At 40.4% G+C, this 144,179-nt stretch overlaps 1 protein-coding gene across 1 annotated transcript; it reads right to left on the bottom strand.

Moving 5' to 3' along the window:
* Positions 1–24,989: 24,989 nt before the first annotated feature.
* On the bottom strand, positions 24,990–93,688 carry PPARGC1A (PPARG coactivator 1 alpha). The gene is made up of 13 exons (XM_009099836.4): positions 93,503–93,688; positions 88,302–88,481; positions 57,635–57,829; positions 56,548–56,670; positions 55,418–55,622; positions 51,379–51,424; positions 51,197–51,270; positions 42,538–43,450; positions 41,859–41,963; positions 41,343–41,463; positions 32,172–32,293; positions 31,666–31,817; positions 24,990–28,846 (listed from the first exon to the last, which is right to left on the bottom strand). The coding sequence occupies exons 1-13, from the start codon at positions 93,548–93,550 to the stop codon at positions 28,743–28,745; spliced, it is 2,388 nt and encodes a 795-aa protein (XP_009098084.1). The 5' UTR covers positions 93,551–93,688; the 3' UTR covers positions 24,990–28,742.
* Between the last annotated feature and the right edge of the window lie 50,491 nt (positions 93,689–144,179).

Here is a 144,179-nt window from a genome sequence, read left to right as displayed (position 1 = left end):
AATATTTACCTACACTGTGAAACTTCAGTTTTCTCCAAAATTACCTATTCTTTTTGGGACTTTCTTTTACGTTTGTAATCTGGAATTATTTCTCCCAAAAGTTGGGCCATTCCTGTTCTCTGTATTCTGACTTTAGCAGATTCTGTGCACTAATGAAATAATTGAATTTTTTCTCTGATATCAACAGCGAAGGAGTCAGGCCTTCAGTGAAGTGAACCACTCTAAATTCACTTGCTTGAGTTGTCACCAGTGCTGATACATGTAATGCTGAGTTAGATTAGAAGAAGAGATTGAAATAAGTAAGGAGAAAGAAATATACAGAAAATTATGTATTTCTAGGACTAGGAAGCAGGCAATTTTCATTTTCAATGAGAACATCAGGAAAGAAATGGGTGTTGTCACTGTAATAAATGTAGCACATAGCTCCTCACAAGGTTTCAGGTCTTTGTGAGACAGATCTGCATGATCAAATAGAGTACCTCAGTGATTTTCCAGGTATAAACCTATGCCCTTCACACTTGCATTCAAGCTTACATCATTATCAAAAGAGATAAGGCAGCAGCAAAGGAAACAGGATTAACCATGAAAGTCATTAGGTTTTAAATTACTGAAGTAAATAAACTTCTCACACTGTGACCCAGAATATCTAACTTTTCCTTAAAAGCTGTTAACACAGAAAACTTATCAGTCATTTTAATACTTTCTTCCATCAGGCCTAGAGTAAACACCAAGTGCAACAGCCTGGTGCCTACAGCTGTGATTCAGAGACTCATTCACATATATATATATTTATATATATATAAATCTGCACAGTTGTTACTGTGTCATTGCATTCAGTCTGAAAGAGAAGAGCAGTAGCCCATTCCATGGGAAAAAGGAGGACTGAATGCTGCAGTCAGTGACCAGAATAATTGTGGATGAATCTGCACCTTGCACTCGTGCATTTCTCACCAACAGCCCTACCCACCCCCAGTCCCCCACTGTGGGACAAGACACACAAGGACTCACATCCATTATACACCTGACATACATGCCCCCCCTACCCCTCTCTTGTCATATATCTAGGTACATCCAAGTTGTTTTGCTTTATCAAATATCCTGGGATTCTAGTTCAGGGATATCAGAAGGCATAATGAGTGTGTCCAGCCTTTTCCTCCATGTCCACCATGTACTTGTAGGTGGTCTCTGGTTTCTGAGTTCAGATGAGTCAATCTTTTCTTGCATGAGCGTTCCTCGAGCTCAAGAGCCTACCATTCATTCTCTCACAGCCACTGCTATATTAGTACAATGCTGCTATATTTCCATTTTTATTTCTATCCCCTTCGGGCTTTCAGTTCCCTGCAAGCATATGAAAACATTAAGAATGATAAAGCTTAGTTCTTATATATCATTTTCCATGTTTAAGCATAGAAACTAATGATGCTGTAAGTCCCTACAACAGCGCTTTTTAGAGAGTAGTAAGGCAAGAACACCTTATTGGAGAACCAAGAAGGTGTGAAATGACATTTAGTTAAGAGACTGTGGTGTAGATTAAAGAGACATTAAAGTGCTGGTTTTCAGCTAAGAGCAGAATCTAAATTAAAATCCCAAGTTTGCAGGGGAGAAAACAGCACTAATTTGATATGTATAAATGTAACTATAAAACCAATCCACTAGGTACTCGTAGCAACACTGCAGTCAAGCCAATAGTTGAAATATAACAGAAGGCATAAAAGATCTAACATTTATATTGTGAACTTGGTTAAGAAATGAACTCAAATTTTTTTTTATGAAGCTCATCCAATCGTTTCATTGGATTCTACTGGTCTGCTATGATGTACCTCCAAGTTGGTACTTGGACTTGTAAGCCTTCCTTTGTGAGCGGATTGCCTCCAGCTATCATTTATGGGTCTAATTCATTCTGTTTAACAGAACATTATGGGTTTCTTGCTTTACTTGTAAATAGGAGAGAGTCTTACAAAAGAGAGCTCTTAAACTGATTAAAAACACTCCTTCCCATACCTTTGTTCTTGAGGGCCATTTCACTTTTAGTCTAAAGACTTCAAGCTACTGGGAGCAAGTAGACAATACTAACCACATGATTTTAATGTATTTTACATAGACCAAGAGATACACAGTTTTATGTAAAACATACGACATGTAACATCTCCACCCTCTTCCTCAGAATCCTAAAAATCTTACTGACCTTTGAGTTCCAGGTTCCTCTTGCTGGAATGCATTACCCAGATTGAATCTTTTAAATGCTCTGCTTTATTTCTTTCACTTTCTCCAGTGCTTCTGTTATCTTGGAAGCCCTTAGCTAAATCTATTCCTATGTGACTCCCTGCTTCTCAAGCCTTTTTTTTTAACTTAGCCCTGCCTTCATATGTTCTCTTTCTTTGTTTCAAGTTCCTTAAAACTCTAGATTGTCATCTGCAGACAACTAGAAAAACCTGTTTTGCTGTGATGAACCCATGGCATGGTTTTGGTTGGAGAAGAGTAATTTTTAGTAACACTTTTAATGCTCATATTCAAACCCACTATCCTGCCTCCTTGATCCCAAGGAGGAAGCAGAAAGGGTATTTTAAATAATTGTGCAAATATGTTGCAAGACCACAGTCCAGAACATGATTTATAAATGAAGAGACAAATTCCCAAATAAAAGTAATATTATTATTCACTGTGGTCATTCTGAAACAGGAGCTGCTCTGTAGTACGAGGTATTCAATTGTTTCCTTTCAGTGGATTTTTGTTCATTGACAACAATGATGATTAATAACAGTCTGGCCAATAGTGTACTTACACTCCAGAAGATTAAGTGCTACAACATCTAGTAAAAGAGAACAAAACAAAAACATAGACATATGGGTTGTTAAAATGGTATTTTATTCAACAGTTCTGATACTTTAACAAGAAGTACATCCTCTGATTGTAATGGATAGTCAGATGGTTGAAACAATTAATCTGGGTTCCCTGTATAAAAATGAAAGAGCCTGATGCACCAGAAATCATTAGGATTTAAAGTAAGTAGAACCTTGTCTGTTTCAAATTTCAAAGGACAAGGTTGTTTTTCAAGCTGCTAAAATAGCATGGGTTGTTATTACTGCTAAAGACAATCAGCCTTCTTGTTCCCTCTAAGCTAAAACACACATTTCCTGCTTAGTTTCAGACAAAGTTTCATGAGTTTCTATTTTTCTGGGAACTTAAGATAACTCTTCTGGAACTCAATTTAATTTTGACATCCTATTCATCTTCCCGCTTATTTCCCATCACTGACCCTGATCTTATTAAAAAACCTCAGAGAATGTCAGCAATTGCAGGGTGGGGTTTTTTGACAAGTTACTCTGGAATGTGTTTAATGCCTTAAAATTGTCATTGATTGAAACTAGCAATTCTAAATGAGCAATTGAAAACTAATTTCCCTCTATTATTTATTTCTGTTTCTCTCCAGCCATATATTTGGCACTCCTGGGATGATTTCAAGACGGACAGCCCAATGCCCATTAGGGACACATCCTTCTTTATCCTAGTTCCTGATTTAGCCTCTTTCAGGTTATAAAATCAGTGGATGCTTCTATGGCACAATGGACCAACTAGGGCTAACTGAAAAGACTGAGCGCAGCTCCTGTTCCATGGAATAAGGGCACCACAAAGAAGCACAGAGCTGACCATATCCTCTGCATATCTGTGTGCCCCAGGTGTAATATATAATATAAAACCTAGTGAGGAGTGTCAGGACAGGATAAGCTAAATGGAAATATCTAGACAGTGGTGTTTCCCTGTGGTAAAGTCATTCACCTTCTAGTGACCTGCAGCTTGGACTTTTCAAGACTACTCTTGAGTTAAAAATCCTGGATGATTTCTTTCCATGAGTTTGTCAGGTGCCTTCTAAACATATGCAAAATTTGGGAGTAACCACATGGACCACCTGTAACAATGAAGTCCATAGTTTGACTGTTCACAGCATCCCAAAATTTCCCTTTTTTGTGTCTGAGACATCCTAGACAGTTAGATTTTATGTCCTTTATTTTGGTATTATATTACTCAGTGAATAATAATTTTCTACCTGTCTTCTCTTTCCATTTATTTTTTCTTCATATCCATCACATCTGTTCTCATTAGGTCTCCAGGCTAAACTGTTATTGCCAGTTTTAGTCATTTTTCATGCAGAAGTTGGTTGTCCCATAATCTTTTCTCTTTCCATCCTTTTTAATGCTGTGATATACTTTCAAAACCAGGGGCCAGAGAACTATGTGTAATATTAAAGTTGTGGTCACAATAGTTTAAACAATGATATAAGGAAGTTTGCTGCCACTGTCTTCCTTTTAGTGCTTCTTGCCATCCATCTTACTTGTTCAACCAGCACAGAGAATTGAGCTAACACTATGAATATAATGTCTAGATATTTTTTGAAACACATGTCAAATTGCATTTATAAACTTCAAATATATCTGCAATTTTATTGCTGGGTGGAATTGACTCCGTAGAATCCCTTGGCAACAGTCTGCCGTTATTCTGGTCTTCCTTAAAGTGAATAGCTTAAAATTCTCAACAAATTTAAGTTAATTTCTAGAGCTTTTAATGCATATGCTATGAATCATAGGCAATTTTCCCTTTTTGACACAGATTCACTTGTGAACTCTGCTTTTTTCTTATTTCTCTTTGTTTCTCTAGGTCTATGGAAGGACTATGAAATGCCTGTGAATGTAAAGATGGTGTTAGGAAAGTCAAAGCTCACCTGGAGCTGATGCCTACAAGGGACATCAAGGGCAGGAAGAGTTCCTAATGCTGTTATGCACAGTTAAAATAATAAAAGGCTAAATGAGAAAAATGTGAGGTTTCCACCTTTTAAATATTCACTTTTAATTTTCACTTTCTATTGCATTTTGCAGTTCAAATGAGGTTTTTGAGTATAGGTACATCAGAGGCTTCTGTGCTGGTTTACTGGAAGCAAAATTTTGAACCAGATCTTCAGGTAGTACAGAGCTGCTTTTCTCCTCTGTCTGGCTTTCTCTCCCTAAACAATCATTCATTACATCAAAAAACTTAACCTTGGCATCATATTGTGTCTGTGACATCTTAATTTACATCCTAATTTACTACTGAAGTATCCTCTCATAATAGCCTCTTGGATCTTGCTGTTTGTCACAATGAGGTATTGTGACTAACTTGAACAGGTGGCTGATGTCAACAGGCAGTGCAGATATTTTTCTGTGCTGGTGCAGGGTAAATATCTGTACAGAATCCATACTATCTGTTGATATGCTTAAATTAATCAGAAAATTTAACTGTTTGAATGCTGTCACATGCTGTACCAATACTTGCTCTCCAGAAAATTCTTATCTTTCCTGCAGACTTTGCCCCCAACAATACATAGTTAGATCACACAAGTCTTATTAGGAGCAGCTGAGGGATTTGGGTTTGTTTAGGCTGAGAAAAGGAGGCTCAGGGAAGACCTTCTCACTCTCTAAAGCTGCCTGAAAGGAGGTTTTAGCCAGGTGAGGGTTAGTCTCTGCTCCCAGGTAACAATAGGATGAGAGGAAATGGCCTCAGGTTGCACCATGGAAGGTTTAGGTTGGACATCAAGCAAAATTGTTTCATGGAAAAGGTCTCCAAACATTGGATCGGGCTGCCCAGGGGAGTGGTTGAGTCACCACTGCTGGAGGTATTTAAAAGACATGTAGTTGTGGCACCTGGGGAAACGTCTAGCAGTGGGCTTGGCAGTGTTGGGTTTACAGCTGGACTCAATGCTAAAGGTATTTTTCAATCTAAATGAATCTATGATGCTAAAATTCTAATTATCATTCTTCTATAAATTTATATGACATACCAAATTCATGTTTAAAGCAACAAACTCACCTTTTTTGGCTTCTAGCAATTGTAAAGCAATGACAGTTCAGTTGCCACTTTTCTGGGATGTATTAAAATAGAAAATTATTTGGTCACCTGACCTTACTATTAGCTGGTTTAATTTTTTTCAGCTTTAAATATAATCTAGCTTTGAGATCTCAGTATCTCTATGATTTCAACTGGAAAAACATATCCAGAAACCTGTGATTTTCTACAACTTTTACAATATTTTTCTTTATTTTTAAAATTTCCCAATTTTAAATGCAATTTCACTGTTTCAATTTTCTTTTAATGAAGTTGTTATTGCTTCCAAAATCTTAGTTATTCAGTGGATATGTGCAGAATTATAATATTTTTTTCCAGAGGTGAGCCCATATGCTTGCCTGGCTCCCAATTAGAAAATAAAGAGGGCTAACTTAGAGACACAGCTGCAGAGGAGTAGCCACGAAGTATCTGCTTTCCCTTTCAAAGAATGACATGCTGCCAAAAGGAGACTGAGGATGATAAACATTCATAATAATGGAGAGAAAAAAAAATAGCAAATCAAAACACTTACCTGTAAATTTCATGCTGATTCCTTGTGGCTTTTATGCAGTCAAAATCCTCAAAAAAAGGATTTTCTGATAGCTTATTGAGTTTTTCAACAGGGCAGGAGCATTTAGTCTGAAGTGCTAGTAGGAATGTGAGTTCTACTGTAGCAGCTTTATGGTTCTTTTGCCTTACAGAAACCCAACCAAAATCAAGAAATGTGTCTAAATCATTCCCAAACTTCAATAAAGGGTTGTTTCCATTTTCCATCTTACAATGTGCAAGAAATTATTTTGTCTGGACTGCTTTTTCTATCCCAGATTTTCACTATATCTACCTTTGAACAGAATATTTTGGATCTGCATGAATTACCACATTCTCTTTATCATTTGTACAGACTTTTCTCATGGCATTAGGTAGCAAATGCAAAAGCATCAGAGAGAACATCTTATTAGGAGCTAAACTTTAATCCTTTGTAAATAGTTAACCGCAGAGCTGTGTGTATTATTTTCACAGTTACATACACTATTCCTCAAAGCCACTGTTACTTGAAAAACAGCAACACAAATCCATCCCTCTGAATACTTCCCATATTATTTGCAGCTTAATACAATACCCAGTTGCATTCTGGGAAGTAGGTCCATGCTGTAGCTAAGGTTTATTATTACAGATATACCACACAGGCATACCCCAGCTATCTTTCAGGGAGGGAAGATTCAGCAGAAAATATGTGGGCAGGTGCTCAAGGAAACAAGTATCTGAGGATGTATTTTGACAGTAAAATGGCATTGATGCAGCTAGAGTGCTAGGCAGACTCTGCAGTTAAAGGTAGACTGCGTAGGTTATATCTTAATGTCAGTGCAGACAAACACTAAGAAATGAAAATAAAAGGGAGGAGAAAGAAGGATTAGCTAGTGGTAGCTCCTAATGTTTTTTTTCCCATTACAGATGCATTGATTTTCAGAAATATCTAAGGACTGGCTTACAGGCTGCTAATGGCACCTGCCAACAAGCAATGACAAGAATTGCTTGTATGGACCACCAAGAGCTTACAGACCAGTAGCTAAATCACAGTGAACACATGCTGAATCAGGAATTAGTCCAAGATCTGGAGCTTCATCTTTAGCCAATGCTTTCTGTTCTTCATGTTTATATCTCCTTCAAAGCTGTTGAGGGAAGCTTTTCCAACCCTTTTATTTCATCTTACTTTTTCCTCTTAAAGTGAAAATATTGGTTCTTTCAGGATGGGCAGCAGATTCTGTGTCCTTAAAGTGACCCATTGCATCAGAAGCTCCCCAGTAGTGCCACAGGATGCCAAAGATAAATAATTCTCAAAGGCAAACATAGCATATCACTACACCAGGAAAGGAGGGGCTGTGAAGGGACATTATCTGAAATACATTAAAGAATGTGTGCACACAGATTAAGAGGAAAAAGAGGGGCTTCCTCAGCTATCCTGTACCAGCCATTCCAATGATCCATTGTTCTGACCTTTCCCTTAAATATTTAGTGTATTAACAGCTGAGTCCTTTGGTTGTTTTTTCTTTTGGGTTTTTTGATTGTCTTGTGTGGGGGCAAACTCTAAATGTTGCAGCTAAAAATGTTGCATCATACAAAGACAGATGAGAGCAAGCTAGAGCAAAGCTGAAAGTACTTGGAAGATCAAAGGAAGTAATAAAATGGAATATTTGTAATTTTTTTAATATTCACTTGGGGCCAAATAGAATGATATTCCACACACATAAATTCATTGTTGAGTCAATGCCATGTTGAAGCAAAACTGTCTGATGCTTGTATCTCTTCATAAAGCTTGTAATATACCATACTGTTACTTGAAATGTTGACATCAAGGACTTTAAAGGTGGATTGATAGTCAAGGTAGAGATTTCTCTAAAGATTATTGACCTTTGCTCCAATCCTCCCTTTCACAATATGACCTAGAGCACCCATAAGAGCAGAACTCTGCTCTGTGCATGAAAATTTTATTAATCAGATCGAAACTAACTCCTACATTCATTTGGAAGTAGCTACGTAGCCAGTGCTATATGCCTACCTCCAAGACTGAAATTCATGGATAGGAAAGGGTGCTGGTCAATAGCAAAATTCCTTAAAGGTCAGTTAAAATGTTATTATGTGATGCAGACTAGTGACAGAAGTTGGCTGCTCTGATTTTGCAAGATTTTTCCAACTATGAATATTTATCACTAAAGGTTCTATTCTAAGCCCATAAGGTCTCTGTCATCGTTTGAGCCTGGCGCAATGCCAGTGCCCCCACGAGATCACCTCCTTCCCTGGCACCCACTGTGAGATGTGATCAGAGACAGAGCAGAGCAGGCTCCAACTTGAGGTTTAAGGGAAAAAAAACATTTATTAACCTAAAACTACAAAGGAAAACACTAAGGAAAAAACACACAAAATACATAGAACCCAAGATGAAAACCTTCCAAATTTCTTCCTCCTCCCCCCCACCTAGATTTCCAATTCCATTACCACCAAATCCACCCTTTAGATAATCAGTTCTCAATTCCTCGAGAAGAGAGAAGTCCCTCTTGCACCACAGACTTCCCCAGGAAACAGTCGAAACTTCTCGTGTTTCCATGTCACGTGTGGCACTGCCCGGAGAACATTTTGCCATCATGACTTCTTCCTTCCATGTCCAGTGCTCTCACCACTGCACATGGATCAGAGCTGCTTCTAGGGTTTTTCCCTTTAAGGATACTTTGTCCAGTTCCAAAAAGAGCACAGTCCTTCTCCTTTTGGGACACCTGTCCCCCCAAATTTCACCCCCCTGGGCCGAGGGGTCTCTTGAACAGAGATCATCTTCCTCTTCCTCTTCTTCGAAGTGGAGGGCACCACCACCACCCTCCTCACCCGTCGTCTCTGTTCACTCCTCCACATCACCGCACTCTCCTGGCTCTGAGCCATCGCCTCCCCCTAGAATGCAGTCTCTGTGTCACAGGAACACCAGTGGTTCTGCTGTGGCTATACAAGAAAAGTCCAGCCAAAGGCCACTCCATCATCTCCTCCCACCTAGGATTCTTCTCAACATCCTCTCAATCTCATCAACCTCAGGAGGAATCAGCATTTGCAAGGTTTCCATCCTCCCCAGAAGGGTTAAAAGTCCCAGGCTCTGCCGGTTTGCTCCATGAACTCCCACGCTTGGCTGCCCTGCTGGGCACCCCCCCTTCTCCTTCACGCCGGCCGCTATCACCGGCACCGGCTCTGTCTCTCTCTCTCTCTCCAGGGGGGGGGAATGGAGGATGGCTGCCCGAAGCCCTTGCAATGTTCTCCTCCACCCTTGGGCCCAGGCCTGGCCTACCTCTGGCCACATGGCTCCCCTCTCCCCCCCTGCCCAGCTCGGCCGGGCAGGGGGGAGGTCTACTCACTCTCAAGCGGGACTCCAAGAGGAACTTCCCCGGGGAGATCACAGCTTTTAACCCCTGTGTTCTCAGAGGCGTATCCTGCCCTCAGTGGACAAACCAGGTGCCAATATTAAATCTGAACACTGATTGGCTTGCCCACACCATCACAAAAACTTCATTTCCTTTCAAACCACGACATTCTCTTAGGTCATAAGCTGTGGTTTTCCCTTTGGCAGGGGGTAAGATAAAGGAGAAAAGAAATGCACTATAGGAACATTAAAAGATGTATTTATGAGTTATCATTAATAATTATTATTTTGAGTGTTGGGAGTAAACACTCTTTTAAATGCCAGTAAACCCACATTTGCAGGATGTAATTCTGGTCTGATTTGCACTATTCAACTTTAATTTAACAGAACAAAGTTACTGTCATGCACACAAGAGCAAAAGTGCAACTACCTCTTTATTCCTTAAAAAATCCTCCCTGCAGGGAGATACTTTCATAATAAAGCAAATTGGTATGTCCATTTGTGTATGTATCATAGGTGATCTGTTTATCAAGGAATGAAAGAACATTTCCTTGCATTTTCTCTTTTCCTTGTGATTGATATTAATTAGGTTTTCTGCAAAGCACAGCTTATCTTGAACTGAACCCAAAGCACATGAATATGTTTCTGTGTGGTAAGATTTTCTTTTCTTGAAATGAAGAATGGGATGAAGATGCTTATCTGAGATCAAACAGGCTTCAGGTAGAGTTTACATCAGCAGCACTTTGAAATTCATTGTTAGAGTATAGTTGGTATCAATAAGGAATGAGAATGGTATCCTGGATTGTGACTGCATTTATTAACTTATTTCCAGCAACTAAAAAGGGAAAGCTGTCACGTACCTGCAGTCATAGTCTTTTCTTCCTGAGATGAAAGAGGCAAGTATAGTTCATAACGAAAATTAATGGAATCCCTGAGGAAAAAAAAATCACAGTTAAAAATAAAAGCTTGTGAATTTGAGGTCTAATGTTAGTAACAGAGTTGGACAGAAGTTTGCAGTGTAAGGGCTGAGAGTTTACTCCACTGCCCTCTTTGCCTCCTGTCTGTATGCCATGGACAGCTGTTCTATAAGAATGCTCAGGAGATCACCCTGGTTGCACCAGCTCAGGTGCTGAATTCCATGCCTGTGCATCCCATTGCCAAGCTACCAAGTCCCATTTCTCAAAGTGGACCACCACACTTATGAAGTACTTTTCTAGTACTTCATAGAGCCTGTTTATACCTAATATTACAGTAGAGTCTTATTCTGAGCCTTATGTTTTAGGAAGGTTCTAGGTACAGGTACTAAATCTCTCTTTTCCGTAGGACTAGCCAATATCCTCTGATGGAGTATTGTGAAATAGATTCAGTGACTTAATTTAATTCTCTCTTTACACCACCCTGATGTAGGTTCTTTTTTCCCCTTCAGCTTCCCTCTAATCCCCTGTTAGTGGTTCTGCAGCTCCCTTCACCCCTCACTGAGCTCGTTGTGCCCACACAGCCTGTCCAGCTATTGCCCTCTCCTTCCCGTGCTCCTGTGCAAGCCTTGGTATTCTCAAATCACCTCTCTGCTAGAGCTTCACCACTCTACCACTGGCAAAATAGTTTACACTACTCTGTTGTGTACAAGTGCAGCTTATCCCAGTAGTGACACGTTTAAATCCCAGGACAGTTAAACCCTTCAACAGTGTGGTCATGTATGACATGTAACTAGATAGATGTATTACCCAGCAACCATTTCTCCTGCTCCAGGATTCAGAGAGAAAAGCTTTTGCCAGCTTCCAACATCATTGCTTTTCTTCTTTGCCCTATTTTTTTCCCCCTTCTCTTTTTAGCAGCCTCCATTTGTTCCATGAACCAGTATTTTCACCATCACTCTGCCAGTTATGGTAGTTACTAATTTCTTAATAAAAGAGAATAGCTGCAAACTAGGGCTGCCATATGGCTTTTATCACTAAAGAATGAGTCTTTTCCTATCCCTTATTTTTATTGTAACAAAGAAATGCTGAAAAAAGAAACAATATGGTTTGTGTATTTTTTTTTTGGTCACAGAGTCCCAGAAAGGGCCACTCCACTTTATAGATGAAAGAAGTGATTTAGTTTCCATGCTAAATCACTCTTCAACTTCTCCTAAGCATAGACAGCCAATTGTGCCTAATCGTGTGTGGTAGTTCAGTGATATGGACTACTGTTCATTGGGGATTGAGCTGCTCATTTTAGTTAGGACCACAAATTGAACTCAAACCAAGGTCCCAAAGAATAAAGCATGTGTTTTATACATTAAGTCATTCCTCCTTTCTTACTTGGCCCGTGAAATGAATCAGGGAAAGATTATTTTCTGGGTAAATTGGTAGTAAAACTCTGATGCAGACAGTTCCACAATTTGATTGCAGCCTGACTTCCACTTATTGAATATCACATCAGGCAGTGGTTCAAGGGTTTCATATGACAGCTTTAAAATCTGCAAAGTTTTCAGAGGTACTTACTACATTGTGATCAGGTCACAGATCTAAATGTCAGTATTGTATGCCTGATTTGCACATTTCAAAACGATTTAGTAATTTTTTCATTTTATCTGCATGCATGAAGTGATTTGGAATACAGAAACAATTTGGAATCATATTTAGTTTGTAACAGTTCAATTAACGTAAGTGCTGAAACATGCTTCTTTCTTAGTAACTAGTTTAATTGGTTACTATTGCAAGAATAGGTTTTGAAAGAATGCCTAAAAGGCCAGGGGCAAAGTAAAGCCCACTCTAGAGAATCCATGTTCCTGCATAGGCATGTGTGAAAAAGAAATAGCAAACAGTCTTTGGGGCCACAGTGCATTTTATGATTGCCAGTGGGGAAAGGACACGTAGCCTGAGCAAAAAATGGGCCTCACAGCAACTGTTTCTCTTTGACATAGTTACTAGCATAACCTCAGCTCCCTTTGGCTAATTTTATTACTGTTTAATAAGCAAGAATGGTAGAGCACAACAAGGTTACAAAATCTTAATGGTTCATTATATAAATCATATATTTAAACCTCAATCCGAGCAGTAAGTACAAAGATAAGGTAAAATAATACAGTAGTGTGATTTATAGGACATTGCCGTGTGCCAATGTCAGGAAGTGTTTGCCTAATTAATTTAAGGAAACATCTGCTTTTCTTTTGAAAGTCTGACTTTTATTTTGCTAAAGCCAGAGATCTATATTTTCTTTTTTTTTTTTTTAGGATTTGCACTTTGAAGCTTTTTTTTGCTTAGGTTTAAAAATAAAAAGGACATGACTCTTCAGAGATAGTAAATCACTATGAACATTAATTCTCTTCTGTTACAGATGAATAAGGGGAAAAAAACTGCATGAAAACCTCTATATCACTGCAAAGGAGTGCCTGGGATTTTGGTGAGATTTTAAAACTTTCTTTCTTTCTCTCACAAAACTGTATCACAGCTAGTGCAATGAAGTAATGAATATCTGTGCTGGATTCTGGGCAGAAGAGGGGAGTTGGGGCTGCATTTCTGTATTTCAAACTCTTTGAGCCACAAGCTTTTTGCTGCAGTAATCCAGCTGCAGTTTGCTCAGAGCACTGACTGTGCCCACATTGCCGCAAGGAAGACGTGATGTCATTCCTCTCTGAGATCCTGGGAAGGGGGAAAAAAAAGGAATGTCTTTCTCTATGGGGTGGGGACTCTCCATATCAAAACTTCCTTTGCTGCTTTAAGAATGGTCAAGCTTTCGAGTGCCATTTATTCAGCACACAGAGGACTCATACATATGTTTATTAAATAAATGAGCATGTGTTCTCCACTTTATGTAATGACAAACACAGCTAGGGGGTGAGGTAAGGTACACCACAAGAGCAGGTGTCATTACATCTGATTTCATCCATCCAAATTTTAGGTCTCTAAATCTGCCCCTGTCCTTCCTACATAATTAATGAATAGAAGTCAGTACCTCAAGTGACAATTCCCCCCTAACCATTGTAAAAGCTGCGTGGGCTGTGAGAGCTGGGAAAGGGCACAGAAAGTGCCCTGGCTGGGGGCAAGTCTTGGAACCTAACTAGACAAGTTCTTGTACAGACTAGGTGAACTGCAGCCAGTGTACAGCTATACATTCTGGAAGTGTATAGGCTATACATTCTGCCAGTCCTTTAAATGAGAGGAAATCTTGACAAAAAAAGGAACCAACATTGATAACATAATCAAAAGTTAGGTATACCCTAAGCTTTCAGATAGTATGTGAATAGATGACAATGATGAAATGTTGTAAAGATGTGGCATAATAAATGTTGCAGGAAAAACTCATATTTTTACTAAATAAGCTTGGAAAATGAGAATTATATAGTATGTATATTTAATTCACTACCAAAATAATAAATTGATAAATTCAATAAATGGGTATTACAGTTTTTTAATTCAAGAAAATTAATTAAGAGACTTTATTGTGAATAGGTGTTAGCTGTAGATGAATTTAACAAAAATAGCAGTAACATAATTTTGGATATTGTTTTATAGATTATTTCTGTTTCCATTCATTAAAGAAAAAGTTGAGATGACTCTCAAGCAAAAATGTCTTTTTAAAAATAATGAAAGTTTCCCTTTTTAAAAATTTTTCTTCTGTGATAAGAGACAGATTCAAGAAATCTGTTGGTGGGCTGCCTTGAGGTGATGGTTTTAACCATGAGACTGAGAGAAGTGGGCTTCTGGTAACTGGAGCTGCAGGGCTGGGGAGGAGCAGGATGGGCCCATGGGTCCATCAGCAATGGTGGGAGCTTCTTCTTCTTCCTGGGGAGACTTTGCACAACTGTCAACACAGATATACCCAAATGCACAAGCTCACACTGAAAATTTTCTTCTATCAATGGTATCAGTTCGGTTCCGGGCTCAAGGCACAAAATGAATCCAGAAGTCAACAAATCCAGGAGCAGTGACCTAACTTGGACCAGACTGAAAAATCTGTCCAGACTTCAAGAGAAATAACCCCACCTCTTTCATCAGGGGCTCTATTATGAGATGGGTCAAAAGAGGACCATTAGATGAGAGCAACGAATTGCTTGTAGATAAATCTAGGCAAATACCTGATGAATAAGAAGCTCTGGTGACCCCAAACATGAAGACAGATGTCAGACTGGAAACAAAAGACAATGAGAAAGTGAAGAAGAAATGAGCAGAGAGAGCCCTGAAGATTTTCTCAGCCTGTGGTCCTGGAACCTCTCAAGTTACTTTCACCAGAATTCTGGGGGATAATTAAGGATAATAAGTATACAAGTAGTGGATTACATTTAGCTACAGAGGTGCCCACACCTCCACTGGAAAATTCTTAGGGACTGAAAGTTGGCAACAGCAAAAAAAAATGGCTTTAATGAATTATGTTCTAGCAGCCTACTTTCTCTCATAGCTGAACCCAAGTTTTGATTGTGCTCCTTGGCCTAATATTTGGCCTTTGTTTTCTTATGTAAATCAGGATGTTTAGTACAAATTAGCATTATTGAAAAACAATTGCCATCCAAATTAAAAATCTGCCTTTCATTTTACACCAAACCTGCTGGGCTTTTTTAGATAAACCCTGTATCAATTTAGCTATAGTTTTTATAACTAAATGGATTCATTTTTTGGCACAGTAGCCCTGTTTCTGCAATTGCATAATGCCAGTCGCAATTCATATCTATCAGTCCATCCTCAAGGGTCATCTGGGGTTGTTCCTGTGAAAGGTATTAAGCAGCTCCTTCCAGAGTTCTTCTTTTTATTCAAGCTGGGAATATTTTCAATATTTACAAATATTTTCAATTTACAAATACATGCACATATATTCAAACATATGCATGTGTTTATATATACCTATGTGTTTGTGTGTATATATTTACATACTGTTAGTATGTGCCACTAGACACTACTAGTTTTATTTTTATTTACTTTGGTAATTGTCTCCATTTATACACCTGCAATGTACCTAGATATTATTGGAAGGGAGCACCACATAATAAGGAAAGTACAAAGAGAGGGAAAGTAAAACAAGGCATTGTTTTATAAACAATATAAACAATGTTATATAAAACAATATAAAGGATGCCAAAAATAAATCCAGAAAAGGTTTTTAATTTCAGGTATCCAGCCAAATGGGCTGGCTGGAGACTGTGCTTTGCCCCAGTACATAATTTGCTATGAAGTTCAACGAGGAGGCAGGAAAAGTCCTTTGTTACATATGCCCTAGGAAAGTATGTTTTAAAAAACTATATAAATTATGCCTTTCAAAGTAATATGATGAAAATGATGATAATGTAACTCTGAAGACTTCTGATGAGCATTTTATCCTCAAAGAGCACTTAATTCACAAAGGAACATCTCTCTAGCAAAGTAACCCAAAGCCTTGAAAAACAATATGAGCATTTGCAAAGATTTTGTAGTATCATCAGAGAGGTCTAAATTTGTAGACTGCAAAGCATGAGCATCTTTGGAACAAACTTGTCTTTGGGATCTCAGATAAAGCACTTTCCCAGAGTCTGTTTTTCAGCGATTTCATCAAGGAGGTGATTTCATCAAAAGTTGAAGGAAAGCTAGTGCAATGCTGAAGTGATAAAAACACAAGGAAGAAATTGTAAAGCCATTAAAGAGTGCAGCAGGGGTATCTTCAAATCTTTAAATACTTTTTTCCTTAATAATAGACAATCAGTAGAACTGAGCAATTATCTCCCTTTACAGATCTGAATAAAAAGATTTCTTAAATGGAAGTAGATAGATCTTATTAAATAACTAGTATAGTGTCACATATTGTAAATGCGAAGTCAGACATCTACAGAAATTACAGATGCTACTTACCCCTGAAGGGGCATGGTACTAACACCCAAAACTAGACAGGGAATTTTCAGTGCAGAGTCTGTATGCTACACAGTACAAAACTTAGACTTTAGAGTAAGTGCTAGTAAGTGTTACTGTGGGTGTCCTGGGCACTCCTGCATGACCCAACATGCTCCCACCATTTTCTCCAAAGCTGTAGTGATTTAAGGTGACCTAGGAAGGCTGTGCTGAGAACCCACCTGGTGTTGCTACATGTAACATGAACTATTTCAGTCTAGAGATGTTATTGAAAACAAACAATCAAACAAATAAATGAATTCTTAAATACAGGAGCTGAAACAAAATCTTAAAATGGCATCACTTTTAACTGAATGGGTTGAAGGAGACCGTGTACTGGTTTAACACCAGGGACTGGAAACAGTACTTAAACTACTGCAGCCAGCTATAAATTTAATCACAAAGTGAACACATGAAAATGGGGGGGAAAAAAAATCAACCCCATTACCCCATTTTCAGTTTTCAGATATGGCCATGTATGAATGGAGAAAGGGGTTCATAGCAGTTTGTTAGCTAAAAGTACCTCTTACCAGTTCACATCTCTTGGACTGGCTGATACACCATCTTAGATTTAAGGAAATGACAATTTCCTTCATGTTGAAGTAGTCCCTGTTTATAGCAGCATCATGCCAAGCCTGGGACTTGTTGGATCCCCAAGCCAATTTCCATTCCTCAGAAGAAGCCAGGATGGTGCAGAAGTGCTTTGGACTCTGCAGTCTTGGGGACTAAGGATATTTGCAGAGCAATTTCAGTGGATGCTAGTTCAGTGTGAGGGAAAACCAGGCACTGTTGCTTTCCATCTTTTAGCTGGTCATGGGCTCATTGGGTTAATCTCTGAGGGTCTCAGTCTGCCCATTACTAACAGTTCAAAGAACACAAAAATCTGTTTTTAATAATATCTTAAGGAACAATTATTTCTTTTTCAGGCAGCCTTGAATTCAGTTACTATAACTGCAAAGCTATAGAAAACTGGTTTGAGACAAATTATTAGAAATGCTCAAATTACCACAAGCTAAGCCAGTACTGTGAACTTCCCAGCAGTTTGTGAACAACAGTGTGGACACAGTGAGCAGCCATAGCCACAGAGCCCAAAGCATTCCCTCTGACTCCACTCATGATGGTTGCTCAGTCAGGAAGGCTTTTTGCAACTCTCTCAGCCAGAGCACAAGTGAAATCAGAACTTCTTGCTGGCCTGCAGGACAATTCTTCTGTAACAAAAGGATGTAGATATAGCCTATTCCTTGTTTGGAGAGAAAACTATTATTGCAGTCCATGTAGTCTATGTTTCATTGCTTGTAGGTGACAAATCCCAGATGAGGGAGTCTACATGCATATATATATATTTTATATATCAGGGTAATGATATGTATGTGTGCATATATATAATCCTCTTTATCTGGCATGTATGCAGGCACACACATATGTTGGTTGAAGAGCAGGCATGACAGAAGGTTTCTGAAGATTAAACACACCCTAAAAGATTAAATGTTAAACTAGCCTTACAGCCCTTGTAAAGGAATGAAAGATCCATAAGACTTTCAGTTTGACCAAAGGAATATTTTCCTTGGCATTACCCGAACCTGTGTGAGCAAAATGGAACAATGAAAATACTGCTCAATATTTCCCTCTGCACAGAAGAAATAAATAGTTTCAGGGACCAGATACTGCCCTTGGCAGTATACTATAATAGAGACAGGTATAACCAGGAAAGAAAGAGAAAACGTCTTCTGTTCCTCTGAGAAGAGCCACTTTAAGAGGACTTGACAATCCACTTTCCCACATTCAGAGGTGCTTGAATTGACAATTTCTGTGGCAAAGAACATAAACTCTGGCACTGACCATACTCCTGCTTCACTATCATCATCATCATACTCCTGCCTCATTATCATTAAAAGCTATGACTGATTCCTCTAGCTACTCCACTATCCAGTATAATAACAGATGCATTTCCATGCTCTCCATTACTCTGCATCTTTCAAAGAGTTTCAGATTATTGCCTTGACCAGTTAAACCCAGCTTTTTTTTTTCCTCTATCATAAGCATTTTGGAGTGCTGAACATACTGATTTCCTGTCTTGTAGAATAGTCCCAAGCACACTGTGGCAGAGAAAAAAACCCAACCCTAAATCTAAATACGAATAATGAAATCCCTTAATTAACATTACTATTAGAGAATAAGAATAGCATCTGTGTTAGATACGATACATGCAAATAAGTCAGAAGAATCTCCAGTCTCATATTAAGATGTAAATCATCTATTTATTACTTTGTGTATAAATGTTCTATTGCTATTTGCACAATGATTAAGAGTAGTTTTCAGAAAATAAATCATTTCCTTAATAGTGCAAAGAATGAGAAGAATGGAGAATAAATGGGAGTTTAAGGGCATGCTAAAGTTCTCCCATGAGCTTGGATGAGATTTATGTGCAATGTGAATAAAAAAATGTATAGGACAGTGCAGGATTCACTTTATTGTTGGTTCCTATGTCATTTGTCTAGTCTTACTGTATTCTTTGCCTCCCAGACATATAGTGAGTCTGGCATTGTTGAGCAAGTGAGGGAATAAACTGCCAGTCAGCAGCTATTTGAGGCAGCTTAACCTCATCCAATCTCAGCCAACCCAACACTGTGTAGCAAGACCAGTGCCATGAGACTTGGAGTAAAAGCACAAATGCTACCTGCAAAGCTGCTTCTGCTAGGAAGAGGCATTCTAGGAGTCTCACTACCAAGCACTTTTTATTGCCATGCCTTTTCCATTTTTAAATGAGTATGTAATTTTTCAATTATATATCAGCTTCTGTACAATGTCAACAGCTTAGTAACAGAACAAGCAAGAGCTGGTGGGATTGTGATACGTGTCTGATATGGCTCTCCATGCAGTTTCAGAGCTTTGAGACTTCATGCTTGGTGCTTGATGTCCATTCTCTATCTACTCTCATTAATGTTTCCACATACATTTCTCTACAGTTGCCTAGTTGCAAATATGCAAAGGTCCAAATCTGAAACTACTGACACTGCATTTGTTAGACGAACAATATCTGGGGGCTAGGAAATTATACCAATACTATTGAGCCATCATAGAGAAGGTTTTTCCCCTCATTTCCTGAGAGGATGGAGACTCAGGTGCTTCTGCTTCCTGCCTGTGTTGTTTCCTCCTGGCCCCCATTCTCCAGTATTGTCTGACCATGTTAACCCATTTAAAGCAAAGTTTCATAGCAGAGTAGAAGACTTCAGCATAGAGCAATCTAGCACAGCACTTTTTATTTCAGGAAATCAAGAGAAGAGGCAGAGGCAGAAGCACTCTCCATTATTGCTGCTACAGAGCCACCTCAGATTATTACAGATCAGAGGATCCACACAGAGGATAGTGCTGCAGTAAATGAGCTTGCACATGATCTACCTCTCAAGGAACTACTTGTGGAAGAAAAATAATATTTTTTAGCCACAGAATTATTCCAGCTGTTGATCGGGCCTAGAGCAGCCATTACATAGTGTCCACTATTGTTGTATGGCCATCCTCCTGCCAGGGTACTGGCACACTCCACCAGCCCCCTGGAAACCCACAAGTGCCTCATGGTTGCCTTGTGCCCCCTGAAAAGAAAAATCTAATGGGCTGCTGCAGCCAGCTTTGCCATATTGTCGTGGCACAAAGATGCAAACACAGGACTTTCCATCCTCTCCAGAGCAAGAAAAGGCCTATTGCCTATCCAACCCCATGTCACCCTAACCCTCTAGCACCTCAAATTTCTGCAGCTTGGTTGATGAGCTTGATCAGCAGGGCCTTTGTATCACACTGACAAAAATAGCAGAGATGCTGCCTGGACAGTGCAATGACTCTGGCAGAGACCAGGAAGGACTAGATGTCACTGCTCTGCCAGTGGTGCTGCCAGCTGTGGCCCCAAGAACTCTGGGACAGCTATGGCCAAGCACTTTTTTTTTGCAGATAGCAGGAGCTGAGAAAAACTAGATCTTTTTCCCCCTAGGATTCAGAAGAGCTGTGGCTCTAAGTTTTAAAACAGTACTTCTGAATGTTCTTCTTTCTTAGACCACATGAAGTACAATATATGGCAAAACTTTGATTCCCTGTGCACCCTTCCTAAGTCAGACAGCTACAAACACAGGTAGGGATGTTCACCCCCCACAGCAAGTGAACTCCTCACCTGGCAGGGAGGAACTGTATCCCAGCTTCCCACCAAGAGGGTGGACAGGTGTCAGCAAACAATCCCACTCCTACAGTCCACCACAGTGGGAGCCAAGTTCCTCCCAGAGTTCGCCAGCAGGTTGACACAAGACAACTCTGAAGTTGAGGCTGGAGGTTCCTGAAGAAGCCATCACACTATTTTCATCCAAAATGTCAGCACTGCAGAAGAGCAATGGCAGCACTTCAGCACTGCAGTGATGTTTTGTACCCTCTGGCACACAAGGTATGTAAATAAATGGGTTTCTGTCTAAATTCCATTGTGTGCAGATTTGTACCAAAGAATTGTTGTGATGTGCATCATTATGTCTCATTATGTGATTGCAAGTAACCTTTTGTATAGCAGACACAATCCACGTAACATGCTGTGTGACCAGTTTACAAAGCAGGGCTCCTTCAGAAGGGCGAGTAATTATTCATTATTCAGCAACAGCACTCACCACTCCACACTTGCTGGCAGGAGTGTATAACCCAGGGCATGCTTAGCTATGACAATAAATTATTAATGCAATAGAAAACTAGTTAGCTGTGGTGTTGTTCCAGTAAATGGTTAAAACAAGAAAGCCCTCCGTTAGTTTTCAACACTGATTTTCTTTTTTATATAAATTTATTGCAAACACATTGCATAAACAAGCATAGGCCTGAGTTGCAAATGCAGTAGGAAAGAATTAGTATAAGGCACCAATGTGTGTTTTTCACAATGCCAAAGTCAATAATCTGAGGATGAGAAGATCTCTTGAAGGTATAGTGGAGTAACTTTATGGCTGTAATAATTTTATTACTTTATCAAGTACTAATTTAGTAGAGAATGAAACACAGATTGTCAAAAATAAACTGCAGCAAATATCTTATTTGATGAAAAGTCCCAAGAGAAATTTGCATATTCTGCTCTTTAAGACATGTTTTACTTCATTCTTAGCTTTGGCTTTCATTTACATTACACCTGGCGGACAATCTATCATGACGCAAATAAGGCACATGAGATTATTTACCTTTGATCACTGCCCACTATTTACATAAGCCAGGGTTAATGCAAAAAGCTGATGAGGGTTAGAGTTCAATCACTGATTTTGGAGAGGCTGGAATAGTACCTGTTTTCTGTTGCCTTTTCTCAGGGCATCTCAGTTCCTTTCTACTAGCAAATAGCAGAAGGCAGTATGAAAGCAAAAATCCTTCTATCATCCTGTACTTCACCATGCATGCCTACCGAAGGTACATTTCATCTCAGATCTCACTGTTTACCAAACCTGTGAGTATAATTTTTTCAACGGAGCCATTAGTAATTTTTTTCAAAAATATTTCCCTTTATATGAGAGTATTTTTCTCCCAATTAATTCCATTGGAATTAAGAAGAGTTTAATTCACCAGGTCCAGTCAGATCATTAAGATTATAGACGTTTTGTTAATAAAAGAGAATCAGAAATGCCTTTGAAAAACTCTTATTCCAAAAAATAGTTGAAAGGAAGCTACAATAATTCAAAGGAATCTCAAAATCTAAGCATGTTTTGAGGAATATGTTTCCAGCTGCAGAATAAGTATGTGTAACTTCACCAAAATTTGTCACTGAAGAAAAGAACCTTTCACTTTGCTTTGGGTTCATAGGCTGCTAAGACTGTGGGTTGAGGTTGTTTGACAATAAGAGCATCATTTGAAGAATGAACACCAATCAAGTGCAACATTTAAGATTTACACATGTATTCCAGCTGGTTTCCATAATTGCATTGCACAGACACCAGCCGTTCAGCAGAGCACATCATGTAGCGAAGGATGAGCTGGCTTTCTCTTTTTCCCAGCAGAGCCATGTAAGGGGAGCACAGCGATGGGAAGCAGAGGACATACTCGCTTCCTCTCATGGAGGATTTCATTTTCTTCTTTGCTGAGAAGACTAGTCTCCTTTGCCCTGAAGTATTAACAAATATACCAGCTCCCAATGAAGACAGGCTGCCCTATATCTATCAATAGAATCTATATAGAATCTTTTCCCTTAGGGATTAATTCAACTTTTGATTCAATCTTCCTGAGCTTTAAATTATGATGTTACAAACCTCCAAGGAACTACTGTACTATTTGTGACCTTCTTTATTACTTTCTGCTGTTTGATAAAGTAGAGAAAATTGATTTATAGATTAGTTTGCTTGTGAACATTGAATATCAATGGGTGAGAACGTGATTCGCAGAAAGGCAGGAGAAATTGGCATTGTTTAAAGTTTAGTATAACAATTTATTAATTAATGGTGAAGGACAATAGAATAACTGCACATTAATCTTCAAAGAGATCCTGGAAGTGCAATGTGAAATAATAGCGATGAATCAAGGCATCTTGGAAGAGTTAAAGTTTTCAAAACATTTTCCTCAAAGAATAATTTTGTCCATTGCTTCCACTTCTCTCCCCTAAGCTTCTCTCTCTTCCCCTTAAGACCTGATGGCCGTTTTTGTGTTTTCTGTAAGCATTAAAGGTTAAAGGTGGTAGGAGAGGCAGTTTTCCAAATGGAGCCTAAAATTAGGTGTTAGTTTCTGTATTTGGAATCTTAGGCCCCAATCCAGGAGTCTATTTTTATTCAAAGCAGCCGAGCACTTGACTTCAATGGATCTAAAAACACTCATGCTTAAGTGCTTTGCTGAATCAGGACAGACTTAAGCACAAATGTAAACGCTGTGCTGAATTGGGGCTCTATATATGTGGCTTGATTTTTGAAAGTGCTGAGAGACAGCAGGTCTAATTGAAGTCGATGGGAGCTGTGAGATGCTCAGCGTTTCTGAAAATCAGGCCACTCATTGAGGTGCCTGAATCTGATTTCAGGTGCTCAGCTTGCAATATTCACTGTGGGGAAAAATGGTGACCCAGGATAACAGGCAATGGAAAGCCCTGATTTTACACAGTAAACTTTAATAATGTAAAAAGACGAGATGGGAGGCAATAGTTTCCTGGAAATCTAATGTGGAGCACTTTTTTGGGCAAGCATCAAAAGTGCTATGCAAAGATATGAAATGAATAAACAAATGAAATTAGAAAGCCTAGTAACTGGAGAAATATTGGGCTAAATTCATTCCTTGAGGAACAGCAGCAAGACTGATGAAATACATCAGGAATGATTAGGCCTACTACATTTTGAGCATTAATTCGATCAGAGAGTCAACAACGCAAATCCCGCAGGGTGAGGAACTCCAATCTACCACCCTTGTGAGAGCCAGGCAGAAGAGTTTGGATTAGCAAATGGTAAAAATGCAAAAGCTAAACATTTTTGCAAGTTAAATAGCATCAACTAAACAGCAATGTAAGGAAGAGAGATGAGGTGGAGGCTGGTGGTTTTGAGAAAGGCAATTTTTTCAGGTGAATTCAGTAGTCCTCTCCTTAAAAAGCAGAGCCAGGCTGTCCAGGAGCTGCCCTGTGCTGCTCCTCACATGGCAGCTGGGTCCCTGCTGAGGTGACAGCAACAAGGAGACAGCCCCACGGTGCTGTGCTGTGAGCCCCCAGAGAAGGCTGCTGCCACAGCAGAACAGGCCTGCAGCCACAGAATGGCCCCCTGTGAATGAACCCTGGGCACACCAAACAAAAGCCATTCTTCCCCCCTTTCTGTGCACCTAAAGGAGAGTGGTGTGAATACCCCCTGCCATCCCTGGGCCTACCTGTTACCTGCCCAGTGGCAATGCTGCTGTGGAAGCCCATATGGTGCACACTGTATCATCCTCAAAGGAGTCAGGAAAGCCACAACTTGCCCAGCCACCTACCTGTCTGGTCCTCCTGATCTGTCTGCTGACACAGGGGCCAGTGAAAAACTCTCATGACAGGCTAACTCCCAGAACAGGTGTTTATCATCTCGGATGGAAGATGCCAACCATTTTGCACTTCTCAGTCCCTACCACCTGCACTGGGATCCAGCATGGCCAGATAGAAAAGTCCTTACGTTCCCCACCCCCTTCTAACTCAAACCACAACTCTTAAAATCCGCTGAGAATGTTTTGAACGTTTTCTTACATGGTTTTTGGCACAGGTTTTCAAGGAACTTGGGTACTCATGGCAGAAAGGTACCATTTTCTACCATTAAATATATCAAAACTGGTGACGCTGTGCCTGTACAAAGTGCAGTAATGCAGACATGCTCCGCCAAGTAATCTGAACTAAATTACAGCCACTAGAAGGAATAACAATAAACCCACTACACAACCAATTGTAGGGGAAAAATACCTGTAATAAGAATGAGAAACAGAAATGGATTTGAAACATTCGTTTCCCTTTATTTTCTCAGTGAGGCTGATGTGTACTGCACATTAAAAAAAAAGAAAAAAAATCACAGGAATTTTCATACAATGAATTAAACCACAAAAGTACATGTAGAATCGGCAGGTGGAAAACAGCCCAGCTTGGGCTTAACTACCATCTCACTTCCCCTGTTCAGCATAGTCCAACCTACAACTTTACATGTTCACCTACTGTACAAATCTTACAGTAGCTCCATCAGGTCAGTGGTTCACATTATTGAAAATGTCTGTCACAGAGGTACAAATTTAGAATCATCACATTAAATTACATGGCTATTCTAGTTCATTCATAGATCAGATCTTATACTATAGTGATTGAAGTTCTCATCACAGCCATTAAGAAGGACACATAATCATTACCTACTGTAGGCTTACATCTAAAGGGATGAGGAAGAGGTGTGGTTGTGTTTGTTGGTTTTTTTTTTCAACTGACCCAAGTATTATTACCCCAGAGGCACAAACTTTCCTCTCAGTGCTGCTCTTGGTGATGGCAGCCCAACTGCTTTTCAGAGTAGGTTAGCACAGGTATTTTTCTTCAACTTTAGGCTTCCTCGGTTTGGATTAGTATTTAGATAATTTTCCATTCTGTAAGAATTACTCAGTTACAGCTCTAGGAAAGACCACAGTTCCTAAGTACCAGTTCTGTTACCTGCATTGTGGATGTGGTACTTACCACAGCATGAAAGCAACAGCACAGTCTTCTTTTAAAAAATACACAGAGCTATACTGCAATTTGCCTCTGGTGACAATGTGGTACACGTGCTAATTTCAAATATTCTTGGGGAAGAAAAAAATAAAAGTAAACACTGAGTTTATATTTTGATGGATTTCCTACTACAGCATCTATGAAAGATCCAAATAGCTTTATTCAGCAATCCTAGCTCTATTAATTTCATATGTAATTTGTAAATCCACAGAGGAAAGCCATCTTCAAGATGAAAATGTTTGCCAGGCCAGTGAAAAAAAAATTGATTCACTTCATTATGCCTGCTTGGTGAAAAATAAATAATGCCCCCACACAAACCCCACACCAATTTCTTAATGTCAGCAATCTAGGGCAAAAGAGAACATTTTAAAATTTAATGACAGAAATGTAAAGGCAAAATAGGTAATGCATCTGGTCCTTGAACACATAATATGATATACTAAATATTGATTTCTTAAAAATAATTTATTGCTTTTAATATTTTTCTTTACAACAGAAGATACTCAAAATCCAGAAAGGAAAATTGTAAACTTTTAGTTTGGCATTCACACAAAGTTAAAATACCTGCATTTTTAACCTACAGAGCAACAACAAGAATTATGCAGAGTAAAGGATGTTACATTTGTAACACAGAACTTCCAGAAAAGTTCTTTTCTTTTTTTTTTTTTTTTTTTTTGTTTTATTGCTATCTATCTACTGAGAAATAAGAAGCCAAAAAATCAAGCAAGCATCCAACAGGACAGACAGTGGAATCTCTCAGAACACAATATGCTGGTGATAAAATGAATGCAGCCATCAAAATCAACTGCACTGGTATGGGGGTAGAATCAGTTTTCTAAGATTTGGAGTGGGAAGGTAGATTAAATAGTTAGGTGTGCCATACCTTTAAGAGGAGTCATGAATGCCAAAGAGTAATAGAATAAGAAATCTATACATTCACAAGCAAATTCCAAACTTTGCTGATTCAGTAGAGACTCCGAGTTCAGATGAAACTCTGATGCTCAGAATAGCAGTAGTTTATACTCTTGTGGTTTTTTTTTTTCCTGAAATTTCTATTTAATTTAACAGAAGCAATGTCATCAGCAACAATGTCATGGGCACATTTGAGGCCATGCTAGTGCATAGTAAAGAAAAAGGGAAAAAAAACCCAAACCAACCCACTGCTTCTGCAAAAGCGGAATTTCCAAACAAAGCACTTGCTTACTCCAAACTGACAACCATCATGCATCCTAGGTATAAAATTTCCACTGGCCTTTTTATTCTTTTAGTCATCTCATAATTTATAATAAATAGGATAATTATAACTGATAAATATGTCTCTTTAGTAAACAAAGGAATGAAGGATTGGTATTTATACAGGATGCATAACTGTAAAAAATATAGATAAATACCATCATTAAACTCTGCCAATGAAAAGATTACTGGCTTCAAGAACAGTGTTTAGACACAGAATTACAGTAAAAATCATACTGTACTTAGTACCTCAGCATATTTTTATCAAACTAAAATCACAAAAATTAAAACAAAATAGCATTTTAAAAAGATTTTTGACCTCTAGTTCCAAAACTACTGTTGATACATAAAATAAAAACATTTCTTAATGATTACCCATTTGAGAGACTTTACATAAAATTATGATATTTTCTAGAAAAATTTAGATGAGAAAATTTCATTCCCCTAACAAATTCAGTGTATAAAACTGCAAAAGAAAATCAAGCAATGAGAAAAATGTGGAAAAATACTGCAGAAGGTGGTTAATATCTTTTGGGCTAGGATAATTCTTGACAAAATTCTTATATAAGCTCACCAAAGAAGGGATGAATGTGTATAATGCATTTTTGCACTCAGACACACATGCACACATATGCACACTCACACCCTCACCCACGCGCTTTTCTCTTTTTTTTTTACAATCAAATATATATAAGCGTAAGTTCAGCTTTCTACATATGTTAGTGTACAATAATTGTTTCACCTCATATAATTACATTTGAGTATTCTTGATTAAAAAAAATTCAGCAGTTTTTGAAAAGAAGGCTGCATTTACAGTGCATAGCTGTAACAAAAAAGAACATCGTCATACAGTATGTACATAAATAAAAATACTCCATTTAACATTTGTAAATACTCAACTACTTTAGAGAATGTAGCAAATAAACTATCTGTGCACACACCCAGATAGTTATATCCAACTCTCATTAATAATGTAACACCACGTCCGCTCATTAGAATAAATCGCTGAACAAGCTGCACATTTGACCATTAACAAGGCTTTGAAAATTTTGCTGTGGAAGATCAATGTTGTAGACATTTACATGGGTGTCAGAATTAAAAGATGAAACTTCAAAATGTTAGGGAAGCTTGAGCCTTTTAATTTTCTTTTCTGCAAAAAAAAAAAAAAAACCCAAACCCACAAAAAAACCCAAAAACCAAACCAACCAAAAAAAAGAACAATCTTAAAACAAAGCTAAGACAGATTGCAGGCTTCTGGGACCTGTGGTTTCTTCTGGATTGTCATATTATCACCGTGAGAAGAAGCTTCTTTTAAAAAAAAAAAAAAAAAAAACAAAGCAGTGTCTGATCCCCAGACATCAGCAGCCATAGTTCTCACACTGGGGTTTTTTTCTCTGTTTCTTTTTGTTCTTTTTTTGTTAAAATGCAATATGTACAGATTTTGCAGTTCATCGTTGTACGTGTATCTCTGTGGAACTGCTGCCATGTCTCGTGATTTGCATTGAACTCGCCAGGAACGCCCGGCTCCCCCGCCACCGCTCACCCGCCAAAGCGCGGCTGACACCCATGGACATGCGTGTGCTTACTGGGCAGCATCCTGCCCCTCCACTCCTCGAGCAGCTGTGTTCATGTAAACCATGGTTTTGAACAGAGAGTGTAAAGTAGGAGAAATTCCTAAGTACGACTTTTTAGTTGTCCATTATTGAAGGACGAGATGTCCGTGAGGTATTCGCCATCCCTTTGTTTTCCTTGGATGACATGCTTGTTACCTACGCAGGCTCCGCTGTGCCTCTTTGAGTAAACTATCAAAATCCATGGAGTCATACTTGCTTTTAGTAGAAGCAGGATCAAAATCATCTGAGTTTGAATCTGAAACCCAAAAGATGCAAGTTTAGGTACGAGGCAAGAACTACTTATTTTCTCTGTGTATTGGTACAAACAAGACACTTACAACCACAATTTTATGGGATGACAAAGGCATAGAAATGACCATCACGGAAGTGTTAGGCATTCCTGGTAAGAAGCAGCACCTAACAAAAGTGGCACACATCATCAGCAGTGGGGAAGAACCACTAACTGCATACACATTTAGAGCAGGTTAACTCAAAATAGTTTCCTCAAGGACTTGAGCACCAAGACAGTCATGTATAGGTCTCAAAGTAGTTCAGATAATCTTGACAGAAACCTTAACCAAAACTCCACTTTTGTCCTGCAACTGCTGTTTTGTAACATGTCCAGGACTTAATTTTCCTAAGAAAAGTTCTGAAGAAAGCCAGGGCAGTCTGTGAGCAGCATACAGAAGATAGAGCCATCAGAATCTCTGGTTTTACTTCAATTTATCTTTTTGGGTTCGCTTGTTTAGAGTGTGAGCAATTCTGGGCAGGGCGTCTGCATGGCTGCATGAGCAGTCTCAGGTGGGCTCCTCAGCCTTCTGTATCACATGTGATAAGCCACAGCAGCAACATCAGCCCAGCCCCTGCAGCCTGGGATACCTGTTCCAGCCTTGTCAGTTGCTCAGGCACAGACGTTAGTCTGTTCCCAGCACAGAGGAGGGATTGTACCTTTGTGGCCACACAACTCCAGTACAATTATTGACATGGCTGCAAGCAATGAATTTCCTTTTGGAGTCAACCCTGCTTAACACTGACTCTCACCAGTTCCTGTGTCACAGCTCCTTTATGAGAGTGCCCTTTTCTTGCCATTTCTTGTGTTGAATTAATCAGAAATCCCCATCTACCACTATAAGACACACTGCGCATTAAATGTTCATTACAAGTTCTGCTAAGACAATATCTTCTCACAGAGGAGAGGTGTTAAACTTCTGACTACTATTTTCAAGTGTTTTCTTTCTTCTGTACTCAACCCAAAGCTGATTAATTCTCTCTGTCCTGGTACCAGCTCATGAATTTTAAAGTTCATCCTGCCATTTCCTTATGTTGCTCTATCAGATATTCTGCAAAATACAGGGAATGCAGTCTGAAGTACAGAAGCTCAAGCTGTCAGCAGGACGAAGTGAAAACAGTTTGCTCACAGATACTCTGGGAATCCCTCTCACAATGGAGAGAGTTGACAGGGAATACTCCCAGTGATGAATAATGTTCAAGAGGGTTCCCTTCAGACAACTTACTTTAAACCCCAGATTTTCTGAGATACAGAGATGACCTTGGCTTCCATTGCTGAAGATAAGTCAAATCAAGGCAAGACTTTAATCTGATTTTACTGTTTTTATCAGCCTACATTTCAACAAATGCCTTTCTACCTTTTATATTTTCTACATCAACTCTGTATCTCTTCAGCAGTCGATTGCCTTTTCTTAGCTTTACATTATCTGTTTAGCCACTGAAGTGAATTATAGCATATTCATTGTGAACAATGCATATAATCTTCATAATTTATTTTAAAAAGACATCAATTGGTTAGAAAAAATATATCTGTATTCACTTCCTGCATTGTACAAAGCCAAGGGCAGCACATACAAGATTTCATTAGCATTGTGTTACAGGGTTATGAGAGATTTTAATGACTGTGGTCATTTACTCATAAAAAAATCCACAATATCTGATTAATATAGATTCAACAGCAAAAATGTGCCTTGCTATGTAATTCAGAAAAGAGTATTTTACATGCCTTTAGTCTATTTATACAGGTATTAGGAAAGGTTTAACATTTAATGAATACTTAACATTTTAAAAGGTAATTAAATAAGAGGTGAGTTTATCCTATGTTGTAATATTACAGAGGCTGTTTTGGTAGCCTGCATAGTCTCTTTACACATATACTTAACATCAGTGTTCCTGCTGGAAGACTTTGAACTTCTCCAAAATCCCTTGCAAGGGGAAACACCCACTCCCTGACTCAGAGCATAGAACAGAATCATGTATTTTTGCCCAGGCAAGACTCAGACAGACCCAGTGGGCTGTCACAGCCAGCATGCACACTTGGCACTGGAGTTATCACAGCACACTGGGGGCTGGAGACTGGTATGCATAAAGCCCCACATCACTGGAACTGCAAACACCAAGAGAATTGCTAAGCTTTCCACAGGCTGGAGCCTCTGACAACATGACTGGAAGGCCCTGCAAGGAGACACCTTCATACACACAGATGCTTATGCACAATTTTAGAATCACCAGGTGAGATCAGTGGCTTTTGCCACACTAAGGGTCAGATTTGGCCACAAGCTCTTCTAGCTTTCAAACTTGAGCAACTGTGAATTGCGTTTAATGAAAGCCCCAACAAATTCTGCCCATCTACAACAGAACTCATAGCAAAGAATCATAATGAAGTTTTTGAGTTGAGACATCTACTTTGTCCTCTGTTTATCTCTCATATACATAAGTGAGGTACTGGAATCAAACAGTTACAGCAATAAATAGTAAAGCATGTGGGAGGTTTCTGTGGTGCTATCTTTTCAACTTAGAAATGTATTATTGAATACTGGGCACTTATTTTTGATAATGATGGAAATTGGCTTTAAAAGAATATTCACAATTTGGAATATCTGAAAGAAGCTAGCTCAGATTAGCAGACTTTTAAACTTCTTACAGCAGGTGAAAACCACTTTCTTCAACACCCCTCCAATCATTTAAAGACTATCAGCAGTAAACAAAAATGAAGCAAACTCCAAATTCTCATGAGTTACAAGATTCCTGTTGTGTACTTCAAATCACATAGAACAAAACACCTACCTAGGTCTGCATAGTTAGACTTGCAAAACTGCTTGCGTCCACAGAAGTACAGCTCAAAATCAGGCTCGTTTGACCTGCGTAAAGTGTATCCATTTTCAAGAGCAGCGAAGGCGTCACAAGTATAGCGGTAGGTGATGAAACCATAGCTGTCTCTGCCATTGAAAAATATAGTTGTGAACAAAAGCTGAGAAGAGTTAACACACATTAGTGTAACCCCTTTCTGAAAGCAAGAACTTGCCGGAGACCCAGCAGTGGAAATGCCAGAAGTACTGCATCCATTTATCAGCATGATTGTCCTGTCATGCAGCTAAATACTTATTTCTGGGACAGGAAATTTCAACTAGCAAGATTAATAAATAAGGATGAAAGAAAATAAGTAAGGTTTTGAACTCAGCATGTCATCTGTCACAGGACTTATACTGGCAACTCCCATACCAGTAATCTTACTGCCATAATTTTTTACATATGGCAGCTCTCAAACAAGAAGTAATCTCAAAAGTTCCTACCCATCATCCCGCAAATTTACTGTGCACTCCTCAATTTCACCAAAAACTTCAAACCGGTCCCTCAGTTCAGTTCGGGTTGTGTCAGGTCTGATTTTACCCAGATAAATCACACGACGTTCTTCCTGTTGATAAAGAGCAACCGGGAAGGTGTTCTTTTAACAAATGTGCAATAGAGATGAACCTATACATACATGCATGCAAAGACACACAGAGATGTGCAGAGGATGCATAATTATAGAAACACTCTTTTGTGGAAGGCCTAGTGCATCTTGCACGTATATGAAATAGTTCTGTCCTGGAAAGCATCTACGATATTTAAGTGACCCTACATTTGTCAGGTGGTGTGCTCCTGGGAGGGTTCACTGATTGCTGTTACTGTTCTGTACACTGACAGATGCTTCCCTTTGCATCCTACTGCACCTCCTTCCCTCTCACCCTTTCTACTACTTCCCCTCCAGGACTGCAAACTCTTCCAAACTAGGAGCTCCCTTTCTCTTGCCATGTATAGAATACCAAGCCAAACTCATCTTACTTGCAGAGTAGCATAAAGTAACACAATAATTGCATAAGTGTACCACAGACATAACAAAATGTATTACAAGCAAAACATTATAAGCTCATATGACTCAATAGGTGATTCATCCTGCAATCCTGTTTCACCATAATCCATACTTTTAAATAGAGGGAAAACTTTTTAAGATTGTCACCCCAGCCAAAAACTAAATACTATGCATTCCCTAGCTCATTCCTTGCTTGTGGGTGGGATGGGGAGAAAAACCAGGAAAAGGTGAAAGCACCTGTATTAAGATCAGCTTAATAAATGAAACCAAGAAAGGTATAATAATAGTAATATTTATAATGACAGTAATTGTAATGAAAAGGGGAGAGAGAGGAATAAAACCCAAAAGAAACAAGTGCAGCACCTGCTGACCAACACCCAGCCCATCCACGAGCAGTGGTCTGCCTCTCCCAGCCAACTCCCTCTGGTTTATATACTGGGCACCATGCCATATTGGTATGGAATATCCCTTTGGCCACCTCAGGTCAGCTGTCCTGGCCATACTCCCTGCAAGCATCTTGTGCACCTGCTCCCTGGCAGAGCAAGGGAAACTGGAAAGTCCTTAATTCAGATAAAGCACTACTTAACAACAATTAAAACATCAATGTCTTATCAAAATTAAAATTAAATTCAAAATACTCTGCTGTACCTACTGTAGCTACTAAGAAAATTAACTCTGTGCCAGCAGAAACCAGAACTGGGTCCAAAATTTGCCTTTTATTAAAAGAAATATTTCAGGGGGAATGACAGGAAGTAAAATATATCCCACAGTCACCACTGCCTTTTGGTTTATTCAGAATAAAAAACACCTGACTGAAGACCCTAGGCTAGGGTCTCTTCTGCATGTTCTTTCAACACTTGGAACAAAGCATCAGACACTTTTATAACAATCAAGCTATGGTCGTATCATTCCTTCCTTAGTGCAAATGCTCAGCTGAATGAGAGAAGGACTAGAAAACCCTTAAAGAGTGACATCATGAGTTTTAGGATAAACACTTTTCTGAGGGCAGAGCCATTTAGTGAGCTGCAAGAAAAGAAAATGGAAAAAGGAGATCTTTAAAACACTGACCTTAAGGTAACCAGGGCAAAGAAGCACCAGCTATACATGGCTTGGGTGCTCAGCCTTCCTGTCTCCGATTGCCTCTGGCCTGGCACTACTGGCCCTGCTGCTCATCCCTTCCACACCCACACAGCAGTCCCATAAATCCAACCACCACCACATTCTCAGCTGGCGTAAATCTGTCAGTCAGCGGAGCAATGTCAGTTTAAACCATCAACTTTGGCACCTGAGACTTGTGCAGAATTTAGGCGCCGAATGCTGAAGGAGCTACACTGACTGCTGAGAATTCATGACTATCGTAACCTGGAGGTGCCTAAAGGCTAATGGCACCTCAACTGTGCAATGCAAAAGGCACTAGGGACCTAAATATAGACTTGCTTTCCTGCTCAGAAACATTCTAGCCTGAAGAGACAGGTAGTTTACAGTGTTACAATTCAGATATAGCGTGAAATATATCTTTTCCATGAGTCCCTACAGAGGCATAAAGGACCAGTCACTCTTGGACCACAGACAATACAATTGAGATCAGACCAAAACACAGGTAAAACCAGAAATTATATTGATGTCACTTCTTTACTTGTTTGAGTATTCATTTGAGATAAAGAGACCATCAGAATTTTTAGTTTGGGGTGCTGGAAATCTTGTCTTCCTGTTCCCAGGAGAGCACTTTGCTCTCTGGAACTATTTAATGCAAAATAAATAAACAATTCCTGCAGCAGGAAGGCAACACTAAAATATCTGTATCCCAACAGAAACTCTTACTAGAAAACTATTTTCACTGACTCTTTTCCTAGCCTCACAAATCTCAGGGGCTAAGATCCAGTTAATTTAAGCTCCTGAGAAATGAAAGTTTAAAACTGCAGAAAACAGAGATTCAAGATTCAAACATTCCTAGCCAAAAGCCCTACCCACTAAGGAATGGCTCAAGAATTACCTGTGTCCCTTACAAGGTCCCTGGTCAGCTCAGTGGAGTCCTTGGCTGCTCTACCAAAGCATGTACCAGCTCTCCTTAATCAGGGGGACCTGGTGAGGGTCTAATTTAGACACTTGAAACTACTGCCTCCTTTTATTGTGTAAGGAATCGAGGTGAGTGCCTTGATAGTCCTCTGTAACCATGCTGGGTCCACTTTCAAATGTTACACCTTCCAAAACACAGGGTCCAAAAGCTGCCCTTGTTCTCTGCTACAGCAGTGCAGTTTGGAGAAGCTAGTGGGGCTAAAAGAAGCACTTGTGCTCATGGCTAGCCATACATTTAGGGCAGAAGGGTACTTTCCAGACAGCTGCTGCTTTTTATCTCTGTCTCCCACTGTGTCCCAGTCCACAGTCCTGACCTTCCTGACAGAGGAGTTTGGGCAGGGCTTCTGTGAACCAGGGACTGTATAGTGCAAGCTACAGAAATCTGCATTTCTTCCATTTCCCCATTCTAATTCTGCTTACTTTCACTATGGTTGGGTGCCATAAACTTCAAATACAGGAAAATCTGCATATGCACAGTAATTACTTTTTCAGACTGTTTTACCAAATCAAGGATTTAACCGCACTGAAACACTTGATAAGAAACAATTCCATTGATACTTGCTATTGAACCTAAATGACTGACCAGATGGAGCAGAACATAACACAGCAGACTGCCTAATATACTTTAGCTGAGATAATACATCTCAACTGAAAAAAACATAATGTTTCACTCACTGACATGGAGATTGTTATATTACAGTGTGATGGAAATATCTATTGCACACTCTTCCATAAGTCTGTCTGCATGCCTGTGCAATTTTTCCTTCTTCTATCCCTCTAATAACCTTTATATTTCTAATATCCCTTTAAGACAACCGTAATAAACCAAAACTGAACAATTAAAAAAAAAAAGCCTGTTTAAGTACTGTTAAGGGAATAAGTTAAACCTGCAAAATTAAGGAAATTCAAATTTAAAGCTGAAATGCACCATATGTCCTCCAGTGTGCACATATGAGGAGATGGGTTCAAGTATTTTTTTTAAGCAGAATGCCATGATGGAATAAGATACCCAAGAACACAGGATTCACACAGCATTGTCTTCGCCTGACTTAACTTTGCTTTGCTTTTAAAGCAACTATGAATATTAATATTCAAAGAGATGCTTTCCTTTTATTCCCATTAATAATAAGAGCTACAGAAGCCTAACAAGATTGCAACACACCTCTAAATGTTAAGGACCTTTTTTTTAATAATAAGTTACATGTGTAAGTCTATATGGGCATATTAAGTAAAATGTTGACTGCAGTTGTTAGAGGATATGATTGATGACTTGGAAACCTAGAGAAGGGCAGAGAAAAGCTTTTGTTTTCAATTTCATATGGGCAGAGGGAACCTGCAGGATACACCAGAAGCTACTTGTTCAGATTTCCCTCCCAAAAGTGCACATGATTTATTTTGCATCATAAGCATTAAGTGTGGCTCCTTGATCTGCCAGGTTAAAGAAAAAGAATAGTCCAGCCAACTCCCTCAGGATTAACATCTCTGTCTTCTTTCATAATCTTGCTTGTTCTTCATCGCAGCAAAAACATTTGAATAGAAAGATGTGGCAGAAAATCTTGGACTGACAAGCAGTATTTTAAGTCTCAAATGAAAATCCTAAAGCATTAGAATAACAAAATATGAGAAAACAAGACAGGGATACACCTTACACATCTAAGGGTCAATAAAGGAACCGCTCATCCTCTAAACATTGACTGATGCTAAGGATCTTTTTTGTCTTGTAAGGGATTCCTCCAAAACTTTATTTTTTTTGTGTTTCCTTATTCCTAAGTCTTTATTTCATAATTATTTCACTAAACACAGGACATTAGATGTATTAGTTTTCCCTTGGGTTTTTTTGCTTCTTCCCCCAACAGTTGTTATCCTTGCCTGCCTGCGGTGTGGCTGTTCCCATTTTTCCTACCACTTTTGCCTGCATGTCTGTGGGGCATACCTAGTTCTCCAAGAGCCAGGTAAATGCTTTATGTGAAGCTGAGAGAAGAAATCCAGGAGCATTTTAAAGCTGGGTTCTGTTATGGGTTGTAAAGGCTCTGCTGCTCACTCCAGCACAGGTGTCTGGCTGGGTACACACTCCATGACTGTGTTGTCTCCCATGCCAAATGACTTCTCTGCCAGCAGAGACTTTAAGCCATGAAGACTTTTATCCTTAGAGCTGAAGGCCAAATACCATTTTGAAGATGTAATGAGATTGGTTGGAGGTTGGACAGAGCTGCAAAAACAGAAATGCTGTGGGTGGAGATAAGCCATTAAAGCTTAAGCTTCTGATGTAATAATAATGAGAAAAAAATTCTTTAGATTGAGTAAAAAAAAATTAGTACGGCCTGTGAGTAAGTATGAATGGCAAAAGTAAAAATCACAAAAACTGGGGGAAACAAACCAAACAAGATTATTATCTAGTTCAGAGCAGTTCAGATACACTCCATATTGACTGCTACAAAAATAATGATGGACCAGTAAAACTCAAAATTTAGGTAGAAACATACAGCAAACTTAGAGTATCTGGGATCTAGACCATCAAGATGAGCAACAAAAAAGAAGTCCAAATTAAATATACAACATACATTGAATCCTTCATAAGTGGAAATGCATTCTATTATAGGCTAACTCTGATTTTCGACTTTCGAGAAGGCAAGCACTCATTTATGAAACCACCTTTCTCCTGCCTTCCTGTTTTAGAGCAATTTATTTTCTTTGAAGCCATGTGTTTCTTTCTGATATAGTGGCCTCACAGCACATTTATCTTTTTATGTCTGTAAGCTCTCTGGGAGGGGGACTCTCGATACTTGTCTCATAAAGGCTGCCAGCATTTAGGAATGAAAATTGGTAATGTTAATTGTGATTTTCTACTTCAGTATAACTTGATTTTGTAATACCTCTTTCCAGTAGCCAGTGAACACAGTAAATGAGCTGCATGAAGGATGTGACTGTAAGTCAGTATCATGGCCAGAGTGGCAGAGTAGCAGAGAGCCACAACACCAAGCTGCTCCTCAGACAGCTTAACCTCCAGCTCTGGTGAACCATATCAATGAGGAATCACCAACGACTGACTCCAGAATTGGAATTTGCCAACTATTTCTGGTGCCATGCTTCAAAAAGTATTTACCACGTGGTCTAAATAACTGCTGGAGTAAAAGCCACACAACTCAGAAATTTCCTGGAGTGTATCAGAAGAAAAAAGGGGTCCTCAGGCCTCTTAGCAAATCACTGTGGTCTGCCTTGGTTAGGGGGTTGGATCCCACTTTTTACAAAGCACTAAGTAGACTCTGCTGTCCTGTAGTGCTCCTGAAGTCATAGTCCATGTGTCTCAACTATGATCTGGCTTACATGATTAAGCAAGTCTTGGTGGCAGACCATTCAGTGAGGATCCATTCTAAAAAAAAACTCCATGACCCAGTAATAAAACAAAACAAGATCAAACTAAACTATGCTAACATTTGGTCAGTTGGGAAAGGAATCACAATCAAAAGTATAAATCAGTGAATGAATGAATGACTGACAAAAATATTTTTTTTAACTCTCTAAGTACCTTGTAGACTCAGCCCATATTTTTCAGGCATGCCTGCTCAAAATTAAGACCTCAATCCACAAAAAAGACACTGAATCTCCAGTAACAGGAGAGGGGGAAAAAGACATAGAAGACAACAAGAATATCACAGACCTTTTGAAGTCAAACCACCTGTATACAGTTAAAAGCCTCGACAGGAATTCAGGAATCTATACAGGAAAATACTATCCCAGGCTTCTAGCTCTGAATATTCTATGGTCAAGGTGGTGTGTGTGAGATTGAAGGGGCAGTGTTCAAACATGCTTGTGCCATACAGCATGACCACAGAAGATCCTCAGCATTCTGTCAATATGTCTTCACATCTGCCAAAACACAAGCTGCCTGCACAATCAGAGGGCATTGCTTCACATATGGTTTTGACAGATTAAAAGATGTTAAAATATTAATTTTTTTTCTTATTTCTTTTTCCTAGGTTTCCCATGCCTGTTGTCCCACAGAGATATTTTTAGATACTTTCCACAATACCTAATGACTTTTGGCTCTGTCACAACTTCTGCTCCTTTTTTACTGTGCATCCTTTCTACAACTAACAGTTGAGATCTCAGAGCAGTGCTTCTCGTGAAGAAAGTCACCTGCCCTGAGTAATAACTGAGGCATTAGTACTGCCCAATCTTTGGGCCACTCTTCTAACAGTATCTGCAAGCATGTGGCCATAAATCAGATCTGGCAGCATGAGAATGGGGAGAAAGAAAATAAAAAAATTCCCCAATACAGAGAGAAAAGAAATCTAAATTTATGGGACTGTAGAAAGAGCTCAAGGAAAGAAAGAGAGGACATTCTTGTGGCTGAACAATAAATGAGTTGAGTCCCTCAAGACTGAAAAGAGTAACACAAAAAAGACCCATAAACCAAAAGGCATAAGAAAAAGAGCAGAGAATGCTAGAAATTATACAAATTTTGTCACCAAATTAATGAGGTCAGAGATCCCCTTTCTCTGCTGTCTCCTAATCCTTATCTGTTTTCACAGGGTGTAAAATAGCACAATTCAATACAGACATTTAAAGTAAAAGTGCTGGTAGACTTTGGATAAAGGAGTTAATAGGACTTAATCTACATTTCCCGCAGAACTCACACAGATGAGTGGATTTTAGATTTTTTGCCATGTACTCTTTATTGATATTTATTTTTAGTTTTGATTTATTTATGTCTATTAATAAATAATTCCATTAATTAAGTTAATTATAATCAAAATGATCACTTTCGAAAGAAAATAAATTCAACCTTGGTTTTGAATTGTCTAGAATTTTTAATGCAGTATGATGCAGCATATCTGGAGCTTTTTACGTTTCTTTTCTTTCTTTTTTCCTTTTCTCTTGATTAGCTACTTGCCAAATATTTGTTTGTTTTAAACTAAATCAAATTTTCTACCTCCTCAGCAGGATTCATGTTTATTTATATGGGTAAGGTACAGTAATTGAGAAGTAGCAAGATACACCCATGACAGAAGTCTACTTGAATCTCTAATTTGTGGTAGCTGTAAGAGAGAACAGCAAGCGTAAGTTACAATTGCTGGAAGTTGGTGTTCATCTCTAAGCAGATGGAAGCCAGATATTTTAAAACTAACTGCAACAATTGACTTAAATATGGCCCTGTCTGAAGCCAAACAAAATTATTTCATTGCCGTCACTGCATTTCAGAGCAGCACAGCAGAGCATGTTATAGCTCTAAATCTTGTGCTTTGCAAAAAGAACCAATCACCCACACTTTGTAGATAGGACACCTGAAATGGAGAAAAGTGAAATGATTTGCTGAAGCTCACTAAGAACAACAGCAGCAGAGAAGAAAAGCAGACCATAAAGTTGTCTGTTCACTCCCAGAACTCCTCATTGCTGTAGACTATGCCAGTCTCTGTCAATCTCTACACACTCCTGGTTTGTATTAGGAGAAATGCTGCCAAGTGTGTGACAAATCACCTTTTGCTACAAAGTCCACTAATGTCACTGGGAAAAAGACCTATTAATTTTGATGACCTCTGGACAGAGCACTAATGGAAAACCTGGGAATGAAGATGAAGTATCCTGGTTTGTACCAGGTCATGCAAGAGCCAGAGCACAGCCAGAACAGCCGTGTAGGTATAACCCAATGGAAAGAGCGGGACACAGAAAATCAAAATCTTAAGGTGAGCCTCCAAATGGCCTTAGCAAATTTTACAGCAACAGATTTACAGCAGCTCCCAGTTTAATATATCAAAATGCAGTTGCCAATGGGGAACTCAAAAGGGGAAAAAGCCACCCGTCCATTTAATAGCCATTCTTCCTTCTCTCCTACTCCTACAACAGCCAAGACAGTTGCTTATCCCCACATGGGTTATTTTCTTTGCTTCAGGTATTTCAGCTGTTTCATAGAGAACACTGATGAACAATATAATTAAATAATACATATTTATTTTGATAGGGCCAGTGCTAAGTGACATTTTTAAATTGCATCTTGTCTTTAGACTATTTTGCTAAAAATACCTTAAAAAATTAACCAAATCACAGAAACTGAAAAGATTTTAATTCAAGACAAGTTTCTGGATCCCAGTTTTGAGTTCTGCTGTCTGCACCTTCTGTAAAGACAATTACAGCCACTCTGAGAGTTCAGCAATAGGCACATCACCTGACTCCTTATTTCATGTATATCTGGTAGGTGAAATACAGTATAAAAGGCATCTGTATAAGAAATAGATTAGTTCTCTTCTACTAGTGTACTGTCTGGGATGACCCCTTTCTCTAGTAGGTTCTCTTATCTGTTCAGTGTGAAAAATTTCGAGAGTTGTAATTTATAGAACCTGAAAAAATTAATAGTGTGACATCAAAGCAGAAATTATTATGAAAACACATATTTGCTTAAAATGAAAAATAATAAGAAATACACATAAGCAAATTTTTGAATTTTTATAAAAAATAAATAAAGTTTGAATTCTAGCATTAGAATCCATGAAAAGAAACAGATCTATTTCAAAATGAAAGTTATCTTTACAGTGCTTACAATTGCTTTCTGCCTCTGTCTCTCCCTTTGCTTGGCCCTTTCAGATTCCCGTTTTTCATACTCTTTGCGGTATTCTTCCCTCTTCAGCCTTTCATGCTGATATTCCTCATAGCTGTCATATCTAGGAAACACAACTTAGTCATCAAATCAAGCACCTGCATTTGTCAATGTAAAATTAGAAATACAATTTCTAGAATGCTTTACTATCCCAGGCAGTTAGAGAAAGGACAAGAGGAAATAGCCTCAAACTCCACCAGAGGAAGTTCAGGTTGGACACCAGGAAGAATTTCTTGGTTGGAAGGGGGGTTAGGCATTGGAATGGGCTGCCCAGGAAAGTGGTGGAGTCACCATCCCTGGAAGTGTTCAATGAAAGAGTGGACGGTTTAGGCGATGTGGTGGTGTTTAGCCAAAGGTTGGACTCAACGAACTCAGAGGTCTTTTCCAGCCTTAATGATTCTACAATTCTCTCCTGAGGAACAGCTGCAAAGCATACCAAATGCAGGCCAAAGGCACTACCTGGGTCTGCGGCTGCACGGCGATCTGGACCGCGATCTTCCACCTAAGGGAGAACTTCTGTATGCTCGGTGTCTACAGTGGCTGGACTCACAATAGCAACAAGATCTGCAGGAAGAAACACATTCACCTCTGTCATTCCATTTGAGTCTATTGACACCATTTTCTACCTCTTCCCTGAACTTACAATTTCTTCTAAGCTACCAGTGGGATTTTCCAGTGACAGTTTGCAATCTCCTAGTCAACTAAGGGGCCTCAAGTGATTTCTCCCCTCCTGGCCCTTCAGTAATTTTCCTTATTGAGGCTAACACAGAGCAGACAGTCAGCCATTGTCAACTCCATCTGATAGAGGCCGTAGCTAGATTGGCACCAGGCAGCTCACAGATAATGGGGAAGGTTAGTTTTGTACATCTCTCACCAATTGCTCTGCCTCTGACCTGACTGCCTCCACTCAGAAGGTGTAAACCTGGCAAATTCAAAGGATATTTGAAACAAGTGTTTCTGTAGCACTGTAGCAAACTTGTAACCTTCAGAGGTAATCAGCTCAGGAGCAATAGAATGAGTTCCACTGGATTAAGTTATTTCTTGCTTTTTTTTTCCTTTCTTTCCTGTAAGTTTCTTAGTGTTTTTGCTCTTTGTCTTATTAGCTACAATGATCATACATGAATTTGCTGTACCATACCTTGAAGAGGATCTACTACAGGGCGACCTTGATCTCGATCGGGAATATGGAGAACGGGAACAAGACCTGCGTTGAGGAAAGGACCTTGATCTAGAGCGTGTCCTTTGGGATCTTTGAGAAAATAAGGATTTGGGTGGAGACACTGAATCTCTGCATGGAGAGTTAAAAGAAGAGCAAGAAGGTGATACATCAAATAATGAATAGGCTTGTGTCCCATCCCAAGGGTAGCATAGTTTATCACTTTCATCTTCACTGTCATCAAACAGACCATCCATTGCTAGTCCTGAATTTATAAACATAGGTAGTTTGGAGAATTGTTCATTACTGTAATCACTGTCCCTTAGTTCTCTGCTCTTATCTGCTTCTTCATCAAAAACAGCTTGGCTGGGGTGACCAAAATGCTTATTCAGTTCAGCCCGAATTTCCTGGTCTTGGAGCTGTTTTCTGTTATTACCATGGGATCCCTGCTTATTCGTCTGTAAAGTCTCTTTCTTGAAATACTGGTCTTGTTCTAAAGAAGAACAAATCTGACACTGCCACCCAGGTGAAGAATCCTTAAATTCTGGTTGTCTGAAGTCCTGAAGTTCCTGGGATATTTTAATGTGTACTTCCGATTTTGAATTCACAGATTGACAGTAGTCATGGTCACCAAACAGCCGCAAACTGGGCCGTTTTGTCTTTCTCTCCTCATGTCCACTGGACAGGACTGTAGTCTTGTTAAGCTGTGTGTACAGCTCAGACTGGTCTGGACCCTTCTTGATTGGGTTATTTCCTGGAGAACCGGAAGACTCACTACAGCGGGGCTTTTTTGAAGGTGGTACAACAGTCTTGCATGATGACTTCAGTTTAGGTGAAGTCCTAAAAGGATTATCTTGGTTGGCTTTATGAGGAGGGGTCGTAGGTGGAGTTAGGCCTACAGAGAGTAAAAGGAGGTACAGAATGCTTTTGAGCACACATACAATATTTATAAAGGTAGCTCATATGCTTCTTAAAATAGATACAAAGCAAGACCCATTTTATGTCACTTCAACACTGCCAATACTGAGAATAAAACTACCAAAGATCTGGTAACAATAGCAACAATACTAATGCATCACCATCAATCTCCAGCATAATTTCTGCCCCTCCTCTTCCTCCATGACAACCGCCCCTCTCTCTGTAGGTTTTGATAGAAAAGATCAAGAGATAAAATTCCAAAGACGTTTTTGTTAAATACAAAACAGATTTTGATGTAAAAATGAAAAGTCAAAAGACTGGCACCATCAAAAACATAAAGAACCCAGCAAAGAAGAACCTGGATAAAAGCATGGCCAAGAGAAATAAGTGAGTGGTACCAAAGGATGCAGAACTTAAATGCAATGAAATACAGCTACCCTAACTCATGACAATGACTCTTTGTTTCCAGAGTTCATTGACCATTGAGAATGTATGTCTAATACACTCCTTGAGCATAATTAATACATTTTGCCTGAAATGTGGTTCTGCAACTGAAACCCAAATGAACAATAATACAACCACAAGTGTAATGAACCTTTGCATTTAGAACTAAATCTTGGTGAGAATCATGCAGTAGGGAGTCAAAATGAAACAGGTAAGTCTTAGTATTAGTTATTAGGCCAGTATTAGTATTAGATTAGTATTCAGTGACTAAATCTACTGCTAACTAACAGGATTATTTACATAACTGTAATAGATTGTATCACTGTGATGAGACAAAATTGCAGGAAGGACTACAGCACATTCCAGTAATGCCTGGGAACTGAAGCAGCATTTTCCCATTATTTTTATAAGGGTAGAATATACCTTTCAATATTTTCAATAGAAATAATAGAATTTCTTCAGACTTTATAGAAGGATAATCCCAGACATCAGGGCAGAGTAACAGCAAAAAGCAGACAGTGTTCAGGAAATAATTTCTCTTCAGGAAGGTACTTAGTATGTTAGGTTTGAAAAATTTGCTTCTGTCCAATTGACACTAATATAATTTAGTAACATATGCTTAAAATTGAACAAAATAGACAGAGATTAGGGAGTTCCCCAACGTAATCCAGACCACCCTAAGCAACCCAGAGGCTCATGCTGTCCAAGAATAGTTTTAGCCCAAGCAATAAGCTTTCCATTAGTTCTTAAGCAAGAATGAAAAGAGAGGGCAGACAGAGTTACAGGAAATGTGTGTTTCAAACATGGTTATGGAGCTCTGGTTTGTATTTTTAAACATGCAACACAGCTTGGCAGATCAATGCAAATGGAACATGTTTTATTGTGTTGTGCTGTAAAGAAGGAAAAGTGTCCATCAATGCACAGTGCTCCCTAAGGAGCATAAATGGAGACTGGGAGTCCCACTGCATTATCTACAATGAATTTCTTTCAGAAAATAAGAAACTAGAAGCACCAAGGCATGAATACTTGATGTGAGAGACACGCTTGATTTTGTTTGAATGGAAAAAATGGTTATGAGCTACCCATAGCTATGCAAAGACTTTGCCTAATGACACAAATTTTAAGGAAACTGAGGCAAAGATTATGGCACCTAAAACATTAGTTACCCCAAATTTAAATTTAATACTAAAAAAAAATTTTGCAGTCATAACTCTTAAATTATTTCATCTAAGTCCTCAATTTTTTTCTTTCTTCTTACCAAAAATTCACTTGAGACAGCCCTATTTCTTACCTTATGCATCTCCTCACTGACAAATATTTTTGACTACCAAGTGAATTTTTGCTAAAATTAAGATAATGGTCCTATTCAAAAATCTGCAATAATACTTTCAAAGTTAAAGCTTCAGGCTCAGATTGAACAAATACTTCAGTAAACAACTTTCTAGAAAAAGATTTTAAAATGACACTTTTACTTGTGAAATTATAAAGTCTATGAGAAATTCTGGGGTTAGTTACTGGGGTTTTTGGATGTAGCTTTAAAGAAAGAATTAAACAAAAATACAAACACTCCAACACTCCACAATGACCATGTATATTTAAGAATTTCAGGCAAAGAAACCCCAGAGATAATCCAATATTCAAAATAAAATCTTATTTCAAATTCCACTTCTTTAAAGCTTGTCCTGGAAATAAGCAAGTAAAACATATAGTATAACATTTCCAGAAACCTGACAAAGAGCCCAATAATCTTCAGAAAAGGGCATGGGGTGGGGAGACTGGGGGGGGGAGTACCAAAAAAAACCCTCACAAAAGTACAGGCTGAGCTAAATTTACTGGCACTTCCCTTGCTGGCAGAACAGGGCTGGGACAGCCTAAGAAAGGGCTTCCTCGTGGCATTCTGGCTTTTTTCCTGGATTTCAGCAGAAGCAGGAAATGCACAGGCAAATAGAAACAGATAAAAGATGGAAAATGTTCACTTAACTTTTGAACAAACCTACACTGGGGGATGAGGAGGGAGTGAAGTTCTGAATACACGTCACCACTCCAAGTCCACCTCCAGAGTGCCCCCTGACCCATCTCCAAAAGGTGAATTCTGAGAAAACCAGTTGGCTGCACACTTGTTCATCTTCACTCTAATCCCTGGTAATCCTCACAGAGGGCCACAATTCCACATCAGTGGCATTACAATATTCTATAACCACTGGATTATTTCACACGCACTGATTCCTCCCCAATGTGTACATTTAGGCGTTGACAGTACAAGGTATATTCTGTACTCTCTCTTGAACTTAGCAGGTTTTGACAGATTTATGGAAGGACAGATGGCCATTACAGGCTGAAGGCTGACAAGAGGCAGTTCAGAGCATTGTTAACACACTTGCACAAACTCTCAGCAGTGCAGCGCTGTGCAGAATGTAATTCAGACTATAGCTTTTTTATTGCTGCCTATTTTCTTTTGTCAAAAGAGCCTGCTGTGCACAGCAACAAATGGCTGCCATTACCCAGAATGTAATGGGTGTCAGACAAATCACGTAACACAAACAATCAAGAGTATGTAGGTCATATTTCAACAGAGCACAACCTTAGCAATATTTATGATTACTGCATTGAAATGTGCTCTATAATAAACAAGTACCTCTACATCACTCACACTTATGTACTTCTGCACAGCAAATCTGTTAGAAGTGGTACATACTCTACAATCATCCCCCTTAAACAGTCTTTTTTCTTTTTAAAGTAAAAGGCAAGTATTTTTTCATGACATGCTATAAAACCATTTTCTTTGTAGGGACTTTTCCTTAATTGAATAGCTTTGGTAAATGGTACGTTTGCACTTTGCCTTGCTCTGTCTATATACTACGAACTCACTCCGTGATCTTGTGCTAGAAAACAGCATATATCAAATTGCCAGCACTGCTGCCAAAGCAGCACCATCCTCCCTGTGTCTGTGCAACAAAAGGTGTTTGCATACGTGCCAACTCTGCCACCTTGGCCAAGCAACTTCTTTCCAGAAAGTATCTGGGAGGGTGAAACTACTTTTGATACATTCCAAAACTCCACTTTAAAAAAAAATTCTAGTGTTACTCATTTAGCTCAGCTAGATTGATAAACAGAAATTAGAGGAGTGCCTTTGCATTAAAAGTGACATCTGGACTTCTTAGGACTGATTTTCAATACTGTTTTATGTAGACAGAGATACTTCTAAATCTCTACAGTAACTCAGCATTCCAATGTTTGATGATGTTTGCTGTGTTTTGAGGGGGCAGACAATTACTGTCTTTTGGGGAATGCAGCCTTTGAACCTTTCTACATGTGCACTGGGCTTTTGAGAGGCATTGAAAATGAATTCTTTCATACCTTTTGAGTTTGAAAATGGATTGTCAAGGGAAACATTATTTAAGGCCACTTTAAAAACTGACCACAAGATAACAGCTCAGTTCAGTAGAAGAAGAGTGTTTGTACGGCACTAGATTGCAGAAGCTAGGAAAATGTAATAAAATTAAACAGTCATCATGTAATAAAAAACTACATGCTTGTTGAGTATTCAGTTTAATCCTGCTGTCAGGCTGGAGAGAATAAACACAGTTACCTGAAAACATCAAATAATTCACTAGATTGTATTCCCTCCGGACAACGCTCTCCATCTCACATCTCATTTTATCAGAAATCATTCTGAGGTTAAAGAAGTTCTTAGATGACAGATTTTAAGTATTTGTTCTGAAAAGTAAGAGGTAACACAAATCTAGAGTGGGCAAATAGCAGGGTATCAGTATCCTCAACGATGGTCACAAATTCCAAATCACTCTTCAGCTTGATTGTGCACATCAGCTTTTCTGATGACAAAAAATATAGCTTTTTCTGCCATTTTTCAGAAAAATCAAATTTCTCCTCCAAGACTAGTGAGCAGTTTCACACTACAATAAATTATAGGGATCTGTATCAAATTAGTGACATTTCACCAAGAGGGTGGAAATAGTTTTCTAGCTACTGATCGAGCCATAAGCACGTGAACCAACTGGTGGCTTTGAGTATTAAGGTGTGAAGGTTTAAGATACAGGGAACAGAGAGAGATTAATTAGAAGCCATGCTATCTAACGTCTGGCATTCAGAAGTTTGTCTAAGATAATCAAAAGTCTAGAACAATCACTGAGGAGCCCTTGACTGCCAAGAGAAACACTGCCACCTCCAGAAGGTGAGTCATCCTCCCAGCCCCTGTGCTTGCACAGTCCATCCGTCCCTGTCCCACCCTCCCCCCTCCTTCTGACGGCTAACAAAGAGGAAAGAGGTGACACAGAACCATCTCAGACTTCTGGAAGACACTGGAGAGGTTCAAGCCCATGGCCTTTTAACAAGGCACTGGCAATGCAGATGGCTGTGGAAACAGAGATGAACCTCTTCCGACTCTCTCACTCAGAAGACTCATCTGACACAGGAATTTCATTCACTGCCTTATCATTTCCTCGGACTCCCTCCATACTCCCTCTATGATGTTCTGGTCCAGCTTCCTTAGAATAACACTAGAATAATCAGCTTCAAGAGATAGGATTTTATACGGCAATGCACTTAGGACACTTACTTAAAGTGTATTGAAAGAATTCTTATGTGTGGCATGAAAACACTTCAAAGAATATTTGTTCCTTGAAATTTGACAAATTGATGTTTTGACAGTTTTAGGGAGGACAAAGTTACACTCACGACTACTAACAAATCTGTTGTAAAGCAAGATATAGCACTGGCAAGAGAATGGCTTCAGTTTGACTTTAGATACATGAATCCAAAATGTGTGTGTGACGAAGATTGATGGCTCATGTGGGAAATGTTTTTATTTATTTATTTTTCCGGTCTATAGTTAATTCATCAGTGAGGGAAGCAATGTTGTTTTCAGCAGAGAGATCAAGGGAGTTGCTATTTATATTAAAATACTTTGTGCTTCGATAGTGCAAGCAGCTCTGCTAATGGTCTTTTCAATTCAGTAGTGAGATCAAGGTAACTCCTATTTAAATTATAATAAATAGTGCTTGTATGGTGCAAGCTGCCCTATATAAGGACAATGAGCAATGCAGTTATCTGGATATAATTTGGAGTTGCCAGGGTTCTCACTAAAGAACTTCAAGGTATTATTAATCACTACTGCCACTACTTTTTTCCTTGTTTTATTTTTGGTTGTTTTTGGAACTGAGGTGGGTCCCAATTCTGCCATGATTTACACACACACATATGCTGTAAGCTCTTCAGTGCTCCAGGATGACATGCTTATTTTTATAGGTTTACATACATACATGAATATAAAAATAAAAACTGTGTGTATATGCAGGCAGAGATTAAAAGAGCTACTGCATGATCTCCTGAAATCTCCTCACCAGACATTGTGAAGACCAGAGCAAGTGCAACATGAAGTCCAAGAGCCACCATTATGTACACTGCTTGGTAACACTGCCAGCTCCCTGGCCACACAACACTCCAATTCCTATTCTTCCTGAATATCATCAGGTTATTTCCTAGCCAACTTCTTTTACTTCCAGACGGGAAAAGAAATCACAGAACCATAGTAGAGCATTCCTGTTTACATATGTGGCCAGTTGTGCTGTTTCCCAGCTTCTGTTGCTTTTTTTAATGCACCAGTTCTCCTGATTATGTTTTCCAAGCAGCTACAGAGCTGTTTTGTTTCCTCCTCTGTGCACAGCTGATGGAGCGGAATGAATTTGGTAATACCAAGACCATTCCTGTTGCCACTATGGACGCACTACTAGAGGACTATCCAGGGGTCAGACTGACTCCCAATTTCTGTCTGGTCAGCTGATGGGAAAAGCAGGCTGCTGACTTTTTGGCTGGGAGAAAACACTGCTTCCTTCAGTGATTTCAACGGCTGCTTGTACCACTCTGCTGTAGTCACCTCATCTGCCCCTTTCTGTTGGCAGCACTAAGCACTGACTTATCCATGTGCTTACAAATGGGCACCCTTGTGCAGACTTGCTGTCCAGTAGTGATGGAAGAGGCTTCTCCGTGCTTCACTTCACTTCACTTATTGGCACTGAACAGGATTATCTTCCTGCATACAGTGAATTTTGCCATGTTTATGTCGGTCTTGCAAAATGAAGATGTATAGGAGGAATGCTTCCTTTTGCCATGAAAGGAATGACTAAGACTGCAGGCTTCCAGGAGAAGACAGGGAAAAGTGTTCATGTTTTAGTGCTGAACTAATGAAAAAATTTCTGAAAAAGTGCAATGATGGTTGTAGGAATGTGAAAGCCCAGCGTACCTACCCAAACCCAGCCTGGGCCTGCTGCCACTGAATTCAGGAGCACAAATTAAGCTAATTTGTGGTACCCGAAGACGTATTTTGCAATACACCCCTCCCCTCTCAATGCTAGAGATCAGGTAGTTTACAACCTACTGCTATCCTGAGAGAAGCACATGCCAAGTACATCTCTTATTTTTCAATATTACACAACTGAGAAAGAAAACGGTTTTGGCAATAGCTCAGGTGGAGCTCAATGTGTTCTTTTGTGCTCAGCTCAGGACACTTGAAGAAAACAGAGGCAAAAAGGAGTTCAGAGGAATGCCATAAAACAGATCTGAGTCTGAAGGAATTGACTTCAGCAGAAAGAAGAGCAGACGAATTAAACAAATGATTAAATGGGTGATGCACAAACTAAACCACTACATGATAAAAAAATCCTAAAAATCTTCAAAAGGTACAAATCCAGGGATCAGAAAGGAGGAGAAAGATAAAGGGAGGTTGTGTGAAGTGTGTTAATGGAAGAAAAAGCAGGAATACAGAATGAATACCACTTTTAAAAATTACCTCTAAGCTATGGAACAATTAGTTGTTCAGTGGTAGAGGAGAAAGCTGTTATTTGTGACCTATTAATCTAGAAATGACAAAGCACTGAAACATGCAGTCATGTACAGCCCTAGACCGGCCTGGAGACAGACTGAATGACATAACTTTTACATCTGTAACATCTATTACACTGTGCTGTGGGGTTTGTCTTTGAAAGATGGTGCTCAGCAGTACACAAATCTATGGGGAAATGGAGAAATATAACAGATAAATGGTTTCATTCATATTTTCTCAGAAATTATGCTCTCCTGTGTAGGTTTGAAGCCATATTTTCAAACATGTTTCTTCTCAGGTAGCTGGATAAAAAAGTAATGCTGAACTGCACTGAAGTGAATCTACTGGAGACTTCTGTGAGATCTCAGCATACCTGTGGTATATTAAACAAACACACACAAGCCATGCTTAAAGAAAGAGCCATCATTTCGCATTTCTCACCTGCAGTTCCAGAGAGTTCCACACTTAAGGTTTGTTCAATAGTCTTGTTCTCAAATGGGGAACCCTTGGGATCACTGGAAGACAGGGCACATTTATAAAAACAAGCTGAAATGGAGTTGCTGTAGCCAAAATCTACTAAACCCCCCTCCCTTTCATAAATGTTTGCACTTTTTAGTACTTACTTTGGTGACTCGGGTGTCAATGGAAGTGATAAACTTGTTGGTTTGGCTAAAGGAAAAAAAGAAAACAATTATGCAATATTTAAATGCTCTGTAAATTATACTGCAAACATTTCTTTATACTTTGGCATTGGAATCGTGTGGTAGTCAGTTAGGGCCAAGCTCTAATAGTTCAATTTCCATTTCAATGTATCTCAGATAGATAAATAAAGAGACTCATCCTGACTCCTTATTTACTAGTACCAAAAGGGCACCTAAATTTCAACAATTATTTACATCAATGACTGTACCTCTGAAATACAGTACACAACCCAAATGACAAGAACCTTTCAGAAGAAGAGTGGTACATGTTAAAAATCAATGAAGAAGTCTACAGGATACACTGTGAAAACATTAATTCTCTCAGTGTTAATTTAGACTACAGTTCACGTTTTATTTGGAAACAGGAGCAGCAGAATAACCACAAAGTAACAGAACGTTATGAATATTCAGTTAATTTTACTTCTACAAGATACAATTTTATATACAGCACTGAGAATAGGTTGTTTCTATGAGGCCAGAGTCCAACCAGTTATAGTCCAAATTTTTGCAAATTATGCTGCAAACTATGACAAACCTTGGACATAGTCACAGATGGTTAAAAATGGGGTTGAAGCTCTCAGCACTACAATCCCGACATACGCAAGAAACAAAGCTCTGGCTGTAACAATGTAAGTCTTTGCAGCTTTTACTCATGCAAAATTGTATTTTCTCAGAGCAAGCCAAGAACCAGGGTGTTGTAATACAACTAAGAAGCCTTTAAAATTAAAAATTATAGTACTTGCAAATTTTACTTTACAGAAGTTAGATTGATGCTTTAAACACAGAGAGCATTGTAGCAAGAACAACAGCAGGGAATCTCTTCTGCAGATTAATTACTTAAGACAAAATGTTCCCCTTGAACACTCCTGCACTGCAGATCTTTTGTCCAGAGTGTCACTACTGCATATTTCATATTCATTACAGGCTTGGAGCTCCCATCAACATTAAGGGATTTTGTATGCAAATTGATTACTTTTATATGCTCTAGAGCATTCCTGAAGTAATATAACGTTTTAAAAAATTAATTCTCAAAAGCTGCATATTGTTTCTTCTCCTCCCCATATGAGAAATGGAAGCTCAGGTGTTCACCTCAGGTTCACCTTCCTCAGAAGTCACTGCTGGAGTGAGGAGACGCACCTCAACGAGTTATTTGTCTGGTCCAGCACAGTCACTGATTTGTGCATTACACCAGGTGCAGTAAAACTGAATGTAACCTGACACATCTTTCTGTGCAATTTATATACATCTAGGAATACTAATGTTTGCCTGTGGCTACCTAGAGGTAAAATTGGCTTAAAAAAACCCAGTCTGCAGTAAGGCTCTGGAATAAAGTTTTATACAAAGGCTTTCCTTTTTTTTTCTTTTTTCTTTTTTTTTTTTTTTTTTTTTTTTTAATAAAAATCTGCACACTCTTAACCAATTTAGGCTCAGGAAGCTGAATGTGTAAGAGCTATTTACATCTCTAAAAAGTCTCTATCTAGCTCTTAGTCCCACATCAGAGTATACACATATTAAATTCTGAAGCACTGAGGCACAGTGCATATCTGCCAGAGATGGGCACAGAACCAAGGCATTATCTCACACTCCCATGTATTAATTTTAGGCAGATATCACTGAGCTCTCCCACTGAGAAGTTTGCATACCAAAACACCCATCAGTTTTCTTATTGCTAGGCAAGAGCTTGACCAAACACTTTCTGCAAAGGATTCATACTCACATACAGCTATTGATAGTGTAAATATTTAGCCAAGATGCTGTCATTTTACATGGTGCCTGTTTATTAGAGTTTCAAGGTCTACTGTAATGTGTGGGGGGGTGGTGGGGGGAGGTTTATTAAAAAGAGTTCACATCAAGTTGCTTGTCCCTGTAAATTGAAAACATTCAGGTTCAAAAGAACTACGTTTCCTCATGGGCAAATTTCAGTGCAAAACCACAGATGATCTTTGGCATGAATGCGTTTGTGGACATTCCTGTGGGTTTGCAATATGTTTGCAACAGTAACCCTAAAGGAAAATAACATTTGACTTATCCCTTGTGAGCTTTCCCTAACTTTGAAAGAAAATCTGACTGTGATACTTTTTTAACACAGAAGGAGCCAATTTTCTTGTACTTTTGATTAAATGTATAAACCAATGACTGCAGGTCTGCAAATATCAGTTAAATTTGCAAGGTTGATTCTGCATGAATTGACTGTCCAAGCTGAAAGCATTATATTCTTGTATTTGCATTATATGCAAATCCATTGATATTGAAGTTGTATATTGGTGTATGAGGCAAATTTGCTGAAAAAACATTTCAGAAGCCTGTAAATTAAAGCACAGGAAAATTAAAGAAGGTAATTTCTCTGTGCCTGCAAATTCACCTGCAAGACCACTAAAATCACAGTCATCTGTTAAGCACAGTTGTTAGCTGTATGTCCCTTTGGACTTTCCTAACCTCTCCTCCGTGCTGTTTCCACAGCTCAGTGTGCCCTGACTCTTTGAAGTGAATCGACACAATTGCTCAGCTGGGGGAAAAAAGCAGCTCTGATCTGAATAGAAAGACTTTATAATCTGTGTGTTTGCTTGTGTGCACATACATCCCTGTATGGGTATAACAGACATGTGCATGGAGCACGTTATACATGCCACACCTTATCACCTGCCACCTTAACTCCAAAAGTGTTAATAAAACCCCCTGTAACTTCTGGCAGTTCTATTTTTCAGTACCATTGCAGTAACAGACCCAAGTTTCACATGTAGAGTTCAGTCTGGATTCTGCTGTAAAAGCAAACTGCTGAAGCCATCCAGAAAAAGTGGCAGCTGGCATAAAGAAGCTTTAGGAGCAGTTGGATTTTCTTCTTACAAGAAATATTGTTCAGATAATTTGAGACCATAATGGAGAAAACCCTTACTTAGAATGTCAGAATGTACAGCTGCAAGAACAATATTTACTGACAGGAAGGAAAGTTTATTTTTATTACGTTTGCTTATACTTCTAAGCGCAGAATGAGAAAGAGGGAGGGGAAAAGGAAAAAGAACATACAGTTTACAACTGTTGCTTTGAAAATACCGAACAACACATCTTGACTTTAGTGGAGGCATCCAGGATTGGCACTGATGTGTCTGAGACAGGCCTGTAGCCTTTCAGATGCCAGGCCAGCATCAATACATAGATGTATTTCAAAGTAGCAATAATTTTAAAAAGCTCCCTTTGGTTTGTAAGCTTTTACAGCTTTCCTTTATCGTGGGAAAACAGACAGGGAAAGAGAGGGAGAGAAAGTGAGAGAGGAGGTTTTAAATTCTTGCATCTCTGTCACAGAAGCTACTTGTAATATAGACCAGTTTTTTACACATCAGGGGATACTAAAAGTCAACACAAGTGTTTAGTTTTGACCATAAAAAATCCAAAAACAAGAGAGAAAGATCGGGATGGCATCTAAACTTTCAACTATTTACAAAATAAAATTACAAACCAGTATTCCAGCTTTAACAGGAATGACACATTTATTGTTTTCTCTGTAGCAGTGAGAGCACTATTTATTGTCTCTTAAGGGCTATGTGGCAGGTTAACAATGCCCTCAGTTTTACTCTAGCAAAAGAGAAAGAAGCTCACTAATGAACTGGCCTGCCGAACTTGTTTAGGGGTATAATGATTTCTAAGTGGCACAGCTCTCTGTGAGTAAGTATCTCCAGCTAGCTTGGTATTTTACCATGTGGTATTTGTTAAACTTTTCCTGAGATCCTTTTCTGGGGCTTGGGGCAATTAATAAAAGAAACAAATATGTCTAAAAGCCAAATCTAGCTAACTAATTCTAACTTCATTATACTGTTTAAAAATTCTCTTTACACAGAAGAGATGCTGGATTTCCAATACTTATCCAAAGAACAGAAGAAGTACTGAGGGTATTCCCAACCACGGTACTCCAGCTTCCCAGGGTTACTGCTGGTACCAAAGCTGTATTCTGCAGTCCCACACCTACCCTGCAGATGATTTGTCTGAGACTGCAGATGGGGCTTCCTTTTGGAGGTGCATTTCTCTTTGCTGCTGTTCCTGTTCTCTGCTGGTTTGGTCTGAGGAGGATCATCATTCGTAGTCAGATATTTGAGAAGTTCAGAGCAGGGACGTCTCTGAGGCTTTTGCTGTTGACAAATGCTCTTCGCTTTATTGCTCCATGAATTCTCAGTCTTAAAACAGGGTAAAATAAAATAAAATAAAATAAAATAATAAAATAAAATAAAGTAAAGCTAAAATTAGTGAGCTGAACCTTATCAGAATGAATATAGGTTTTCTGAAGAGATGAGATTTTCAATGAAGTGTTCAGCCTAAGTGTACTAGATCTATGAGCTGTGAATAACTGTTTGCAGAACAAGGAAAGAAAATTACATTTAAAATTCCTAAATGACATTTATGCAGCTTTTTATTTCATTTCTCCTACATTGCAATGTTCCTACTCAGCAACATGTAACTAACAAGACCCTACAGCGCCTTTAGTGTGAACAAAAAAATAAGATGGTTTAAACCTTAATTTGCTGCTGATTGCTTGGGCCCAGTATTCACAACTCTCTTAAGTACTCCTAAATGGCCCGTTTTCAGTTACACTGAATGGCAAGACAAACATTGTTTAATACTGCCTGCTAACAGAATTATGTCCAAGCCCCCCAATCAATCCAATCAATGCCTAATATACATCTTTTGACAAGAATTGCAATGACACTGTGTCATTTGTCTTAGTGTCATTTGTCTTAGCTCAGACAGCTGGGAAAATGGCAGTCCCACATTCTGGAGTCACTCATAAACAACACCAGACCATCAGCAAATTTCATCACACCCCATCCTACTCTGTGTATCAGTAAAGTAGGTAAGAGTAACAGACGGTGTGACTACAACTGAACTTTCCAAGAGGAGGGGCAAAATTGAGATATTCAGAGCATAAAAGAGCTCAGATGATTTTCTGGAACCCAGTCTACAACTCATATTTTTTAAAAATTAGTTAGAAGATAGTAAGCACATACAAAACATTCAGATCTACTGCTTGCTTGATTGCTAAAAGCATAAAAGACATTGTTACACTTTCTTTTTTTTCCCCTATTATAAAAATTAAGTTTGTACCTTAACAACCACAGGGCTTGTTCTGATCCTGTGATTAGTGTTTGCATGGTTTTGTGTGCTGAGACCACTGCATTCATTGTAATTTAGCTGAGTGTTGGCTGGAGCCAGCAAGAGCTTCTTAAGCTACAAATACAAAGGGAAAGGGAAATGGAAGGAAAAGAGTAGAGTTATACATCTTTATCAATTAAAGTGACTTATCTACATTTTTGCATAGTTACTTAAAGTTAGTTATATCAATTTCAGCAAGCAAAGTAAAATTAAACAAAAAGCAGGACTTGATATTCCTCAGAGTAAACAGATTTCATTTTCTCCAGGCCAGGCAGCACATTTCTGCTCCCTTTACTGCAGTATACTGCGGGGCAAGCAGAAGTGACAGGGATCTTAGATCTCTGAATCCAGGGCAAAATGAAATTCTCAGTGATCTGTTTGACATGAAGAGGCCTCTGATCTATACAGAGACATAAACTTTAACAGAGTAATGGATATGGTGTCAAGATTCAGGTATCTGGCTCTGCTCCCACTGAAGCCAGTGATAAGAGGCTTTCAGCAGAAACAGAATCACATCACAGACCAGATTTACTAAGCAAAATGCATATAATGTTTCACCCACATCCTCATCCAAGATTCAGTTTTGCCCTGGTTAGCACTAAGCTGGTGCTTACTGGTCAAATCAATGTTAAAGACACAAAATCAGCCCTGCATCCCAACAGACTCATGGGGCCTTTCTTCAGAGATCACCAAAAATGATGTCTAAACACATACAACAAAAAGAGCCCCGAGAAATGAAACATGAGTTAAGAACCATTACCCCGACTTATTTGAACAGAATGATAAGCAGAAGTGTCAGCCCCATTAGCTTAAGAGTTTCAAAAACAACCTCTTCAACAACTTTTTAATAGACTGCCATATCAATCATCCTATGGCTATTTGGTGGGGGGGTTTCCCCCGCCTAATTTTCAGTTCTTTACTTGATTTTCCTCTCCAGTCTAAATGAAAAGTCCAGACCTTACTGTGACTACATCATACCCATGCAGCGGGTAGCCAGAGGCACATCCAATTCCTGTTAAACAGTAGGAAGGGTTCTTACTAGAGACGGCTCTTCTGCCTCCTGAGTTGGAGGGGCGCCGTCGGGCACTGGGGAGGGGCTAGCGGCATTTTCGTTGGTCACATCTCCATCTGTCAGTGCATCAAAGGAAGGCAATCCATCCTCATCCACAGGGATGCTGTCCAGTGTTTCTGTGAGAACAGCTAGCAAGTTTGCCTCGCTCTCTTCATCTAGTTTCTGTGGGGGAGGACAAAATAAAAAGAGGAACCAGGTGAGAAAAGGAATAAAACGATGCCGCTGTGTGTGAACAAGCAGACAACACGTAGTTAAACTGGCCCTTGAAACAGCAACCTGCAACAGAATCTCAGACAATGTAATTAGGTACAATAAAATGATCCATTTCTGTCCAAAAGAAATCTCTTCGCAGCCGTGATGTATTGCCAGTTTACTTTTCTTCCACAATTCTTTCTTTTGTCAGGTGTTAAGAATGATAACTGATCCTTCAGGGATTGTATTACAGGATGAGCCTAAGATGCTGACACCTAATGATGGTGTCAGCCCAGGCTGTCCCTTTCTTTTGCTCTTCAACACTGAACACCAGCTAATTGATGTGACAAAATTACAGGAATCAGACAGCTAATCAGGACACCAAAACGAATCACCAGTAAAATACAGAAAACTTCATTCACATATATGGTCCAGCATAAACAAGAAAGGGTTTCCCTTCCACACTTCTGCAAATCCTTGCTCCAAAACAAAACAGCTTCTTAGTCCTCAGTATTCTGGTGTAAGAACAGCCAGCAGCACTCATATGGTAAATGACAGGTTGTTTGGGTTTCTTTTAAAGAAACATATTAGGCAGGTTGCCTTTGAAGTTGTCCTTTCAAATCGTGTCTTTTGAGTGCTCAATACACTATTGTATGCATTTATCAAATTCCGACTGCAATTATAAAAAGTAGATTAATTTCTAATCAGAAGTGCCTGTAATGTTAATTTATATCTTATTTCAGCAGCAAGAGTTCTTTTTGTCAAATTGAGAAAATTTAAGTGCCTCCTGATTTTTAATGAAATATAGTCCCTACTGTATATTGAGATACGGATTTTTTGAGTGCTGAGAGTTAGAACTGAGAAATAGAACTGTGTAAAAATCATTATATTTATTTTTCAGAGAGATTGGAAATTGATCTTGACAGATCAATTATCTAGGACTCCTAGGCTGATCCTAGTGCTATTGAAGTAAATGAAAAGCCTTTCACTGATTCAAGTGATATCAAATTGGGAGTTTCTCCACCAGCTTCAGAGTAGCTCATCATGTTCCAGGTCCCCACTGTGAAAAAAATTTCAGCAAAGTTCAAATCTCAAAGTAAAAAAGTGAACTAGCAGGACAAATAATACCAGCAAGACGAACAAACAAGCAAAAAAAGAAGTCAAAAAAGGCAACAGCAAAACATTGCCAAGTTACACTTTGGAAAAAAAAAAAAAATCAAGTGAATCTGGGTATCCCCTTAGCATACTTTTTTCAGTAATACTTTTATCTATCAGACTCTGAACAGAGATGATCATAAACCACGCAGATAATTGCTCCTGCAAGGCTTCTCTGCCAAATCACACCTCACAGCCTCTAACATAAAAGCTGTCTTTGAGCTAGAAAGCTAATGCAGAGCACTCTTCTGGTGCTTTCAGCATCATCTCCAAGAAACAAATAAATACTCAGGCAAGCTAATGCTAAGGAGAAGCATTTACTTGAAAGGCCAAAAGGCACTTATCCACTGAGAAAAAAATATCCAAATTTTGGTATCAGGTGATTTCCACCATACTAAGCAGACATATGCACACAGCTGTGATAATTCAGTGTGTAGAAAATGAAAACGGCAGAAGGGAGCCAAATGAGACCATGCTCTGAATTCAGCTTTTCACAGCCACTTTCTGAGAGGAAAAGAGAAAAACTACTGTGTCACTTCTAGAATAGTAAGAAAAGGCATTCTTGGGCAAGAAAGTGCATACCAGTGTTTTTTCCCAATGGCATTTCAAGTCCCTCACAGGTGGTGGGATGAATGGTAGGAGAGCTAGCCCTCGAGCCTAGAGTGTCCATGAGCTGGTTTGGTTGCCTGACCCCAGCCCTACACCAGGAACATTTTCAGCAAGTCCATCTGGTGGGGCACACTGCTGAGCCTTACAGCTTATAAAGCTGACAATGAAGCTGGAAGTGTTGCTATTTCTAACAGGGAATGCCTTCTTTAATAATAGCATGCCAGAAGAAAACCTGATATTTGCTGTTAGCTGCTCCACTCTCATGCTTTAAACAGACATTCAAGTGCGCTGACATTCAGGAACAGAAAGTTGAGCGGACACCGGTCCTCATCACAGCAATTTCAATTAGTTTTGTACAAGTTTCAACATTCAAAGACCCCAGAGAAAGCAGAGGATGTGACAAAGAGGACTCTGTTAAACAATTAATGTCACTTTCCATTATTGCTTCAGTCCCAATTTACAGAGCAAATAAATCAAAGTCACCACAGATGAAGCACACTAGCTGGCTAACACATGTCTATTCACAAACGACATGGCAGCAGGAACACATTAGTCAAGAAAATGACATTGCTAGATAACCTCTTAAAGGTTTAACTATGCTATTGCTAAATAATTGTCCTAAGTCACTATTTATAAAGAAGCACAGTTATTAGATACAGCAGAAATGGTGCTGAGGAGAGATGCAGAGGGAGAGATGGTTGGGTACATCAAAGTCTAAGCAATAATCACTGAAGCAGCAGCTTCCTCCTTTGCTGTTGCAGTCTGAGTCTTGGTGTTGACAGCACTGGGGAGAAGCAATGCCATGGCCAAATGCAGGCTCTTTCACAGTTTCAGCACTGTCACTGCTGAAGTTCACATTTCAGACTGGCATCCAACCTGCTCACCACACAGGCTCGGTGGAACAGGAGGAACCGAGCACCCTCCACCTCTGCCAAGGCCAGAGGATGAGCTGTGTGGTCTCTGGAACTCACTCCATGTCCCTAACTTCAAGCAGGATCTTACAAGAAGGATTTGCTTCTCTTTATAGGAGCAGATCCTAGGTATTTAGACTACCTAAATGAACTACAGTGTGTAAGAAAAAGGACCAGAGGATAATCTCAAATGTAAAGCTGCATGGCAAATGCAATTATTAAACTTTTATGAAAACAATTCATAATAACTGCAGGTTGCTAAGTTGTCTTTTAAATGCAGAAGCAGTTATGCATCACTTCCAAATCACACTGTTATATTAGCATAAAGACATTGGGGCCAGATATCTTTTGATCCCTATAATTTTCACCCAGACGAAGGAGGCAAGGAACACAAGTATGCCAATGGATACATGTACTTCTGCGTTTCTGACAACAGAAATTTCCAGCATATCCACAAAGCCATTAGCTCTGAAAGGAAATAAAATTTGGCATTTATGTCACTCTTTATGGGTGAATGCAACAGAGGTAAACTGCCAGAACATCAACCAATCCTCAAACATGAGTCCATCTAGGAGTCCAAAGACCATGGACAGTTTCTAACTGCGCTCCTCTCTGCTTTTACATGTTTTGCTCTAATACTTTAATATTTCTACAGCACTAAAAATAATTCTCTGTCTGAAAACACTGTAATAGTTGTGTAACAATCTAATTGCATTTCTGCCTTCAGTAAAATGTCTCCAGAGATATTCTCTCTTTGGCCAGTGAAATGAGTTGATAATTCTCCCACGCAAAGGTATTTAAATCCTGTACCCCTGATGATTCCCCCTCTTTTGCTTATTCTGATTATTGATGGAGCTGGGCTCACCCTGTGGTTAGCATTTTATGTCTGCAATACCTGTTACTTGTTGACAATCCACAGAGGCCAAAGATTGAGCTGTAACAGGAGCTTGTCCGTGCTGTCACTCACAGGCATCCCTTTAGGGTGCATATAAGGAACAATGCTGTAATTTATCCTTAAATTTTCTTCCTTTTAAAAAAATCATGAAACATTTTAAAATCTCAGTCATTACCATCAGATTGGGTTGAAGAAAACCTAGGAAAACTTGAAATCCACAAGCCCATGGGCCTTGACAAAACCCATCAATGAATACTGGAGAGAGCTGGCAGGTATCATAGTGAGGCTGCTCTGGTCATCTTTGTAAGGTCGTGGAGATCAGGAGAGGTGTCTGAGGACTGTAAGAAAGCAGATGTCACCCCAGTGTTCAAAAATGGCAAGGAGTCATGAGTGGCATCATGAGTGGTGTTCCACAAGGTTCAATACTAGGCCCAGTATTGGCCCACTCAACAACAACGAGGCCAGTCAGCCTCGCCTCAATCCCTAAAAAGGTGATGGAGCCCCTCATTCTGGAGGCCACCTATATCCACATGGATGACACCAAGGCAATCAGAGGTAGTCAAGCATGATTTCACTAAAGATAAGTAAATCACGATTGACCAACCTGACTGCCTTCCATGACGAAAAAACTACATGGATGGATAAGGGGAGGGCAGTGGATATTGTCTACCTTGACTTCAGCAAGGCTTTTGACACTGTCTCTCACAACATCCTCATAGGCAAACTCAGGAAATGTGGGCTGGATGAGTGGACAACGTGGTGGATTGAGAACAGGCCGAACAGCAGATCCCAGAGGGTCATAATCAGCGTCATGGGCTCTAGTTGGAGGCCTGTCCTGTCACAAGTGCTGTCCCCCAGGGTTCAATACTTGGCCCAGTACTGTTTAATTTATTCACCAGTGACTTGGATGAATGTTCAGATGCCTCCTCAGCAAGTTCATGGATGACACAAAGTGGGTAGAAGCTTTGGGCTGATCCCTCTCAGTGCTCTGCACAGCAATCAGAAGGAATCAGAAGGACCTGCACACTCCCTTCAGAAGGACCTGGGCAGGTTGGAGAGATGGGCAGGAAGGGACCATTTGAAATTCCACAAAGGCAAATGCAGGATCCTGCACCTGGGGAACAAAATCCCCAGGGACCAGCACATGCTTGGGGACAAACTGCTGGAAAGCAGCTCTGCAAAGAAGGACCTGGGGGACACTGAGTGTCTGTGAGCCAGCAGTGCCCTTGTGGCCAGGAGGGCCAGTGGTACCCAGGGGTGCATTAGGGAGAGCAGTGACAGCAGGCTGAGGGAGCTGATCCTGCCCCTCTACTCAGCCCCAGTGAAGCTCATCTGGAGTTCTGTGTCCAGTTCTGGGCTCCTCAGTACAAGAGAGACATGGAGCTCCTGGAACAGGCCCAGAGGAGGGGGACAAGGATGCTGAAGGGACTGGAACATCTCTGTTAGGAGCACAGGCTGAGGGAGCTGAGCCTGTTCAGCCTTGAGAAGGCACAACTGGGAGGGGAGCTCATCAATGTCTGTCAGTGTCTGAAGGGAGGGTGGCAGGAGGATGGAGCCAGGCTCTGCTCAGTGGTGCCAAGCAACAGGACAAGAGGCAATGGGTGGAAACTGATGCACAAAACTTTCGACCTGAACATAAGGAAGAACTTTTTTACTCTGTGAAGGACAGAGTACTGGAACAGGTTGCCCAGAGAGGCTGTGTCTATTCTGTCACTGGAGACATTCAAGAACTGTCCGGACACAATCCTGTGCCACATGCTCTAGGATGGCCCTGCTTGAGCAGGGAGATTGGACCAGCTGACCCACTGTCATCCCTTCCAACCCATCTGTGTTTCTGTGATCCTGTCTTGAAAACCCTGAAGCCAGCGTGCAGATGTCCTGACTCAGGATTATCCTGAAGATCTCTTCATCAGCACAGGTGTGCTGATCCATTCCAGAAGAGGATCAAGCCCATCTTTTAGAAAACATTTTCAATATATTAATAGTATCTCCAACATCTTCCCTTTGGGTGACTTCTCCTCTTCCTTTCAATTGTGATTAATGCATGCACAACTTTTGCTGACTGTATCTCAAGGAGTGAAATCAGCTAATGAATGATGATGCTCTGAAGCTTCTTTACTGACAATTTGAATAGCACAAGGGCCCACTGTGATTCATACTGAAAGATCAGGGTCTAAGCTGCATTATTAATCCACAGCCCCAAGGAGCTGGGAGCAGTGGCAGCTCGCCACATCTTTGTAAAGAGCCCAGGAAACTCTGGGACAGATCCACAGCTGGCAGAAGCTGTCACCACTCCAGCAGCCCAGCTTGGTAAGCAATTCAGAGCAGCCAGGTGTACACCAGAACTCACAAGGGATCACCATTTCAACATATCGACTCATTTCTCCTCATCAGCCTAAGATCTATTCATAGCACAATTAACAAAGAAAATAAAGTATTTTCCTCCAGCTGAAAATATGAGTGATCTAAAAATACTAATACATTATGGCTCTACCTTCAAACAAACAAAACTGACTTGTGAGCACACCAGGGATTTCCAACAGGACTTAATTCCTTAATTACAAATTTTGGAGTAAGGATGTCCTTAAGATTGCCTTTTCCTTAAGAAACAAGGGGTACAGATTCACCCTTTTTTGCACATAAGGATGCAGAGGTGCTGAAAAGCTCATTAACACCACTCAGGCCCAGAGCACCTCCTGTCAACAAACAAGCAGGAGTAGGGGCAGATGCTGTCTCAGCACTGGCCCCACAAACCAAGCTTTGCCACAAGAGGATAAGGAGCCACAGACGTGACAGAAGCACTGGGAGGGTAGGAGGTGCACAGGGATTAGGATGCAGGTTGGTTGGTATTCCTACCCCTGACTAAACTGAAGAACTGAAGTCAAGGAGCAGGAAAGGGAAGAGGGAAAACAGCCCAAGTTTTCCCTCTTCTGGTATAGAAGGAGCCAACCTGCCATGGCATGGCACAGACAGAGTTCTCACGTTGATTTTGCTGCCTTTCCCATGTGCTGTCCAAGGGAAGCTCCTCCTTTTCCTTAACTTAGAGCTGGCTGTACCCAAGGCCAAAGATGAATTAGTGGTCCAAGTGGTGAATCTCTTGTTCCACCTTACCTGCTCACAGTCAGTCCCATGCCCTTATATATTTGAAGACCTTTCTCAGCTTTTATTTTACTGTTCAACTGCTTTGCAAATCCTTAGGCGTCCTGCATTGTCTTACAGTAAAAATTCACATGATGCATTTGCATTAGAACATTTTTCCAAGGTCTGTTAGTCTGGTCCCCAAGAGACACTCCCATAATTGAAATGCTTAAGTCCAGAGCTATCAATTATCTTTAAAAACAAAATGGAGTCCCACTAGGAGAAAATTACAGCCAGATTTCTTTATATGAAGTAGAAATATGGGGATTAATTATCACCACCCCTGTGCAAATGCCTTTAGGGTATGGAAAGGAAACAAGATATTTTCTTTTCTTGAAGGAGACAGCTATATTCATACTCCTCACATGCACTGCAGGCAAAGACCACTTGAATCCAGAGCCTGCCTTCTGATTTCAGCAGTTCCACCACCCTCCATGTGAAATCTGGATACATCTCAATTGTAGGACCAACCACTCGCCCATATTTACATAACAGCTTCATTCCAGTTGAATTTCTCCAGATACAGACTTGAAGTAATGTCCTGTACCACCCCAAAATGCTCTCCCCCAAAAACAATATTAAATAATTACTGTGATTATACACAATACAGGTACTGCAATGCCTAATTTCCAAAGCTAGGTTCCAGAAGGGCACAAACCCCCAGCAACATTCCCAGGAACATAAGGGCACCACTGGACAGACCTGCAAAATGTTTGCAGGCTGAAGGAGATGGGAGCACCAGCAGCATCCATTTCCCCCTCTCTCCTTCAGGGTAAACCAGCAAAAATAAAATAAAAACAAAAAAAAATAAATAAAAAAAATAAAAAAAAAAATAAAAAATAAATAAATAATAAATAAATAAATAAATAAATAAATAAAAAATAAATAAATAAATAAATAAATAAAACTTTTTTCATCATTATCATCATTATCAACATGTTGCTTATTTCTAAGAAAGTTCTTGTGTGCAACCTTGGTAAGTGAACTCAGATTGTTTTCTCTCTGTGAGATGCTCTCCTGACACTGTAAAACTGTGTCAAGCACTTGGTATTAAAGCATCACAACTCAAAACCACAGTACAGATCACTTGCAGATAGGCTTTTCTTTAAGATCATGCCCTTGGATCACTGGAAGTAATGCTGCCATAGTCCCTGTGAGATAACTACCTTTACAAGTGAAAAATCTAACCTTTCTGCTCTAACCTAAACATGTCAGTTTAAAAAAGTCTACTTAATATTACTCTACCACAAAGTCATCTTTTTGTATTACTTCTAACAAGTTGTTGCAGTTCACAAGTTTCCATTACAGCCTGGAAATTAAGTTTATAATAAACTGAAGAGCTACTAATTGACTTACTCATGTCATGAACTTGAGGATCTAGCTAGCAACCCATGCTTTATATCTTTTGACCAAAATTCATCAACATTTTGCAAGCCATTTCAATTTGATTTATGTAAACTGCATCCTTCCCCTCTATCATAGTAATCTTTGATTCTGGAGAAAATATAAAACAAAAAAAAATCTGCAAGCAAGCTGTTGTGCTATTGACTGTATTAAGGGGACCAACGACAAGATACTGTGCTGGATTCCATTTCAGTGGCATACCAAATATCAAAAATTTATAGTAAGTGAAACCACAGAATCTTTGCAAATGCAGTCAGTTAAACTCAGCATCAAAAGGTCACTCTATTCAATTTATACTTGATCCTGAGCACAATATTGAGAAAACACTTGAAAACAATCATCTTATCATCAGTTTGGACCTCAACATTTGCTGACTATATAAACTAATTTGCTGATTACTAAATAAATGCTCTAACCATGTTTCTAACTGGGTTAGCTCATCAGGGGGACTTTTTAACTTCTACAGGACTTGACACTGTAAAGGACCTGTAGCATGTCTGTAGTAGAGGCACACCATGAACTTACTATTGTGCTGCTTTGCCCAGTGCCAACGAAGGCCACCTAGTCATCATGGGTGGGGAACTGCAGCAGGAGAAGATCTGGCATGTCTGGTCCAGCCCACAATGGGCTAGGTTTGGGCTGAGCTCCACAATAAAGCACAAAACGGACTCTATGTTTCTGGTGGGTAAAACCAAGAGCAGGGAAAGTGCAGAAGTGCAAAGGAAAGTGCCTGATGAAGAGCCACAATAAAAAGAAAGGCTGTAAGTTTTTCTTCACTGTTCAAGAGTGGTGACACCAGAGAAGGTGATGTGCCTGGGCTGGAGGTGAAGTTTCCTGTCTGCCAGAACTGCTGGGGCAGCACAGGTGGGCAGAGGAGCAAGTGATCTGTGGAAGGGGATGCAGGGCAGGTAGCCTGGCCTGCATGAGTAGCTCAGTGCCCAACGTGCAAGAGGTTAGGCAGGCTGTCTCTGAGCTCACCACCCAGAAGCTTTGCCTCTCAGAGCAGCAAATGGCACCTCTTACCCATCCTCCCTTCCCCACACAGAGACAGTCACTCATAATTGTAATCAGGTCCTGAGCAACAACCCAGACAGGGATTTTAAATTGTTATTATGCATCTAAATAATATAGAGAAGGTGAGAGAGTTAAAGATCCTGGGGTTCCAGTCTGGACAAGCTCTAATAAGAGCGGGTACTGTAGAAAGAAGGAAGAAGGGGAAAGCAGGGTACAGCATAAGGTAGGGAAGACATTTGGGACTCTCCTGTAACAGAGCTTTCAACAACAGTGTCAGCAATATTTCAGTCCAAAAAGTCAAGCACTGCTTGCTCAGATTTATTTATTTACTTGATTTATGGTCCATGCCCACACTAATCTCTCTATGCACTGACATAAGATTTTTCAACATTCATATACCTTTGTAAGGCAGCATAGCATATCCTGGAGGAAAAAAAAAAGCTACAGATATTTTGCAGTGATGGTTTCACACATGTAATTGATGTAAAAACTTGTCTGTCCTCTTTATCATGATAAATATCACTAAAAACTGCACTTGAGTGTCAGTATGGACTCTTCCTTTGCCAACAAGAAGCACTATCTTGTTGCTTTTTTTCATTCTTTATTTCAGTGTTGCATTTCCTTTAGTTTTAATTATATTGGATATGTCAAGATGTCTATAATCATTCCTACTTCTGTCTTGAGATTTATGACTCTAAAGAGATATATATTTAAAGGTAAAATTTTACACAATATAGCAGAGAAGAGTTTACAGAGATTTTTAAATTTCACTCATTTATGGGGAGACTAGTTTTGTACAAATGAAATGCACACTCAAAAATTCCTTTTTAAGCTACAAAATAAGACACTTCTAGCTGGTGCTTTCACTGTTAGAAAATTGGAATTTATTTTGACCAGAAAATTAGCATTTGTAAAGTATCAAATTCATTAAATGTTTTTTATGATGTTTTAATTTCTCAGCGTGTTCAGCTTCATCAAGCCTAACACATGCCCATTGAACAGGTATGATAAACACAAGTCATGTCTCACAGGAAGAAAAGCACTGGTTTTCCTTACAGTGGAATCATGAGTGGATGAGTACATCATTAATACATCTGGAATTCCCATAATTTTTTTACTGTAATTTAACTGGATGGCGGCTATCTGGTTTGAGATGGTCAAAAGAGTTTACTCAGATACAAGACAAAATCGTGTTTACAAGCCTAAAGATTCATTTTCTCTGTATATTTTAAGTGGCACAGCAATGTCCTTCAATGTCCTCCTTATTTGTATGTACTAGCAGACGTGTTGACTGACACCCTCACAGCACTTAGAGAGGTGGTTTAGATAGATAAATTAAACCTCAGGTACCTGTACTCTAAGTGTCCTAGGCTGAAAGGAATAAAGACTCCTTTATAATGAAGCACCAAATGAGAATATGGAGATCCCACAGTAAGGAACATCCTAGCAGGCATAGGGATAACAGCACAGAAAACAGGTGACTTTTGCCAGGCTCTTCAGAGCACCTTCACAGTCCCATGAAAATAAAATGAAAGCCTCTCCCAGCAAGCAAATAAGTCCCCATCTCAAAAAAAAGTGATTGAACAGTGCAACCTGATAAACCCCTACAACCACCAAGAATACTCTTCAGGATGAGGAGATGCATCTGAATTTTCCCCTGGTTAAACACTTGGCCATATATGTTTGAAAATATCCTCAGTTATATCTCTCCTTTATTTTTCATTCAGTGCTGAGACTTTCTTGTTTTTTTAGTCTAATTTTGTGTATGCAAATAGAACTGTAAAGAGATGATGATTTTAAAACAGAAAACATTAAAAAAAAAAAAATCACAGAAAAGCTATCTGTTGCAGTCTCCTCCAGGGCTGGCTTGTTTCTAAGTTTCCTGGAACTCACTAGTCTTCACAGATCATATTAATAAAATCGGGTTGACAATAAAATGTAAAACTAATTTGCTAGTTTACATTACCATGTCCATTTCCCCTCAACCAGTCTGGCAGAGTTATGATGTGCATGCATACTGTGGTGCACACAACAGTTCCCACTGCAGTTGCCTCTCCTCTATTTACTCCTTAGTCAAGACTGAATTTATTGCTCATTCTCTGCTAGCTTTTTAAAAGTCTGCATGTCCCTCATCGTGAGCTCTCCATCTGTGTGATGTAAAAGACTGCCATTTTTTTTTTTTTAGTGAGGCACTCATGTTATCCAGTCCCTTTTCCACCAGAAATGGCAAAAATCAAACTGGGCATATTTTTTTTATCCTCTTAAAAGATGACACTTGGCAGTCAAATCCAGATGTACTTACTTACCAATGCACTACACAACATTATTAATTAGGCCATAAGTTCCTTCAGACAGGACTTTTTGTTATTTGTTCACACAACCCCTTTCAAAACCATGTCCCATTTTACCACTGGGCTTTCAGATGCTGCCACAGCACCTACAATAAATAATTTGGGGTACTTCTATTTAATCCTGCTGGTAACCAAAAGACAAAGAACTTAGACCCAGATGTTCAGCTGCAGTAAATTAAGGCCTCTCCACAGGTTTTAACAGAGCTATGCAGATTTATGCTAGCTGGGGACCGGGTCCTCTGCTCTTAGTGTATTTTGATGCTTAAGCTGGGAACAGCAGCACCTACACAGTGTGTCTGCACCACTTTGTCCCAGGACTAAGAGCAGTCCAGCCACAGGCCAGCAAGGGCTAATTCTTCCTTATCACCAAGTGAGTTTTGCAGCTGAGCACTGCATTTCTATGACTTAGACACTGAGTTTAAAAGTGGCTTGGGCTCATCTTGCCTACAATTTGGTACATGCTGAGCTTGTATTCCCTACTGGAAATACACTGACTTTATTTGTTCATGTCAAGTGCATCTTCAGTTTAAAAGTTATCCCTGCTGAAGTTAACACAAGTTATAACTTGAGCCTGTGTAGCAGCTAGATGCACAGCCAAAACCCCACGGGATGTGCCTAACCCCAAGAATAATAAGAAAATTGAAACCATTTGAATACTAACCCAGAGATGGGACCCTGCAGATCACTGGGTCAACACAGCCTACATTTTCCTGGCTGAGATAGCCTCCCTTTGTATTGAGATATTTTCCCTTGCTCTTTCAGCACCCAGATTGATGGGGAATAAAGAGGGGAAGGGAGCTGTAGATTGGAAAGAGCCCTAGATGAGAGTTCCAAGCCTTGCTCAGCTGGCTGAGAGGAGTGGGTGGGACCACTCATGTTTAGGAAGCAATGAAATCCTGTTTTGTAAACGTACATGAGGATTACACACACCACCAGGGGGTAAGGAGGGGAAAGAAGGGGAGAGAGGAAGAAAAAACAGGGAGACAAGAAAGTGAACATGGTTGCACTTGATTCTACACATGAAGGAGTAGTGAAAAGAACACCCCACCACAAAGTATTTTAAGTAAAAAAGAGCTAGCTACCTGTAAGTGTGCAATATTGCCAAGTCTTATTCACCTGAAGCACCAAAACACCAGAGTGCAATGAGCACCACAGTGTTTACAACTGCATCTGGCCTTGCCCCGTTTTGATGGCAAAGACTGCTGCAAATCCGAGTGCTGGGGGCACAGGGAGCAAAACGCCAACTCCAGCCTGGCTTCCCTTGGATTAGAGCGGCACAAACCAAGCATCACCTGGCAAAGCCGGTGGAGTTAAACAAGGACAGATTAAGTGTAAGTGAGAAGGAAATCAGGCCCTTTATTTCTGCCCCTCCTTCCCTGAGAAAAACGAAATACATTCCTTTTTCCTCAGACGCATCAATAGCAATAGCTTAAACTGCCCTAATCAGGTTTCACCACCGGCAAAGCGGAAATGTTTATTTCCATTAGGCTGAGTCTTTAAAATCTTCCTTTCTTTCCTGCACTTCTACCACTTCCAAACAGCAAAGCCTGACAATTTAGTCTCTGACAAGCAAGCTTAATACTGAGACGTTTGGAAAAAGAAAAAAAATCCATACAAAGAAAGCTCTTAAGACAAGATAGGCTGAGCGTTTGCACCACAAATGGTTTGTTTCAGCTATCTCTTTGCCTCCTGTAAGACGGAAATCAGACAGCTTACTGGCTTAGCTTGTTAGGCCAGGTTAAAGGGATGCAACGCTGAAAGGCTCTTACAGAAGCTTACCCTTGGACTAAAAATAGCAGGCACTAGAGAATTATCTTAAATACTACCAAACTTGTTCTGCACTGTGAATGCAGATAACTGTAATATGTTTCCATTTTTGGTAGTTTTAGAGCTTTTTTAAGTTATGCTCGCTTTAGCTGACTATTTAATTAGTTTCTGATTCTATTTGCTACTTTTTCTCTGAGATATAGCCTGAGGGGTACTTTGCCTATGAATCCTTTGTATTTAGCAGTGTTGCTATTGTTAACATCTAATGAGCTGTTGGATTTGCCAAACACCCAGTATAGGTACAAACGTTTCTTTGAAATACAAAAGTTTAACACATAGCAAATAGCAAATCAAAAGATACTCTAACGCAGCATCCTCACTCTCTCATTGCGTGTCTCATCAAAAGAGAATAAAAAATAAAAATCTCCTTTATTACGTTTAATTCTGAAATTCAAAAATGCATATTTGAGTGAGACAATTTTAGCTCCTTGCCTGTGACTTTAGAAGAAAACTAAATGATTTTTAGTACCATAAGAAGACTTGTGCGTTTGAGTAAAGCTCCACAGTCTGACACGGATCCCCGCCAGCTGAACTGTGGAGTTAGCAGTATTTTCTTTGGAGTAAAACTGCAAGATTCTACAATTTTTAATGAAGGCACCTCATCTTTAAAACACATACATTGATATTTTGATGCATTTTTTAGGCTACAAGCAGTTTCTCTTTAAGCTCTGTTAAGCAGGATACCCATTCATCTGCTCCTCACTGAAAACCATGACAAGATATAAAAAAAAAAAAAACAAACTCCAAAGCAAAGCACAAATGTTCTCTGTCCTTACATACATCTCACTCGTGCTACAGCCAGTCTGAAAGACATCCCCACAGAAGCCAGTCATGAGGTGTAACACCCCTGCTGCTGCTGTTGCCTCAACTTTGCACTTCTGCAGATAGCACCATTGTGGGTACTCGCTGTACGAGCTCAGATCAGAACATCACAGGACTGAAGCAGCAAGGGCCTCTGCACACTGACTCCTGCCCACTGCCTTCCACATGATGCCCTCAGCACTACACCAGTCTTGGCATCCAGATGATGGCCATAACAGGAGCACTGAATGGAAACTGATCCAGACACAGACTTTAGTATGTTTTCCAGTGCTTCTTCCCTCCCTTGCAGCTCTTTAGTATGAGTAATTTCTAAAATAATTTTAAAATCTCACCTTGAGTGAGGCCAACTTCTAGATGGAAACTCCAGGTAAGGTCAGGCTAAAAGCCATCCATGCAGCTGAACAGAAGCATCTTCCCTTACTGGGCAGACATCACATCTGATTGCCTTGGAGCTGGCAGGGCCTGTCCTCCCAGACACAATTTTTCTTTGACTTTCTTTTTGGGGTGAGGAATGTTTTTACTTTTAAATAGTGGTGGCATTCACAGATTCCCTCACCCTGTGCCTTTATAAGCTCACACATAGTGGCATAACCCAGCCACATGTCTTGCAACTGCCATTAAAACCCTCCATATGTCTTCATTTGGGAAGCAAGTTTTCTTTTTGAGTAAGGAGTTAAGTTCACAGCCTCCCTGTTGAATAAACAACATGTCTGATGTCACCTGGCTGCTGAGCAACTCCTGTCTTTGAAAGCACGCACTCGGTGATTTTAGATATCTATCTCTCAGCCTTTCCTTCTGCTGTCATGCAGCAAAAATCATGCTTCACCTTCATTATGATGATTAACACTACTATCCATCTCCTGCAATTGGAATTTTAAGTAGTATTCTAGCACTACCAAGGAAACACCCCCATTCACTGAATGATCTCCAGTCACATATCAAGGGAAAGTATCTGCAGAAAGCAGTCACAGTTCAAACAGACAAGATCAAGAAAGGAGGATTATAACCCTCTCTTTATAGAAGGGGATTTGATGCTCACAGATTAGTCAACTTCTCCAGGCCACAGTGCCTGTAGGCTGTAGTCATGGTGGCAGAGCAGGGCTCCAACGAGCAACACCACCACCCCCTTCCAAGCAGGGGACATTTCACCACCAACAACAGTGCACATATTCCCCATCCCTAAGTACTTTCAGATGAATTTCAAGTTGTCAGAAGATTTGAAAAAATGGTTGTCAAGAGTGTTGGAGTCACAGCCCATAGCTAAGAAGAAACTCATTTTGTACGTTCACAGAACTTGGCGAGTTTGCCATTTTTTGTACAGAAAATGACACTATAATATTTGCTCCCTTAAGACTAGCATTCCAGAATGGAAATTTCCAGACAAAGTTGACAGAGAGAGAGTAGCAAACAGACACACAGAAAAAGGCTGCTGTGTAAGATATAACTCCGTTATCAGAAAGACAAAGGTATCTCTGTGATGTAGTGGATGTTAGGGAGAACATCAGGGCTACAGCAAAAGAGATAAGTTTAGACTACCAGAAAAGAACACAGTCATGACTGAGTTCAAAAGTGAGCATGGAGGCCATCCATTTTAACATGAAGAGCCAGGCCAATCCCCTAAAATGCAGGAGGAAGAGGCTATAATAGAGCAGCAACTCAATAAGTGTCTTGGAAAAACAAAGGGCCCACAAAACATATTGCTTGAGTGGGGCCTTCTCTTTGCAAAACTTTCTTTGGGGATATAAAAAACAGAAAACATCCAAAGCCTCTAAGGAAAGTCTTTACTTATGGAGATAATCACACAGACTTGTTTGTCCCAAGGAAAGCTATGAAGGAGAAAGTGAAGAGCTTTCATCTTGGAAGATTCCCAAATTACTATAAGGCTATGTAGGAAAATATTTCACTTTAGACTTTGGATGGCCCTTGGAGTCAAAAATAATCACAAAAGCGGTCCTTGTTGATCCCCACCAGGCTGCTATGAGGGCAACTGTACTGAATAAGGCTCCCAAGGAGTAGAGCCTACAGGAGGGCAGAGCATGGGGTGTCTGCAATGTGCCCGACAGAAAAAGAAGGGAAAAAAAAAGCTGTTGTGTTACTCCTTGTTTTTTACTGTATACTCTTTCCATTCTTTTCTTTGCTAGTGAAGAGACTACACTTTCTTGCTGCAGCAGTAGCTCAAGATCAGGGATCTGCTGCCAGGGACCTTTGGAGCTAAAATGACAGCCTGGGATGTGGCACTCCTTTACAGACTGTTGTATGTAAGCCTGTGTCATCTACCACAGCCTGCAAAAGGTCATTGTGAAGTCTGTAGAAAGTCAAACAGCAGTGACGAAGGAAGAAAGTGTCTTTGGCACAGTATCAGGGATAAAATGCCTTTCTCAAAGGCATTTGTGGGATATCAGGCAGAGTGAATTGGAATTAGGATGAGGAATTGTGCCATTAACACCAGCAACAGATTAAACACTGATGATTTTCCCTGGGTATAAGGTGGAAGAAGACAAGTTAGATTTTGCGTGTTTATTGAAGCAAGAAGGTTAGAGATAAGATACAATCTAACCAAATCATGGAATGCAATATGGGGAGATAGTCAAGAGTCCCCGAGTCTGAATCAGTGGGTTTGTCTAATATCCCTAGGTCCAATTACCCCTGGTATAAAACAGTTACTGGGTTTCAGAGAAGAACACCAGGTGAAGAGGCTCTGATCCTTCATTAGTTGAGAATCTTTAAAATCCAGAAAGGACACCTGCACTTATCCAAACCATTCAAGCAGCAGGAGGAAGACATCTCCAGCAATTTTGGAGCGTACAAATTGGGCACCAGGAATTGCATTTTCTTTGCACAGAAACAATTCAAATGGATTCAGACATTAAATATTTTCTACGCTTCCATTCCAAGTCTGTGAGCATCTTCACTCCTTTGCTATTGAAAAAAAGCATGTTATTATACTACAGCACTGTCTGTGAAATGCAGAAGTTTGTAATGAAATCTGCTTTTCTCCTTAGAGATCATTCACACTCAACACTTAAAGAGTTGACTCTCTAGGGACAACAGTGGTGAAGACGTATGTGGACTATCTCCAAATCCCTACAACTTTGATTTTCACAAAGATATTAATTTTTTTATTTATTTACTTTTTTATTTAGAATACACCAACATTGTTGAGGGTGAGCCTAAAGAAATAACGGCACATTATGAGCCTGAATCAGAAATGACTAGAGAATATAATGGAGTTCTGCACAATACATTTGAGGGATGTCTTTGTAAGAGTTCTTTAAAAGAAGGATTTTGGGGAGGAATTGGGAAAACCTAGCCACTCTGTTGAAAGGGATAGAAGGGCAATGAATTCTACTGTAGGATCTCTTCTTTTGCTGACTCAGTGAAGACACGTTTGTCATTCAAAGACAAATTAGAAAAGGGCATGGATCATGCTACATAGATGCTTCGTCTCAGTTATCAGCCACATACAGGCAGCTTCCAACACATCTACCTCCAAGTGCATCTGAAAAAAAGCAATCTCTTCTGGTGGATGTGGACAGAACGCCTTTGTCAAAATATGAGTTTGAGCAAATACGGCAAAGCGGTTTAGCACAGGGAGGATTTGTCCCTGCAGAAATTGACACAAATTCCTTTAGGACAGGGGCAGCCACCCCAACCACATAGCTGGGACTGCCAGCAGATAGAATTAGGGAAACTGGAAGGTAACACTGTGGCCTAATGTAAACTCTGAAATCTGCTGTAAACACAGCAGTAACATTGGCACACGATAAAACTGGTATCTGTCACTGCACTCCCAGAAGCAGGTGCAGGGAAGGACAAGACACATGAGTGGATATTTGTCATCTCTGTGAATTTGGTTTGAGGAAAAGTCCAAGCTGAAAGCAACTGTGGCAAACAGGTAGCATTCCAGTGATGGAGGGCAGCTGGAGTGATCATGCAGGAGAGAATAATGGGAGATCAAGTGGAAGGGTCCAGTTTGAAGTTCCTGCTATGTGTACAGTGCAACTTGGAGTAGCAGCCCTGAGAAGGCAGCATTCCTGGATGTTTCAAGCTGGAAAGACAAATACCCACGAAAGCAATTCATCAGTAAGTTTCTGACATGCATATCTTTAAGAACATACATCCATCACTTTCAAAGATATGGTTTAGGAAATAGGAGCTATTACAGGCTTAAGTTTAGGGGCATGTCTCTTTCCTTCTTTAGCGTTTGGGCTTACAAATCAAAGCTTCACAAGTCTAATCTTGTGAGAGATCCTGAAAGAGAAAAACCTCTGCACATCATGGGGCTTCCCATAACAAACCCTCCTGGGTCTAGATGGAGTCCAGAGAGGGAGCTCAAGTACATCGGGACAGTGTTCACAGAGCTACACATGCCAGGAGCAGTCCTGTAAAGTGATGCTGATGGTCCAGCAGAGAATTAACCCCCTGTGGTCTATTACCTCTGATCATACTGGACTTGAACTGACCAATGTAGAGACCCTGACATGATTTCAGTTGCAGTGGAGTGCAGATTTCTGGAAATCATTTGTGTCTGTACAGGACATAGCCAAATAGTCCTTCCAGCACAGTGCTGAAAACACTAACTCTGCAGGAACCTCTTTGGTACAGTACAATCATCTACAGCCAGAGCTCATAGCCCAGTAGGACCCCAGCTCACTCTTCCAGATCTACTCCAGTATCCCTTCATCACTTTCTCTGTGCCTGTGTTCCTCTGAGAGAGAGGTTTGCTCCCTCTCAGAAGAGAGCCTAGGAGGAACATTAATGTTGAGTGAAAGCTAATAAATTCCCCAGCAGCCATCAGTACTATGCAGAGGCATCCATATGGCCTTGCAAGAGCTTGCCCTGATCTGGCTGAAGAGCACTGTATCAGAGCTAACACACCCTCTCTGACCAGTTACAAAGGGGCGAGAGCATCTTCCAATTGACAGCATTTCTTAGCTTCCTAGTCTTCTGTGGGCTTTTGTCCAGTTGAGTTTTTAAAATTTTTATGATTTAATTTTCTTCTTCATCTCAGGTTTGGAGATAAACAAGCCTCCATGTTGGGATATACTACTTAAGGCAGCTTCTCCTTGGGTTTGGTAGTTCCACATCACATTGGCACCACTGCAGCTCTGATGTGCGTTGTTTCCTGCACTAGGCAAGCTCAGCAGGCTGTAGCTGCCTCCAGCTGCCTGCGAGGAAATGGAGTCTGGTTACAGAGCAGTGCTCACAGACCTCCAAAGGAAAAGTAAGTTGGGTTTATCTTCACTCGCAAACCCCAAGGACCAGCTCTTTTCTTCTTTCACTACCTTTGCTCCTTCTAAGGACTTCAAAGTGCACACCATAAAACTGGGATGGGCTGGCCACTAGTACATAGAGACTCTCCCCCTACTACAGGCTTTTTAGGCAATATCACAAAACAAGTAAATAAACACAGTGTTTAATAACTGAAGGAGAAAAAAAAAAGAGCATGCCCCAGCATCACAACCAAGGAACTTCCCATGCCAACTACTAAAAGGCCACATGGAAGGACTGAAATTACCCTTAATTCATGATATGAGACTTTCAGGAGGGTTAGGTATCCAGTGACAATGTTTAAAAAGTAAATGCACAAAGAAATAATATGCCTCCAGAACTGTAACAAAAAGATTGCATAGAAAGTTATGCATTATGGATGATTTAGCAATATCACAGACAGCAAAGGCTCCAGCAAAAAGAGTGAAATCATCCCTATCTTTCCATTTGTCGGCAGAATTTTAACAAGGGGCTCCTGGGAGCTCTTGGGGGCTCCTCCATGGCTCAACAGACAAATTAACTCATCAAGGGGAAGGTAGGGATGATTAACTAACAAGAGTCCCCTCCAGCCCATCACTGGTACATGGTTATTTCACCCAGATGGTGTTCACCTACCTGAAACTGGTAATGACAGTCTCAGGTCGGATTTACAGAAAAACATAGATAATAAGGTGCCGCAAGAGTGACAAGATAGGAGTTATTGGTCTGTGATGCTCCAGACTGCGCCAGAGGCAGCAGGGCTGTTTTGTAATGTTAGTCTCTGTTTTGTAACATTATCCTCTCCCCCCAAGAGATTTCCTGCTGCAAATGGGAGACTTGGTCTTCAGAGAAGCATTTGACCTGACCCTTCCTATAGGAGAGTCGGATCAACAGAAAAGAAAATGACAAGACGTGGCAACACTCCCATCACACACAAGCAGAAGCACTTTGACACCCTTTCACTGGAAATGGATGAATGTTTCTGCAGTGCTAAGGAAAAAAATCCACAAGTTTTTCTGGCTTTTTCCCAGATGCAATTGACGTGACAATTGCCAGTGTTTTGCCTGATGTCTTCATACTAATGTGAAGAGTGATTGTTGGGCTTTTAAGGACAGTCAACGCAGCCAAGAAAATCCACACCAGTCCTGGTGAGAGAAAACACAGCAAAGCAAACACAAAGCCAGAAAAAGAATTTCAAAAATGCATACGTTTCCCCCAGACAAGTAAAAATAAAAGCCTATTGCTCCTTTGCATATGCCTGGAGGGTCAAATGCCTAACAGAGCACTCCCAAGCAGAGGTCAGGAAGCATGCACTTATGTTTTGTTTATGAAAATAATTGCATATGCATCCATTTACCCCTGACAACTTTACAGTTCCACTAGTCCAACAATAAGCCTGTGAAAATGGACAAGCTCAGTACTTGTGGAAACTAAGATTAGCCCAAGTAGGTTTCCTTAATCAAATATTTGTCATGAAAACCAAGGCCAGACTGCAAACCTTTGACTGCCACCCATCTTCCTCTGAAAACTAGCATTGGGCAATAACAGGCTTCTAGCTATATAGAGGCTTGTCTCAAAGAAATTCCAAAGTTGCTTAGGGCTAAGATTTTATGGGCTGGATTTACGGGCTAAGATATTCAAAATGGGATCAGAGACTCCTTACCAGTACTAATAAAGTAATTTCAAGGAGGGAAGAAGCAGCAGCAGAGGAACACAGAAATATTTCCTCAGCTTCCTGTTCCATGTAGTTCCTGAACAGGCTGGGTTGGGCCAAATGGCCTCGAGGTCCCTTCCCACTTCATCCACTCTGATTCTTCAAAGCCCTCCCCTGCTCTAAGTTCATTCTTGATCCTTTGCCACCCACACTGTCACCTGCACTACCTGGCTGCCTACGCCTCACCCAGAAGCCCTCTTAAAGCGGATACCCACAGACCAGAGATCCTGTTCCTTTGGTCTCAACACACAGGGCCTGCTAGAGTGGAGAAAATCACTGCCAGATTTACCTAGCCAAGTGATACATATTTACAAGCAAAAAAAAACCACCCCAAAAACAGCCCCTAATACTAGAAGAGTTCTAAAACTCTTGTAATACCTGTTTTTCATGTCTGGTCCCTGACTGCTCTATGGAAATGTGCAAACCTGCAGCATTCTCACCAAAGCAAAAGTTCCAGTGAGATGTCTCACTTCCATAACATATATTACCTAAGGTCTCTGATGCACTTTCTGAGTCATTATGTAACTGCTTATACAGCAACATGGGAGAAGAAAAACTGGATTTTTGCAAAGGTTTTGGAGTACTTTAGGAAACATTTTTTTGTCCTCCAGGAGAAACTACCATTCCAGGAGAAAACTCCCACTGTTTCTTTCATCAGCTTATGTAGAAGCTCCTCTGACCAAACCAATCCTCCAGATAACCATTATCACACCTCCCTGACAAGAGGCCAGAAACTTTTTTACCCAATTTCTCTATTTTTATTCTAGTGTATCTCCTGTAGGAGAGATCTGCAGTCCCCCACACCGTTTGATGGCGGCACCTCCAAATCCTGATAAGATTTTGTATCACTGAGCCTTCAGGAAGCAGGTATGGTAACAGAGGTAGAAGTTCGCCCTGCCCATTTGATACCTCCAGCCCCAGCATATGCCTGGAAGGGATGATCCTCCTAAACTTTATGTGATAAGCTGGATGGCTGTAAGCAGTTCAGGCAACTCAAACCTGTCATAAATCAACAAGGCAACAACACTTGCCAGAGGCTGCCACCACGGCTCCTCACAGAAAATACTCTTCTTCTGATTATCGTCTTAGTGATTAGAAGTACCCATTATGGACCAGCACCCCATTGTGTTACTCACAGTAAAGCACAAAAGCACAGATGTGTGTGAGGAAATGGAAGTATTATTCTAGTGCATCACACGGCTCACGCTTCATGACAACACCAAAATCTCAATAGGTTTTGGGTTTGTGCTTTCATAAACAAAACCCAGTGATTACTGCATGTGGTAAAAAGCAAACTCCAATCATGGCCCTTCAGACTCATCACCGCCACAAAGTGCTAATTAATTTCTCAATCATTACGAAGCAAGACTGTTGCTCTGTTGTGTCAGAACGGAAAATTCAGCCAGAGCAACCAGCTACGCGTTGCAAAGGGGATGATTTCTACCGAGACCTGAACCCTGCCTCCACGGCTGAGTGTGCCTGCATACACAGTCAGAGCTCCACGCCTGCCAAGGCTGCAGCCCACCACTTACAAAAGCACCAGGATCCTGTATGCACCTGCGCAAAGCTACCAAAATAAAAATTAGACACTGGAGAAAAAGAGGCCTATAAAGCTGGCAGGGGGCACTCCTCCAGAAAGGCTCCAAATTTCCAGTGCATCTGAGGATTACCCACAGTAGTACAACAAAAGCTACAAATAGGTACATTTTCACAGACACACATAAACTCTTCTTTGTATGTATTCTCTCTTTTTCCCTGTTCACGGGGAAGAAACCAGTTCATCATGATTCGATACCAAAACTTTCTCCCTACGCCAAATATGCTCTGTGCAATTTCCTCCTCCTGACCTACACACGTAAAATAGGTTAGCGGCACTAAGGAAAAAGAACTCCTAAATGAAGACTTGTGATAATTTTATCCTTCTGTAATGGCATGGGCCAGAGTTAATGTCAAGTGGGATGGGGCAGCAGGGAAAGAGCACGCCAGGGTTAAGATGGACCGTTTAGTAGCAATTAGCAATGATGCATTGAGCAAAAATAGCAACAATGAAAAAAAAAGAAAAGAAGTCACACTAGAAACAAAACCATTAACGGAAATACATTTAATTTAACCAGTTAGCCTTTGTCTATGAAAGGCAAACTTTCTGTTGCTGCTGGTAAGTCAAGGGGGAATTAAAAACCAGAAGAATCTTATCAGAAATATTTACTTCCCACTAGCAATAAGTCTAGGATTGTTTTTCTGTGTGGACAGAGATACTGTCCCACATTTTCGTGACCCTCTCTGCAGTTCCAGGGAGAAAATATTTAGTTCAACATTAACGTAAGCTAGAATATGGCTCTATTTATGTGACAAGTTGACAACATACAATTTCATGCTTGTTGAACTGATCTGTGTTATATATTCACTGTGAATATTATGAAGCCTCACCATTATAAATATGAAACAGTATACACTTATTCAAAATAACTCCAGCAGTAGCAATTTATAGCTCGGTTGTTTGTGCGCTTATGAAGTCCAAACGCCGCCTTAAGAAGCTGCATCTCACTAAAACAGATGTGGAGTGTGACTGTGACCAAAGTGGATTTAAGATGACCTCTGTGAAAGGAGGCTATTACATTTTTGTTTGTATGGCAGCTGACACCAGTTCATATTTAGCTACGTAGCCAGTGGGAACACAGTGTAACACAGTGTCCTCAAGGGCTGGTTTTAACACAGGCCAAGACATCCATCTAATGACCTAATTAGCTCACTACTGTTCTGGCGAGTGCTAGTCTTCCCTCTCAGCAAAAGCACAGGTGCTCCACAGAGCAGCAGCACAGTGAGCATCTCAAGCCATGGCTGCTCTAGGTGAAATGTCTCCTTAATGGGACCATGAAGTGGATCAGTCACATTTTCTTGATTGCGCGCCTGAGGAACAGCCTTGGTGGCCACATACATCATGCAATAAACTCTCAAAGCAATTGGTTTTTTGCTCATTCGGGACTTCATTCCTGCCTGAAGGTTTCAACCAGCATGCCAGGTGGTTCTTGCATTAAAGCACTGTGGTTTGTCCAAGCAGGAACGAAAAAAGGAGCAGCAGCACACCTTGGTAACACCAGATACAGAGAATTTGCATAAACTCTTTCCAATTACATAGCAGCTGGTTCGAGTAAAATAAATTTCACTTACTGCTGGAGCCTTATTAAATGTCAGCATATCTAATCATAGATTATCGTTTACATACATCATCCCACAAAGACAGGATGTTATTGTGCTGGTCTCCCATTTAGCAGATGTAGAGCCCTGAGTCAGGCCGCAGACACTGGTAAAGGTAATGCATTCAAACACACAAGAAATGTGACACTGCTCCATTAGGAATATAAAAAGTCCTGCACTTCTGTCAAGTGTCTGCTATTTTCTTTCACTGGAAATGAGGGTCTTCTCGTAGTTTCACAAGTAGGCTTTATGATACATTGTTACCTTTTATCATCCTTATAAAGTTTCCTAACCCAAATCTGCATCTTTTGCCTTTTATGTTTATTGTTGTATTAAACCTGTGATGTTGTCTGTTTCACTACCAAATCTATCCCATAACCACATACTGTACATTAATTTCTCTAGGACCTCAGCTCTTATCTGTTCACTTTTATGATCTCTTATGAGCTGTTAGGAATAGCAACTTGCAGGAATGTTTGTAAAGTCATCTCAGACTGAACTCAGCCTTCCCCTTTTTTACCATACAATGATACTCCGAAATAAAATCCAATTTGCCATAAAAGCAGTTCATTACAGGCTACATTTTAGAAGGACACAAGTTCCTAAATACCCAAATGCATGTGCTTACCATGTAAATCATTCAATCTGCATGAATCTGAATTTCAAAAAAGCCTACTTATTAGAGCAGGAAGGTACATGTTGATATGACTTGGTCCTGTGTTGCTTCCAGATTCACCAGTATGCTCTACACGACTGCCCAGAGCTATTTTGTTCATGCCCTCCAGGGCCTCAGACAGGCTGCCATGTGGTGCACACAATCACAGTCCTTTCAAGCACTTTGATAAGCTTTATTCTGCCATTATGCCATCTAGAACATTAAACACAATGTTTAAGTTCTATGTTAAATCATGATCAGCTCCTATTAACTGTTCCAAGCTCCTCATTTTTATCAACAGTTACTTTATTAAATCCTTAATAATATAGATGGAATAGTTAGTTAATTTGTGTGTTGAGCCATGGATGTTAATTTGTAAACATAATAACATACTGCAATCATTTGCATAATAGCATTTTAATCTTTTTAGTAAAAGCTGTAATTCCCTACAAAGTACGCTGCAGTAGAAACTAAGTGACTATTGGTAATAATAAAAAAGGCCTTAAAATTCTGATCCTATTATAGTGTTGGAACATACCCAAACTGCTACCATAATCTCTGAAATGTTACTGTTCTCTGATTTAGGTGTCTGTGTCAAGAATAAAAATGAAGTATAACTGGTAGCAGTAGACTATTTCCTAAATGTAATTTAGTATTCACTAAGCACCAGCACTTTGCAAATAGCTCTGAGGCTTTCCTTCAAAGTTCAGAGCTCTAGTTATGCATATTGTGTGAGGTACACCATGCAGCTCACCTCCAGCCTCTGTTGTGCTGAATAGATGGCTAAGATAAATCATGCTGATTTGGCACTGAAGGGCATCAGCCATCAAGGATTTGACTACTACGTCTTTATTTTTTTTTTTTTTTATCCCTGAGATTGTATCTCCTTGAACTGCCTGCCCTGGGCTACTAGTTTTGGAGAAAATTAAAAAGTGGAAAAAATGCTAGGGAAGGCCACTACAAAAATTCTGTATAGGCTCAGTTCTCTGGAACCCATTAACATCAGTCACAAGACTGGCAAAGAAAACATTGGTGGTTGTTTAAAAGTCAGGCCAAGTCATTTTACGCAAGATCTGGTAATTCATTAATCAATCTGGCTGCAAACCTTGAATGAATAACCTGCAATGGTGAAAGAGACTGGCAGCACCACAGAACACGAGGGATTTAATAATCTGAACCAATGCAAATTACCCTGGTGATGTTTAAGCCTTCCCTCAACACTCATCATCTCCCTGATACAACCCCTTCCAAATAAATAAGAAATCATTTATCTCCATGCATTCCCCTGCTGCCAGGAGAAAGACAGTCTGCATTTCATTGTGTATTTTTTTCTCTCCTCACATTCTCACTGCTTGTAATACAGCCCTTTTTGGCAGTCCACAATAAAATGTAGTTATCTTTTTAGGCTTTCCAAGTACGTGGCACACAGAATGGCCTTGAAAAGTAGCGTGGGATACACCTATATAAAACAATTAAATACAAAGTCATCAAACACTGTAAACATCGCTTTGGAACGTAGATTTATGTAAATAAATTAAATCTGCATGAGGGCAAGCAATGTGGGTTTTCTGAAGTCTTTTTGAAGGCTAAAAGAGTGTTTTGCCAAGTACAAGATTTATGATTTTACACAGGTTCATTGTAGTTTAACAGGTTATTGCCTATCTACAGGCTGAATTTTCTCTTACTTATTATTCTCTTATTATTTGTAAAAAATACCAACAAAGAGAAACACCCACTGTAGATATCTGCCCTCTCCATAAAGCTAGGCATGGATCATAAATAATTTTAAATATGACTAATCTTACATGATATGATACAGTATATTTCAAGAAGTCTCAAGGGACAGCTTTTATGAACAAAAAGCCTTCTCACTCATGACACATCAAGTTGTATGTTTGTTCAGAATTTCACATAGCATTGGCTTTGAGAATGAAAATTCAACCATTTTGATTTTCTGAAAGTAGCCAAATTAAATTTTTTGCAAATACAATTTTTTAAAGTCTAGTTCTTCATAAAAACAAATCATAAAAGTGAATGGTCCAGCAAACCATCTAAATAACTGGTCTTGGTGATTTGTTAACTATTTATTTACCTACATGAACTTATTTATTTATTTATCTACATGAACTTATGTCAATAGACAGCAACCTGAGGGGCAAGAACTCCTTCATTTTATCTTTTCAAACAACAGGCAAACAAAATTAGGTAAAAACCAGAAGTGATCGAGCTGTGGATAGAAAAAATCACCTAATTCATAATGGACATAAGTGCAAACACTGGTAAAAGAAGAGCCTCTGTGCTGGGGCAGTGCAGGCTTGATTGGGGACTCGTATCAGTTACCCTGGCATGTGAGCAGAAGGATGCAGTGATGAATTAGGTGTGTCTGCAAAATATTGGTGTGCTCTAATCCTCCAGGGAAGGCCAGGATCTCATCACACCTAAGCGGATGAGAGCAGGGATTTATACTTAACACTTACATACTATCTGGACTAATTGGACCTTTATCTCACTTGGCTCCTGGTTGCTACCACAACTATTAATAATTCCTAGTCTGTGAGACTCCCAGTGCCACTGAGCTTGTGGGTGCTCAGCTCAAGTGAGCTTTCAGGAACATGATTTGCAGAAAGATTGAAAAGTCACTTTATGAAATACAAACCTTTCCTAAAAAAAAAGTGCATCAGAGATGCTCAGGAACCTTCTAAAGGGCTTTTGGACACTGTCCCTCACGTAGACAATGCCACATGTACTGCATTAATACCTCAAAGGGGAGCGTGTTTCATTCAAGGCCAGATTTGGCAATGTACTGTACAGCTTGTGCAAGTAATGCTGCTCGTGTACTTCCCACCATTTGCTTGTCATTCTGGTTCCTTCCCTTCCACCCCAAATAGGCTGTATTTCTATTTTTGTATGACAATGCCTCATCTGGAAGCTTAAGTCAGATAAAACATACTACACCCACAATGACAAGAGAGAAAAAAAAGTAAAAAAGACATTATTTTCTTTTTTATAAAGCTGTTGGGGATCAATATGGAAAAAACTAGTCATTACCAAAAGAGAAACTGCACAAAACTTCCATTCCCTCAGCTAAAACAAATAGTTCCTCACAGAGTATGTGAGATAGTCTCTGGAGGAAGAAGACATCTTCTTCTGATCTTGAGCACCCCCAGTCGTCACATTACTGAGCGGCAGAGGCAAGAAATAGTGCAAAGTATCCAGCTGCACAGTGGAGAATGGGGACAGGGTTAATGCACAGGAGGAGAAAATAACTGTTTCATTCCCATCTTCCTAAGCCAAGCAACCAAGAAATGTAAATACAACACTCTAAGAAGCTGAAAATAGTCTAATTTTGCACTGCAGTATTGTAAAATACCATTAGGGCACAATTTGTCCCTACAGGTAAGTATGGGCCAAGCTGTGATGAGACAGCAATGCAGCCTGCAGCTGAAGTCAATGAGTGTGAGGGGAGAAAACAACAGAATTTGTGTGTTAGGAAAGAAGCAGCATATTTCACTTCCAAACTATTATTTCTGACCTATTACTTGCTGTGTAGATTCCTTTCCCCAGCTGCATTGCCCCTGTGTCTCCACACATATTCCCTTGTTTCTTCACACCGGGACAGCTCATCCTCAGACAGACCCAAACTTGCCCATGAGATGTTGCCCCGGTCCCCATCTCCCAGTGAGGTTAACTACCAGCCTATCTGGTCGTCCTGCTGCTTGCAACACGCTTCGATTTTCAGCACAGGAATTGTTTCCTACACAGGGTCTGGAGGGGAACAGTCACTACCTGTCTGAGACAACTTTATACTAAGCAGCTGTGGCCATCAGAGCAGACAGGCAGTAACACACGGGACAAGAAATGAAGCCAAGTTGCACTGGTTTTACTGGAATAATTTGTATCCTTAGATTTGGTAAATACGCAATCGTATTACTTATGTGGAACTTACACTTTGAAAGTCTGCATCCTCATCCTCATTTTCCTTTTTCTAAAGGAAAATGCTTCTGCATTTGGTTTTTGATGAATGAGGAAAAAATACGCATCCTCAGTTATAAAAAAGCAGAACGAGTCTCCATCACAGTTGCTGCAAACGTGGACCCTGCCCCCCTGCCGCCACCAACATGCCCTACCCTGCCCGAGGCAGTACAACTGCAATTCAAGAACCAGACAGGATTTGGAAACTTTGTAAAACAAAGTGTGGAACATTATACAACTAAAGAAAAAAAGAGGGCCTGAGCACAAGGCTTTGCAGGGCTGATTTGATTAAAATAAAATTAATTCCAAGTTACTTGGATTTAAATTACAGAAACTAAATAGAGAAGACCAATTTCTGCTATCAGTTAGACTGGTTTAAATCCAGAGCAATTCATCTGCATCAGGGAGATCACTGTGAGTTTAGAGCTGTATATAAAGAAAGGAGAATTTTATTCAGGACATCACATCCTATGTAAGCATTTTACTATACCATTTCAGTTAATTTTTCCAAGCCTTTAAAATTCTACCGTGGTAATCCAGGGCTTTCCGGAACCAGCGGGCTAGCTGTACTTCCTGGAACTGTAGTACTTGGTGTGTGAGAAACAGCACCCATAGCTTGCCTTTGTACAAGATCTTCCTGCCAGCTAATCAATTTATTGTTCAATTTCCCAGTCAGTGAACGATCTATGGCCTCTCCTATCAACAAGGAGGGAAGGAGGCTAGAGTTTAGGAGGGGCACGACTGCCCGAAACCACAAGGTGGAGAATTATGAAGGCTTTACACAATAAAAGAAAGAAGACCCGAGAAGAGATAAAGAGACAGCAACCCTCCTCTCATACCCCAATGCACAACTGGAAAGAAAACAATTAAATCTCTCCTATCACTCTCTGACTTCTACTTTTAGATTGCTCTCCACCAAGAGATCTATGAAATATCAGAACGCTGAGCTGGTCCCTGAGGAAATGACAGCCCTCACTGCCTTCTCTGCCACACTCACCCTTCCTCTCCCCTGAACATAAACAAATAGCCAACCTCTCCATTTGTGTGCAAGTAACTTGCACAGTAAGGCTCTGAGTGGTAAAAATCTTTACTAGAAATGTTCCAGCTACTCATCAGCCAGCTGCTGTGCAGCACTCTGCTTCTTGCCGGGGAATTCAAGTGGAAGACAACAAACAAGCTTCAACTCCTGTTTTGCTCTGCAGCTGACAACAGGGCAACTCCTCATCATGACACCACAGGGCAGTGTACTCTAGGTACTCTTCAGCTGTTTCCTCTCAAAGATCACAAGTTCCATTTAAATTCTTTTAAGGCTTTCCCCCACACACCCTTCAGATCGCAGGTCTGGTTTTGATCATGATGATTAATGGAACAGTCAGAACCCATAATACACCAGCAGTTTTCTTGTCTCTTAATGGTGGAAAAAATAGTAAACTGTTGTCCACCAGGCTAATAAAAAAAACCAAACAAACAAACCAGGAAAAAAAAGCAAGCAAGGACTTTGCAACATGCACTTGCATCATCTTGCCTTACCTCGAATATATTGGCGGGTTCATTGCTGTACTGATTGGAGATGATCTCTGACTGGTCACTGTACCACTTGAGTCCCCCCAGAAAGCTGTCTGCATCCAGGTCGTTCACATCTAGTTCAGAGAGGTCAAGTTCTGGGAGATCTGGGCAAAGAGGCTGGTCTTCACCAACCAGAGCAGCACACTGCAAGATACAGCAACACAGAAATAGTTTCATTAATTACCAGGAATCTATTAACTAATATCATGTGATAAGAATTAAGCCTCAATTAAGCTATGGCATAGGGTCTCTAGGATTGACTTTGTTTTCTGGAAAAAGAACACATAGGAGTTAGCTCTTACATAGGTATATAAAGGGGTAGAGAAAGCAGCAGGGCATAAGCTGTCTTCTCTATCACATCTCTCTCCAGGGAAGATGACCTTCCTTCTCCCTATACCATGTGATAATTATCATATTCAAAGTTTAAAATCCAACAGTAGAGGCCAAAGCATGGCCTTATTCTCCTTTCAGAGTGAACCAGTGCAGGTAGAAGTTACAGATGAATACCTCTGGGCAAGGTCTGTCACGCATTTCCTGATACATTCAGGTTAAAGAGGCACAGCCTGTTACAGCCTTCAGCCCTGGAGGCTAGCTCAAGCTGGAGACAGTCACACTTTCACTTCTGCAGAACCTTGCTGCAATCCTTACTCATGATGGTGGCTACCATATGGGCATAAAAAAGTATACGGTTTAGTGATGCTGCTGGGCTCTTTTCCTGATGCACAAACCACAGCCACCCAGTTTTGCATTAAGGTCCTGGCAACCAAAGTATGGCTTGAAATATCCCTATATTCTCCTCTCAGTCATGGGCATAGTTAGTTCATGCAGCCTTTCACCTGCTTGGTGTGAACACATCTATTATCCTGGCTGGATTCCTAAATATCCTCAGAGAGAAGTTGTACTCAGAGAACCAAATGGATTTTCCTCTTCTAGCCACCTTTGATTCAGTAATCCTAAAAGAGGGTCTGTGAAACATTTTGGTTGAGGCTGTACACAAAGTCTAGTCTGCAGGAATCCTTTTCAGCAGTACAAAATGTTTTTGTCTGCACAACTTAGGAAGAGAGTGAGGATAAATAAAAACAAACCTAGAGTAAGTGTCCTTTTATATGCCAGTGTGAAGCTAGACAGGGTATTGACTGACCTACTAAGGAAGAAAAAATTAATAACATACATCCACTTCAACAGAGCAATTGAAATGTTAGAGTATCCACCAAAACCATTTCCTAATTATAGAAAACATGTAGCAACAGTTTGGCAAATAGCTGAGTCCCATATGTCAATGCTGCTCAATTAAGCAATTCCTACTGCACTGTTCCGTGGATCCTTGTAACTCATCCCCGAACATCTACGTCGATATGGGCACACTGAAAAGCACACGTGGAGCTGCAGTGGCACCTGAATGGTTAAAAGCCGTCTAAAGTCAACTGAGTCTAAGGGCATCTACCGTTTTTCTAGCACTTCGCTAAGGACGGCCAACAGCAGGACCAGCGCAGCTCCTGTCAGTTGTCTGGGTGGCTTGAATGATTTCCCAAGTTCTGTTTGGACCGGGGTCAGTGGAGAAAGCGCCGCTTTCTGAAGGCAGGTGTCTGCAGGGCACTAACAGTGCCCATGGACGTGAATCGCTCAGTACTGGTTATGTCACTCTCGCAAGGACCGCCCTGAACAGCAATGTAAGCAAGGGATGCTGAAGGTGCACTTCATTGATGGTTTTGTCCCTGGAATCTCGGTGTGTCTGCAGAGCACGGGCTGGATGCAGCAGCGCAGTCGTGAGCAAAGATTTTGTGTGTTGGCACAAAGACTCGGCGCAGCTGGTGTGAGCTATAATTTACCAGACAACTTCCACGTCTACCAGGACACTACAAGATAATCATAGAGTAGGCCAAGGGGCAAGGAAGCTGAGAGGCTGCAAAACGAGGCTCTGAAATAGCAGTTGTTTTTCTTATTATTATTTAAGGGGCTGTACAACTATAAGAAGTCAAAATCCCACTTAAGTAATGTTAACTTTTTTTTTAATCTGATTTTTTTTACTATTATTTTGACTGTAAGACAAAAAAAAAATTAGAGAGTTTCCTCTTCTTTAGCGTGAGACACAATCTTATGGCAGCAATCTTATAATACAGAGATGACCTTTTTTGATGCTTGGCCGAAATCTCTGATCTCATTAAAGGATAATCTAGTTTTTGACTGAAAAGGTAGATTCTCAGCATCATTCTAAGGTTTGTGTTCTGGAGGTCAGTAGCTTATAACTGATGCCATAGACTTCTAAAGTATCCTGCTGATCTGTTACTGCTTTCATTTATAAAAATAGCTTCACCCTGTGAACCACCTACTTAAACATGTTTACTTTTGCTAATCTACATTTTTAAGTTCCAACAGCGGGCTTTTGAAGCAACATAAACAATGGTATTAAAAAAAATCCTGCTTATCGCAGCCTCCATTTACCTATAGTGACTGCAATGTCACCTAAAAATGTAACTGCTGAAATGAAGTATATATGCCTTGCCAATGTTGACATGATAATAAAATCAATGTTTCTGAATATGACATTATGCTTCTGAGCACACAGAGCACATTAATCTGAGACACATTAGCAGCAAGTGTTCCTGTTATTAATTTATATTTGGCCTTTGGATGATGCCAGATTTAACACTCCAAGTCCTAAAACTGTCCTCATCTGACACACTGATATTTGCTGTTTGCCTATACATCTGTAACAGGTGCACCTGCATTGCTAGCACACATTTTACTGTCTTCCCACTGTTATTTGATATGATAGTTATTCCATAACTATAGCCCTAATTTTACAGTAACATTTAGGAGGATAAAGCAGTCACTAAACACAAAAGGCTAATTACTGTGTGTTATTTCACTCCAACAGACCTTTTTTCTCTTAGTTCAGACGCAAACAGTAAATTAGCTTAACTGCACTGATGGTAATGAATCATTATAATTAAGTATAATTCTCCATTAACCTTTTGACTGGTTTTGTGCCTTTGAAGGTAAATTAAAAAAAAAAAAAAGAAGAAGAAGAAGAAGACTGGACTTATGCCATATTAATTATATTAATGAAAATATAATCTTTGTTTTATTTATAACAAGTTTTTCCAAGTGCCAAGGGGATGAACTCAGGAAAGAGAGACCTGACAAAATGTGTGTCATGTGGATTCTCTCTATCAATCTTCACAACCTTACTGTACATCACCTTCATTAAGCTGTGAAGCACTGGGGACGCTGATCAGCTACAGTGATGCAGGCAGGCCTTTATTAAACAACACGCCGTCCTGTCATTATGTGAGCAAGAATATAACACATTTAACATTGACAGCAAATATTAATGATTCAGAGAATGAAAGCTGCCTTCAGTGCTTGCTGCCTGCATTATTTTAGCTCAGTAAAGGTGATCCCCTGAGCCAAAGCAGCACGAAGACGCTAGTGTTGCTACAGGAAGTGCAATGCAGGAACACACTGGCAAAATCCTACCCACAGTTAATCCATCCACCATACAATTAATATTAAGATCAAACTCTTTTTTTGGTTCTTTTTTTTCTCTCTGCACTATGAAAAAGTCATTGACATAAATTATCTATTCTGTTACTAGCTTGAAATTACTGCAGGAACTCTAGTGATTAAAATAAATCTTCAGTATTTCCATATAAGCTGGTTCCTCAATCAGTTCCTAGCAGCATTAAGAATAATACATGATGGAAAAATGAAGCTATGGCAGCTGAGACCCATGCTACAATCCAGACAACAACCCACAGGATACTCCAGCTACTCAGAAACAATTAGGACTTTGGAGCCAGAAAGTCATCCACTTACTGCCTTGACTCATAATAGCTACAGGACATATGAATTATCCATATCTATTCCACTTTACCAAGAAATCAAAACAAGATAAGACCAATTACAATATGCAAACAGAAATCTGTGGATACAATGGCAAGCTGCAAATATTTAAAACATGACAAAATGACTTGAGAATTCACAAACATGCTCTGCCAGATAGGAAAAATTTACTGGAGAACATGGAAACGGTTCACTTTAGATGGGTAGCTCTCTACAGCATGAACATCTTATTTAAAAAGCATTGCCTGTAACCTGTTTTTCCCTCCCCCAATGCCCAAGGGAAGCATTTTAAGCATTTATTCCAAGCCTGAATCCAGAGGATTAGTTCCTTTGAGCAGGTCTGTATTTGGGATTCCTCTTCATGGGGTCCAAAGAAAGTTTGTCTCGCTTCACAAGTTGCCCAAACTTTCAGGTAACGCTCCATTTTGCTGAATGCAAATATGCAGAAATCCTCAAACCTCACATTATACTCCAGAGATTACCACGGGGCTGCTTGCCTTTTTTATTTTTTCCTTTATGAATTGTAGCCAGCAGAAGCTGTGGATTTGATGTATTGCCGTCTATTTTTACACAAGCAGCAGCAGCAGCGGCGGCAGCAGCAGCAGTTCACAGTCCTGCATAAACTCTATTCTCATGGTTCATCCTGTTGTCTCTGCTGTACACTGGGATTTAACCATTTCTTGGACTACTCAGATTGACTGCAAACCCTGCTCTATGGGGCATTAGCTACAGCGTCAGTATTCCAATACCACAAGTAGCAGGGAAATGTCTCCTTCCAGAAACCTCTTATAAAAGCATCTAAAGCCAAACAACAGGGTATTCATTCCTGTGTGCGTGTTTGCATTCTGCAGCTGATAAACAAGGAAAAAACCTTCGACAGAGCACAGTGAAACAAGGAAATAAAATATGAAGCCATGAGTTAATTATAACTTTTTTTTTTTTAAGACATATTCGTCTTATTCTAAATAAACATGGCATTTTTCCAACCAGGCCACTGAATGCCACTGGAAACGCCACTTCAGACACCGATTCATATCAATATCTTAGAGCATAAATATTGCATATGACGGGAAAGCGAGCCAGAGGCACATGAAAATAGTTTCCAACTGCAGGAGATACTATACTGATGACAGGCGCTCAGCTTTGATTTGCTCAAGGCATCGCAGAGTAACCTTAAAATAGCAAACTTACTGGAGTTAAGATAAGATAGGGACTTGTTCGCAAAGTGCGCTGCCTCGGCCGTCCTGCCGGTGCCCCGCCGAGCCCACGGCCCCGCCGGCTGCCGGCACCCACGGCCGCCCACGCCGCGCTCTCCTCACCTCGAGATCGCTCCATACAGAGTCCTGGTTGCACATGTCCCACGCCATCCAGCTGCGGAGCGACGGCAGGAAAGCTGGCAAACTACAGTCCAGAGGCAAGCAGACAGACAGCAGACACTCATGCAGGCAACGAGACCCTCTCTGAGAGTGAACCGAAGGCACCTGTCTTACTACTGTTCCCCGTCACATGACAAAGCTATTAAAAAGTAGGCTGGGCTGTCACTCATCCAGCCTTCTGGAGCCGCTGCTCCAGCCCGTGACGTCAGCCAGGGGCAGACCCAGCCTGAAGTGAAGTAAATCTTTGCAAAACCCGCTCAGAGCTCGGCGGCCGCGGCAACACGCTGCGATTCAAAGCAGATTTCCACGCCACACCCCCGGAACCCTGCTCCTGCCGTAGCACAGCTCCTATCCCTCCCCATCTTTTTTAATTTCTTAGCTTGCTTCCTTTGTCTTCCCCCCACACCCCAGCACACAATAGGCAGAGCTGCGCTTATAAGAAGGAAAAAGTGAAGTGACTCCCAGCCGAGGCACAGCCTACGGGCTCTGAGCAGCCCGAGCACCCCTCCCGTGCCTGCACCGCTCCCCCGCATCTCTTTGGAGAGGCTGTCCCAGAGTTCGGCAAAAGTTACACCACCTCCCAACATTTTTTTTTTTTTTTTTTTTTTTTTTTTTTTTTTTTTTTTTTACTCGGGGATTTTGCACCTCCCCGAGTATTTTGGTTAGGTTATGGTTTGTCATAGACAATTGCAACTCAAGTTAGTTTTTCCACGGTAAATATATCGGCAATCCCGCCCCCCCACACACACCCCCAGCCCAGCATTTCTCTGACATGGACTCAGCATCTATAAAAAATGTGGCTACAGTTATCTCACCTGCTCCGAGGGGGAAGCCTGATCCTGTTCCCAGATGGATTACAGTACTTCGAGCTGCTCTTTAATCTCTCCCCTGTCTCCGTGCATTCCCCAAGAAAGCATGGCTGTGAGAAGGAGCTGCCTCCGTCCTGCCCACCGCCGCCGCGACCCCCGCCCGCCTCTGTAATCTGCCTCAGGACGCGCTGCTGCACCCGCCCCACCTGAACCCAGTCTTCATTCATTGAAAATAAATTCATTAAAAATCTCTTGCCGTGTGAAAACCCAGACACACTGTTAACACCTGTCTCCCCGTCAAAGCCCTTCCCAAACAATAGGGGCTGCTGCGGGTGCAACTGGTTTACGATGCCCCTTTGCATTGCATACACAACAAATCCCATGTACAAAGCTGAACTGCAAATTGTTGTCCAGAATAGGGAAAGTAAACCCAAAAATAAAGGTCTTGTTTAACTATCCCCACCTGCCTGCTTATTGTCTTAAGCTGCAGTTCTTTATATTATCTGGGTGCAAAAATTCTCGTGAAATGTAAATGCTGGCTCCCTTGTGCTGGGCTACCAGTCAAAGTTACGAAACTATAGCTTATCATCCTCCATGCCATGAAATATTCATTTTCATTGTTATTTGCAAACTTGAGTATTCTAAAGACTAAATGAATTCAATTATTCTACAAGGCTATGGCAATTTTGCTGAGAGGAAAAAAAATAAATAAGAAGTACAATTCTTGAAATAGCCTTTTCCCCACAGACACTGGAACCTTCAGAAATGGTAGGAGGTCTCAGATATATTCTTAGCTTATTTGTGTTTCCTTGTAATTCATTATTGCCAGTCCTGATAAAATGTACATTTTTCTGAGTTTGTGCTTAAGTTGCAAATCACATCACACTGTAATATTTTCACCAAGCACTGATGACAAAAATGACATTGTTTTTACTTTACTTAATTAAAGGAAAAAACACGGCAAAATACCGAATAACTACAGAAAGCCTTTCCTACAAATAATTAAATTAACGGTATTGCTTTGCTCTTAACAAAAAAAAAAAACAAACCCAAAACTAATTTCCTTCCCAATTATATGCTGATTTAATGATAAAACTGCAGTAAATTATTAAGATCTGTGGCAAAGGTGAGTACCTCTACCCCCTGAACAGTCAACTGTGAAATAATACTGGGCACCTGCCTGCCTGGAGTACAGTTGGTTCTTATTAATTATTATCTGTGGATCCATGGTTGGTGGAATACTCTCCTTCAATACCTACTTATAATTGTGTTCATTGACTGTGCCGAATCCATCATCTGTTGTTTTTTTTTTTTTAAGTTTCATTCACACCTTTTATAGAAATGTATTTACACTGGAACATTTCATATTGCTGTTTTGGATATTGTGACCTGCTCATGTTGTTTCTATTTTCTACATTTCCACTTGAATGCTTTCCCTTCAAATTAGCAAGTTAACTGATAAATATAAACTGTGACCTTAGTGGTGCTCTCACCATACAGGCTTTAGAGATTGAAGAACTTTTCTAGTGCACTATAGACAAAGCAACCAAAAGTAACAATTACAGAGCCCCAGAGCTTTTCTATGGCCCTGTCCACATGATACTAGCTTGAACTTTGCTGGCAGTTCCAGCATTACCTGGAGGAGACGCAAAGCAAAACTCCAACTAAAAAAGACTGAGATTTCAACAAGGGTTCCATATTGCTTGGGAAGAATTTTACTTATTTTTAACTGAAGTGTGTAACCCCAGCCATAGTATAAACTTACCCGCTAGGATCTTTTTTTCCCATGTTTTACTGTGGGTTTTGAGCATAGTGCCCCAAGGAGGAGAAAAGTAAGGAAGACAGCTGCAGTGGTGGTGTAGTTTGGAAACGACACAGCCTCCGCAAATGCAAATGAAGCCTGTGAAACCCAGCCAGCACCTAAGCTGCTTCCTCAAAAGAAACCTTGTCTTCTGAACATTTCCAAGAAGCTTTAGCAATGCTCTTCCCTCTGTTTTGACAACACTAAAGAATTGCACAAACATCTTTTGTGGGGCAATATCTGAGCACATACACACACGATACTTGGTTCCATAACAAACATACAAAGAAACCCTCCTCCAGCTGACAAAGTCTGCAGCTCCGTTGGACACAATCTGCCCTGTTGAAATGTCCTTTATCAGACCACCTCTTCACACACTGCATTTCCCCTGTTTTCAGGTTAGTCTGCACCAGGTCTCAGTAATTCCCAAATTTTGCCTTTTCTTCTTTAAGGGCCGTGATTCAAGAAAGTTCTGGTAAGCCTTCCAACAACATTTGGGCACTAATTCCCAAATCCTGATACATTTCTAACAGGGCTGGAAGGTACAGCTGCCTGCAACAACTGGAAATACAAATCAAAGACCAAAACCTTCAAACCCTCTGTCCTTGACTTTTTCCTGGATTCAGCAATCATTTTACCCTCCTCTTTCACCCACATTTTTTAGCTATGGCTCAGGTTTTTTATTCCTTGTAATTTAGCTTTCTCAAAGAGACTACTGATTTTGGAGAACTTGTAACCAAAAATTAGTCCCTTGATTATGGCAAGAAGAAATGTTTTCTTTCCTTGCCCCCAAGACTATGGTATTTGTTGATTTTTGAATAAATTTGCTACTTTCCTAGGGGAGTAAGGAAAAGCAAACTTGTACATAAAAATAGTTTCAGACTCGAGTTTCAGACAGATGAAGTTTGCAAATCAGTTCTCACATCAACTCAAGCCTTTCTGCTCAACTCTCCGAGAGTTACAGCAAAAGATCAGCCAATGCTGTATTCAAAAGAGCAAATTGCACTCCAAAGATGTGTTAGTGTGAATGGTGTTCTATATAAAGTATATGTACCCTATTAATTTTTTATTAAAAATCTTCCTTCTGTGCATCTTTATTCTTATTTTTTGCGCAGTCCTGTATTTGTTCTCCAGTCCATTGTCTCTGTTCCACTTCTATCCTATTTGTTTGCTCTTTTTTTCCCCCTTTCTCATCTTCTTTTCCATATTTATCCAGTTCATCCTACCCAGAATACACCCTCAATAGCATAAGCCAGTGAATCAAACTCCTTGAACTTCTGGGTTCATTGGTGCAGTAATTCTACACCGGAATAAAGCCATCTGCTCTCTCTAGTTGTGTTAGGGCAGTTACAATCTGATTTTTTTTAACAGAGACCCCAGGCTAGTTCTCTGTACCAGCTCTCTGAAAAACTCAAGGGCCAAATTAATTCCTGGCCCAGCTCTGGGTCACAGGCTGCTGTCTGAGGAGCTGTATATTCGAGAGTCCAAAATAACTTTCTCCGAACAGCAATGCGTTACTGACATTACTGACACCAGGCTGAATTTTGCCACACCTGCCTCCACTGACTGAGGGCCCAAATAAAGAGCACTGAAGGCCAGGGGAAATCACTTGCTTGTTCATGTGCAACTGGACCTGACTGTGACTATTTACTATCAGTGCAGATTACCTGATTATCAGTGTTAACCAGGCTTGCAGACATGCGACTCTTTGTAACTGGGAGCTTGTAGTGAAACCTTCCAGGAGTATTCAAGTGAAGCAGGAGGATCACGGGCACCCACTACAAGAAATTTTATAATTCTTCTTATACCTCTTTATAAGCATACCCTCTTTCACTTACTCATTATAAACAAGAAAAACTAACCCACTCCAGCTGATTATGTAAAAAATATATTTGTCTCTTGTTTCCCCTCCAACATTTGGAGCATTCTCCAGAACCCTCATTTGCTATGATTTGCAGGAAAATCCAGCTTGTCAGGCTTGCTAAAAGGAATGTGAACAATGTCTTTCACCTGGGTGTTACTGTTTTTCAGAAGGGCTGATCTGTAAAAGAGTATCTACCTTTAAATTTATGACCTCTATATGTTTGAGAAACGGAGCCATGTAAACACATCCGTTTCCTGGGGAGGCCGTGCTGCTGTCTGAGCACAGACACCCAGGCAAGCCAAGGAGACAGATTCCAGTTTTACACTGTCTTGCAGGTTGGCAGAGCAGGCAGGACCACATCAAAATCGCAGACCGTTGCAGATCTTCATCATCTCTCCTTTACTCACCTCACTGCTGATATTTCCTTGGAACAAAAGAAGTCATAAAGTTCTTATTATTCCCTTATCCTTCCACACACTCAAGTCCCTGGGAAGAGACCAAAACCTGATATTATCAGACCCAAGGAACTGGTTTTGGACATTCCTGTTCAGGGGTCTGGAACATCTGCCCCACTCAGAAGCCGTGCCCTTCCTCCTCCCACTCCCAGCCTTGCTGGGATGCTCATGCCCTTCCAACGATAGGCAATTGTCTTCTTCGGCTTCAGCCACACAGGGCAGAACATGGGGAAGCTTCAGGAACACCCCTTGTACTTAGAAGCCTCTGCAGAGGTCTGGAACACCCCACCCAGACCTTTCTCATTACACATAACAGCATCTACCTTGCACCCTTTCCCCTGAGCACCTAGAGAATTTCCCTGGAGCTCTTCTTCCCTGACTTGTTCATAGAATGCCAATCTAGCTTTTACTGACTTTTTCTGAGAGGGATCTGGAGAGGATGCTTCTATAAACAACCACCATGGATTTGTTATCTCAGAGTACAGAGAAGATTCCCTGATACAACCATAAGGAAGTTCATGGGAGCTTTCAGCCTGCAAAGCTACCAGCCTTCACTGAGGTGGCCACCCAGCTGTCACACTGCATTTGGGGTTTGCTTTGCCATCTGGCCATTTAGCCACCCAGACAGGGCCTCCCAGCCTGAAGGGGAGCTGTGATGCCCTGGCTGCCACAGCAGTGCAGGAGAGGTTAGTGTGCTCTGCCACGCCGAGGCTCGCAGTAGCTAGAGGAAGGAAAAAATCTCTCATTTCCATAATATAGGCTATCTCCCCTCTAAAATGGCTGGCAAGGCAACTGCAGTGGAGCACACACAAGGCTGCAGCACAGCACTGGAGAGAACAGTAACCTTTAAATACTCTAAAATCAAATCTTGTTTTACACAAAACCGCTGTAGTAAAGTCGATGTGAATGAAGCACCTTTGAGTGAAGGAACAGAGGGAAAGGCAGTGGACAGTTTTAGTGCCTCCTAGCAATTCTTTTTAATAAACTAGAGATGACAGACAGCCTTACCAACACATCTCTCATCTTCAAATATGACTTTCTTCAGACAGAGCTCAGTGGAACTGAGTCAGCCTTTTTTCTTGGGCCTAGCTCTTGGCATTTTTCATATTAAAACAAAGTATAATGCAGAAATAGTTCTGGACTATAGTAATCTGATGGGATTTCAGTAACACAGGCCACAGATTTGCTCTGCAACAATTTTAGGCAAACCAAATAAAATTAAGATCTCACACAAAACACGTAGTGTGTGGGATTTTTTTCTAAATACACTAAGGATCAAGTTACCCTTTATAGGGCTCTGCCTGCCTGTGGAAGAGTGTGAGCTTTTGCAGAAACTCCTGTCAGTGGAGAACATGGAGAACTCATGCAGCAGCCAGCACTCACTGCTTGGCTTCTGAAGCTCCCAGGCTTCAGAAAAGGTCCCCTTCCCCAGGTCCCCACAGCCCCTGCACCCTGTTTTCCTGAGTCAGCCAAGGACAAGCCAAGCAGAGACGGCATCACCTCATTGCAACACCCTACAGTCTCATGCAGACCAGGCTTCTGAAGGATCAGCTTTGCCTGACCTCTTAACTAGTAGTTCCTGCCAGCCAGAATTGAGCCCTGGAGTTATTTTTAGCCAGAGCCCTTCATGAATTGCAGTTAACTTGCGATATGCAAACTAGTGACTAGTGCTAGAGGAATCCCTATGGGTTTCATGGTTCCACTCCCTGCTCAAAAGCCCAATTATTCATTTTTCTTGGAGCTGCAATATTAATCTAAAAAAGTTGCACAAATGGCAAGAGATGTCATCCTCCCTCCATCCCCAGTTCAGATAACTGAAATAAAGGAAGATAAGCATTTAGCCCAGGGCTTATTAGCTATACAAAGTGCAGCTGTAAACCTTTCGAGGCTGACCCTCCTCCAGCAATGCTTTTGACAAGAAATTTGTCAGTACTTTCACCTCTGACTCAGGGCTAAACATGCCAGTGCAGAGATGGAATGGGAGAACTAGCCACAGAAAGGTATGGGTGAGATACTATTTTATTTTAATTTAATTTAATTTTATTCTATCCAAATCACTTGCCTCAATACCTGTATGAGAAAATGCAGTAAAGTAAAAGGTGGGGGTTAAACTATCTGGAAGGGGTGACTGCTCTAAATCCTTTGGAAGGGAATGGAAATCTTTAAATGGATTTAGGCAGGCTTTGAATCAGACTTTATCACAGAAGGTGGGACCAAGACAGTTCAAAGCAGAAACTCCTCCATTTTTTTTTTTAATTTTTATACTATTCAGGCTTCCCTAGCTTTCCCCTGTGAATACAACAGGAATAAAGCACATAGATTGCATCAGCTATCACCATGTTAGGGTTCCCAAGAAATTTAGTATTTGTTCCCAAGAAATTTAGTATTTGTTCCCAAGAAATTTAGTATTTGCTGAACATCTTTGCCCTGGGACACCGATTATATATTATTTTGTGAGTGGGTACCAAGAAGATTCATGCTTCCTCCCCGAAAGAGCTGTAACTGTACTTTCATTACTTCATGTCTATCAACAAATGAGGCAAGTTTGCTACTTCTGTGTTTGTCCCAAATGGATCTCTGCCATTGTAAAATTCCCCAACAATCTGGCTCAATTAAACACTATTTGTTGTTTCTGCTCTTTTGAACTCCACATGTGGAAGTGCAAGTCAGGGCAATGCATTTAACCAAAAGCACTGAAAGGACTGTGTAGAATTCACACTGAAACAGAGACTTCATCAGAGTGCACCATTCCCTCTTGCCCACTGCAGCCTCCCCTTCTCTCCGAGAAACAAAGCACCAAGTAAAAATAGGAAACTGTCACTGAAATGGAAGATTATTTTAATTTCTGTTGCAAGCTGTTATGTAAAAAAACTTCTTATAAAACAGCAAACCAACACCAAAGAGCACTTCATCACAATATTATTACCAATTTATTAAACCAAGATTGCATAGACTGGAGAAATGAGTGTGACACATCCCCAGGGGTTTCCTGGAGGTAGACCTCCAGCTGTTTCATTCTCACATGCACTCTGGTTTACAGGGACATGGAAAAATATTTGCACTTCAGTTCAATGCAGCACAATTTTATATTGTTTGCAGGTTTTCTTTAAGGAAGGGTAGAAACATGCACAGCAAGCCAGAGGTGTACACTTTGGGAGACAGGGCTACTGTCCTCCAGGGAGAGTAGGGGAAAACACATGGTTGGTTGTTAATTTATATCCTGGACAATGCTGTAAATCCAAGGATCGCTGACAATTCCTGCCCAGTAAACATGCTCAATTTCATCTCCTGTAAAAAGGCGAGCAGGAACTAAATAGCAACACATTTTGATTTTCATTTAGCCACTTTAATGATAGGTGATGTTAGTGGAAAAGATCATTTATCTTCAGATTTATTTTATATGAGATAAAAGGCCTTGCCAATTTTTTAAAATTCATTTACACAAGTGAATAAATCTTCCCAAACAATAAGTAGGAAAGTCATATTTCTTTAACTTTGCTAAAATCTGAAAATGCTGATCTTGGAGTGAAATAGACAGCACTGGCATTTTAATCAAGAACATAAAGACTCCTCTTCTAAACAAGAAGCACAGCTATACTTCAGAAAAAAAAAAAACTCTGATTCAGAGATCAGCCTTTTTTAATGCATTTTGTCAAAAATCTCTGATAAATCAGTAGAGTGCAATTTTTATGTCCCCTTCATTTTTAGATCAGTTCCAATGTGAAGGCTACCTAAAAATAGACAGAACCTAACCTTTCAAATATCTATACTGCTGCATACCACGAACGCAAGCTTTCAGTGCCTCTCATGGCTTTCAGGAGCCTTTTGCTGTGCCTGTCTTCTCCTCCAGCACATTATCCCATGTTGCCTGCTGCACCCAGGCATGAGACAAGCTGCAAGTTGCAATGTGCAGTGCACTGCAATATGTGATATCTCCATTTGAGACACACAAGCAAAAAGATCATGAAAACCAGCCTCCCCTTTTGGCTGTTGGATTTTTGCTACAAAAAGGACACTGACAACATTGAACCTAGTAAGTGGGGATGTGAAAATGAAGCTGTGCCGGCCGCCCCAGCAGCTCTGTTCAGAAAGTGCAGACTGTCTGGTTTGCAGCACGCCGCTTAAAAATATGAAGGGGAACAATAAGCTCTTTTATTGTTTTCTAGAGTGCTTGCAGACACAGTTCTGCCCATCTAAAGAAGAGATTTCGCAACAGTGCACTGAAGTGAGTGACTGGTGTAGAATTACAAGACAGCAGAATACTCGGTAACTATTTCTTTGCATTACACTTTCAAAACTGTGATTCTGCTTGGCCTTAACAGCATAGGTCAAATTCATCCCAAGCACAATCCCAGCAATTTCAGGTCGGTGGTACCTGAAAAATCAATAGCATTTAAGTTGATGAAGTTATAACAAGGGGGATTTCGGCCCAGGCTGTACAAATACTTACTTTTATTGTATATATTCTTCACTTGGTATTATGCTATATTTCATTGTTCTCTAATGCTAAGCACTTTACTTAGCAGGTCCTAAAGCCACACTAGGAGCTGAATAGGAGAAAGCTGTACTAAGATCCAGTTGTGGGGCTGCCCTGGAAGCTTTGAGTGACTATGACTTTTGCTTACATGAAATAGAAAATCACCCTTGTACCAGTTGTTAGCTAGCTACTCCTAGCAGGAACCAGCTCTTAAGGACTTGCTTTTCTTTGTTTACTGTCAGGCTCTGCTCTGATGGAGTCAGAAGTTTGTCAAGGCATTTTACTCTGTCAAAAAAATGAATAAAATAACTTACACTGATAAAATAATGAAATAAAGAAGCATCAAACTAAATTAATTCCTTCAAAGAATTTTGGATGGAAAATGTCTTACCTGCTGACAGGAAGGCAAGAATAGCAAACAAAGGCATAGGAATAAAAGCTATTCAATAAAATATTGATTTCATTATCACCACCTATTCAACTTAATTTTCTTGGCATCCATATCCCTAATGCAGGTTTGTGATAGATCGTACAATCACTTTTTAATTAAGCCCTACTGTGCCTTGTATTAAGAACAAGACAGTATACATTATGGCACAATATATCTACCAAAATATTTAATGCTCATCCTTTTCATTTTGGTATTTAAAAGTTGTTCTCTTAGGAGGTGGTATCAGTATTTAACAACATTCTTGACAGTAAGTATAAAAACAAAAAGCTTCATACTTAATCTAGCCATGTCAAAACTGAAACTCCTTAAAATAATTGATTTCTGAATATATAGTATGCCTATTGCATTATTTTATTATTTCTCAGCTTCAAGATCTTAAGATGCAAAACTTGTTCTTTCTCCTACACACTGATGAGATGGGAAGTGGCACAAGGATAGAAAACTCACATTTGACCACTTGAATGGTACAAGAAACAGATATTATCATGTTACAAGAGATATTTAATGAGAAGCTGTAAAAGACTGGCAGCTTTCTATGTTGGTAGTATTTTTGTTTGAGGTCTCTTGGTGCATTGAACTTCTGCTGCTTGTGATGGGGCAGATCCTCTGTAAGAACAGCACTCATCTTCCACTGGGGTACTGGCACTTTCTAGAGGGCAACTTTCACTTTAATTACTAAAATGTAGCACCTTCTTCCAAGTAAGAAAAAGCTGTTGTTGCATGAGTTTTTAGTTTTTAATGCCAAAAATGAATCAGTAAACATATTTGCATTATGGTATACTATTTCTTATTCTGTACCCATAGTAACCAAATTAATCTCAAGGCACTGGTGGCATTAATTCAATCTGAAGCTCATACTTGGGATTTCACATAGGTGCCTTCATCCTATTCTTCTTCTCAACTAATAAAATGTTAATATATGGCAATATATTTATTTCTGGTTCAGTTCAAGTTGAGGTGTGCAGTACTTTGCAGAAACCTAATTAATATGAATCATACATTAGAACACTCTGTTTAATATACAAAAAAAAAATGGTGCTAGTACATGAGGATGAAACAGAAGACCTAGGCATTCATTTCTAGCTGTAACTTCTCAGTCTCTAGCATAGGGAAGGCCAGTTTTCCTTACTCTTCAATCTCCATTTTAAAAAAATCCCTAACATACAGTGTAGTTCTTCACTGAAGAACTACACTAAACAAATCACAAATTAAAAAAAAAAAAAAAAAAAAAAAAAAAAGAGAAAAAGGAGTAAGGAGATCTTGGAAGATGAGATACTGACATCTCCCCCTGTACCACCATGAGTTTGGTGCACACTAGCAATGAACTAGTTCCCACAGTAATCCAGAAGTACTGTCTTCAGCAACACCCACTGATACAAGTTTTCCCACTGGAAGAGTCTTCAGCCAAAAATACCCATCCGGCTGATAGTGAAAACTATCTCCACACCCCAGGAATTGTGCCTGAACTGCTCAGGAGACATAAGCAGCTCAACAGCTGTGGTGTTGTCTAGATCTTCTCTAGACCTCAGCAAGAAGTAATCCAGTTCTTTTGTCAGAACTTAATTTGGGCAAGCTGATACCTCAGGCATGCTGCTATCCCAAAATCTCCTCTTTTACTTAGATTTTGCAGCAACAGTTCACATTTCTTGGAGCCTTTTTTACCTAGCTGTTCCCAGTCCCATGGATTCCCAGGAGCACTGGTGTCCCCAAGTATTTTTGTGCTTTCAAAATGTCCAACTAAGAGAAATGACTGCAGTAAATGGTGCCCAGCTTGATCCAACCACTGACAGAGCAACAGGGCCACATTCTGCCACCCTTACTCAGCACACACAACAAGCAGTCCCACCAAAAGGGTGACCTGATGTGAAGAGCTCAGGCAGTGCTTACGGAGCAGAGGGAGTGTAGGTGAGCTGCGGCTCACCAGGTGCAGATCCCCACTCTGAAAAGGATCACCATCATGCAGTGCTGCTCTCCATGGAATGTCAGCCCCACGCCCACCACTGCAGGACACAGAAAACCCTGTGGGTCTCTCCAACAGGCACATCACATCACATCACTCAAGGCTGTACAAAAAGAAGCTCAAGCCCAGCCTTTGCAGAAGGACCCACCTCAAACAAACCTCCACAGGACCGCATCAAACAGCCAGAGTTCAAAGCTCTCCCTTGATCATTTCAGGTTCTTGCCTTGGTAACCGAGCTGCAAAACTCTCAGGGGGGGCCCTGGTGCGTCCCTGGGCACTCCTGTAGGGCTCCCATTGGCCTTGAGCCCTGCCTGCATACTGCATCCAAGGGCACAATACAGTCCTTCACTTTTACCAACTGCTACAGGGTAAGAATTCCTAGACTGGCTCAAGCACATAGCAGTTCAAATATGGGTACTTTCAGACTTCTTTTCTATTCCAAATTATGTGCTTTGCCAGCTTCAAAAAAACAGATGGAAAATACGTCCCTAAATGTGCACCCTTGTGATCATTCCAAAAGGAAAGCAACACCAAGTAGCTTAAAACGTTTGCTAGCAAAAATCTTTTCCATATCATGCAAATAGCAGACAAAAATAACTGCTAGGCAATTTATATACATACAAATATTGGTTATTTTAAACAGTAATTTGTTATTGAGGACATCTCACTGAAATATTATAATATTCAATTTCCTCTGCATTTGCATGGAAAAGGAGCTGGAGAGCACATGATCATTCATTTAACTATTACATAAATACGTCTATCATAAGATCACACGGATTTCAAGCCAGAGTTCAAATACATGTTTAATGCATGAGAGTATGATGAAGAAACTTGTGAACTCACAGGTCTCATAGCACAATCTCAATCAGATACAGGCTTGGTGTAAATATGTACAGTATCGTGTGCTTTCCAATAGCACCATGTCTCCAGGCAGCAGTCTGACATCAGCAAAGGAGACAGGTGGTTCCCTTTCCAACCCCGGAGGGGTGAAAAAAATGAGTTAAGACACTGTGTAAATATAGCAATATTTTTTCCTCAGTGTTTTGCTACAGTTTTCAACCCTTAATGAAACTGCAGTGCATGAACAATTCTCATAACATCTTTGCTACAAATCAGTGAGTGGATGTCATGTCCTAAGATATTTATAGCCTTAAAGGTAGTGGTAAGTGATACTGTTTGGCAGCCTTGGTTTAGAAGTGCTGAAGTTATTTGCCTTTTGGTTTCGTAAGAAAGGAGCTCCAAAAAGCCACAAAAACCCAGTTTCCTTGCTCTAAATGTATCCCTTTCCTATAGCAGATCACTGTTACTATTAATGCCTGTAAGAGTGACAAACAGACAATCTCAGGCACAGAGCAGGTCACAACTGCTTTTAGCTAGCTCAACTTTGTAAACTCTAACAGTGTGAGATATGCTAAACCCTGCACAATCCCCATTAGTTTGATTTTGAATCTCACATTACAAGAGTTTACATGTATGGTAACCTGCATATAGAATAACCCAATTTGGCCCTTTTTTTCCTATCTGTACATAAATAGATACTTTTTTTTACACAGTGACAGCCACTGCCTCTTAAACCATTTTCTTTTGTTGCATTTCCTTAGAAACACAAATCTTGTTCCTTGGCAGCAGTTGCTGTAAGTGCTGTACCACATGCCCAAACTAGTTCTCACTCACAGCTTTAATTCACAGTAAGTGGCACGAAAGGAGGTCAACACTTCTCAGAAACCACTTTCAGTTCTTTGCTGCTTCAGTATCTATTCTATAAAGCCATCCGCCCTAACAGAAAGAAAGTTGTTTCTTATATTGTGTCCCTTGCTTTTTTATTATTGTCATCTTTATGGAATGGGCTGCAGAATATATCTGATGGAATAAAAGAGGTTTATTCCTGGAACCACATTCCTTGTCTCCCTTTTGCAAGATCCTAAAAACATAAGTAAAAAACAAACAAAGCAAAACAAAACTTTCTGCTACAAAAACAAAAATGGCCCTTTCTTTTTCTGTGCAAAAAGACTTTAAATGAATGGCATCTTGCAACTCAGTGTCAATCACTGGGTCTTACTTTCAGTTCAATTTCCTTGCTTATAGAATGATTATTTTTTTATCAATCCAACCAAGACATCATGGAGGTTGAAAATCAAACAGCCTTCTTTTTGCTATGATGCATCACTGCAAGAGGAACGGCCTTGCTGACAATATTTTGCTGTCACATTTGCCTCTACAGCTTCACTGCCTTCTCTGTGATCAATGAAAACAGATTTTGACCTCATCTATTTCATTTCAGACCATATTCTGCCCTGAGGCACACAAGTACAACCTATCATAGTTATAGTGGCAATTGGGGCAGAATTTGTTCCTTTCCTGACAATTCAATATGTGATTCATGAACCAGAATTGAATCCAGTTCTCCTTTCCTAGAGCTCCTCTGGTTTTTGGCATCAGTAAAAAAAGCAGCTAAGATGAATTTATGTTGGTCATATCAGCAGAACTGGCTGGGTAGTCAATAATCTGACTGCTCAGCAAGATGCTACCTGACCAAAATTTGTTACTGTATTTTATTTACACATTTTATTCTGTAGTCTGCTTGCTTGCTTGCTTCACTTTTCTTTCTGTTGTTTAACTAATAGGATCATAAGACTTGGAGAAACACCTCCTAGTTTTGAACATTTCTGGTTGGCTTAATAAAGCAAACCTTAAAAAAGATAATCCTCTCCACAAGCATCTCTTTAAAGAACACACCCCTGCCGCTAGACGCGGAATACGTGCTGTATTCACGGGGTACGCAGTTGCAGGCAATAACTGGGCGATCAAGTTTCTCATCAATCCCCAAGACAATCGACCACTTTTGAACCTACAGGCTCCATTTCTAGTCACACATGACCCTATGTGCCAGCACCTGCATGTGCTCTTTCATACAACTCGCTGTACAGCTGAGGTGAGCACACTTCAGCACACACAGTCTCACAGGGACGCACAGCAATGCCATCTGAGATGTGCAGCACCCCAGCACCTCTCTGCTGTGGGGCGCTCCCTATGCATCACCCAAACAAGTAGAAGAGTCTGTTCTAGACCACTCTGGGAGCACTGGCACTCCAGAGCCAATACCAGGAGCTCTTTTTGAACCCTGGAAGTCCTCAGCATCTCAGTGTCTCACTCAGGACGACAGGCATTGCAGGCACAGATTGTATCATGATTTTCTGTAGGATTCAGTTCTCAAGCAGAGGCAAGATTTACATCACTTTGAAAACCACACGCAAGACATCTAATGAATTGCATACAGGACCCTAATCTGTAGTAAATTTGATGTACGGTAAAAATAAACTCCTTAATAGAACAAAAGCACTAATCAACATATTGCATATTAGGCCTGCAAAGTGCCAATTATCTGATGAAGAGAAGTAATATTACATAGTTTCAGTTTCCTCAGTTATTTAACTATTTATGTCAATGGAAATCAAGGAAAACAATGCCTATGAAACCATACATGAAAACACACTTGAAGGATTTCAGCCAACATTTCAGTTTAGATTTGAATGTATGGAGAAAAAAAATTATTCAACAACTAAACAGCAAAAATATAGCTCAGGACCTCCAAGTCCTGCTGCATACTGCTATTGTACTGGTTATGAGAAAACAATTTTTGGAAGCAAATTATTTTAATTTCCCTCACCATTTAAGAAAAAGGCATTCAAAGCAAAACACAGAGCCTGATCCTGCCCTTCTGCAACCCCATCAATAGCAGCCTTACCACAAATTCCAGTGAAGCAGGATTTATCCTTTCCCATGGGCCATGCTCTGAGTCCTTAATTCAACACCTTATTCACCAACTTGTTCCATGAGATTAGCTGTGGTTTCAAGTGTTGTTCATTCAGAGCAATGGGTCTACAAACACCCTCTTTCTCTGTACTGCCAAATTGAAGAAGATATGAACAATTTGGGGAACATTATCAAAAGCTCAGAGAGAATGTCAGTACCTTCTGTGGGGTTTTCTTTGGAGTGAGAGAGCTTCCTGAGTTTGAAAATCAGGCTTGTAATGAAATAAATAGAACTCCCCTCTCTTCCTTGTTTTTTTTAGGTAACATGACCTAAAAAAGGATTTGCAGATACACTTGGAGAGGAGAGAGCAATCTTGCATTTATTGGATTTTTGTTTATCTTCTGCATTTATTTCAGAGAGTTTCTCAAATTTTTCAAACATCTGTCAGTCTTATAAGGTTCACCTTTTCCAAGTGCAATGTGTCTAGCCTAATTTTCTTCCATTTCTTAGTATATTTATTGCACTTACTAATAATTACCTGAATGCCCACGCAGTGCTTTAAATGGGGCTGCAAATATCCCCTAGATCACCATCAGCAAAAAGCTTCTCCTCCTAGAGAGACAAAAACCCCAGCACAACTTTTCGATCTACTGTTTGCTGTTTTTTAAAGCTGCAGGAAAACTTGTGCCTGCAGGGCCGAGCCCGGTTCCAGGGCAGCCAGGCAGAGCAGGAGGGGTCTGTGTGCCGCACCGGAGTCACGCTCGCTCGCTCGGAGGCAGAGCACCAGCCTGCCAGAAGTGCTGATTCACTGCAGCCACTGAAAAGGTGGCTTAGCAGCTAAGCTGGGGTGGGGGGGAAAGATGGCACAGAGCAGGGGGGCATCTTCATTGGTACAAACAAATAAACAGGAGGGAATGCCAAAGCTGTTGCAGAGACTGGATTCCCTGAGATCTCTGCTTAATACATGTGTGTTAGCTCATTTATTGGAACAAAAACTGTTAATACAGCTCTAGCCATAGGGGGACAAAAATACTTGCAAATGCACAGAAGTCATGTAAATCAGAACTGCTGCTCTATTTTACAAGAAATTTTTTCCATTAATTAATTTCATGACTTAGAGCAAATGAGCATGGTTGGAAACAGGGGACCCTGCTGATACCAATCTCACAGCATAGGATACTTTCCTTTCCCTCTCTCAGATATATAGCAGATGTACACCTTGGCTCAGATCCAGGTGCAGACTGGGTACTTTTGTGGCTAAAACACCACCTTCTAACCTGGTTAAGACTACTAGTAACTTTTTCTGATTTGGAGTGAGAAAATATCCCATAAATCCCCCAGGATTTTAAAATCCAAATTCTCAGAGTTGTCACATTTATAATTAGAACGATCTGATACGACTGGCATTAGTGTGAGGTAGGAACATATCACTGAGGGCCAAGCAGACAAACTAAAATATTTCTCACCGTTAAAAAGGGAATTCTTCCAAGTAGAAATGTCAGTTGAGTCACAAGGGCTCTGTGCAAAAGTAGCACCTCTTCATCCTCATACCTACTCTTTGAAAGTCCTGTGCTGCTGCCTAACTTAGCCCAACAGAGCACACCACCTACCAAAGCCCTGTCAACAGCTCTGGCTCCCTGTGCTAACCCCAGATCTTCCTCCAAGAAGATTACTTTTCTGTAAGTGCAGGTTGTTTCAGAGCTACCTGTAACACCCCCAAGCCCTAAAGACAGCATCTCTGTTGATACTGCACACAAGATATGCCTCCATACTGAAAAAAATTATGTTTGATAAAACACTTTGTCACAGTATTCCTGGATGCAGAACTTGTTGCAAGAGTAACATTCCTGTGTACTGATGAAAGTACTTTTCAAGTTGTTTACCCCCATACTGGAGAAAGAGAAAAAGAAAGTAGGAAAGAAAAGGGAAGAAAGAACAGAAGGAGGAAAGGATGGAGGGTACACTATTCTGGTTACTGAATAGGCAAACAAGCCAGCAACAGACAAATGAGAACAGCTGTAAGGAACCTGGCAGCACCAGCATTTTGAGGGAAACAGTAAAGAGGAGCCTGGAAGACAAGAGAAAGCCTGGATGCAGATACTAACTTTTTTTTTCCTCAAAGAGGATTTATGATGCTAGATTTTGGTTGACTCCTAATACCCACACCTGGGTAAATACAAATGAAATTAATTTTACAGCTGCAATCTTTCCACATTTTGAACATGGTGATTTGCAGTACGAAACCCTATCATGAGGTGTCAAAAAGGAACATAAAACATAACATGCAATATTTTTTGAGAGACATCAGTTGTAATTACGTGAAACCAAAGCAAGCTGCTCCAGGGAGAGGTGGAAGGAATCACACAGCTGAGTGCCCGGCCCGTGGTGCAGATGGCAAAGCTCAGGCCAGGCAAATACAGTGGGAAGGCCACAGGAGCTCACGTGTATCAAATAATAACAGGAATGTGTCTCTTCCTTCTGCCACCCGGTCACTGAAATCAGTGTGAAAGCAGCACGGAGATGAAAATGCTGTGGTCAGGTGTCAGGTTGGACCTTCCTACATGACCTGAGATTACAACCCTCATCCCTCATCCCTCTTACTTCCACATGACAACCCTCATCCCTCATCTCTCTTATATCCTAAACTAACTCACCGGTCTCAAAAGTTTTACTAGCACACTATGGCCAGTCTTCATTCTAATGTATTTAATTTCTCTTGAAAATCAGAAGTAACTGATCTGTAACACAGACTTGGTATTAAAACACACCACTGATGTGTGAAGAGATGGTGATACTCCTCACAGAAAATATGAAAAATTTCAGAATACTATGTCTGAGAAACAAGGTGTGATACTTATTTCAGAATTAGGTCAGGAACGGTTTATCTGCTCACAGTCCTTCCTCTCTTACCCCATGACCAGACTGGCAAATTTTCCTGTTTCAGAGAATCTGAAATCTCCCTGTTTCAGCCTGGGAGAACCGAAAAGGTTGCTGTCCTTTAGTCTCTGTACCACACCTACAAAATACATCTCCAGGAACGTAATATTTTCCTTGTTGGCTTCTACTGATGAGGGTCATATTATTAATGTATTTGGCTCACCTTCCTGCAGCCAGACTTTCCCACAACAGGTGTGGAAACGTACAAACTGGTCACATTTGTATCAAAAAAGCATCAGGTCCTTTACAGCAAGAAATCCATGATTTCATAAAATGGGTCAGTGCTGAAGAAAAGTCTCTTTTCTGGGAATTAAAATAGGCAATTTGCTTTCTGGTATTTCACCTGCCACCCATATTATCACAAGCATGACAAATTAATGGCTATAGCTATATTATAGCACCAGTATGCTCTACACTGCCATGAACACTTGGAAGGATATTGCCCCTCTGAGAAGCCAAACCACTGCACCAGCTTTCCTGGATAAACTAGGGGTAAACAGATGCCTTTCAAACTACGAAGAATGACAACCAATTTTTACAAATACACTGAAGAAAACTCTTTGTAAGGTTTGGGTTTTCCCTTGCTTTGGTTTTCAGTATTAACACTTTGGGCACCTGATATTAGTCCCTCCCATATTTCTCACTCTGTGTGGAAAGCACAGTGCAGTGCTACGGCTGCAGCATTTTGAAGTCTGCACAACATGCTGTACATGCCATTGCTTGACATTTTATTGACAACAAAGGCCCGCAGCACAGCAGAGCTTTTGGAGATGGGATTAACATAATGAACTCCATCTTCATGGCTTTTTCATGGCATTTCTTTATGAGAAAGTGTGAAAAAAGACTCAAACCAGAAACAAATAATTTTTTTAGTCTTTTAGGACACAGTACCCTCTGAAATTGTATAGTCCTAAAGGACAGAAAAGTCTGCAAGGAAAGGAGCACATTTGTACTTGTAAAGAGAATATAACTGCTGAAGAATTGGGGTGAAAAAAAGATACTGACCTTTCTATAGGTCAAGAAGAGCTCAAGTATGGGGCCTGGACTAGTACAACATTATAGCTGATAGAGCAGGCTCCATCATGAGATAGTAACATGAACAATACTGAGCCTTCCACATGGGACCTTCTACTCCTCAGGGGTGTGCTGAAAGGATCTTGCAGCAATGCAAACACCAAGATTTCAAAACCCCTAAAAGTACACGTACAAACCACAGTAGATAATGCTTATTTCAGTCCCAAGTCAAATGGTTCTCATGCATGAGTAGTCCAGACAAACACAGCCACTGAACCCAGACTATGTTTGCCAGACGTCCAGCCCATAGTTGCAAGATGGCCCTAAATGCAGGAAAGAGAGTAGCACTCTGAGCAGGAATCAGCAATTTTGTCTGCAAACTCTGATCTTCCCCTCTTAAAGCTTCAAGAAAACTCTTCAATGAAAAAGTGCTTGGCAGAGTTTCCATCTGTTCTTGGCTGGACTCGCTAGCCAAGTCTGAAGCACACAGAGCTTTGCTTTATTTTTTTCCTGGTATCGAAGTAAAACTCTACAATATTGCTTCTTTTTACAGAATGAAGTAGAGCAATCACACAGCCATCAGTCCAGCCTAACTGTAGCTGCTAAAAATTAATTTAAACAATTAGGAATTATGGTTCTGATTTTTGCAGATTTCCTTTTTCTTTCTTTCTTTCTTTCTTTCTTTCTTTCTTTCTTTCTTTCGTTCTCTTTCTTGTCTTCTTTTTTCTTTTCTTTCTTTCGTTCTTGTCTTTCTTTCTTTCTTTCTTTCTTTCTCTTTCTTTCTTTCTTTCTTTCTTTCTTTCTTTCTTTCTTTCTTTCTTTCTTTCTTTCTTTCTTTCTTTCTTTCTTTCTTCTTTCTTTCTTTCTTCTTCTTTCTTTCTTTCTTTCTTTCTTTCTCTCTCTTTCTTCTCTCTCTCTCTCTTTCTTTCTCTCTCTCTTTCTCTCTTTTGTTCATTCTGTCTTTCCTTTTAGTGTGTTCCTTTTCTGAAGCCCTGTATCCCAGCCTTCCTTTTTGTAGCCTTCTACAAACACCTAAAACAATCTACCTAAGTATCTAGATGGGTAACTTATTCAGAACCTTTTCCAGGCAACAACAAAAGAACACAGCAATTTGGTATGACCTCAAACAACAATTTAATGAAATTAATGTTGCAAAGAGTTAGTAAGAGATCAAAGAAAAAAGATCACAATAGTCACCAATTGCAGCAATAACCTGTCTGTAACTGAATTCTTGGCTTTAAGCTAACACATTATATCCACTTAGAAATTAAAAGCTGCAACCTGAACATGTGAACTCCTTGCAAAAAATGGGGCAAATTACTCTGGTCACTGCTGAAATAATGGGTATTGAGCACCTGTCCTAAAAGTTCTGTCAATTTGCAGAATCATAACTCAATTTCTCTAGGAAGTTCTGGGATGCTTTCGGAAAACCAAACCTCCACCCTGGTTCACAACCTTTGTTTAAGGAAGACAAGTAATCCACATTGTGAAAAGAGACTCTGTTCATTTTCCTGCCGTACTTTTCTGTGACCTGAACCCTCAGTTATATAAGAGTGGGAAGCATGGACAATTCATTCTTAATGCTAGCTCAGTCCTGGCCTCTCCTGGGCACTGGCTGAAAATAATACTAAACCATGCTGAATCATTTACAGTAGCTTTATGATGTGGATTATCATTCAGCAAGGACTGACCTGACCCCATCACACTCATTTCATGCAGCAACACAGACTGGACTCCAGGATTTAACAAATGCCACCCACACTGGCACCAACACAAGTCATGCATTCATGAAGAAGGCACACTCTAGAATAAAGTTGCTTTAAATTTATCCTGGTACTAAGCCTTCAGTAATTGTCATATCCATGCCTCTTCTGTCAGCATAGGCAGTGCTTTAAAACTATAAGCTATCAGACATACATGCAGTTCTTTATTTCAAGCAGTTTCCCCACTCTTACTTTCAGAAGGATAAAACGAGAAAAGATGAGAAAAATATGAGAAAATGTTTTGTGAATCAATGCTGCCAGCAGTTACACAGATTTCTAATGCCTCTGCTAAAATAATGGTCCTTTATTCTGCTTCTTCCTCCAGACAGAGATTCTGGTCACAAGGCACGGGAACAATTTACCTCCTCTTGGACACGTGAGATACTGTGCTACAGTGCAATGCAAAAATGTGAGCTCCTCAGTCATGCAGGACCTGGTCATATGGCTGCCCACTGAATTCCTTCTCTTTCCACCATCATAAAAGGGAGTACAAGATGCTGTTGCCATTTATATTCCACTGATTACACAAGCTATTTTCATGGCAGGACTCTGCTACTGCATTCCATCTCACAGGCTGAACAGATTGAGCTTTTTTAGTGGATTCTATTAAAATAGATGTTTGTTCCAATAGGACAAATTCATCAGGTAGGGAGCTTTTACAATGAGTCATTTTAAGGTAATCTTTGTACACATCCTTTTCAAATAGCCTGAGCTCTTTGAATGATAAAAGTGCACAAAAACAATAGTGGCTGTGAGTGGAGAAACGTTTTAAAAGCTGGGTTTGTTAAATGTTAACCCAGAAAACAAAACTCTGTCTGATTTTAGATTGGATCTTTCTATGTGTATTCCCATCCCTACTGTTTTCTTTCCACTTTTAAACTAAAGGAAACAAAGGGTTTAATTGCATTTTTACTCATGAACTGTCATTATCAATCATTTATGTTTTCTAGTGAACTCTTACACTAAATAAAAAGAGAATATAAGAATATAAATCTTTTTAAAGGAATCAATTTTCTACACATCAATCCCTGCAGGCCATGGGCTCATTAGTCAATAGTTTAAAATGAAAACATCTGATCAAGGTAATACACCTGTTAAAGGAGCATAAAAATCCAAACCCAGTGGTAAAATATAAAGATTATGAACCCTCTTAAAGGAGCCATCAAAGTAAACTATTACACAGATACATCTGCTTCATACCAGCACCCGTTCCATCAGTGCCAGTCACGATAAATGAGCATTAGGACAAACATTTCATAGAGCATCTGCAGAAAATACTTTTTTTCCAAAAGTGAGTAATGCAGCTCAAGAAAAGGAACAAATAATGATTTAGCCTTGTGTGCACTTTCTAATAGAGGATCTCCAAGCAATGCAAACTGTTACTGATCTGAGCTCATCACAAATCTGCACATTAGCAATTTATCAATCATGTTTTACAGATAAAGCAACTCCCATACACGACAGGCAGGGTGAAGTGACCAGCCTGCCTGAGTGTGTTGAGAGGTGGGCTCAAGCACTGACTAAAGCTCACAGGGAATCAGTACTGTCACTGCTGCTATGATTATTACTGCTACACAGTTCAACCACTTGTTCTCTTGTTTCCTACTCCAGTGGTTCTGTCTCTTGCAGCTTTGCTGGAAGAGGGAACAAAGGCTCTCACCAGCACGGGCATTCCTGCACTTTCACAGTGTGTCATTCTGCCTACCTCTCAAGCAATACAAATCCCACATGGATGCTCTCTGCCAACATACTCACTTGTGCATGTGCCGTTGGAAGAGGCAAGGGGATTTTTTGTTTCTTTTTTATTTGCCTCTTTTTTTTCTTTCTTTCTTTTAGCTTTTAATTAAAAAAAAGAGTGCTCAGGGCCCGATCTATGGGATTTTTAACCCTCTTCCAAAAGCTTATAGGCCTTTTGAATCTCAGTTGTAATTAGTCTCCACCATGTTTGGTAGTGCTTGTGATCACACTTGGGTTTGGTGAAATGGAGGGAAGGGTTGCTACCTGGTGTTCCTGCTCCAGACTTTCTCCACCTTTCTCCCTTTTTGCTTCCCAAGGTTTTGCAGACAGGAGAGGAAGAGAAATATGGTTTCATGCAGAGGGCCAGGGGAGCAGCACGATTTCTTCTTCACACAATACCTTTCTGTTTGGTTGGCTCCCAACCAAACCAGCAGCCAAACTTCCTCTGGCTTCACAGCCCTTTCACAATGCTGAAATCACACACTGATTTCATAATCCCCCATCTTCCCCTTGTGCAAAAGAAATCTGATCAGTTTCTACCACCCTGCTCACGAGTCCTGCTGGAGGGGCAGGGGGTGGCTGCAGGCAGCCCCCAAAGGGAGACAGCGAGTGCCTCGTGCCCAGCAGCGCGTGGGCCCACGTGGGGAGGGCACTGTGAACCCCATCCCACCAGTGTTTCCCTTTTTACTCCAGAACCTGCTGGTGTAATGTTACCCTCTGTGTTACCACATAAGTAATGCCACTCATGTGACCAGGATTTCCAGGTGTGGAATTTAAATTCTTCACACCTTTGTGGTTACTTCATGAGGGGGAGACACCATGGCCCCAGTCCCCAGCAGGAGCCCAAGCTTTTTCGCCCGGGATCCTCACAACACAGCTTTCAACACATCTGCAAAGCGGCTGAACAGTCAGGGCCAGTCATGCTTTATATAACACTGCATTTTTTGCCTTGTGTTTGAAATGCCTGGTGCAGGTGTCAGCCTGTTTAAAGGGTACAGTCTGTGTGCACACCTCGCCTTCACCGCGAGCGCAGGAATTGTTACCGCTCGGAACGCATTGCCTTGCTGCTGCTGACATTTATGTAGAACAGTGAGGTCTATTTTGCCAGCTATGACTTCAGCGTCATTCTTAATACCTTTAAAGATCAACCATAGCAAAACAAAAAGGCTTCTGAATTTTATTGGCACGTGCTGACACAGGAAATATGAAATACGGGTACCTGTCATAACTGATCCTTCATATTCTGGAAAGAAAAAAGGAGGAAAAAACCAAACAAAATAAAAATTTTAAAAAATCATAATTAAAGAGCAACCATAGAGAACTGCTCTGAGCTCCAAGGCCACATTGAAATAGAAGAATGATTCAAAAATAGCCTTGTCTGAAATAGAGCACCCAAGGTAAGTGTGGCTAGGGAGCACTTGCAGGCAGGGCAGGGCAGGTGCCTGCTGCAGGTGTCCTCACAGGGTGAGAGAGCTGCTCTGGAAAGAAGGGGTTAATATTAGCCGTGTGTTATACCCAGCGATGCCTTAAATAATCATCACATGGCTCCTGTAATCTGTTCCATGCTGTCAGCACTGGGTTAGTCATAATAATATCAGATAAGAGCTGTTCAAAGTGACATACTAACCAACATGAGAGCCACATGACTTTCCAGCTACATGGCTGCCCTTCACCTGAACTTTGGCTCAGATAGTTTTATACCAGCACAAGGTGTGCTGGCGTCAGAGCCCCTTCCCTGCACGGGCAGTGGGAAACCACCTGCCCCCCAGGCACCCCACAGCCATCCCTGCAGAGGGATGTTCTCCTGCTGGGACACCCTCTGCACATCCCCCTTCATTTTTTCTAAGCTGGCTGCAGGGTAAGAGAAGCACTTTTGGCATGGGGCATGCAGGGTGACTTTTCCTTTTTTTAACAGTACTTCCTGCCTCTCCCCTGCCTCCTTTGTTGCAGGCAGCCAAGCGGAGGAGCAGAGAGGCACAGCAGCAGGAGGGACCCGAGCTGGGGAGGAGGAAGGAGGCAAGAGCAGGGAGAGGAGCATGGAGGGGTGCAGGTGCCACAAGGAAAAGCAGAAAGGCTCTAAGCTCTAAGGCTCTGCAGCAGGGAGGGCAAAAGCGGGCAAACTGCAGCAGTCAAAAGAGGAAAAGGAAATATTAGAAGCAGAGAAATTGGTGTGAGAAATTGAGTTTAAAAAAAAAACACCAACAGAACTGGTTGTTGTATGCCTTTAAAGACATACCAAAAAAACAAAAAAAAAAAAAAAAAAAAACAAAAAAAAAAAAAAAAAAAAAAAAAAAAAAAAAAAAAAAAAAAAAAAAAGCAAGAGCATTCCAGCACTGAAAAGGTGCCTACAGCCAGCCCCAGAGACAAGGAACAACTTCCTCTGTGCCTTATGAACCAGCTCCTACTCATCACTTAGCTGCCACGTCAGCCCAGGGGGAGTTAATGTGATCTCTCCAAATAGCTGTCTGCCGTTTTCTTTTTTAGGCAAGAGAGTTGCCTTTTTTGTTTGTGGGTGTAAATTTTCCTGCACAATCATGCCTTGGTATTCCAGGAGGCTAAACAAGCACAAATAATTAATAACAGCAAGCCCAATCCAGCAGCAGGCTATAAACTGGTGCTGAGCAAACCAGGGAAATGGTACAAATACCCTGTTTACATAAGAGATGAAGGGAAATCCATTGCAGCATTACAAGAGATGTGAAGACATCTTTCTTGACAAGTATCCCGTTATCCTGCCAGAGCTCCAGTGGCACAAGACTGCTTGTGTCCTACCGCTCCACTCTCAGGCCCTGCTAGGGTGCATCTCGGAAAACAGCAAAGCTCCAGCAGCTCCAGCAGCTGCCAGCCTGGCCACATGGTGTGGAGCAGCTCTCTGGACAAGGCAAGGGGGACAGCTGCACCACCAAGAAATGAGAAGAGCTGAGCAGGCTAATGCAGCGGATCAGCTTGGGGAAAGGGCAAGGGGAGGAAAAGGAAATGTAGAAAGGAACTGCTGTGTGAAGGAAGGGAGTTCAAGGGAAAAAAGGTAAAATGAGTGAAAAAAACCTGGGGAAAGAAAAAAAGAGAAGCACAGCATTAGAGAGAGGCTAAAAGTAAAGGGAAAAACAGTGCCAAAATGTATTTTGCTTTATTTTCCTGAATTATCTCTTCCCTTATAAATTGCAACACACTCCACCTGTATGCCCTAAACCAGCAAGTTTTGCCCCCTGAGGAGGAGATCCGGATTTTGAATCTTACTGCCAAGTGTCCAGTAAGTGTTCATTTCTAACATTAAACTGCCCTGAGCACCTAACACCCTCCCAGTAAGACCCCTGTAAGCCAAAAAAGGATGGTGTCAAACAAGCTTGGTGAAGCTAGGGCATTCCAAACAGAAGGGAGAAAAAGGCAAGTGTTTGGTACCCATCTGCCAACAGTCAGCTCAGGCCAGCTGCAGAGGCTGCTCATACAGATCTTGTCCTGAAGACAAGGGGTGGCTGGCCAAGAATGATGATCAGTCTCTCACCCATCCAGCGAGACACCTTCAGCAGAGAGAAAAACTGCATAACAGAAAGAAGTTCTTTCCCTGGCACTTGCAAATCTCTTGAGTATTCCGTAAATACCTGCTCTCCTGGGTACTGGAGTTAAGGAAAAGGGGCATTCCCATTAAGACTTAGGTACTGGGTTGTTATGCTGGGTTGCATACAGTCAGTGGACATAAACTGGCACCTCTTGGCTCAGTTGAAACTTGAATCACTTTATGGACGTATCTGTCTTGCTCTCTTCTCTGCACAGGGAACAAAAACCAACTATGCTCTAAAGTCCTTAAATTAAATTAAACAAATCTAGGGCCATTAATTTGTGTCCTAATACTAGGTGGCCTCAGTTCCCACATTGTTTTTGTGAACAATCTCCTCGAGGATACAGTCTGGATACCGTGGGATGTCTTGCTGGTGTCATCTCTGAATCCAGCACTCTTTTTTCTCCTACCTAACTGAAACCTCTGTGTGTTTTCTCTTCAGCTAATGCAGGTCAAAACCACTGTTACACAACAGGGAAATGGCTGGAAACAGCTCCTTGCTTTTTCAAGACCTCTAACCCTAGGCAGGGTGCTAGGATGCACTCACATCTCTCTCCATGAGAGGTAGAAGGTATGTTTGCCCACTTCTCTTACTGAGCTGTGCAGAATTTTGTTCCAAATGATGCCATTTATTATTCATTATTATTTAATGGGACCAAAGAATGCAATAAGTGTAACCAAGAAATGTGCCAAGTAATGTTCTTTCTTTTAATGGCTAGATCAAAAGGAAGTTTATGAGGCTGGTGCTGTCTAAGACAGTAGCCGCATTTGCCCCTAGTCTTCTGCAGCACACCTTACTCAACCACACAATTTAAATCTTTAAAATCAGGCACCAAAAGGTGTGCTAGACATCTTAAGTTAACTTGCCTTTACGAGCTTTTTTCCCTTTTCAAATAAATGCTTTTGGAAGCCATTTCTCTAAGCCAACTTGCAGTTGAGTGCTTAACATAGCATCTCGAGTACTCAAACAGTCCTTGGAGAACACTCTTCCTACTCTCACTCTAAATGCATGCAGTGGGTGATGGAAAGGCTCTTAGACATGCCAGAAAAGGGATGGTTTTCTGATTTTTCTCTTTTTCTCCTTGAGTTACCAGCTGCTTTGTCAACAACCACATATCCCCCACTCCCCTCCCTGCCTCGCCCCCAGTAAGATTTGTAAATGTCTCTAGAAAAGTTGTAAAACTAGCTCTAGCAGGATATGCATTCACACTAATGCTGAAGACTCTCAACTGTGATAATTTAGCAGATCATTAATCCCACTCTCCAAAGGAGGCTGTAAAGCAGAACTAAATATGCAAATCCTCTTGTGCTTTAAACCTGCATCTGTCTGTCCGTCCATCCAACTATCTATCTATTGTAGTGAATTCTCCTAAGATCACGCTGTATTCTAATCCATTAATGTAGCTCAACTGGAGCATACAAGATTAAATAATAATTAAAAAAAAAAAGATATAAAAATAACAGAGAGGCTTCTGTACAGTGGGCAATCTCTCAGATTTTATGATCTCCACTGCACGTGCAGAAAGAGGGTGCACCCAGTACTGGGGTGAGTAAATTAGCCTTTTATCACCACCCACTGACATTCAAGCACCTATTACAGTAAGGCACAAGTGCAAATGAGGTGGGTGGCCTCTTTCTAGTCCACTTCACTGCACTGCAATGCAATCTGGCATGACCTCCAATTCCTATTCAGGACAGCGAAGGCTGTGGTGTCAGGGGGTTTGGGTATTCTGGCATGACTGCAGGTGGTATGCTTGCACAGTAACTACCTGCACAGCGCCTGGGGCTAGACATTTTGCTCACATGAGCAATAAACTCTCTCAATCAAATGTAACTAAGTGTATAATTTACTATTTGCAGCTATTCTAGCATGGAGCAATTCCTGCTTTAGCTTAGATTCTTTTAGGTTTTTCTTTTGGCTTTAAATCAGAATCCTAAATGAACATTTAAAAATGTAAAGATCTTTGCTCCTTAAAAATTGCAGTATCAATGTCTGTGGGGCACCTTCACAGTGAGCACTGCAGTGACTTTTAAGATGCAGCACAAATAAGACTGTTAAAAAATGCAGAGCAACATTGCAGGTGAGAACTCAACAAGCAGTCCTGGACCCTACCACACGTATGCCATGTCCAGGTGGTAAGAACATCCCCCATCTCCTGAGCAGGTCTGCAGAGCAAAATACAGGGAAAAGAATATGCAAAGCTCACAGAACCTAACCCAGTGGAAAATACCAGTTCCTGCTTGAACCACAGGAGCTCTGGAAGGCAAGAGATGCCTTATTTGTGTTCAGGGGAAAAAGGGGCACTGTGCAGATGGGGAAGACCCAGCTTCAGCAGTTTGTGTCAGAGAATAACAGATTTATTCTTGGTTGGAAAGCCCTGTGGGGAGTTGCAGCAATCTTAAGGCTGGAACTAACACTATCTCTCCAACAGCCACAGGACTCCACTCCTGTCTGGAAGTGCAGCTGATGCTCCCATATGGGATTTAGCTGCTGGCAGAGAAACTCTCTGATTTGCTACAGAAATCTCCACTCTCCTCCCTCAGCTACTTCAGTGAGGAGAGCTACTCATCTAGGGAGACCTAATGGACTGTGTCTGCCTCTTACACCTTTATAACCCTCCTAATTCCCTCACTGAAAAGCTCATGTCTGGAATATTCTTCTGAGAGGCTTTCGGTCTAAGGAACTAGAAGGTTTACAGAAGGGTTTACAGAAGGTCCACTTCTGGCTCCCCACTGCTCCAGCAGAATCTGGCACAGTGCTATACAGGGTTTGCCCTTGGATTGGGTAGATCAGAATCCAACAGAATAATGGCTGACAACTGTGGATACACCCTAATGTCTTGAACACAGAAGAAATTACCCACACATGCCGTGGGTCATTTGTGCGCATGTGTGGGCACACCAGAACTTTTGTATTTTCTTATATATACAATAAACCTGCAAGCACTCCAGAAACCAAGCAACATAATCTGAAATATCGTCTAGACTTTTTTCCTTCTCTCCAGCCTGCTACAGGCAATTTCCTCTTTTCACTGTTCATGCCAAGATCCTTTGGGTTCAGCTCAGCTATTTGAGCTAGACCAGGAGCATGATTTGCTGTGCCCACTGGATGGTCCAGTGACCACTAGGCAATGGAAGTAATGCAATACTTGAAACATTTCATGTCAGACATACAGGACACAAACAATTGCTTTATAGTGGCATATAAAGGTAATCAAACAAATGTAGATGGCTATTGTTTTTGTTATTGAAACTACAGATTAAAGTAATACACAAATATGGGCCTTTGGCATATTGACAATTCTAACTAATGAAGCAGAACATGGCTTTTGTTGGAAGTGTTTGATAAGACAGAAGAAAAAAATGTATATATAAATGTGTATATATATATAATCTAAAAATACACATGACACAGCTAGATTCACAAGAAAGAAAAGGAATAAGAGAAGCAAGCACTATAATTAATTTTTAAATTAATTTCGATATAGAATGACAATCATGCTAAACCAGCTCCTTAACCTCTGCTCCAAACATTGTGCCTATTGTCTTCCAGTAATCCCATGGCTCAGGTCAGGAAGCACTGGGCTTTGTCAGCACTGATGTATGAGCTCACATGGAGTTTTGTATCTTTACACCTTGTATCTCTATACACACAGAGAGAAAAGAATATAATTTGTTTACTAAATACTTCATACTGGGAGGGAGATTGGTACTGGAGAGGGAGATAGAGAGGCAGAGGGGGGAAGGGAGGGGAAGGGAAGGGAAGGGAGGGAAGGGAAGGGAAGGGAAGGGAAGGGAAGGGAAGGGAAGGGAAGGGAAGGGACGGGAAGGGAAGGGAAGGGAACGGAAGGGAAGGGAAGGGAAGGGAAGGGAAGGGAAGGGAAGGGAAGGGAAGGAAGGGAAGGGAAGGAAGGGAAGGGAAGGGAAGGAAGGGAAGGGAAGGGAAGGGAGGGAAGGGAAGGAAGGGAAGGGAAGGAAGGGAAGGGAAGGGAAGGGAAGGGAAGGGCAGGGAAGGGAAGGGAAGGGAAGGAAGGGAAGGAAGGGAAGGGAAGGGATAGGGAAGGGAAGGGAGGGAAGGGAAGGAGGAAGGGAAGGGAAGGGAAGGAAGGGAAGGGAAGGGAAGGGAAGGGAAGGGAAGGGAAGGGAAGGGAAGGGAAGGGAAGGGAAGGGAAGGGAAGGGAAGGGAAGGGAAGAACCAAAACATCTGATACATTTGTGTGGATATATTTTCTCCTACCAGCTAAAATCACAATAGAAATCCAACCAAAGCTGCAAATTTTCAATGCTTAAATATTTTTGTTGTTTCCCATTGTGCCTGGGTTTATTCCAATATGAAACAGCTCAGAAAATAAAAATAGAAACAATATAAACTTTAAAAAAATAAATCCTTACTCACAAAGCATACAAACACATTAAGCTATTTATTTTTATGATATATGTCAGCTCTGCATTGAGATAATTTCACAAATAACTCTGAATGTGTCCCATGCTCTATTTCATGCATGGAGTATTCAGAAGAACAAGAGTTTACTAACTAGACACCATTATAACCACAAGAAATTATAGTGGGTTTGGGGTTTTTTCTGCAATACTTCAACATGATTTTAATTATATATATGAAGTAAAATTTGAATAATTTGCTTTATAAAAAGCTGCCATTTACTTCAGTAAGTGTTTAGCTCTTTTCCTCAGAAAATGAATCACATCCATCCAAAATCCAGACTCACAACAATAAGCTGCTCAAGAATACAATGCAACCCATTCTAAAAGCATCTTCTCATTGCTGAAGACAAGGAGTTTACAAAGGGGACAGTAAAAGTAAGCAAGCAGTCTTACTTGGTCTGCCATCTAAAGGATCAGCCCTAAATCCATCTACTTGGTTCTTGTTTGCCACAAGCATTATATTGAGGGGGCATCTTATAGATTACTACAACATACTGCAGAGAGCTGCATGCAGTATGGCTGAAAGCAAAGTAGAAGAGCTAATAATTCTGCTCTTATAGCACCAGCATAAAATGTACCCCTGCAAAGGGAAAGATTAGCATTAATTGCCTGTTGTCAAATTTATCATTTCCCACAATTTATTAGAAGTTTTGTGCATTGCAGCACCACCAGAGCAAGATTGTGAGTACTGCAATACACCAATCTTTATTCTCCCTTTGGCAAATTAATGCAGATATTTTGCCTTATGATAATTCCTAATTAATAAGAGGTTTAGGAAAAAGTCCCACTCATTTGGAACTCCAGTGCTACTATCATTCATTTGAAATTCAAGTCTTAAGTTAAAAAAAAAAAAAAACTATATGCAGCTCTCTTTACCACATCCCATTTATTGCAAGAATACTTAATATTAGTAAATTGGTCCCTTTGGGAATCTAAATGTAGGCACATATAATAATACCAGTTGAAAACCATAATTCTATCATAATCATTTCTCATTCTGTGTTGTTGGTTTTAGGTTTGGAGGGGGGTTTTTGGAGGGGAGGATTTGTTAATTCAAAAAGGAGACTTTTCCACTGAGGATGTAAAGTAAGATTTGCCTATTTACATAAACAGTTTAAGTTTGAAGTGCAAGTTCATTCATGCACAAATAACCCTTTCACATATTAAATTCCTACATGTAAAGCTAAAGAGTTAAAAAAACTTCTGCACTACAGATTCAATTCAGGTAGTCTGTACAATTTTCTGCATAAAAGACCTTTAGGTCAGCCTCAAAACCACTTGTGAATGATTTAAAATATAGAAAAAATAACACAAGGCTGTAGATCAAAGCCTGGGGCTATATTTTCAAAGGGTGTTTAGTGTAGGTGACTCATGTGCACAGTATGTTCTTCCAGTGGTAAAACCAGGCAATTTTAACTCATTCTGAGTCTGCAACTTTAATAGTGAAAAAAATTATGAGGTGTATTCCACAGTCAGCTAAAGCTTCCCACATAGCGCACTCCAGTGAGCAGGAAAGAAGGGGATGCGCAGAGGAACGCCAACCGTGAAGAGGCTTAACCTGATTTCCTGGTTTGCATTTCCAGCCCTGCCCGAGAGGGCAGCTCGCAGGGACCTGCGAGGTGTCACTGCAGGGATCTGTCCCCTGCCACCCACTCCTGAACCCTCGGCAGCACAGGGAGCATCTCCAGCCCGTGGCCACCACCGGGGGCTGCAAACCAGTGCTGAAGCCCGAGCGCAGGGGTGGCAGCTGGCCCCATGCGCTCCTCGCAGGCACTCGGCACTCACACTTCAAAATAGCCAGGTTTTCCACAGGAGGAAAGGAGGGGAGGAGAGAGTTTTGTCTTTCTTTAAAAGGATAGTACATTAGTGACGATGTTTTTTTGTCGGATCCCGGTTTGTCTAGTTGGGGAATTTATGGACTTTTAAAAATAGATTTTGCCAAACAATTGTGTGGGCAACTGCTGACTTGCAGTCTGCAAGATATCTTTCCGTCAGCCTCAGGAAGATTAAAGCAGGTTCTATTTTCATCACAAGGGAGCTAAGGATGTAGGCACAAAGGAGAAATTCACTTTTTGTCCACATCAAGCTGAGCCTCTTGCCAGACGATGCAGCATTCACTGCAACAATTGCCAACATAATGTGTTGCCTTCTATAGCTCCTTCAGGTTGAAGAATAGCCTTGTACTGCTACATGTAGAGAGCAGGAGAATTTCCCAGTTCCTGGGTCTATAGTTTAACACCAGGACAATTTCTTTCCTAATTTTGCATGCCAAAATGCTGTCAGCAAAGTAACATTGGCATACAAAGGAGTAACACCTCCCTGCATCACACGTGTGTAAGAAATAAAATAGAGATAAAAATAAAACATCCTCTGAAAGATCATGGCATTATGTATTCTTGTATATTCATTCATTTGAGTCCTGATTCTAATCTCAGCAGCATAATGCTTAGAGAGAAAAGCAAGAGATAGCCTGGTATCTACCCCTCTTAGATGGAAGAGGGGGAAAGGAGCCCTGCCAGCATATCTGTACAAGACAAACCTTGCACTAAATAGGGCAACAGGGATTCAGGAATGAAAATGATCTTCTCAGTCATCAAATCCAGGCCCCTGGTGTCACAGGCTACAATGTGATGCATTCCCTCTTGGAAAGCAATCACCAGCTTCCATAAAAAACATCCCCTGCTACCATCAGCAGCAGGATCTTCCAGAACTTCACTGCTCATGGTCTGAACTTCCTCCAATTTTCAACCTGCCTTTACTCATGGCTAGTTTATACCCTTTTATTCTTGTGGCAACATTGTTTTGTAGCTTGAACAGTCCTTTCCCTCCCTGGTGTTTATCCTTCTGAAGTATTTATGGTAAGCAATCAGATCCTCTCTCTGCCTTTGTTTTGCTAGGCTATCCGAGCCAAGCCCTTTAAGTCTCTTCTCAGAAGACAGGCTCTCCATTCCTCTGATCTTCTTGGTACCCATTCTAAACCAAATTTATCATTTGTGCACACAAAAGACCTGAATTGTATATAGTATTTTTGATGGGGTCACATCATGGAATAAGCCATGGAAATAGCATAAGCAGAAGAGATATGGTACCAGATCTCTGGGATGTGTCCTGTTATTCTTGAATACATAGACTCATAAATGTATTCAGCATTTACTGCCTCAAAATCAAGACATAAATATATTAAAACACAAGTATTTAGACAAACAAAGACAGGAAGATTTTCCTTTGCTTAGCAAAGAAAAAAACATTATTTTACCCTGAACTTAAATGAAATTTCAGAGAAAAAAACTTTACTGTGCAATCTACTGAACTTAAACCACAGCTGTGCACCCATGAAATATCATCCCCTTGTTTATAACAAAGTAAGGGCTCTGTGCCACAGTTCCTATTTCAAGCCCTGATATATTTTGCATGAAGTGCAAAATGTAAAGGCAAACTTAGGGAGAAGACCAGCATCTCTATGTTAGCAGCTGTATCTTTTTTAGTTTGATCTGACCTGTTCTGCTGCAGCAAGAGAAGCAAACACAGAGACCAAAAAGCAGGGCAACTGAACCTTCCTCACTTGCAAGAACATGAGAAACAGGTAAATTTAAGAGCCTATTACTAAGAGCCCCAAGCACAAAACTAAAGTAAAATCAGGCAGCACCATTCAGGTGGGAATCAAGGTATGCCAAAAGTCAGCAGGATTTCAGCAACATCATACTGCAAACACTCGTGCCAGTTAATTAGCAGTGGCATTAAACAAGAACATGGACACTGAGCAGGGCATTAGGGTTAACCTTACCCTATGTGATCTGTGCCATATGATCTTTTATTCCATCTGTTATCAACATACTTCAAAGACATTAATCCAATACTCATAATTTTGAATGAGCAGATACCACTATGTTACTCTGTATCATACTTCACAAGTCTCAAAGAGTCAGTGTCTGATTGACAGCTTGAAGAGTGCCACAAGGTTAAATGACAGCCTATCAATTTTTCAAGGGCAAGAAACCCTTTATGAGACATACTGAGGTTTTTCCTTCTAGCATTTTTCCATTGTTTGCCTAACCTGAACCTCAAGCATACACCAGAGTTTAAGGACATGCTGCTGTAACAGAAATCATCAGTCAACAATGAAAAAAAAAATCTCAGAAAGATGAACCATATGCCCATCCTGAAAACACACATCAATTATGGTAGTCATACGAGATCCCATAGGCTCTGTTTCTGTGGCAGAGCCACTGCCATTAGTTACACCATCCCAGTGTTGGCACCCACCCCTGAACTCAAGCACAGCCCTCCCAGCAGTTCTAGAGGGGAATTCCATGGCCACCACTCACCACAAAGGCACCTTGCTGCTCTAACCCTGACAAAAAGCTTTGCACCACACCAAAGACAGCCAAGAAAATGGATAGCTTTACCAGCCAAGACAATGCAAGGGGAAGATGAAGCTATGACAATCCCTGTGCTCAAAGAGCCACTTTGCTGGACTGTGAGTGAGGGGAGCCAGACAGAAACACACAGCCAGGCACAAGCAGTGCTACCTTTCTTTATAGGAGGAGACAAGTGATTTCCTGGCATGTGTGCAAGTGCCTTGGAAAGTACCAGCAGGAATGTGTGAGCATGCCTGGTAGCTGGCAATGCTGTGAGCATGGGACCCCACTGGAAGGGAAGGTGAATGGTGCCCCTTGTCCACCCTAATGGGAGTCACTTCTAGCATGCATGCTGGGCACTGCTTCCTGCCTCCTCCTGCCTGGCACCCAGACCGTATGGGACAGGAGCTGGGCAAACATCAACAGCAGCTTTTTATCAGCCACTGGAAATAGGGCCAGTTAGTATCAGCAAGTCATTCATCTGGTGTTATGTTGTAGGTCAAAATGTCCTTCTGTTTAGACCTTATTGTCAAAGTCTTCTGCTTCTTCAGCAGCATGATTTAGTGTTTGGAGCAATGTAACTTCATGTCACTGTCACTTTTGCTGCATGTGTTCTGCTCTTTGCCTCTGAGACATCTTGACACATTGATATACAAACCAGAGATGCAAAGATGGTTGTAAATACTGCACTAGGATCCATTCCTAGAAAGTTGAAGAGAATCTAACACAACTAATTGCACACGTACAAGGAAGAGATTGATGTGAGAAATTCATAAAGAAAAAAATATTGCATTAATAAATTAAGAGCTGCAACGTGTCTGAAGTTCAGCTGTATTGATTGCTAGAACATCTGAATGATTGCTGTCATTACTGTAGATCCCAGTGCCACTTTGCAGTATGGCCTCTCATGTGTGCAGTCTTTCCCATCTCTGCAGCAGCATTACAGCTTCAAATGCAACTGTTGCTGAATTGAAGCTGGAGTGCCTGGAAGGCAAGTGCTGTATTTTATACTGCTATGCTTGTGGTGCTTAATTGGGTCCTAAACTAAATATGCTGAATATATACTTAATTAAATGTGCTAAAGAAATATTCTAGGTGCATTTAGAAAAGATTTGTTTGGTCAACTAAGATGTTTTGCAACTGTAATTGCATTATTGTTATTGGCGTTTCTAAATCACTCTCTGCATTTCCTTTGGAATAAATGTCTTAGTAGCTCAACAGTATAATGTATTGCTATGCTACATAACTGGAGGAACACATTATATATTCATGTACACTTGGCTTTAACCACTTACAGTATAACAATGAAGTAAAGATTATTATGCAGTAAGTTTGCTGAACCATCATCCTTTTAAACCATAAATATACTTGGCATATACCACAACATCCACCCAGTAAGAAATTGGGTAAACAGAACTCACTTATATTTTGAAATTGAATGGACAGTTAAAAGTGAATTGACTGGGCAAATAATAGCATTTCAAAAATATAAAGTATAGTTCACAAACTATGGTATAACACAGCCTGTTTCTCTTGCAGCACAGGCAAGAGAGAGTTAGTATAATGTTAATACTACATGTTTCTGTCACCTATACATTGATTCAAAACCAGGTCTTGATAGTGGACTTAAATAGCTAAAATTATAAAAATATGTAAAGTCCCTTTATATTAAATTTTCTGAAACATCATCAACGTTGCAGCAGTGCAAGAGAAATCCAATCCCATTTTATCAGCTTCTAAATGTAACATATGTTATCTCCGTGGTAATATCTTCTGTCAAACTGTATCCAGGACATTTACCTTCTCAAAAACCAAAATCATAAACAAGACCAAGGAACACAGGACATTGGAACAGAGAAGGGATGGCCTTTAGAACAAATGGACTGTACTTAATGCGGATGGGGGAACAAAAAAAAAATGTTTAAATTTATGCACTCTAGCAGCTTTGTAATGTACAGGGATTTTTCACTGTTTCTGTGTATTGCAGTTTTGGTAATAGGCAAATCCCAGGCATATGCTTGCATAACATAAAACATATTTAGTTTTAACATTAATAATTTCTTTAATTACTTTTTCATCACTTGTGTCATATTTGAAATTTTCCCTTACATCATTCACATCTTCTACTTTTTAATCTCTTGAAAACCTTCTCTTCAATATTTTGGGGTATTTCACATGGCATGAAATACTAATAGCTACAATATAAATTAGCTGACAAGATTCAAGTTCAGAAGGCAGGGGAAGCAATCCTGCTGGATGTGGTACATCTCTTGACAACAGATCTGATTTTGTACAGTGTCTGAGGGAGGGGGACAGGCCATGCCCCAGCCTAGCAAAGCTTTTAAGCACACACTTAACTTTGAGCATATGATTACTTTAAAGTACTTCAATAGGATTATTCACATACTTTAATTAAATGCTCTTCTAGATTTCAGACCTTATGCATGGCACACAGTCTGTCTCTGCAGGGGCTCCCAAAATCCAGAGGGCATGTGGGAGAGGAGGATGAGGCCCCTGTAGGTATTTTCATGACCACATACAGCACCTAGGTGAGACAATGCAAAGATGCCTTCTAATATCAGTTGGAAGCTGCAGCTGCTTTCCATTGCCATGATGGGTGCCTCCAGGGTGTTTTTTTAAAGCCTATTAAAAATGCATTCATAGAAAGTCATCCTTTTGTATAAATAGAGTTATTGATCAGAAATCTCTCTTTTCAACACACATTTTATCCAGACAAAACCTATTATTCTTATGAAGCTACTCACTTCATTGTTTGGTACTGGATGCTTTTCAATAATTTTGGGATGGGGAGGTGGTACTTTGCCAAGAGAAGACAAAAAAAAAAAAAGCCCATCTGCTGTAAAAGGAAAACCTTGCCTGTGTTCGATTTTCAGGACTTAAAAGTATTAAAAAACAAAAGAAAAAAATTATTTGTTTTGCTTTTGCTTAAGACAGAATATCAACTCTATACTATTTCATGGCCAGCTTTTGATTCCTAACTGTTCACAGCAGCTCTGCTAAGTACCTGTGCAGACCTTGGCAGACCAAAGGCTGGATGGAGCTGGGAAAGGGAGCTGCCCTTTGAATAGACAGCACAACTGCACATAGGTTGTTTGAGGATTTGCATAGCAACCCCTGTAACTATATTAATGGGAATTTAAGATGTAAAGGGATCCAAATGGGGAGTCCAAAAAGGAGGGGAGGGATCTTTGGTGTTTCTTCAGCATTGGGATCAACACAGAACAACACAGCACTTACATAGTGGCTTTCACAGGCAGAATGATATATAAAACCCTTTTACCTTAATATACTTAATTTCTCCCAATGAGAACAATCATATTGAAGAAGATGGTTCTAAAAAACAAAGACATGTAGCCATTGTTGCTCAGGGTGGTTTAAAATTAGGCCTTATTTGTCTGTGTCAAGTAGAGAATATGAAGGCATTTGTTAATTTTGTACTACTGAAGATCCCAGAAACCTGCAAAGATCTGTAAGCTCCTTCAGTCTGCAAAGAATGTGCCAAAAGACCATGTTGTATTCCCAACACTGAGACAGAAACATAGAGTTTTGCTGCAGTCTTGGTACTTTCACTATGTGTCACTATGCATCAGCATTAGCTGCAGGACCGAGAGCAAGGCTAACGGCAGAGAGAAAAGTAGAATCAGTGATTTTTTTTCTGAAACATTACATCTCTTTTCCATATATTAGGAAAAGGTTATGCTCCTTTTGCTCATAATTATAAAACAAGAATGTTAATATTACAAAGGTTCAGCATAAATCAATTTCAAACTGCTAAATGTATTAGGCAGTGCTTGTAATGAATTATATGAAATGGGTAACAAATCCAAGGCTAGGATTTTTTTGCTGATACTTCCTAATTGTATCAAAACCACTAGATAACATTTATGTTTCTGTTAAGAACTGCTAATTTTTTTACACCTTACAACCCTTGGAAATACATTTTCTTATCTGCAATGAATACTAAACAAAACTGATTTATACAACTAAAATTGTGTTTAAAATGAATAAAATTACTTATGATGGCATAAAAATCTCAAACTAAATTATATTTAGAATTTTTAAATGTTCAGGGGAGTTATTTTAAAGCATAGCCTAGATTAACAGTTGTTATTACTCCTGTCCTTGTAATTATTGTTACTATTAGCATTAGTAGCATCATCATAATAATATAAAAAGAAGGGCTGGGAAAAAAAAAAAGAAAAAAAAAACAAACCCAGAAATCCTTGAAGTTGTCTTGTTTAGGGTCTGAACCAATGCCTAATAAAGTCTCAACAAATATTTCAGATACACTATTAAGAATGAATCAAAAGATCATGGTGATTTATTTTCAATTCTATAATGATATTTTAAAGAGTACTGATATAGTTCTATTATGCAAATATAATATATATATATATATATATATGTATGCATTTGTAGTTTAGGATTAACACTTGAATGCAGTAGTTCACAGAAATCCCTTTAATTAACAGATAGGCCAGCATGCTGGCTAGGCTTTCCCACCTGAAGCAGATGGGAAAGGAGTCCTTAATAAGAAAAAGAAAAAAAAAAAGAAAGGAAAGGAAGAAAAGAAGGACGGAAGGGAAGGAAGGACTGAAGGAAGGGGAAGGAGGAAGGAAGGCAGGAAGGAAGGAAGGAAGGAAGGAAGGAAGGGAAGGAAGGACTACGGAAGGCAAGGAAGGAAGGAGAATGGCGGAAGGCAGGAAACGGAAGACGACAGGCGGAAGGACAGGGCTAGGAAGAAGGAAGGAATGGCGAGGAAGGAAGGAAGGAATGCGGTAGGAAGCGGGAAGGAAGGAATGGACCGGAAGGAAGGATAGGAAGGAGAAGAAGGCTAGGACAAGGATGAAGGAAGAGGAAGGGAAGTGAAGGAAGGAAGGAAGGAAGGCAGGAAGGAAGGAGGAAGGAAGGAGAAGGAAGGCGAAGGAAGGAATGGAGGAATAGGAAGGAAGTGGAAGGAAGGACAGGGCAGGAAGGGTCAAGGAAGGAAGGAGGAAGGAAGGAAGGAAGGAAAGGAAGGAAGGAAGGAGGAAGGAAGAGGAAGGAAGGAAGGAAGGAGGAAGGAAGGAAGGAAGGAAGGAAGGGAAGGAAGGGAAGGAAGGAAGGAAGGAAGGAAGGAGGAGGAAGGAAGGAAGGAAGGGAGGGAGGGAGGGAGGGAGGGAGGGAGGGAGGGAGGGAGGGAGGGAGGGAGGGAGGGAGGGGGGAGGGAGGGAGGGAGGGAGGGAGAAAATTTTTCTATCTGATTGTTTTACTGCAATACTTTCATTCATACGTGGATATTTAAAAATATATTTTAAATAGAGTTCTGCTAAAATGCTAAGGTGTAGGTATTTTTATCTTGATGCACAGGAGTTGTGCAGAAACCTCAGGGGCTCTAATGAGAAGATACCTAACCAGTTTGTTGCAGGGATGTGTCCAAACCCCAAAACTGCTGTAGCTCATGTTCCAGTGTTGGCAGTTATCTGTTGGGCAGACTGACAGGAAGAAAATATTTGATATGAAGAAGACTTCCTTCTCTGTCTGATCAGAGAAGAAAGGTAAATAAATGGCATCATGGTGATTGAAAGGGAGGTATCACAGATCATGTGGTCACACAGAATGAATTCTGCAGAGTGAGAAGCTCCTCTTTTTGACAATGAACTAGGCAGGCAAATGATGGGACACCTGGTCATTTAAAATGCAGCAGGATTGGAATGTCAGGCCCAATCGCCAAATTGCTGCTGCAGTTTGGAGCCAGAAGAAGTAAAATGTGTTTCCCTTACGCATTTCAGCTGTTGTGCTGTACCAGAAGGCACTCTGGGCTGGAATGTGAAAACAAAGCATTGCACTGGATTGTTTTCCTACAGTTCCTAGCAGCTTTCACACCGCAAAAACCCATCTGACAAATCCTGCCATTAGTGCATTACCTTCAAATTAGGACTAATATTAAAGTCCTGTCCCAGCTTGATATAAAAGAACACATACTTTTTTGCTATTGCATAAAGCACAGTGTTAATTCAAGCAATTGTAGGGGCAGATGACAGACTTGAGGGTATGGTTAAGTACATCCAACATGTAAAGCCCAGCAGGTACTGGGAATGAAGAAAAGCTTGCAGTTTTTCTTTGTTTGCCCCAACTCACATCAGCAGTATGCATCACCTATACAAGTCACTTCCTGCCTTTTTTTTCAGCAATTGTTTCAACTCCTCAAAGCTGACTATATGAACAGTGCCTGACAGAGACCACTAGCACCTCACACAGCCTTCTCATTACTACTTATCCTCCCAGTCAGAACCACAGCATGACATGATGTTGCCCTTGGCATCTTCCACCCCATGCTTGATCTGTCTGGGCTGCTCCCATCTCCTGCAGCACCTCTCACCTTGCCCTGTGGCATCATCCTGCCCCACTCGACCTACACTTCATATGGCTCTGCCACTTCTCACCAACAGCTGGTTGCACTTAAGATCAGAAAGTCCCAGTTAAGTCTCTTTCCATACACAGACACTGCTCACACACTTTTTGTAGAGAAAACCTCTTCACTATTCAGCTGCATGTTCTACAAGTGAATATCCAAATGCAATGGCATTCATAAGAGGGAGTTACGGGAAACATTTGCACTAATTATGCTCCTGTCTAAATTAGTTACTAGTCTTAGATTATAGTTAAACTACCAGAAGGATTTCTAAAACAATAGATTTTTTTGCTACTTAGTGGTTTTTATCAGACAGATAATGGAAGACAAGAAATAAATAAACTCAGGGAGGTACAATTACATCATCTTACTCTTTCAGCATGATAAAGAAAATGGTATTCACTTCCCTCCCCAGAGTGCTATGAGGCTTATTCCATTAAGGTTTGTCAAGTGCTTGGTTGGAAGGCCTTGTAAGTGCATGGTGTTATTAGTAAATATTAAATAGAAAACCAGATCCTAATTATCAGGATAAACAGGCTAAGTTCTGCTTAGCTAAATGCACTTGGGAGAGGAACCCAAGACCACCAGTGGGCTGTATTACTGCACAGCCTTATCAGATCCAACTCCTCTTAGCCTCCAAAGGATCAGGTTTGCTCAGGTGCAAACCCACCACAACTAAAATTCATCATCCCTACCTCTTCCCAAACACCGAATAAAAATTTTACTCCCACTTCAGGGTGTATTATGAATATTAGACTGATGTAATTTATTTCTCAGGCATCTCCATACCTGCTGATCACCGTGTACAGCTGGGACAGAAACACAGCACATACAGAAAGCACACAGGACTCTGCCTCTTCACATAGTGGGGATCTCTGCCTCTCTGAGTACAAGGTTCACAGTCTTATCTGTCACTGGGCTTGTGCCTGCCTTGCCCCTTACAACCCACCACCAGAAGGAAATTCCTGTTTTTTGGTCTTTCTGCCTTTTGCCACAAGAGTGAGAGAAAAAAATATCACCCTCTAAACATTTCACCACAGATAAAAGAGGCATTTGTGTTACACTGCATGAATGAAGCATAATTAGAGATAAAAGTGCCCTTATTATCATGTGTGGGAAAAGGTCTAAAATATTTTTTGCATTGATCACTCATGATTAAAACTAATGTCATCTGGTAGCTTTGGCAGTGGGGTTTTTTTCAGCTTTGTTGTTGAGTCAAGCCTGTGCTGGGCACAGCCATCAGGGGCTTTACATCTTCCTGAGCATGCTACGCAGTCTGATGGCATCTCTTGCATAAAAGGCAAAGACTGACAGGGATTCAAAGGAGACACAATTGCTGCAGTAAAGAAGCTTCTTTCACATCAGGGGAAAAAGGTGGGGATGGATAAAGCTCAGGAAAGTAACAGTTCTGGTGGACAGAATAGGAATCCTAGTAATGATAGAAGGCTTTTCTCAAGCAGGGTCATCCGGATTTTGGGGAGTGATAATTTTGCCAGCTTTAAATGACCTTTAAAGGAGCCAGACAGCCTGTGCCTACAGAACTTCTCCCAAAGACTGTACACAATACAGAGCTCCCAAACTACAGGTGAGGTGTATTAGCTAGTTCCTAGCCATGCATTTTGTTTGAAAGGAAAACTGCCTTCACTGAGCTAAACATAGCAATTTCACCACTGCAAATGTAAAAAGTTTTTTCCTACCCATAGTAACATCAGAGATATTTTGAAAATGTAACTTTTGTATTACAGTGGCCTCTCCCTAGTAGGGACTACTTACTGAAAAGCAACATTTGCAAGACTGATGGTTTGGGCTTTCATAAAAAAATCCCCTGTTAGAATCTGGTCTTGAAATGCCAGCAAAACGACTGGAAACAACTGGAAGCACAAACATTAAGCATGATGGTTTGCAACCTTTCTACCTCTCTTCCCCAAAAATTCTTAACAGTCTGAATTCAAACAAACAAACAAACAAACAAACAAACAAACAAACACTCTGTGAAGATGCAACATCAGACTCCATCAATAATCTGCACTGAGTGATTCTCAGAATGGAAGACTTTCAGCCACTCCCCTTACCAGCTGAGAAGGAGGGAGACTGGGAAGGCTGTTTCAGGCACACCCCAGTAGCCAAGCTGCATGGAGAGCTTGGTTTAAGAGAGAAATCACCATGGATGCCCATTTATTATGTTCTCTATTCACATAGTAGCTATAGATTCAACACAGCCCTTGCAAGCAAGCCCTTGTTCTCCAGCTCCAACGTGCTTAGGCACGAGCTGAGGCCTCCTGAAATGGTGGCACCATCTCCTGCTTTTCAGAAACCACCTTCCAACACTAAGCTGCCTGAATTGGGAGTATGGACTGAATTGGAACCATGCAATTTTTACTGCATCTACTTATTGAATTTTTAATCTGCAGATTATTGACTGTATGGACTGTAATGGCTTTGAACAACAGGGTGAGTGTGTATGCCAGACATCTGAAGTAATTCTATGTGAAAAGAGATGGCAAATTGCTGGAGCCTTTAATTACACAATTATTTAATAGTATTAAGGGCGGGCCTGAAAAAACAGAATACTCTCCCCCTGCACATCTATCTACATCTCAATAAAATGAAATGCGATTTGTGTGAGGGGAAGGGAGCAGTGGCTCTGAATATATATTCTGGTATGCAACATCTCTGAATGGGTTGGTATGAAAAGATGCATCATTAAGAAGTGATGGTTTCAGTCCATTGGATTTTAACACTTTTTGCTTCTGTTCTCCTATAAAGCCTCAAAATCAAGAAGCCATTAAATGAAAAGTATTTAGTTTTCTGACCTGCCTTTTTTTACACATATGAAGATCATAAAAAGAATAATGCTGTCACTGATCCCTACATCTGTCTGCATATTTTGTGCTTTATAGCTATAGGGCCTGCGATCCCTGCAGAAATGGGGACTCCTAGGTTTTTTTGGGCAGGCTCCTGACAGCACATTCAGCACACAAATCAGTTCTCAGCAAAGCAGCAGCAGCCATGGGCTGGCCTCTTCACCACAGCCAGCCTGTGTCATGCCAGGCGCTCCTTCCCTCCCTGGCAACAGGGCACTGCTCTTCTTTTCTTTCCTCGTGATTTTATTTGGAAACAAAAAGAAGCAACATCCTGTCATCAAACATCAGTAAGCCATAATTATTTTACTTATGTTTAACTTACCACAGTGAATGTTATTACTATGTGAGGATCACAAATATCAAGCCTCCAGGAATGTCACATGAGAATGTCATAAGTAAGCCTATGTCTAAAATAAACACTCAGAAAACCCTTCTCAAAATCACTCTGTCTACATACATGCAAATGCATGTTACTAAGGGCCTTTCTTTACAAGATTAGAGAAATAACTTGCTGGGTTTGCCCCTGAAATACCTTTTATTTCAGGGGCAAAAACAGCAACTGTGCAGAGCTAATATTTTATCATGCCTTCTCTCAGACTGGTGCTGTTGGAAGAAGCCCTAAATACCGGCAGGCTACGGCTCAGCTGAAACCCACTGCAGCTGCTCAGGACGTGCTGCCACCAGAAACAGGTCTGAGGCCTGGCTCTTCTCTCTTTCATGCCACCAGCTACGAGCCTGACTCGTATTTCTGCTGCCCTTTGCCAACAGCCACATCTCAGGCAGGGAACTCAAAGCTCCGTGATAAAAAGCACCCTTGCTAAAATTTAAATAAACTGTGCCCAGCAAATGAATTTAAAATGAGTGAGTGTCAGTGGCTGCTTTAGATAGACACATTTTTACTCACTGCTGACCAGCTCATGCATTTAGGTCTAGCAGTGTTGAAAGAAGACACAGGAATATATACCTCTCTGGAAAGAGAAATGGCACGCAGCAGAACAGGGCTTGTCAGCGCCATGATGAGCCAGGGAAGGGAATTTTACAAATTCCTTTCAATGTCAGGTCCTTAACTTTGCAGTGTCAGTTCTGTATGCTGAAGTTTTGTTTCATGCCCTATATATATTCCCCTTTCATAGAGAGAAGGCTGGTGACTGTGCTTACTATTCTTGGAGTGCTGTCGTGAATGGGTGGAATACTAAGAGAACCACATCTGAAAATGTACACTCACAACGTCTTATCAGTATTGGACATACATAATTTTTTCTTGCGAAGTTTTTGCTATGAAATTGGTTGTCACACAAATTCATGTGCTTCTTGCTGTTTTTTTTTTTTAAACCCACTACATTACTGTATTTTTTTGATGTCCATTTTAATGTTCCTTAAAGATAAAGCCAACCGTCTATACTAAAATTTCATGCACCCTTTTCTTTGGTTGAACAGAACTGCCTTCTCACTACACAGTAGTATTTCGCTTACATTTCAAAAACTGGGTGCACTCCACACGGTTGAAAATATCTACCTGTAAGCATGCAATATTTCTGCCTTAATTGAATGTAAATGCAACCTTCCCCAACACACCTTTTCTAGGTGAAAAGAAGTGTGTAAATGTAAATGTAAAGCACCACTGTTTAATTTGCTACTGTGGGAAGTAAGGATGACTGAATAACTGAAACACTGGCCCTCACTTTGGTCTACCCTTGGAACACTGAAATCTAAGAGTTTCTCTCAGTGAAAGTTCTTGATGAATTGTAATTTATGGAAATAATAATAGCAGCATTTATCTATTTGATACGGAGACTCCATTGAATTGTTTACAGGAACAGAATGTATAGAAGTTTGAAGTGTTCATGGAGAAACACAACCTGGAAACTAGCACTGATGGCCCACAAACCATACTTTTCTTTTAGTGAACTCCATTTTTGAGCTGAAAATCACTACAGATTTTCCACCCACTATAAATGACACAATGGCCACATTAGTTTGCAGTTTTGTTTGAAAACATGAACTATTATAGATTCCATGTGGAAATGCTGAACAATGAACCAATAGCTTTGATCAATAGCATTTTAATCTCTTGAGCTGAGCAAGGTGCTCAAACAAGCCTTTGCTTGCTCTTTGCAAGACTCACTTGGAAGCGACTGGCGCCCATGCAAAGAGCTGCAGCACTCAGAGCTGAGATCTAGATAAGCCATGCAGAAGAAACCACCAAAAATATCCTATTTAGTGTGCTGAGGGTCTGGAAATGAGGATTGTTTTGAGCATTGTGCATATTAAAGTTCTTCATAGAGGCTGGCTGGGATCACACCAGTTTTGATAAAGTAGGGCTAAGAAAAGATGTATAGGCTTCAGTCACAGAGGAGCTAAACACAGATGCCTTCCAGAAAAATTTTAAAGTAAATGACTTGGAGTAGAGCTGGCCACCACTAGGACCCAGAGTGACAACGATGGTGATGATGATGATGACAAGGATGATACGAATAACAATAGCATCACCACCCACAAACTCTTTATTACAGAATAGATACCAAAGTAACTAAAGCCATCTGACATGCAAGTGTAAGTTGTTTTCTGTAAAAGCAAAGAAGGGGAGAGCTATCTCTGCATCAAGATACAGCTACTCCGATTTCAGAAAATAGCTACATTGGACACAGCAGTCAGCAAAGCACCTGAGAGAAACCATGAGAAACCAAAGAATTAAGACAGCTGAAGCACAATGGAAAGACACAGTGCTCTATTAATAATGCTCACCTTTAAAGAAGCATGATAGGACTGTGGCATTTAATATCAGTGCTTATCACAAGCATCTCAAGAGATTTCAGCTCTTTTAATGTATGTCTTACAAAAGAAACACCACTAAAGAGTGCTGACTTCAATGTTTTCCTACTGCTAACAGCTGCCTTTCAGGCAAGATCCCATGAAGCTTTCCTCTTCCACATTTAACTGACTGTGGATTTCCACATTTAATTGAATGGGATTCAATAGCAGGAGCAGAGAGAGTTCAAATTTTCCCTTTGGGGATTCACTCAGGAGAAATTACTCATTCATGCCATGACATTTTGAGGGAATATCATAATGTCATTTTGGACACAATGTCATAACTTAGAAGAACAGAAGAATAAGATGGAAACATCAATTACAATAAAAGAAAGGGTCTAAAAATTCATGGTTTGTCCTGTGTCCCTCCTTCCACAGGGAAGTCCCAGTCTGAAAATGGCTGCTGTGCACCTGAAGTCACTACATGCATCCACTGGGCCAGCACCATCACCCGTGACAGGGTCGCCTGCAGGCTGTACCCTGCTGACTCCTGTACCTGCCAGCCACTCCAAAATCCTGGGTGGCAGGACAGAGGACAGCAGTGCTATGGAGACCAGAGTAGCAGGAGACTGGTATTGGCCAGGTCTGGTGCTTTCCCACAGCACAACATTGTAAAACAGAACTGATGTAGACATCGTGGGTAGAGAGGTATGATGGTATCACAGGGTGCAACTAGAATGCAAAAGTTTTCTGTACACAGATACATGTGAATAAGTACATGTGTACATAAACATGTTTGTATGCATAAAGGGCACAGACAGCTCTTTTTCTGATTCTACGTCATGTGCTGATACTGAAATACATTAGCAATACCATTCTACAGTATAACATTGCATCCTAAAAACACAAAAAATAAATGTGAAAAATAAAGCAGATGAAGAATTTTCATGGGAAGATGGAGTTTGAGGCCTTTAATACAGGGATGCAACATCTTAGAGACAACCCACCACATCCTCTATGTCCTTAGTGAAAACAAAGGCTTGAAACCCCTTCCAGAAATACTCCTTGCATAGTTGATAAGCTGGGATGTAAAAGGGCAGAGGAATGTCCTAGCAGGTTATGCATGGCTTGATGAGAAGCCATGTGTCTTTAACCTGCTATCTGGCTTAACTGAATATGAATTTAAATAAGAAACAATTGTTTTCATCATTATTAAACATGTTAAAATGAATCCATCTGGTTATGTGGTAATCAAACTTCAAGGAACAAGAGTTAAGTCTGTAAAAATTTAAACCAGTGCTAAGCGACGCTTTCATGTTTCATGTCTGATTTTAAATTACTGATTATTTTTCATACATTATTTCACCTACCATGTAAATTTTCACTTTTCATGTACTACAGCTGCTATGCCAAGATTAAAAACACACTAAAGCATTTTGCCACAGTGCACTGGATGGCATTAATTAGAAAAATTTCAATGAATATTTTTAGAAAGGCTCTTTCCAGGTTGAATGGACTGCCCAGTCCCACAGCCACCCATCCTGACTGCCCCACTGGCAAGCCAAGCAGTGGGAACCACCCGAGGACAACATGCTCCTGAACTCCATGAGCAGCTCTTTGCAAAGAGCTTAACCAGGAAAGTAAACTTTCACACTAAAGTGGTTTTGTCTTCAGGATATTATAATTATTCAGTTTTTCAGTTACTGCTGCCACTTCAATCTATTTAGCAGTAGGCTTTTTAGATTACAGGCCATTTATTATCAATGTGTTTTTTGCACAGAAGGTTACAGCAGTTTATTAATCCATCAATGGGCTCCCTAAAAATATGATCAATGATGCTGTATGAAATGCTATTCTTTATACACTTTAGGAGATTTGGCAATTAGCACTTCAAAACATTATGACTGTATTGAAGGTTTAAAAAATACTTGTGGAGAAAAAAACCCAGAATTATATCCCTGAAGAATTCTGCTGAATTAGAACAAAACATTGTAAATCTTAGCGCCTGACAACACTACTTTTATGAAATTATTCAAAAATGCATGTTATTTGCAAAAGTTATAAAAGAAAGCATTAGAGTTAGGATTTGATTAATGAGAATGCGTCTAGAGCAACTCCATACTGCTGTGGTTCCTCAGAGTCATGTTTCAGATGTTCTTAAAAAAGCTGGGAAGCACTGCTATTTTCCAAAGCATCTTTTTAAAAGAAAACAATCTGACAGGGCTGCATGCTCAATGCAGTGTGGCTATGAACCAGGAGAGGCTATGAAACACATTATGGTTCACTTTTCTTGGATGAAGAGAGGCTCTTCAATTATAGAAGTGTAAAGGGGTGAAGATTGAACCACGGCGGTGAAAGTCCCATAAATACATGTCTCATCACTCACTGCACACGCTGTGCAGATACAGCAGCAAGCAACACCTTGCTACAAGGTGAGAGAGAGTTAATGCTATCCACCCCCTGCACAGCATTCACGTTACATTCAAACGACAGCAGACTCCTCTGAGCTTCCTTGTTTTAAGAATACCACTTACTGCAGCACCCTGCCAAATATTTTGGTTGATATTTAAATAATTCATGAATGCTAAACTCATCTCTTTTTTTTAATAGAAGAATAAAACCGTCATATTCAGAAGCTGACCTTTTTACTCTGCTATATAAACCCATTAACAATACAGAAAAACATATCCCCAGCATAAAAACCTTTGAAATATCAATTTAAAGACTACTTTCTGCTATATCCTTTATTGTAAATGCTACCAAGAAAAAAGCAGAAACCAAAAATCAATTTTTAATATATTTCTTCCTACCACAGGGCATCGGAAACATTAATGGTTTCTCTATCTATATGGCTACTCTTACAAGCTCTGCTCTTCCCACATTCACCTTTAAAACATGATAATTGTATGTTTGCATATATATATGAAGTACTTCTGGATGTAAATTAATTAACAATAACACAGTATAAATAAATTTCCCATTGTTTGATTACCCAGAATAACAGTTTGATATTTATATAGCTGCTGAAACTTTAGCAAGAGAAAATGTTGCACATTTTTAGCTAAGTGGATTGCAAACAAACCAGGAATCCAAGCAGGAACCAGACTTTTGAGTTAAGTTTTGAAACCACTCTTGTTCTGTCAAGTACCTCTAGTACTACTTTTTGGGAAATTTTTCTGCCATTAAACTTCCAGTGGTCAAGGAACAAC

The sequence above is a fragment of the Serinus canaria genome, chromosome 4 (assembly GCF_022539315.1).
Source record: "Serinus canaria isolate serCan28SL12 chromosome 4, serCan2020, whole genome shotgun sequence".
In the NCBI taxonomy this organism is placed as follows: domain Eukaryota; kingdom Metazoa; phylum Chordata; class Aves; order Passeriformes; family Fringillidae; genus Serinus; species Serinus canaria.
This window is presented reverse-complemented; position numbering and strand designations above follow the sequence as displayed.

Coding starts and splice junctions, on each gene's coding strand:
- PPARGC1A (XM_009099836.4), bottom strand. CDS start 93,550: ATGGCGTGGGACATGTGCAACCAGGACTCTGTATGGAGCGATCTCGAG. Junction 51,271..51,378: donor TTGACACCCGAGTCACCAAA/GTAAGTACTAAA, acceptor CCTGTCTTCCAG/TGATCCCAAGGGTTCCCCAT. Junction 28,847..31,665: donor GTCTAACTATGCAGACCTAG/GTAGGTGTTTTG, acceptor TTTGGGTTTCAG/ATTCAAACTCAGATGATTTT.